We start from the raw sequence: 144,179 nt of genomic DNA, 5'->3' as shown, positions 1-144,179 counted from the left end.
CGCGAGTAAATTCAACAGCGTAGAACTCAGCGCATCCACGGAGGCGCTCTCGTTCACTTGTACACCACTGCGCCGTTCTGTGGTCTGCAGCGATATGGCCTCCGATCTGGCGGATCAATTCAAAGGCTTCATTGAATTTTCTAAAATAGGCCATCATCGATTCACAGAAAGACTCAATAACGATATTAGACAGGAATAAGCTGTGAGTGCGGCGCAGCAGGTGTGGAAAGAGGCCAAAACCGCCGAAGATAAATTCAACAAGGAAGTGGAAATATTGTTCCAAAAAGCTGAATCAAAAATGTAAGCCGTACGCAGTAAAACGCAGAAAACCATGATGGATTTTATTCAGAAGGTATGTACATTAATTCTATATGTTCCTGGCGTGTTGTCATCTATGCTTATATTTGTACGCAATCTGGTGATTGGCGGCTGGCACTGCTGCCAAGTTTTGTGTAAGAAAACTCGCTGTTGGCTGTCTTAAAACTCGCCAAAGGACGAATCGAGGACCGGGGGTGGGGTTAGGTGTCCCCCTCGGTGCCAAAGAGAGGTCCGGGCGATGCCACAGCGTAGGAAGGGCCGCAGTATTGCTGTATGTACACAAAACACGGCGACAACGGAATTTTCATGTTTCCGGTGTTGTGCCAAAAAGTGATTTCCGATTTTATTTTTTTACTGTATTATCTTTCTTATATCGGTAAATAGACTGTGGCGCACAGGATTTATCCATCCATCCATTCGCTTCCGCTCATCCTGTTCAGGGTCGCGGGGGGCTGGAGCCTATCCCAGCTGTCACAGGGCGAGAGGCGGGGTACACCCTGAACAGGTCGCCAGCCTGTTGCAGGGCCAACACAGAGACAAACAACCTTTCACACACACATTCACGCTGTCATTCACACCTATGGGCAATTTAGTGTAGCCAATGAACCTAACCCCAGTAAGTGCATGTCTTTGGAATGTGGGAGGAAACCGGAGTACCCAGAGGAAACCCACGCAAGCACGGGGAGAACATGCAAACTCCACACAGAGAGAGGGAGAGGCCCGGGCTAAAGTGGAATCGAACCCAGACCTTCCAGATGTTGTTCTAACTGTGAGGCAGCAGTGCTAACCACTGCACCACCGTGCTGCTGCACAGGATTTATGAAGGGCTTATATTTAAAATGAAGAAATGACTTGTTTTGCAAATATATTTATGACTGCATTACTGTATCAGCATTATAATCAGTCCAGTCGTTTTTGGCTACCCTTTATAGAACTATAATGTTACATTTGTTGCAATTTCTGCAGCCCTCTTGGCAGATCTCTCAGGAAAAAAGACATTTTTAATGTCAATGATAATTTTTACCTTCATTAATAAAGAATATATGAAAGGCACTTTGCCAAGAAGTGATTGCAGCTTCTACCTGTGACAGGAGTGTTGTTTCTCGCTCAGAATGACATAATATCATTCACGAGAGATGTGTTTGACACAGATGTTTCACAGATGTTAGGCCAAAAATTAATCTACAGCCATTTAAATACAACCAATAATTTTTGGGGGGGAAATACTGGAAATCATTTTTTTGGAACAACACGGCATATCTCTAAAACTCTTCAAAAGTCCCCGATGACACCGGGAAAAGTCACTAAGTTGGCAACACTATCTGCCGGTGTTGCCAAAAATTGCAGCTTCTACCATGTGACAGGAGTGTTATTTATGACTCAAAATGAGTTGACATCATTCATGAGAGATAATATTCGAGATATGCTTGACAGACCATACGTCAGCAAGTAATTTACAACTATATAAATACCAGCAATCATTTTTTTGGAAAATACTGGAAATCATTTTTTGGCACAAGACCCGCTATTCAGATGATACAGTGGTATGCAAATGTTTGGCCACCCCTGATAATTGTCATGATTTTCCTTTATAAATCATTGGTTGTTCAGATCAGCAGTTTCAGTTAAATATATCATAAAGCAGATGAACACAGGGATATTTGAGAAGTGAAATAAAGTTTACAGGATTTACAGAAAGTCTTCAATAATTATTTAAACAAAATTAGGCAGGTGCATAATTTTGGGCACCCCAACAGAAAATTTCATCAATATTTAGTAGATCCTCCTTTTGCAGAAATAACAGCCTCTAAACTCTTCCTATAGCTTCCAATGAGAGTCTGGATTCTGGTTGAAGGTATTTTGGACCGTTCTTCTTTACAAAACATCTCCAGTTCAGTCAGGTTTGATGGTTTCTGAGCACAGACAGCCCGCTTTAAATCCCACCACAGATTTTCAATAATATTCAGGTCTGGGACTGAGATGGCCGTTCCAGAACGTTGTACTTGTTCCTCTACATGAACGCCTCAGTAGATTCTGAGCAGTGTTTAGGGTCATTGTCTTGTTGAAGTATCCAGCCCCGGCACAACTTCAACTTTGTCACTGATTCTTGAACATTGTTCTCAAGAATCTGCTGATATTGACCGGGATCCATGTGACCCGCAACTTTAACAAGATTCCCAGTACCTGCACTGGCCCCACAGCCCCACAGCATGAGGGAACCACCACCAAATGTTACTGTGGGCACCAAGTGTTTGTCTTGGAGTGCTGTGTTCTTTTCCCACCATTCATACTGCCCCTTATGTCCAAATAACGCAGTTTAGTTTCATGAGTCCACAGCACCTTATTCCAAAATGAAGCTGGCTTGTCCAAATATGCTTTAGCGACTCTGTTTGTGGCGTGTGTGCAGAAAAGGCTTCTTCTGCATTACTGTCCCATACAGCCTCTCCTTGTGCAAAGTGCGCTCAATAGTTGAATGATGCACAGTGACACCATCTGCAGCAACATGATGTTGGAGGTCTTTGGAGCTGCTCTGTGGGTTGACTATGACTGTTCTCACCATCCTTCTCCTCTGCCTATCTGAGGTTTTTCTTGGCCTGCCACTTCAGGCCTTAACTAGAACTGTGCCTGTGGTCTTCCATTTCCTCACTATGTTCCTCACAGTGGAAACTGACAGCTGAAATCTCTGAGAGAGCTTTTTGGATCCTTCCCCTAAACCATGTACATTTTGCATACATGCAGTGCAATACAATGTTTTAATGGATAGGCAAGAGTATATTTACTACCAAGATATCCAGAATTTTTCAACACCGGGATGTGTTTTTAATACTTCCTATTACATTAAAATACCACCAAACCAGGAGAAATTAAATGTCATTCACAATTATCAACATTTTCTTTGTACACTTTTGGGGAGGGGGTCTGAAAAAGAGTAAACTTTGGAAAATGTTGATAATTGTGAATGACCCCTTAATGTGCTGGAAAATCATGAAAATTGACCTTGGAAGTGCTTAAAAGGTGCTTGAATTTGATCCTGGAAAAGGTGTACGAACCCTGTTTAAAGCTTTAGCTGCTTGATGTCCTGCAAGTTTTAGTGTCATGTTTAGAAAACAGGAGACCGTGACATTCAGATGATCTACTAATATACTGTATGATGACCTGTTATTGTACAGCAGATAAAGCTCCTCAGCTGTATAAATAAGTAAAATCATCTCCAGCTGAAACAGTAATTAATCAACAGTTATGCTCTGATAATATTCTGCTCAAAGGGTCATTTTACATCATGTACTTTTAAGTGCAGTTTGATGGTAAAACTTACATTACTTAAGCAGAATTATGACTTCTTCTTTTGATCACTTTGTGAAACAGCTATTCAGGACAAAACCAGAGTTAAACTTGTGTACAATGTTTCCAGCTGTACTGTACAGTATTTTCTACACCAGGTTTCTAAACTGTAGACAGAAATCTGAGGAGACTGGATAAGCAAAGGACAAAAGAAGAAGTGTCATACCAAATATTGACTTCCAGCTTTGTTAAAAGTGTACAAACTTTTGCCTTTTATACTGCATCTTTATGTATACATATTTCAGCAAATAACTACATCCATTTCCCATTTTCTTGCAAAATATAAACAAATGAGGGGCAGCTCAATATTGTTGCATAGTACTGAACTGTAAAAGAAATTTCAGGACAAGAATTTTTACTGTATGTGAAAACACACTAAAATTACTGTGAAATTTAATTTCTATATTCACATTCTACTCTAAATAATTACAAATTATAACAGAACTTTCATAAATGTGTATACCTAATCCAGGACAGACCGGCTGACTGAACCTGGTCTGGACTCTGTGGAGGAGAGTCATGGTTTCAGTGGTGTTACAGATGCTGTAGAAGGACAGAACACCTGCACTGTGATCCAGGTACACTCCAATTCTGGATGACCAAGGACCTGAGACAGGAGTTCTCATGTTGTGATATCTGAACTCATAACCATAGTGGAAACACTCCAAAGCCCATGACTTATTATTGTTTCCAAACGTGCTCTCTCTTCCTGACCTGCTGATATCCTTGTAAGCTACTGCTATAAAAACATTATTCCCGCTCCACCTCCCAGTAACAACGTGCTGTGAGACTCTCTCTACACAACACCTGAGACCAGTCAGTGAATCTGTCTGGGTGAGCTTTATGCTTAAAAATGGCATTTCTATAATAATATGTTGCGTTTACACCTTCAGTCCTGATGTGCTGTGTTTTCATTTAGAGTGATTTGGCATTTATATTCTAATATATAATATATTCTCTCTCAGAGAGGTTTTGGTCCATTCCTCACTAAGAAGGTTCTGTAGTTTATCTTTGTCCTCTGATGCAGCTGCTCTCACATCCTCAGTGTACCTCTGAGGATGAATATTGATGCTGGGGGAGCCTGTAGCTTCACCCAGACATGACAGTAAGGTGTATTTGTGTAAAAACTAGGTGGGGTCCTCTGTGTGTGAGAGCTGCTCCAGCTCAGTGTTTCTCCCACTCAGCTCAGAGATGTCCTGCTGCAGCTTCTCCTGAAGTTCATTGATACGACTCACTACAGATTTCTGACGAGACCTGATCTGCTGCTTCACCTCTGTGAAGATCTCCTTGCTGTCCCTCTCAGCTTTATCAGCAGACTTATTGATGTTCTCCACCTCCTGCTGAAGCACCTTCAGGTGTTTCTGTCCTTCCTGGATTCTCTGTTGGATTCTCTGTTGACTCTCCCTGAGCTCTCTCTGCTTCTGACTCATTTCTGCTGCAGCTGAAACAGTTTCATGGCCTTTTTGTTCATCCACGGAGCACAGATGAGATACACTGCTGATCAGTGCAGCAGAAGATCTTCATCACCTCATTGTGGCGAGAGCAGATGATCTCCTGAAGCTTCTGGGAGGGGTCCACCAGCTTGTGTTTTTTAAAGGCAGGGGATTCATAGTGAGGCTGGAGGTACTGCTCACAGTAAGAGGCCAGACACTGCAGACAGGATTTGATGGCTTTCAGCTTCCTGTCAGTGCAGACATCACAGGTCACATCTCCATGTTCAGCATGACAGAGATCAGCTTCGTTTACTATTTGCAGTCCAGTAATCAGATTGGAGTTACTTATCCAAGTCACTGTGCGTTACTATTTTTGTCATTTTCCTCAGTACAAAGATATATTTTTGCTTTCTTCTTGCGTCTCGGGGACTGACATCTGGCAGATGTGACAATTCAATCCCGTTTTCAGCACGAGGACAATAATAGTACACAGTGACACAAATGAAACAATGGTGGGAGGAGAGAGATGCGGGGAACAGAATATTTCGGATGGCTTAAATATTTGGTTCCCCCTAATGCACCTTTGGCAAATAAAGAGCAAATGTTGTCATATTCACAGGAGTTGTTGTACTTGATGAGAGGAATAAACACTGTAAAAGATTTTTATCGATCAGAAGCACCGTGAAGATTGTCGGATCCGCCTCTCTGGCTGCGCACTCCCGGCACAGGGGGAACAGATTTTCACAGAGGAACAGAATTTAGCACAAGACCTGTGTTGTGCCAAAAAGTGATCATCTGCCAAAAAAGCAATTTTTGGTATTTGCCAAAAAATGATTGCCTGTATTTAAACAGCTGTATTTAAATGACTTGACTTATAATCTGTGAAACATGAGTCAAACATATCTCTCATGAATGATATCAGGTCATTTTGAGTGAGAAACAGCATTTCTATCACAAGGTAGAAGCTGCACTCAGTTTTTGGCAAAGTGACTTACAGTGGTGTGAAAAAGTGTTTGCCCCCTGCCTCATTTCCTGTTTTTTTTGCATGTTTGTCACACTTAAGTGTTTCGGAACATCAAACCAATTTAAACAATAGTCAAGGACAACACAAGTAAACACAAAATGCAAGTTGTAAATGAAGGTGTTTATTAGTAAAGGTGAAAAAAAATCCAAACCATCATGGCCCTGTGTGAAAAAGTGATTGCCCCCCTTGTTAAAACATACTATAACTGTGGTTTTTCACACCTGAGTTCAATTTCCCTAGCCACACCTAGGCCTGATTATTGCCACACCTGTTCCCAATCAAGACATCACTTAAATAGGAGCTGCCTGACACAGTAAGGTCCACCAGAAGATCCTTGAAAGCTACACATCATGCTGAGATCCAAAGAAATTCAGGAGCAATTGAGAAAGAAAGTAATTGAGATCTATCAGTCTGGAAAGGGTTATAAAGCCATTTCCAAAGCTTTGGGAATCCAGCGAACCACAGTGAGAGCCATTATCCACAAATGGCGAAGACATGGAACAGTGGTGAACCTTCCCAGGAGTGGCCGGCCGCCCAAAATTACCCCAAGGGCACAGCGACGACTCATCCAAGAGGTCACAAAAGACCCCACAACAACGTCTAAAGAACTGCAGGCTTCACTTGCCTCAGTTAAGGTCAGCGTTCATGCCTCCACCATCAGAAAAAGACTGAGCAAAAATGGCCTGCATGGCAGAGTTCCAAGAAGAAAACCACTGCTGAGCAAAAAGAACATTAAAGCTCGTCTCAATTTTTCCAAAACGCATCTTGATGATCCCCAAGACTTTTGGGACAACATTCTGTGGACTGATGAGACAAAAGTGGAACTCTTTGGAAGGTGTGTGTCCCATTACATCTGGCGTAAAAGGAACACTGCATTTCAGAAAAAGAACATTATACCAACAGTAAAATATGGTGGTGGTAGTGTGATGGTCTGGGGCTGTTTTGCTGCATCAGGACCTGGAAGACTTGCTGTGATAAATGGAACTATGAATTCTGCTGTCTACCAAGAGATCCCGAGGGAGAATGTCAGACCATCTGTTCATGTTCTCAAGCTTAAACGTACTTGGGTTCTGCAGCAGGACAATGATCCTAAACACACCAGCAAGTCCACCACTGAATGGCTGAAGACAAACAAAATGAAGACTTTGGAGTGGCCTAGCCAAAGTCCTGACCTGAATCCTATTGAGATGTTGTGGTATGACCTTAAAAAGGCCGTTCATGCTCGAAAACCCTCTAATGTAACTGAATTAGGACAATTCTGCAAAGATGAGTGGGCCGAAATTCCTCCAGAACGCTGTAAAAGCCTCATTACAAGTTATCACAAATGCTTGGTTGCAGTTGTTGCTGCTAAGGGTGGCCCAACCAGTTATTAGGTTTAGGGGGCAATCACTTTTTCACACAGGGCCATGATGGTTTGGAGTTTTTTTCACCTTTACTAATAAACACCTTCATTTACAACTTGCATTTTGTGTTTACTTGTGTTGTCCTTGACTATTGTTTAAATTGGTTTGATGTTTCGAAACACTTAAGTGTGACAAACATGCAAAAAAACAGGAAATGAGGCAGGGGGCAAACACTTTTTCACACCACTGTATATATGCATTTTTTTTATCAAAGCAAAAACTGTCATTGACATTAAAAATGTCTTTTTAAACAGAAATCTGGCTCAGACGGCTGCAGAAGTCACAACAAATATAACATCACAGTTCTATAAAGGTATTTTAAGTGACCAAAAAAGCACTGGATTGATTATAACGTAGGTACAATAAGACAGGCTCCTAAAGATTCTTGCAAAACAGGTTATTATTATTACCTCCGCCAAGGAGGTCATGTTTTCGGTCGCGTTGGTTTGTTTGTCTGTTTGTTTGTCAGCAGGATTACTACAAAAGTTATAAACGGATTTCGATTAAATTTTGTGGAGTGGTTGGAAATGCCAAGAGGAAGAAGTGATTAAATTTTGGCGGTGATCTGGATCCAGGAATTTTTTTAAGGATTCTTCACTATTGCGGGATGGGGGTTATTGTTGTCTGGGAAAGATGAAAGATTATTTCACAGTATTTAGATACACGTATTACAGCGTCAGTGACCCTATGGCCTTGGCGGAAGTTTGTGCACTCTGAGTGCTTCTAGTTTCTTCATTTTATATATAAGCCCTTCATAAATCATGCTGACTGCACTCTGTTTACTAATATAAGCAAATACATTACGCATAAAAACACACAAACATTGGAATCACTTTGTGGCAGACAATCACGGCAGCTGTTGAAAGTAATAAAGTAACTTGTAATCTAACTTAGTTACTTCCAAAATTAAGTAATCAGTAAAGTAACTATGTCACTTTTTAAAGGAGTAATCAGTAATCGGACTACTTTTTCAAGGTAACTATACCATCACTGTCAGCAGGACCGGTATCTGCTTCTTTGTGCGAAGAGGAACGGGATGAGCACTGCCTGAATCCTATAAAATGACATCCACCAGGCCACTGGTGTAACTGCCTCTGACCAAACAATCAGACTTCATGAAGGTGGACTGAGAGCTTGGTGTCCTCTGATAGACCCTGTGCTCACTTACCAGCACTGTGGAGCCTAATTGGCATTTTCCATAGAATACCAGAGTTAGCTGGTCCACCAATGGCACCCTGTGCTTTTCAGAGATGAGAGCAGGTTCACCCTGCGCACATGTGACAGATGTGAAAGTGTCTGAAGAAGCTGGACACACCTCAGACTGTCCAGGAACTCAGTGATGCTCTGGTCCAGACCTGGGAGGAGATCCCCCCAGGACATCATCTGTCGTCTCATTAGGAGCATTTTCATTTCCAATCAAATGATGTGGCATCCTTTCATTCCTAACACACTACCCAGTGCATATCAGTATAGAAAGTGTTCCTTTTTGGGGGCAGTGTATGTATACTGGGTTAGCAGCAGACCAAATAAACTCAACGAGCAATCGATTTTGACAGGGGAGTATTTGGCTCAAGTCACTTTGCTATTCCAAAAAGAAAAAAATTGCTATTTGTATTCACAATCATATTATTCAGAGTCCACTCACAGGAAAATGTAGTAGCAGTTATAAAAGTGCAAAAATATCTGTCTCAGATTGCAGATGCAAAGCAGGAAACAGACAGTAGAGACATTTTCTTTTGGTGCAGAAGTGGCTCAATGAACTCACCACACACTAGGACAGTTGACTGTGAGTGCACAACATCTTCAACACATTTCCATTTGTCATGCTGGTTATATGACTGCTGCAGAAGCACTAAACTACAGTGAACTGATTAAACTGAGCTCGCACTGCAATAACCTTTCAGCAATGTGGGTCTTCAAACTGCATGAATTAGTGCAACTTATTGTTGAAGTATATCAGTAGAATTCAGGTGAGGTGGCACAGCAACCCCCGAGGCCCGTCCACACCACTGTGCTGTATATACAGACAAATATAAACGAGTGGAGAAAAAAATAATGAATCTGCTTCCACAAAGGGACACTGCGTGGTAAAAATTGAAGGGTGTTTCAGTAGAAACAAGGACCAATGCTGAATGCTTGACCACTTCAGCTCTGGGATCTGTGGGTCATTTTTGCTGGTGTCATATGACCTTTACAGTCACCAAATCTACGCATAAGTAGGGCATTTTAGACCTGGCATGCCAAGACACACAGACTGTATTTGACACCCTGTGAATTGTGGGCTTCCGGTTTGGTATTTTGGAACCAGTGACCACATTTAAATGAGCAATTTACATTCAAGCTCAGGGGCGTGGTGGCCATCGGGAGGTTTCCCGAACGGCCGGTCTTTTCCGGCCGGTGAGCAGAATTTTTTTTTTTTTTACCCTTTTAAGCACAGCAGCGCTTGCGCTGCAGCTCTCGCGGCCACAGGTGCAGTGATGGTCGGTCGCGAGCGTTTCGGCTCTAGAGCTGGCTCTTTGAAGTGAATGACAGGAGCTTCACTGAGAGCCGTTTTCATCAGGAGGGGCTACAAACACAACAGCCCAGCCAGCACACCATAGGAGAGGTGAAGGGCGAGACACCAGCTTTGCTGCTCAGCTTTCACTTTCAGTGGCTCCACTCTGCATCCTGCTGCAGCTTAAAAAATATATAATATATAACAAATTATCATTATTATCTGTTTGGTAGATTTGTTTGCAGTGTTTTGTTCATTTATTTTTGTGTTAGATAAAAAGTGAAACTTTGATTAAAATATTATACAAAAGTAAGAATGCCTGCTTTCGTAATAGAACAAATACATAAAATCAAGCAAGTAAAAGGCTTCTCATATAGGGAACACTGAATGCAAAAAGGATTTATCTTACAAAACATTTATATTTGCCAAGTTAAGCTAAAATATATGAGGCTGCACACAAACTGCTGTTTTAATGCTGCGGAAAAAACAGTGTTTTTATAATGCAGATAAAGTTCTCTTGTTTTAAAATTATGGTTTGTCCGTTGTACGATTGGATAAAAGGCCTCTCAAAACCAAGCCCGACCCTGTCCAAGCTTCATGGGGTTTGTTTCACTTTTGAAGCAAGCCTCAAGTAGTCATTAGAGGAGCTGCAGCTGTAGACAGTTTCTTGTTTTTTTAAGTAAAAAAAAGTAGGGATAATAAATGTATGTATATGGTCTGTGACCCATCCTATTTCTGTTAAATGTAGACACATACCCCACCCACTTCATATTTCAGAGTTCCCTGTGTAAGGTTTTCTTCTTCTTTCAGCTGCCCCCTTTAGGGGTTACCACAGCAGATCATCTGCCTCCATCTCACCCTGTCCCACCCATCCTCTTCTGTCACACCAACCCTCTGCATGTCCTTCACTACATCCATGATATATATATATATATATATATATATATATATATATATATATATATATATATATATATATATAATGTAAAAAGTTGTGCAACCTGTACCTGACTAATGTGCTGGGGCTTTCCACGCCTGTAAGACCAACTTCAGGATGGAGAAAGCCCCTGCTCCGGCCCCTCTGCCTGATCAAACCCGTTTCCTGCTGCGACAGCCGCAGTCGGAGCTTCTCAGGGCCGCTGATCACATGATAGAGCGACGCTGGCTAGCAAGCTAACATGTTAGCTTCGGCTGTTAAAACCCGGGCCAGGAATCGCACACGGATGCAGTAGCCTGACTAACAAGCAGTCGCAAAGTCGTGAAGTCTCTGGTGAGTCAGATAAAAACGCATCTTTGTGTCATTTCTGAACGTTTTTACTGAACCAGGGACGGTTAGTTAGCCAGGCTAGCTAAGTTAAAGTTGTTTGTGGGAAGTTCGTTAGGTGTACGGGGCTTGTCGGCTAACGTTAACGATACTGGCCTTTTGTGGATCGACCAAGAAGCTAATCTCACTTAAACACCCGGGTGTATTGTTGTAACAGCAGAGTCTGAAGCCGCATTTAACGTTTAACTTCTAGTGATGTAACCTGGCTCATGTTTATAAGCACGGACTTGTAGCTAGCCGTATTTGTTTGTTATCACTTAAATGGCATTAAGCTTGGTTAACTAACTAACTAAGCTAAATGTTAGCAGCAAGTCTGCGGTTAGAACGGCCACACAGCTTACCACAGTGTACATGTACTGTCAAAACGATACTTGTTATACGTGTAAGGAGTTTTCACTTGCGCTCTCAAGTGTTCCTACTATGGCTGCAGACAAAAGAACTACTGCTAAAGCTACTTTAGCTCGGCAAGTCAGGTAGGCTGTTTATCCCCCCATCCCTAAATGTGCTTGTGTTCAGTGTGTGGAGCTGAAAGCCCTTAATGTACCTGCCCCCCCCGTAAAGGTGGTTTCACTTGTTTTTCCTGACAAGTGCTGTGTGTGGGCGTGTGCAGAGGTGACATCTGTTGCACCTGTTGTCACTGCACGGTGGCGTACATCTTTATTATGGTAAATGGACTGGTTCTTTATCTATATAGCGCTTTTCTACTCTACATGAGCACTCAGAGCACTTTAAATAACATGCCTTTATTCACCCATTCACACACATTAATACAAACACTTTTTCTACGACACATTCCAATGAGTGCATCAGGAGCAGCTTAGGGTTCAGTATCTTGCCTGGAGCAACCAGGGATCGAACCACCAACCTTCTGATTAGTAGATGACCTTCTCTACCTCTTGACCCACAGCCAACCTGGAATCATATTTTAGTTCGGTGACCTGATTTAATTCCCAGCACGGATCCACCAAATGTTAACTTAAAGAGAGAGGTCTGGAGGCTAAAGTTGTGAAAACATCTGGGTGGATCTGCAAGTGAATGAACTACTTCTACTTCCACCAGTTTCTGTGTGTGTGTGTGTGTGTGTGTGTGTGAACACTGATTGGTTGTGGAACCTGTGATTCTTGAAAGCACTGACTCTTTCCTTTCACACCAAGATGTTGCTGAGTGCAGTAGTTCATTTCTGCTTCACCTTAAAGAGTTGCATCCGTTGTTACTTTGAGACTTTAAAAAAGGGATGTTTCCCACTTATAGTCATGCTGCCTTTGTACTCTGGATTTGTAACTTCTCACGCTGTGCTTCTGTTTATTTCTCAGCAGCTTAGTGTGCATAATACCTTTCAGTTAAGTCACTGAAGAACACACTCTTCTGAGGAGCTATAACCAGTTGGTTACCTGAGCATAGACAAAAACTAGTTGGCAAATAATCTCAAATGTTTTATAAAAGCTTAATTTTGTGGCACTACCAAGATGTTAACCCCCCCACACACACACACACACTTTTAGACTTTTAGCTGGCATACAGATTGTTTATTAAAGACCAGAGTGATGTTTGACTTGCTGGTGCAATGAGCGCAGGCCTTTTCATTTGGATGCTAAGGTGTAATACAGGCTGAGTTATAATCAACTACAAAAGGTTACAATGACTAAACCAGGTCTAAACCATTATGAGGACTGTGACTTTTTATTTTTTGTTTTTCATAGATTATTTAATGTACATATCTTATCAGCAATGATGATTTAGGGTCACATTGATTTTTTTTTTTTTTTGTTTGTTTTTTTGTTTTGTTTTTTTGCTGGTGCTTTCATTTAATTTCCAGCAGTCTGTGAAAACATGGACAAAGGTGATTGACTGATAAGATGTTGGACTTTATCCGTGAGATGAGAGCGAGGGATGACACGAGGTCATATGTAGAGCAGAACTGTTACAGCGAAAGAGAATGAATTCATGAACTAGACCATGATGCCCTTGATTACCTTAACGTTTAACCACTTTTGATTGTAAATCAACCAAGCTTAGGCTTATGATGTGCTATCCTGATCTCATAATCGACATATTGTGAATGTCACATTTACTCCCCCCACCCCCACCCCCGTTTTTTCCCCCCTTAATTAAATGACCCTGAATTGGATAAGTGAAAGAATATAAATGGACAGATAGTAATTATGTCTCTTATGTTATGAATTATTTTTCGAATAAGCTGTGTGATATTTTTCTAAGGAAGGCTTTGAGTGGTGACAGACAAGGCAACAGGTAGCTATTACGTTTTGACAGAGCTGGAGAAAAGGGTCTGGTAAGAGTCAGGTTGAATAAGGGTAGAGAACCACAACCCTGTGGGGGTTTTAAGAGCTGTGCAAAATGACCAATAGTAACCTATGGTGTTCCCTCTTTCACCTCCCTCCTCCTCCTCCTCCCCGTCTCTCTGTGTGTTTTCCCTCCTGTCTCCCATAGGGCATTGTAGAAAGGGACTTGTCTTCTTTTCCTACTTGCCCTCTTCAAGATATCAAGTCATTAAACTTCTGCCCAACAAGTCACAGGGGTTTTGGCATCATTTTAAGGCTCATCAGCCAAGCTAGTCCTTAGCATCACTGCAGAGATATCGGCAGGCCGAGGTTGTGGACTCAAATGGGCAAGATGGACAGGCGATAAATAAGACACCAGATTCTGAGGTAAGGTCATTCCACCATGGCACCTGTCACAGTCAGTCTTGTAGTTAAATTTGAGCTGATTGGGGCTTTGAATCAAGGTCATGCCAAAAATGCATTTTCAGTGAGAAACTATTAAGTTATAAAAAAAATGAAGGCAAATACTTAAAAAAATTGCTGACATGCTTTAAAAGGCAAACTTGATATTATTCATCGATAGCCTCATTTTAGTGCAGTTAGCCGTCATGGAGTAACAGTCATAACTGGTATTATGTAAAAGTTACCAAGGTCTCTTTATGCCAACAAAAGGTTCATGCTCGTTATCTTTTATCTTAAGCCGTTAGGAACAATAACATTTTACTGGTTTACTTGGGTATGTAAAAGCTTATCAGTGAGGCTTGGCACATTACTGCCACAGCAGCTGTGTTGTTTCACTTCGTTGCAGGCTTTCCCTTTAATTTTTGAACAGATATAGCCTGAGAAGAGTTGTGTAATTTCAGCTGCATATAGTCATAGTTTCATTCCCTTTTTCTGTCTGTGGTGTTTATTGAAAACATGGGAAAAATTAAAACGCACAGAAATCTTTTGTGATATTTGTACGGATGCGAGTCGCACCATCAGTACTGATGTTACTGCATAGTTATACCAACTGGACTGGCACTGTGCCAGTGGATTTTGTTATATTATGAAATCTTGTAAGAGTGGTTGCCCAGTCCTTATCGCCATTTATGAAGCAGGCACTTTGCAGCGTAGCCAGTTTTTGAGGTCGCAGTACCTCAGAAAGGACCTGTGTCATAACTAAGGTGGTAAAATATGTTAAATACCATGCATTTACAGATATTTGACAGCTATGTCTTTTATAGTCACTACTTTCTGGCTATAGTAGAATATAACCTTTTTATTTCAGAATTAAATGTTGAACTGCATTAGAGATGCCGACAGAATGCGAGTACAGCTCTGAATTATATCATGTGACAGTAAAGTTATTAGAAATTTTTAAAGTTTTCATTTTTATGTCACAAAAACAACAAACTTGTTTCTTTCTTGCAGCCTGATTAAGAACAGCCAAATATCCCACTGCTGATTCAGTTTCCTGAAACGTATCCATATGTGACACATGACATGCTTTCGTTTCTGCTTTTACATCCAGTTGGCTTTCCTGTATGTGCATTTTTATAGGGAGGATCTGGGTGGTCAGTACTCCAAGCCTCTATTTTAAGTCTTTCTAAGAATGTTGTTATGCTGCGTAAGAGCATAATAATCCACTTGTCATCGATATCATTAAACCACATCCTTATTTTGAATTACACACCCTTTGTACTGTTAGACAATCTAACAAGAGGAGGCTTCAAGAGAATTAAGTGTTTGTCACACTTTTGTTTGTAACTGTGTAGCATATCTCAGCCTGAGTTCAACTGTCACACTTACGTATGTCCCAAGAGGTTGCGAACATGTAATGTCTGTGCCTCTCCTTTTTGGAAATGCTTTGTAGCCACAAAGGCTGACTTCATAAGTTGCATGCAGGCAGACTCTACATCTAAAGAAGAAGTTACCTCAAATTAAAGTCTGTGATCAGATTGGGCGAAAGTTGTCCGTTGGAACAGAGCAACAACAAAAGCCGGCCCTGCCCAATTTACTGATAGAACTGGTGGATGCGAAGGGGGAAAAAAATTTGGTGGTTGTTGTACAAAATGTTTATTACAGTGTGTTTTTCTTTTATTTCACAGGTACATGTTGATTTCGTAATGACAAGCTGCTGTGCAGAAGATGTCCACGCTGTCTGTGACTGATATCCCAGATGTTGGTCATGGTAAGAGGAACAATCTCTGTCATACTTATGAGTCCAGACGTTTAACTGAGCAGGAACCAGTTCTCCCACTTCATCTCACTGTTAGATTATGCCAGTTAGTATAAAATACTTGCTATATTTTAAGAGTAGGGATAAAACTTGGTCTTTGTATGGTATTATCCATTTATTTTGGGTGGAGAGGGACTTAAAAAAAATCTTAATTTATAATAAAATGAAAGTTCATGCACAGTTTGTGCCATTGCTTAACAAATAATAAATAATTTAGTAAAATAATAAGTAATGGAACAAAATTTTAAAAAAATGTTATTTATGTTGCTCATCTTTATTTTAACTTTCAAGTGTACATTTCAGCTTATTGTGAGAGTCTTTACTGCATACCTCTGCCATTTAGAGTTGTATTAGTTTCTCCTTTTCCTGCTCTCGATGTCAGCGCACCTCCTCATACAGTCGCATTTGGAGATAAGATGACAAAAGACAGGTGAAGTGTAATAATGATGTTGAATATAACAAGTTGTTTTAATTGCAATAGAAATGGTCAAACAAGTGCTGGATCAAAAATAACTTGAGTAAAGGGCAGAGACGCATTGTGGTCAGAGCTTTTCAGTTGTGACATCTCGGACACACCCAGAGTTTGCAGTTAAGTAAAAAGCTTTTGGGTTAGGAGGTGCAGTTTACCCTTTGTTAGCTTCCTCCATGCTGTATTAGTGCTCCCCTAGCAAATGGTGCACTGCTGCACAGCATGCTGTATTAAACCCAGCACAGAATGCAGTGGTCCTTTGTCATGCTCTCTACCTTTTTCAGTCAAGACCGGGTAGATATTGGATCCAAAATGTAACATTTACCAGGGTAGTATTTATTCCATGATTATTGCATCATGTTGTGTATGTTTTTGCAAAACATGTTGGGCAACTTGCTAAATAAAGATAAAGACGAGTGGAATGGTCATGAACAGGAATGATTATTGTTTTCACTGTGTGTGTTTCTTCTCTCTCAGATGAGAGTAAGGTGTTCGATGAGGCCTCTGAGCTGCAGCTGGACTGCATGGTTGAGGAAAGCAGTGGAAGTACCACAATGAAGCATGATGGCCTGCTGTCACTGGCTGCCCTCTCACACACAGATGATTTCCCCGGCCCCCCTCATAACGGCCCCTCACTGGCTGAGATGAGCAGCCCTCTGCCAGTAGAACCAAATGACATTAAACTGGATCCAGCTGCGAGTGACACATCTTCAAGCACAGGTGATGAGGGGGGAGCATGACCTTCAGATAGCTATAGTAGGAAACATGCATGTTCAGAAAATCATTTTCAGCGAACCTGAATTAAATATAGCATGTTTAATTTAAAAGTAAAATAAATGGCACATACTGTTCTGTGAGATGCTTATTAAGAATTGGCGGTGTGGGGAAAACGGTGTGTAGGCACTTGTCACTATTGTGAGTAATTGAGGGGGAAAAACTGGATCTATTTGTTATAATTCTGAAAATAATGGAATGACTGAACTATCTTGATTATGGCTGTTTGTAATAGTAAGGCGTGTACAACTTCCACAGACCAGACTAGCCAGAATTATTTCCTGCTCATCTCTTGATTTTGCGTGTTTTTTTTTTTTTTTTTGTTGTTTTTTTTCCATAGACCTTTATGATGATTCAGTGACATTGAGCATGCTCATTCTGTTCTTTTTTGGTTGAGATAAAATGCCAGGAAGTAATCATTTTTTCTTGAAACAAGTGTACACAGGTAGATTAAAACTGTCTGAAACCACTTTAGATAATTTTCTTGACTTAAAGAGTTCATATTGGTGTCATCTATCTTTCATTGTACGTAGATGGTCAGCCAGTGAAAAGAAAGAAGGGGCCTGCTCCAAAGATGCTGGGCAATGAGGTATGCAGTGTCTGTGGTGACAAGGCCTCTGGTTTCCATTACAATGTGTTGAGCTGTGAGGGCTGCAAGGGCTTTTTTCGGCGCAGCATCATTAAAAGTGCCCAGTATTCCTGCAAGAACAACGGGCGCTGTGAAATGGACATGTACATGCGCCGCAAGTGCCAGCAGTGCCGCCTGCGCAAGTGTCGGGAGGCAGGGATGCTGGAGCAGTGTGAGTGTCTGTATGCCAGATGAATCAGAGATGGATTTTCACTCTGGCTGCAAACCCACATGCCAAAATGCATGTGGGTTTGCAGAGTGAAAATCGTGATGATGAAAATCAACTTTTTCCTTTTTTTTTTTTTTTTCTTTTAAACTGGGGGACTTGAGCTTTAGTGAGACTGTGCATCCTCATTTGACCTGTAGGTGTACTCTCCGAGGAGCAGATCAGACTGAAAAAGCTGAAGAAGCAGCAGGAGGAGGAAACAGCCCGCACGTCCACAGTGGTCACACCCACCCCTCCACAGGAAGCAGCTGCACTGGATCCGCAGCAGCAGGAGATGATTCAGAAGCTGGTGGCCATGCAGAAGCAATGCAACAAGAGGTCTTTCCTTGATCGACCAAAAGTGACGGTAAATGAGTGGTTCAGAAGAGAGTTTGAGCTGAAATGAGAGAAAATGCTGAGATGGGGTTTGTTTTAGACTCAGGTTTACCTTACTACTGTCAATTTACTGTGAATGTATTGCAGCCATGGCCACAGAGTCAGGATTTGCAGAATCGAGAAGTGCGTCAGCAGCGCTTCGCTCACTTCACTGAGCTGGCAATCATGTCAGTCCAAGAGATTGTGGATTTTGCTAAGCAGCTTCCTGGTTTTCTTGAGCTCACAAGAGAAGACCAGATTGCTCTACTGAAGACATCTACCATTGAGGTTTGTTGCTGGAAATGTGATTTGTTCAAGTGGACCCATTATGCTAATGAGGCAGGGAGAAAAAAAAAAAAATTTTTTTTTTTTACTGACCTTTTTTATGCAGCATTCTCAGCTGACTGAAATGAGCAAATTTAGGCCGCCTCCTTATAAGTTCATTTTCTTTAGATTGGCTGTCAATTGCTTAATTTTAATTTGGTGCCTGTAAATATCACCGCCTCCTCTACTTGCCTCTGTGAAAAATCCAAAAACAAACTCTTAACCTACTAAATTTACTTTAGCAGTTTCATTCATTCTGTGATTCAGAGGTGGGAAAAAACATGAGCACAAGTCTTACATTTTAACTGTCAAGGATCAAGCAAGCTCCAAGTCACTACGGTGAGAATCAAGCAAATCAGATTGAATCACAGAAAATTCTGGGGATCTTTCAGTCCATGAAAAGTTGTTTTTGTTTTCAACATTATCAGAAATTGGTGCAGCCTGCAGTCTTATAAACCTTCTGACCCAATATTTGGTGTTTTTGTAGAAGTAAGAACCCAACAATAGAGCACAGTGCTCTGAAATTGTAATATGAGCCTATATTTCTAAAAGGAAAACTCTGGTGTGCAAACAGAAGTACAAAAATTATCTCCCAGTAAATAGTATCTAAATATGACTACAGTATATTTTCAAGATGACTCTTGAAAATATTGAGTTTAAGATAAATTAAAAAAAACTGTTCAGCTTTTTGTTAACTGTGGGTCTGTAGGCTATAAACAAACTGTTAAATATAAGACATCAAAGCCCCATCTTCCATATTTCACAGCTCTCAAAAAAAGAGGGGAAGACTAAACTAACTTGATCATTAGAAAATAATACATCATAATTAAAAATGATCCAATCTCTGAGATAAAAAAAATCAGTCTTTTTTTATGTATAAATTTGACACTTTGACAGTTACATATCAGTTTGGGATAACTTTAAATATGTTTTAATGTTCTGCTCACAAAGATGTTTTTGTCTTTCTCAGATTATGCTGCTCGAGACATCTCGGCGATATAACCCAGCCATCGAAAGCATTACATTTCTGAAAGACTTCAGCTATAATAAGGAGGATTTCGCCAAAGCAGGTTCATTTGTTCGTTTCTACCTGCCAAATAATAATTCATGTGTTACTTAACCTGATTATGTGCATTTCATCTGTTCCATATGCCATTTTGGGGAGAAAACAAAAGCAAAGTAAAAAGAAATTGCAGTATATTTCTGTCTGTAACGTGACATTTTGTTTCCACACTCCTCTCTCCACTCGTACCACCTCAGGGCTTCAGTTTGAGTTCATCAACCCCATCTTTGAGTTTTCAAAAGGAATGAATGACCTGCATCTGGACGAGGCCGAATATGCTCTGCTCATTGCTATCAACATCTTTTCTGCAGGTCAGCATTCATAAAGTACACTTCCTTCTCATAGTGAAAATGCTTTAAGAGCTAACCTTTTTGAGGGAGAACTGGACTGTTTGCATTTGCAGATTGAGCTTTTTTTTTTTTTTTTTTTTTTTTTTTTTGAAGGCTTGCATTGCTTTTTACCATACTGGATCACAGTATTTTGTTTTGTTTGTTTTTCCTCAGAAACTAACAGATTAATGTGTGTGTGCATATTTGCTTTGTTGGGTAAACGTTTAGATCGGCCGAATGTGCAGGATCACGATCTGGTGGAGAGGCTGCAACAACCTTATGTGGATGCACTGCGCTCTTATATCATGATTAAGAGACCAAATGTAAGTACCCAGATGTGTCCATAGCTTTTTGTCTTGTGACCGACCGTATGTCAGCATAACCAGGCTGTCATCATCACAACAAGTACATTGGGTCATGGCTAAGGTCAGATTGTTTTGTTTTGTTGAGACTTGCAGGGGGCTTGAACCGTTAGAAGAGCAGTTGTGTGCTAGATCAGGCTGCATGGAGAAACTGTAAAGAAGCTACTAAATGTAAACAACATTTTGTGATCTGAAACCAGCTACAATTATACATTATGAACCATCTCCACAGACATATTGTGAAGTGATCATGTGCTTAAAGGCTTGTTGGAATCTTTTTTTTTTTTTTTTTCTCCCCTCCTGATAACAGTTTGCTTCTTTGGCTTCCTCAGGATCACTTGATGTTCCCCCGCATGCTAATGAAGCTGGTAAGCCTTCGTACACTAAGCAGCGTCCACTCGGAGCAGGTTTTTGCCCTTCGCCTCCAGGACAAGAAGCTTCCCCCGCTGTTATCTGAAATCTGGGACGTCAATGAATGACTGCAAACCTGATGTCACACTCCGTGGCTTTGTTAAGCCTGAGACAGACATGGCATCGAGCAAGATCACTGACTTTTTTTTCTGTCGATCTTGTCGAGGACTGATTATAGCATTGAGATTGTTTTCTGTTTCTTGGGAAAGAAGAGCATCATTGCTCTTTGTTCTCGGACTGCTATATGGCTTTGTGTTCATAAAGAGAAATATGAACGCCTAGTTTTCTTTGAACCTTGCATTTTTTTTTCTTTCATGTAGATACTGATGTGATTGTGGTTAAGTACCAGCATTTGGCTCTTTAGCCAGTTATCTTTGATTTAATATTTGTTGACAGTTTGTCAGTCTCTAGTGCGGTTTTATCTTCTTCCTCTAACAATAATAATCAACAAGAACTGAGCAGGTCTTGGCTGTGGCTGTTTCAAATGTAGGATTACAGTCACACATACAGTTAAAATGGTGATATTTGCAGTTGTGCAATAGAATGGGCAAGGATGTGCATAATCAGACCCATAACAGCATTTCATTTTATTGATGTTAGGTTAAAATGGTAGGCCATCTGGTTGACGCGTGATATGGCAACAAATAGTTTGTGTTCCTTTTGGAGTAAGTACAAAAGTTAAAGGTTGGTGTAGTTGCTCAGGTAAAGTAATGTGAAGTAGACCTCTGAGAACTGGAGGCCTCCTTATTATCTATTAGTTGAATATCTATTGCTTTAGTTTTTCCAGATGCATCAGGGACCTTTTTGGTCATTTATAGAAGCCCATTAAAGTTCATGTAAATTGTATATTTATTTACATTAAAAATGCAAAGCTTATCCTCAAGATTGTACAATCACATGCTAACGCACAAGAAAGTACAACTCTGCAGGTGACTAGTAGGCTGGGCCCTTATTCACAGGAAATGGTCTTTTTCTATTTAATTTTTTTTTTTTTTTTTAATTCAGTGCAATGGTATCCTGAAATAGGTGGTATTGTGTCTTTAAAATGCAAGGAAAGATGAATTATTAGTTTGGCAAAGTCAGTCTACCATCTCTCTGAGCCTCTTTTTTTTTTTTTTTTCCCCCCCTCAAATGAATAAACCCCTTTTCTAAGTTGGATTTTGGATTTAAAAAAAATGGAAAGTATTGGCTTGATTAACACCTTGTTTGTAACTGTATGTGAAATGTACTTTTATTTGTGATTTATCACTAGCGTTTTAGAAGCGTGACAAATGTTTGAGCAGGAAATAGAGAATTTTGCGACCTTTTTATTTTTGATAATCTACTATGTGACTGATACAGAGGAAAAAAATGTCAAACTGAATATCTAGTTAGAAAACTAACCAGATCGAAAGGTTTATAATAGTGTGAGTATCTTCCTCGAACAGGTACTCAGCATCAACAGCTTTAACCAGTCAGATTTTGGAAAACCTCACTAAAAACATGTACCAAAATCTATATTAACAGGGAGCAGGAATCAACAGGAAAGAACTACTGTACTACAGAGATTTAAATGTTTTTATTATTGCTGTGTTTCCCATGCCTTGTCCTGTGCGGTGTAACATTGAAATGCTGCATAATGGATGATAAAGGACTGCCAATGGAAATCCATAATTGTGAAGTTTATTTTCTCTTCCTATGTTGAGCAAAGACAGCTGAAAATTGGACAGTTTAATAGCATTGCAGCTGTTTTGCAGTAATTACCTCTCTAGCCATTTCACGATCTCACTATAGACTTCCCATAACTGTAGACATAAAATACAGTTTGCCCTGTCCTAACAAAGGATTTCAAGCATTTTGGCCTCGATGTCCTTGTATGGGACTAAAATCATGCATTATACATTATTATGCATTTGATGCTTTTTTTTTTTTTTTTTTGGCATTTCTTAACTAATAAATTACATCAGACAGCTAATGGGATGGTTAAACATTATGCCCACACCTGCATTCAAACATACAAATGCACACATGTAATACAGGCACAAGTAAATAAATTTACTACACCTAAGATAAGTTTGTCCAAAAGCACTTGCTGATGGACTTAATGTCTGATTTAAATTTGTTAAACTTGGAGTGTAGAATCAAACTGGCTCTTATTTTTAACTTTATTAGCATAATGACCAACATGTCTGTATTATGTCATATTTTCACTTAAATTGCTGACCTCCCAAATCTTCAGATCATTCAATTTTTATAAATTGGTTTTGTTTATGAAAGTGTCCCTGTGAGCCACCAAGCACAGCATCAGGAACCCTGAAACTAACAATATTTTTTTTACACCTTTTTGCTTTTCTACCTGTGACATGTTGGGATGTCTTGTGTGAAAATTATATATTGATATACTAAAGTACTGACAACTCTTAATGATGGTTAAAAAAAATTATATATATTAATTGGTGAATTTACTTCATAGTTTGCGTTTGCCTTTGAGATCATCTATGACAACTTGACTCTTAATGTTTGACCGTGCTGATTAAATGATCTAATGATACGATGCGTCAGCCTGGTTCATGCATCTTTGACCAAGCTGGATGGAAACTGATTTAAAATGTCCCGTGCAGCATAACATTAAAGATTGTAAATGGGTAAAACATAGTAAACTTCACTTACTGGTTGGCTGCATAAATCTTGTCCAGCCACATTCCTTACAGTATTCAGTGTTGCATTCTTGAGGCTTTAGAATCACTGCGGAAGCGGCAGTGACCAGATTTTCTTCCTATAGTTGCTCGGGGGAAACGCCAAACAAAAGGCTATCGTTAAGCAATTTTTCCTGCTACAACACTACAGCAGCTAGTACCAGGAACCTGACTTGGGATTTAAGTGCACAAGAACTGTACTCATGGCCACTTTTTCATTCAGTAGCAGCACATACAGACAGACAGTGGTGTCCTGGCATTTTTGACCGTGTATTGTATCAATCCTTTTGTCTACCTTCTTAAAATTTGATTTATATTTTGTAGATATCTAAATATGACATATTTTGCTGTAGGTTTTGATTTTATTATGATTGGCATCCCTGTGACTCATCAGTGATATAAGTTTTATTTTGTAAAATAAGAAGCAGATTAACACAAGAATGGATGCGAGACTGTGTAACCATACTGGTGAAATGGCTATGCAAAACCTTCCTTTTTGTCTCACTTTAATGAAATGTGAAGTTTGTATTTTGGTTTGATGCTTGCACAGCTGAACACTTACTGAGGGTTTAAAATTAGCTTCTGTATGAATTTTCCATCTTACCCCTGCTTGGATACAATGTCAGTCAACAGAGGGAATATGATTAACCTAATTATTTTTTCTACACTATGTACACTGTAATCAAAGCGCATCAGTTGCTGGCTCTTTTTTTGTGTACATTATGATAATGCTGCAGGTATGAAGGTTAACTGTACTGTAATTGTCTCATTTAATTTCTTAATAATGTTAAAATTATTGTTCTATGGAAATGCAAACCTTTTTTAATACTTGCGACTATTGAAAAGCCTCTGTTTTGTATATACAATATAAATTAAAGCTCTGGAGTAGTGCTGATATGACTGGAATCTGAATCACTTATCATTCAGATGTTACTCAGAAGCTCAAATCAGACCGACTTAAGTGCAGGCAAGACTCTAGGGATTGTCTACTTACAGATCCTCCTTTCAGGTCCACATACTTTTGGACACTGAGGTATTTTTTTTTTAACTGTGTACTAAAACCTAATTTTATGGTGAATATGGGCTAAACATGCACACTCTTGTAATTTTATGGATTAAACAAAAATATCGCACCAGCTGTTAATGAATTAGAGTTATTGTCATGTATAGTTTCCTCTTTTGCTAAACTATAACTGGACAAATAAACATAATAATAAATAAAATGTTTATTTTTAATATTTTCTCCAGAATCCTTTATAAGCAATGGCTGCCTGAAGTCTGAACCCATGGATATCACCAAATAATGGGGTTTGTCCTTTGTGATGTTTGCTGGGCCTTTAAGCAGATACAGTTTGTTCTGCCTCAAGGTTTATCTTCCACACGTAAGATGCAATTTGATGAGGTTGAAATCAGGTGATTGGTTGAGTTATAGCAGAATATTATATCTAATAATAAAGAATAATATATCTACTGTGATGCACTGTACATTCCCTGAATCTGAGCAGATGGTGTAGCGGGCCTCTGTCATATCTACCATACATTAGTAACCCAGTGCCACTAAAAACGAAGCATGCATATGCAGCCCCCACCACTGGCTCATGGGCCACGGCAAGCCTATTTTTCTTTGGTCATTTGATCTTACTTTCATCTGTACAAAGAATGCTGTTACAGGGTGGGTTTGGCTTTTTCAGATGTTTGTTCTAGCAAAGTCTCATCTGGTCTTTCTGTTTCTCAGACTGATCAGTGGTTTTCACCTTGTTATGAACCCTCTGTTTTTTTTTCTCTTGTGAAGTCTGCTTATGGCAGACTTGTATAACTCTGTCAAAGAGATTTGAAATTAACAGTGGCCAACTCAACAATTTGGTACATTCAGGGAGGGGGGGAAACAAGCTTTGAGGTTAGCAATTTAAAAAGGCTTGAAGAGAAGTATCTCATTTGGCTCACAATCCATTTTGTTTTGTAAAACAAAAAATGTGTCCTTGACCTGAATGTCCATGAATGCAAGTTTCACTAAGATCTGACTAATACTTAAGGAGTAGTAGCATGAATTATTGTGAATTGTGGATGGACACCATGGCAAAAGCACATGAGTCTGAATGAGCTTAGAATGGTGTATGATCTCAGGATCCTCTCCAAGGTAAAGGAAACCCATTCAGAACATCCAGCAAAATAAAGAGCTCTCTCCAGGACATAGGTTGTAGAATCATCTCCAGACATTTTATCTGTTTAATTTATGCAGAAATAATACATTAAAAAATGGTGAATACTTGTCATCTTTTGAGTGTATTGTCCATTTAGCTATAATAGCAATATATAATGAAATTCTGAAATTATGCAATATTTTTGTTTTTACAGCTACACAGCTGTATACAGCTAAAATAAAAATATTTGCAGTTTTGGGGGTTGTCTCATTGTTGCCCCTCTAGTGCACCTGTTGTTAATTTCATTAACACCAAAGCTGAAACTGATTAACAACCCCCTCTGCTACTTAACTCACTAGGTCAATATTCCAGAGGTTTAATTAACTTGGTGCTATGCTTTGATTAAAAACTTATTTATTTTTTTTAGCAGTGTATATAAAATTGAAAAACATACTGATCACATTTACAGTACATAGACTTATAAATTTAGGTCTATGGATTAAAAAAAAACTTTTTAGAGCATTGGATTTTGACAAATTGATACCAATGTTTCAAAAGTTATTGTTGTATTAACCGTCCTTTGTTTGTTTTTGTGTATAATGTTGATGCTCTCTTCAGTTCGGAGGCAAGCCCAGGATCCCAGGAGGCTGAAACCAATTATTTAACACAAGTACTGTAGAGACCGCATGAAGTACATCGTCTTCACGTTTTGGATTGGTTAGTTGGACTTTCGAAACTTTGTTTGACTTGGGGGGTATTTAGCACATTTCACTTTTTTTTTTTTTTTTTTTTTTTTTTTATACCGTTGTCTTAAAGCAAATAGCCTACTAAAATTGATGCAGTCCATACTGATTTTTTTTTTTTTTTTTTTTTTTTTTTGTAATTTGTTTGTGTTTCAGTAATTTTAAGTTAATAATTTTAAGAAGTTTGATGGTGGCAGGCTTATCATAATAAACACATAGGGCCCAAAACTCCTGTTGTGCGCTAAAACACAGCAAAATGATACAAAAATATTTTGGAGTAAACCTCCGGTAACGACACCAAGCAGGGGGCATGAAGTGGTTTTCGTCCGGCTTGTTTTGTCGCTTCCGTTAGGTCGGGCTTTGAGTATGCGGAACTCCCCGTAGACGTGCTGCTGATGGTGAGGAGGATGTTGTGAAGGCAGGTTGTAACTGACCGAGCCACACGTTTCACTGAGCAGGCAGGGAGACACACACGCCACATCATTTATTATGCTCTCAGACACTCAGACGGAGTGGCTAACCTTTCCGGGCGTTGTCCACGCTCGATGTTTTCAATAATAAAAAGAGAAATAGGGCTGAATTCAGACAAACATCGTTGCCTCTCCCCCTCCGTGACCGAGGAGGGCACCTACCATCCAGGCCGTCATCGGCAGCTGGCTTCGCAACGAACGTTAGCGGTTAGCCGGCTAATATAGGTAAGGTTATTCCTGTAAACATCTGTGCTCTGGGAACCCACTCAGAGCGTTTATTTCGCGCTTTCTCAACAGTTTCCTTACGTTTGTTACCTTTGACAGGTGTACTATTTATGAGACAAATGTACTAGTAGTGGGTAGGCAGCTAGCTAGCTTGCTAGCTAATCCACTCGTGACGTAGGAAAGCATAAGGCTAGCAGAGGAAAGGTGAGAAGATGCTTCCTTGGTGTTAACATTTAGGACGGGTCAAACCCTGACAGCTTGCCTGAAAAATATATAGATACATATATTAAAAAACCCAACTAACACGGTGCACCACGGACGGCTGTATCTGAGCTGTTGGGAGGCGCTGACATGGCTTTATCACATATCTCGTAGGTGTTGTGGTTAATATTATCTTGCTGTAAGCGTATCCTTACAATAGCTAATCATCGCGACTAGTTCCAGTTTAAAAATTACACTGCACATCCAGACAGGCTAGTCATGTGGGATTTTTGCTCTGCAGCCTCAACCCGTGACGGTTTTCTGTTGAAATAGTGTGCCATTGTGAAGTCTTTCAACACGCCTAAAGCATTGCTGAGCAGTTTTAATTGACATAATTAGCTTATGACAGAGACATCGGGTATTACCGTGAGATAACTTTGTTTTTTTTTTTTAACGCGTGTTTTGGATGCCAAATACTGTAACATGTATTGAATGTCATTTTTAGATGTACGTCGACATTTCTTTCTTTTTTTTTTTTTTTTTTTTAAATGGAAATGATTTGAGGGTGACTGGGACATAATGTCAAATGGATAACTACAGAGCTTATTTTATTTCCTGTCAAAATTACATGTCTTCATTGATGTGACATTATAAAGGTGAACAGCACAGAATAAACCAAGGACCCTACAGTGTATGATTTGAGGCTTAATCTAAATTTTACCATTGTCATAGCTATTATAATGTACAGCAATGTAATAGCATAATAGATGGAAACATAATTATTTGTACTATTGCAACAAAATTAGTACAAGTGTGAAACATTTGTCTGGTTCAGTGTTTGGGTGAATGAGATGGTGCTAAAAGTCTTGGTGTTAATGACGGGCATTAATGGTCCCAGAGGCAGGCCAGTATTTCTTGCTGGTGACAGGTACGAATTGGCTGAGGGAATAGGGCACCCTCAGTTGTCCATCTTTGTCTTGCTGAGGTGAACCGCCACAAGATTCCTAAAGTCTCCTGTCGACATTGGACAAGTTAATTGTGGCTGGATTTTTAAACCTTCCAATAATAAAGTTTTTAACAGAAATGAACAGCTAGTCTTCATTCATAGTAATGAATGTGAAATTATGTCAAAGTGTGAATTAAATAGTTCAATTGATGACTGTACATTAGCCCAATGAACAAAATTGTCTGTTCCATTTATCAAAACATCAGAAAAAGGAGTCCCAGTCACATTTAATTCACCCAGTGCGCTCCACAGACCTACAGATTTTTGACTATATCCACTTAATTGATGATGGGGTAAAATTTGGTTTGAATGTCAAAGCCACTGGAGAAAATATGAAAAAAAATAAACCAGTCACAGATATGAATATAAATTCATATCAGGACAAATATAATTTATTGTACGCTGGAGCTTTTGAGCTGTTGCTCTGGGTCATTTGTGTTATCATAAAATTAAGTTGGAGTTATATTGTAAAATAAATATATTGGCATATAAATTGATTTAAAAACAAGGCATGCATGTCATCATTTTTAAATGCACATTGAGCTTAACTTTGCTTCATTTTATTTAAAAAAAAAAAGGTTGATGGAACATGATTCGGCGGAGCCTGCCTCCATCACACTTTGCAATGCAAATACAACTAGTTCCCTATAAACAAGCAGATAACTGAACACCATAAATGCTTTGGTTATTTCAGTGTTGTGACCACAATTCCAGGGTGTAGAAACCAATCACCAAGCATATATTGGGACTATTTAGAAATCATTTTAAAGTCAGCGTGCACTTTCCTTGTTGGCCACACGAGGCAGGGGACCAAAATATATCAATATCACTTCAGCTGTGGAACACTGTACTATTGGTTCAATAAAATTAAAACTCAAAAGTGAGAATACTTTCTTAATATTGATATTATTCCTGGTTTGTTTGTGTGGCCTTGCTGACCTGAACAATTTCAGCAGTATGCTCAGTTTGAACTTACTGCTGTTTACTGTGACTGGCGGTGAGTGTTAACCATGTTGGAGGCCTGTGAATCATATCCATCTCCTCACTGTGCTTACATAACAAGTGACTGCTTGCCTGCAGACCAGTCTGAAGAGATTCATCTGTTGTGTTAATGTACATCATTATCTTGCCTTTGAAGATAATGAAGTACATGTTGTAATGTTGTGATAATTCTTTATTCTCAGTTTTTAGAGAGAGGAAGTGGGATTCGGTACCGAGCTCGGTAATTAAAGACAATCAGTGAAGTGGCCCAGTCCTGCCATCCTTATCTAAAAATAATGTTGTGATCCAGTATCTCTGTGCTGGATGAGCCTGCCTGCAGCGCTGCTGCTTCATAAAACAGCCATTTTGGCTTAGTACCAGGAAGCTTTCAGGTTGCCAGACTTGATTGTCCATTCATTTTCCCAATGGGTATATGAGATAAAAAGGGTTACATTGGGTTTCATAGTTGAAATAAATACATATTTGAATTAATTTCCTTTTTGTATTTTGCTTTTGCTGTTGGAAGCTTGCTGTTGCCACTCCCCATCCTGATAAAAGTTGTTTCATCTATTTTTGAAAAGCTTTAATAGTATAAATACTTCTTTTTTTTTTTTCCTAAACCAGCATCTCAGAGCAGATTTTCTTATTAAAGTGAGGCGACATTTTACTTTCAGCGTGTAAAAGCCAGTAGAAGACTGTCAGGCTTTCAGGTTTTTGAATAACTTTACCAAGCATGATGAGTCCAGACATTAAGCTGACTCACCAAGACATGTTTCATCTCACTGGGTAGGCCTGTTTGAACTGTATCATTGTGTGGCTCCTCACACATCAAATAGTCTTGCATTTAACAGTGTTTGCGAAAGTTCAAAAGTTCAATGCTGTCAAACTTAGCTAAATTTGAAAAGCCAGAAGAAAGTATTAAGTATCTGTAGTAGCTAAAGACTGAGTGTTTTGATGCTGCAATTTCAGTGACAGTGTTCTAAGCATTCAATTAATTTTAAAATTATGTAATAATTAGACAATTTTTAGCATTCATCAAGATTAGCCTAATTCAGAATGGTTTCATGTCCCTCTGTGAGCGGCTTCTCTGCTCCAAAGTGGAGCTATTAGACATAATTACACCTATAATGCATCTGAAGCCTTCTGCAATAATGTCTGCTGGACGCAGCTGTGTCACCCTGGCGGTGCTATGGCTGAGGGAGTTAATGACCATCTTTGTCAGGATGTGTGCTATCGTGTCCCACTCATGATTTACATGTAGTCCATTTGTCTGCCCTGTTGTGTGCCTGCTCTGGTTTTACTGCACAAACTCACATCTCAAAACATAATATTCACCGCAGCATTTATTCCTGTTTGAAATTCAGTTTACATGTAGTCATCAAAGGTTGCTGTGGTTTTAATGTTTATATATCCAAACTTTCTTTTTCAGCGTAATAGATGTAGTTTCTGACAACTCTTAAATATTTATGCCTCAATCCTTATGAATCAAGTTTTTATTTATTTATTTTAATTTAATGGCTTTAGGTCTTTTTGTTAAAGCTTGGATCTATTTCTGGAGTAATTATATTGATAGAGGTATGGGCATTCCAAGTTTATCTTAAGCTTTTAGAAAGCACTCCTAGTCCTAGCTTTTCAGTGGGAATGCATAAATGATGCAGTATAAACCACTGACTAAATTAGAGCTCCTTCAGCTTATCAGTTGTTGGATAACAGCCTTTAAGTGACAGTGAGAAACTGCTCTGGGTTCTGAGTGTTTGTGTTTCAGGGTGGGGTTTCAGTAGCATGGCCTCCTGTAGCACTTGTTGGTTTTAGAGTAAAGGATGTTTGGCATTGCATGATAACTTGAGTAAAAATGGATCCTGTAACTTTGGTTTCTTTTTACAACCGATATGTATTGCATATTGCTGATGTGGACACTGGCAGTTATTGTGTTATCCTCTTGTGTTTTTATCTTCAGATTTTGCTTCTTATTCCAGAGAATAACAAAAAGCAGAGCTGACATTTTTGTTGTAGTGTTTAATAATCATTTTGGAAGGAATCTCTTGTGAAACAGATACTCCAGACTCCATTGTATTCTTTGAATTGAAGCTTGGCGTGCTGTTTTTGGTCTGATTCTCACAGTCGCACTAATACTGTTTATTTGTATCTGGTCACTTTTGACGTGATCTCACCGCTGGTTTTCTTCTTCCATGTCGGCTTCCAGTTCACATGATGGTCGTCCTGATTGTGCCATGACCAATAACAATTTTTCTTAGCTTACATGAAGAAGAAAGTGTTTGGCAGTTCTCTTATTTATTTAACTAATACATCCCCATGCTACATTTTTTTTTTTTTTTGCCCAGTTTGTGGTGTTGGTTGTGAAATTAAAATGATATATTGCTTTTATAAGGAGTTGTAGATACATAAATGCCAATTGGTAGGTGGTTGCAAGGCAATATGATGATGTTAAAACATGTCATGTATAATTCAGTTTTTGTGGATACAAATGAGATGTTACTGTTGTGAAATTAAAATAATACGATGCTTTCATAAAGGGTTATCAATGCATAAATGGAAAAGATGGGTAATTTTAGCCCATTGCTAGGTGGTTGTCAGGCAACCTGCTGGCATCATAATATGTCGTGCATGAGTGAAGTTTTGTGGATGTTGTGAAATAAAAATGATCCAATGATTTTATAAGGCACAATAGGTGTACAAATGCTAAAAACAGGTCATAAGGTGGTTGCTAGGCAACATGACAACACCATAATAACATAATAATATTGCTAAGAACCCTCACGGCCTAAGATGTACCTGCGTGCCAGGTTTGGTTGCTGAACTCCTAGTTGTGTAGGAGGAGTTGGCAGACAAAGAAACAAACACACAGAGATTTTGTGTATTATAGTAAGATGGCTCATTTCCTCTGAAAAGCAGATCATATACCTGCATAAATGATTGCTGGTAATAGCATGAAATACCATATCTGTGTGGAATTTAATGTAAGTTTTTCAGAAAAGTCCTAATAGTTGAAACCAGCATAGTCTCTGCCCTTTTTTTTTTTTAACCTTTAGAAGCCAATGCTTTGTGATTACTTTTACAAGAGTAGATCCATAGATGTTTGTGTAGCTGCTTGTGTGAAGTTTTCTGTCACCAAAGCAGCTAAAAATCAACTAAAATTTTGATACAGCGTTTTTATAGTGTCATGAAATGTCAGCTAAGCTGTGGGCATACACTGTGTATTGTCTTAATTGGAAGATTAACTTATCTGCTGGTATAAGGAAACTAGACTGGAGGTGGAAGTGGCTCCTTGGTGTTTAATAGCCATCTGTAGAGGCGCTGATTGAGTTTGCTGGACATTGTCCAAGCTGTGAAGGGTGCTCATTCCACCAAGGCCCCTAAGCTGCTTTACTTGCTTCTTCTTACCCTCCAACAAAAACAACCAGGCAACACATTATTGTCAGCACTAAAGTGCAACAGTCAATGTTTTCTGCTGTGTTTCGAGGGATTCTTTTTGTTATAATTTAGTGTCCAACAATTTTGTCTATGTTCTTGTCTACATGTTTTTGTGGTTCTTCTGCCTCCTTTGTCTTAATGCCTGCTGTGTACCCTGTTTAGCAGAGATGATTACAGTGGCGGTAGCCTCAATAAACACACATTCCATGCATCATTTTGCATTTTGTGTCTGTGTTGATCTCACATTAGAATTTTTTTAATTTGGTAATTTTCTTGTCTGGGTTATTTATTACTTGTTTGAATACCAGAAGGGCAGCGCCATACATTTCTTTGTCTCCTCTTTACCTGAAAAGGCTCATAATTCTTTGTTCCACCTTATACTCACCTCCATGTGAACCTCCTGCTGTTGTGTGGGGTCGAAGGCCTGGTGAAAAGTTGGTGTTAGTGACAAAAGTAGTATAAAGAGAGGAAAAGAGGAGAATACTGCAGACCTGAGTGGATTTATAGTGCATACAACTTTATTATAGTCCTTGACATTTGCCGAAAAGTCACAGCTATACATCATAAAACCAAATTTGACCCCATTTTGTAACTCTGAAAAATTATGTTGCTGTTTGGTATTATGCAGTGTGTGGACCAGGTGCTTTCATTGTGCATGCACAAGCCTATTTTAATGTGTTCATAGAAGCATACAACATGAAATTTTTCTTCTTCTGTTTTTGTGTGTTACAGATCAGACCCAATCTTTTTTGAACCATCACAATGATAATCAAGGAGCTGAGTTTCAACTATATACCTGAACTTTCTCGTTTGTGATGGGAAGGAACCATTAACTCAAGAGGCCACTTATATCCTGGATGCTGTGACATACAGGACATGGTCAGTCCAACATGGAGAAAAAGAAAATGTGCCCCCGCCTTCTTGATTACTTGGTAGTGGTCGGAGCAAGGTAAGCCCTTAATATGACTTTTATACTTCAGCAGATGTGGCACCCACTCTTGAACTGTGGTATTGTATGAGTAGATTATGTTTTGTAGTGTCTTGGCATATAATGAGCACACAAAGACCTTTTGGTTTTTATATTGTATTCTATTTGTACCCTGATTCAAATTATCAGCATTTCAGTGCAACCTATTGTATTGTTCTGACTCAGTGTTTTTCTTGGTCTGAATGCACCCTTCTTTCACAATTTTGAATATTTTTTGAAAACTGCTTTGGAGTTTATGCAACAGTTGAACCCTTACGAAAAATGAAGGATAGTAGTGTATTGTTTAAAGCATAGTGACTGTAGCCAAAAAGAAGGATTGACATAACACAGTGAAATTAGAGGGGGTGTCAGCCACTGAGTGTGTCTAGTGGAGGATTTGGTGATTTTAAGTACTTCATGGGCATTTCGCAGTTGTTTTTGGAAAGAATGGTTGTTGCATCATACTTCCGCATCACAGATTTCCAAAACAGTTCTTCATTTTGAACTTCTAAATTGATTACAAATTTGCTTCTGTAACCACAGAAATACTGTCAGGGCTTTGTTGGATGTTTCATTCAATTCTGTAGAGATGTTTCCATTTCTTCTTTTATGACATATTGTCTTTCCTGTTATCTATTTCATTTTAAAGGGGACCTGTTAAACTCATTGCCACTCTGGCTACTCTAATAGATTAGCTTTTCTTATTTCACAGTTCAAAATAAATATATCTTGTAGTGGGCATTGGTTCATCCCCTCAGCTGAAACGAGCTGTTTTAGCTTCTTTTACGCTGCCTTTAAGCCAGCGTTCTTCTGATTGGCTGAACAGCAGGTATATGACGCTGAGAGCGCAGAAGCCGATATCCTGAACATTGTGCTGTCATGCTGGCCATCACTCACATGATACAGAGCATTTGGCTAAGAGGGATTACCTGTGCATACAATAACCTCTGCATTTGAAACTTTGGGCATGTTTAAAATGAGCATAGTTAATATATAAAGAAAAGTAAATAGGCTGCCCAATTAACTCAGAATTCTTTTTACATGTTATTGGAACTGATTTGCAGATGCATAAAGAATTAAGTAACAAAAACTAATTATGGGCACTGCTGACTAATGTTTGTCCATCTGATCTTCAGGCAGCCAAGTAGTGACAGTGTGGCCCAGACCCCTCAACTTCTCCGCCGCTACCCACTAGAGGACCACCAAGACTTCCTGCTCCCACCAGATGTGGTTTTTTTCTGCCAACCTGAGGGCTGCTTGAGTATACGCCAGCGCAGGGTCAGCCTTCGTGATGACTCCTCTTTCGTTTTCACGTTGACCGACAAGGACTCAGGAATCACCCGTTATGGAATCTGCGTCAACTTCTACCGTTCCTTTCAGCGAGGGCATCATCGTACTCGAGGAGACAAGGGCAGTCACACTGAGACAGCACCACAGGCTGCAGATACCACAAGTGAAGGGTCTGATAGCGGGGGTGGTGGGGGTCCATCCTCTGTGGAGTCTCCTCCTAACAATGCCGAGTCAGTGTCTCCGAATGCTTCTGGAGACGAGAATAGACAGCAAGGTGCTGAGCAAAATGCTGGCAAGTCCCCTCAGCACAGACGGAGTGCTGCTAAAGTGGCAGCCAGGAATCGCAACAGCACACTGACCTCTCTGTGCATACTTAGCCACTACCCCTTCTTCTCCACCTTTAGGGAATGCTTATATATTCTCAAGAGGCTGGTGGACTGCTGCAGTCAAAGGCTAACACAACGGGCTGGGCTTCCTCGTGCTACCCAGAGGTGAGACTTTAGATTGCATGCACTAATGCACATGTAAGTTGCCGTCATCTTTTCTCAAGATTCCCCATCGACTGAAATACGGGTGTTTTATTATTTCAGTCATTCAGTCAGAGCTTTCATTAGCCAAATAACAATAACATGGGTAATTTTGAAGGTGGTGCTTGCAAAGATCCTGTCCTATCAAAAGAAATTGTGAACAGTAGAAACACCAGAGTCCACTGACTGATTGCTATGTAATTGCTAAGCACATTAAATGCCCACTAAACACTCATTGTTTTTGTAACTACATGACCTTTCTTGTTGTGACACACTTAGAGCCAAATGCCAAGTTAGATGATAAGATCTAATAAGCGGAGACCAGGGAGAGTTCATTTTTTAGAGCATTTACATTTGTCAGTACGTCGTTCATTCCCTTAACAGTTTTGGTGACTGTAATTTACTTTGCAGTCTCCAGGGATACCAGTTGGCAGATGATACAGCCATTCATGCCCACCTGTGAATTATGCAAAAAGAACAATTAGCGCTCCTTTAAAACACACAGAATAGGGTAAATTCAGCTCAATGTCTTGTGCCAGTTGCTAAAAATTGTCTGCGCATTTGATGCAAATTAATAACCACTCACATAGCTTTTTTTTTTTTTTTTTTTTTTTTTCCAGTTTAAATTCTAAAGAGTAGAAAAGTTGACAAAAACTCCTTTGTTTCTTCTCCCGTCGGCTTCTTCCATGGTCCACCTGTTATCTGTATGTTTGTGTTTCACAGTTAATACAGGAGCCTTTGTCTGTGGCGCCACTCAGTTTTGCAGGCCATCTGTAGCGTGTTTCTTGCTCTCACGGTATACTTTATGCTTTCAAACTCCACCTCAATGATAAATAATAGCAACCAAAATATCCACAGTATGTTTTTTTTTTTTGTTTTTTTTTGAGTGGCTTGTTTTACATTAAATATTATTTTAGGGACATGCAGGGAAAATAAATAACAGTTGTTAGATAATTCTAGTGAAGCCATTTATTGTGTAAACCAAATACCTGGGCTCGACAGATATTGGATTCATGGGAAAATGAAGGGGCACCACTTCACTCAACACCACCATTTGCTCAACTGTGACATGCACTCTACCTCATGTGCTGCAAACATTGCTGAGAGGATAGTAAACAATTGAGATGAGTGCACTGCACTGAACAAACATTATGAGTTGCTAAATTACTATAATAATCTGTATAAAAATGTTGAATTTCACAACTTAAAGGCCAGTATCCATCAGTATAATCTGTTAACCTATTCTATAAAAAAGTGAAAATAGGGCTTCACAGTTAATCAAGTTTTAATCTTGATGATGATACTTTATTGATCCCACAATGGGGAAATTACAGTTAACAGAACACCCATCCAAGAAGACAAACAGAACAAACATGGGGAGAAAAAAAAAATCATATGCAAAGAGTGCTGTAGAGTTGGGTCTGCACTAGAGCTCGAGCAATATATTATCAGCCGTTTTTAGCTATTTGCTGAGGTATTGCGCTCAGCAAATAATTTTCATTTATTGGACAATAAATGAAAATTTCATCTTGAGAGACAGGAGAAATGCCCTACAACTATGTTATGAGTGTGGACATGGTATTGCTTGTCCACCAGAAGGGATTCTGCAACTTCCTTGTTGGCAACACAGGTTTGGAACACCAAAACACAACAACCAGTTGATGGGAGTAAAGTTAGGCAGACTGTAAACAGGTAATCCACAGCTTATTGTGATAATACACGTTTATTTTTAACCTGCATTGTCCTTAATTAGTAAGGAACCATAAATAACTACATACAAGAAATGCTAGGGAAATCAGTTTCATGTGCCTGAAAGAAAAAAATTGATCACATTTTTAAATCACCAAGTATTGGTATTGGTATTGGTATCCTATAGTGGTCGGGCTCTTGTCTGCATCTCAAAGCAACACAGCTACCTTATTCATCTGCATGAAAACACACCACTAACGCAACAGCAATGCATTGGTTGCTAATGTGAATTGTCCAACATCAAGTCAGAGGTCCATAAAAGTAAGCCTGTACAGTGTGTTAGCTTATCCATCCAGCTTACAAAGATGCAGTGAAATCAAAATAATTGTGATAATCATTTTGGCCATAAGCGTTCAGCCCTAGGTGAAAATGAAACAGAGACCGTGAAAACAGAAAAGGTGTGTGGACACTCAGTTGTATCCCACAGTATATACAATAATATGATATAAGGCCATTTGGCATTCTGTGTTGCTTATTAGACTTGACACAAATTGCTGATCATGTTTTGATTTCCTTAATTAACCGTGAAGGGTAATTAATTCATATTTAATTTAAGCCTCAGAATACTCACAGCTGTACCCTGTATGTGATGTGGCAGTATTTTTTTTCAGTGCGCTTTTGGCTTATTCTGTTGCCGTGGGTGACTGAATAGATTGCAAAATTTGATTGACAAAGTATTAATTAGGCTGTCACTTCACAAGGGCTTATTCATTGAATGATTGTTATTTATAGCTGTAAAACTAGCACAGCTTTTCCTGTCCTTTCTAAAAGGGATTGTTGGAACGTCAAGCGCCCAGTTAATCTCGTACCTTGGCATTTTTTTCTTTGATAAGTGGAGGCAGAGCAGCATTTTATCAGTAATATGGAACTATGGTTTCTCTGACAAGCTCAAAAAGCCAAAGGCTGAACAGACCTGAGAATCTCTCGTTTCCCCTGACATGGTTGGTTGAAATGTGGTGTTGCAATGACAGAGAAGGAGTAGAGTCATTGCATAATGACTGCGAGCATTTTCAGCTGTGGCGGCTGACAGATTGAGGTCCCTGCCTGCCTGTGGGTAGCAGCTGCAGTTGGTGGGAGGGATCCAAACGGCTAATGATTTACCTCCCTCGCTCCTTGCCACAGACACATAAGCATGCACTTTAGAAAGGGTAATAGCAATGTGCGTGTAGAGTGGAAGGTTTTCACATTACTATAGTGGCAGTTGCTTAAGAATCTCTCGTGCGTTTCAGTCTCATTTGCTCATCACATTAGGGATTTCAGTGGCTGTTTGTTCAGGTTTCTTTGTAGCTGTTTGCTGCATTAAAATGAACCGATGACTCAGTCAAATCTGTTTTCAGACTTTAAAATTACTCTTCACTGATATCAATATATGTATTGGCATTCTTTGCTTGTCACTGAAATTTGTTATGCTAAAAATATTTTTAAAATATTTTTCTGTAGCGTTCAAATATTTTTTTTTTCCTCTGACAGTTGAGACATCATTTTCACTGTGATGTTGCATTTTATCCTTTGTCCTAGCCTTTTTTCAGATTTCTTTTTTTTTTTTGTATCACAGTAGAGAGTTTCATTGCTTGATTTTACACTTTTTGTGTGGATAATTGGGTAGCAAACTAAGGTTAAATAAAGATTAACCATCATCTAGCTGTCCATCCATCCATCCATTCGTCTGTTTTCTTCTGCTTATCCAGTTTTGGTTTTTAACCGTTTGCCACGATGTCATGTTGCTTGGAGATGTCACATAAGCTGATATGTGTTTTTCAGTTTTATGTCATTATACATTCATATTAATAAACTATTAATGAAAATCTTTAAATGTACATTAATTTCTCACACTTGGTTCATGTTCTTCCCAGGGACACCATGTGGCGGGTGTTTACCGGTGCGTTATTGGTGGAAGAGAAAGGCAGCCAACTGCTGGCCGACCTACGGGAGATCGAATCCTGGGTGTACCGGTTGTTGCGTTCACCAGTACCAGTGGCGGGTCAGAGACGTGTGGATGTGGAAGTGCTGCCTCATGAGCTCAAACGGCCACTGACCTTTGCCCTACCTGACAACTCACGCTTCTCCATGGTTGACTTCCCCCTGCACCTGCCCTTAGAGCTGCTGGGTGTGGACGCCTGTCTTCAGGTCCTCAGTTGTGTCCTGCTTGAGCACAAAGTAAGGGCAGGTGCAGTGGTCCTCTCATGGACCGGTCTCTTTATTTTCTCTTGTATTTTGTGTACATATGTTAAAAAGCAGGAAGGAAAAGATTAGAGGTTTTCTTAAGTTGCAGCCTAATTCCCTATGGGATTTTATTAAAGACCACACTCATTTTAGAAGCCAAAGGTACAAGCAAGGCTATATTTAGTCTTATTGTTCAGTGGTTTCCTCTGGAGTGCAGCTGTGTATCTACAAGGTCTTTTTTTTTCAAAGGCGTCCTGAAAAATGTCCCGAATGACATTTACAACAGACATTTTCTGTTGTTAGCTCACTGAAGCCATTTTACTGCAGTGTGGACAAAGCACAATGGGTAAAAACAAGACTGCTAATGGTTTATGACAGAGAGGAAAGACTCTGTCATCTTGTATTTTTAACACTAGAATCATTAATGTGGATGTAACAGGATTCCTAGTTTGCCTGGCTCTGATGTGGTGTTACTCCAGGTATACGTTGACACTGATACATGGGGTCATTTACAACCAAATCAAACCTACGCTTCTCATATTGAGTCACACTGCTGAAAGTGGATCATGTTGGATAAATGCTGGACATTTTGCTTTGCCTATTTTGATAGGTACTCTGCCACCCAAAGGTTTTTTTTCCAGGATGTCTGTTCCATCCTGTATCTCAGTGCTGTTTTTGGTTAGCATTAGCATTACTTGCACCCTTCAATCACAGACTGCTGCCAAATGAAGGTTTCCTGTTTTTAAAAAAATATTGCCGCTATATAACTAGAGCAAAATTAGACTTTAAATCTTTAAATTATGAACAAAAAATTGACTATAGATAGATCAGTCAAATCATACCACATCAAAAAAATGTTGCTTAAATTAAGATGGTAGAAACATGTTGTGAGGGTGCTGAGGACCCACTAAATATAAAATGAGATGCATGATTTTTTTTTCTTTCGCCAGGTCATCCTTCAATCCAGAGATTACAATGCTTTGTCTATGAGCGTCATGGCCTTTGTAGCCATGATATACCCACTGGAGTACATGTTCCCAGTTATTCCCTTGCTGCCAACATGTATGGCCTCAGCTGAACAGGTAAAACTCTGCGATTATAGTGGATATATTTTAAATAAATATGTGATTTTTCTGTATGTGCTTACTTTTTTTTTTTTTTTTTCATTTCAATGTCTTTTTGTGGTTCCATAACAGTTGAGCCTAACTGAACTCTTCTCTCCCTACGGCAGCTCCTTCTTGCTCCTACTCCCTACATTATTGGCGTACCAGCCAGCTTCTTCCTCTACAAATCTGATTTTAAAATGCCAGACGATGTTTGGCTTGTTGACCTTGACAGCAGTAAGGTCTGTATATACACACTGCCTTCTCATCTTGTTTTTATTGTGTCGTGATGCTGAGAGTTTTTTTTTTAATACTCAAATACACTGCAAAATAAATTAAGAAGGCTATTTTTGCCTTCAGGTTATAGCACCTACCAATGCAGAGCTTCTGCCACCTCTTCCAGAGCCTGAAGCAGGCGAGCTTAAGAAACATCTAAAACAGGTAATATATATGATTTGTTTGATTCCTCTTAGATTTTTATAAATTGTTCTATTTCTGCTCCACTGCGGCAACCAGAGTTTTGGCCCCAAAACGCAATGGGACTCCTGGCACTCATGAACATTTTGCAGAGACATTTCTGGACCTCAGGTGCTTCTCTGTACCTTTTGAAGTTTAATCTCATGACTGCTAGTTAACACCACTCTTGTGTGAATGTAAAACTTGTCTTTCAGCAGTGTGAAGAGTAGGGGCTTCCTCCTTCATCAAAGTTGTATGTATTGTAGATGAGTGTGAGGGTATTTGAAACTGGTTTTGTTTTGCACTAACAAACAAACTTTTTTTTTTTTTCTTTTTTCCCCTGTTTTCTGTGCATGCTCTAGCTCTTGGAGGTAAAGATGCTAGGTCCCTGCTACCCAAGATAAATACTTAGTATTACTGGTAGCAACTAATTGCTCCTCTAACCTGGTTATCTAGCAGCAGAATCTGGTTCTGATTCATGGAAACAGCACTTTTTGTAACTTTAAAAAAAAAAATTAAAGCCAATAACATACTCTCATATCTTAAAAAAATATTTAAACTATCAATATGTCTTCACATAAGTGTGCTTATTGGCCAAGGAAACATAGTCAGAATACCATGCGTCCTTATTTTCCATTTTCAGTAGATCAGTCATTACGGTCATTTTGAGTTTACTTATCTTAAATGCTCCTATTTGAATAACCACAGGAACAAATGCCAGTATTTATTTTCCATTTTAAGACTTAGAACTGACAAAGAAATCCAGCCATTCACTTTGTTTAAATATTCAACTGAGGTATGAACATCATTAAAAGCCGATAATCCCATTAAATGAAACAATGGAGTTATTTTGTCGGCAGTTACAGCATCAGATTTTCTTTTACACATGGTCAAAAGAATTCCTGATTCCTGGTAATTATATAATCATTAAATTTAGAAAACATTTGAAACAAAACTAATATTAATTAAAACCGCAAGCGGTGATATCGGGCCCTCGCACTCCCTGCGCGTCGACCCGTGGCGCTCGTCGCCCCGTGCCGCACTCGGAGGTCTTGTGATCGTGATGGTGTACAGAAGGTCTGTAGAAAGTTGAATTCTTTTATAGGAAAAGATATCTTTTGCTCTCGGCATAGACGCAATGGAATATTTGGGGGTGGGGTCACGGCTCCAGCATGCAAAATAGGGCATGGGTCTGATAGACTGTTTTGATCAGGATGATGTCAAGAATGTTTTAACACATTTTCATACATTTCCGAGAAACTAAGTTTGTGGATGCTATACAAAATTTCATTTGCTTCTGTAGGGGGCGCTCTTGCAGCTACGTATAGCCTTGAATCCATAGTTATGGGTTCAGAGTGGCTGTGTACATGAGTGATTACATTTTCAGGCAGATCGGGCAAAGCATGTACGAACACGTGCCCAAACAATTTTGGTCGCCATTGAGAAAAATGAAAGCCAACTGCAATGGCTTGGTGTGACAACACCATTTAATATTTTGTCAAGATTTCCACAATATTTGATGGGCTGTTTGTCTAGATGATCTGGAGCCAATTTGGTCTCACTGGCTGAAATGCCCTAGGAGGAGTTCATTCAAATAGCAGGCCTGAAAATGGCAAAAATTGACAAAAACTGACACTTTCAATTGAAGATGCTGGACTTCCTGTAGGGTTTCCAGTATGGCTCCAAGAGACTTTTTTGTACGTCTTAGGATGTTACATGAGTGTGCAGAATTTCAGAGCTGTAGATATAATGTAGCTCTGGGGCTAGCTAAAAAACATGCTATTTTATGATATTTCAAGCTGCCAGTAGGTGGCGCTGTAACATTTATGGACTTTATGCATATCAATGTGTTCAGGGCAGGAGGCTTATCAAATTGATGAGGATTTCGTAAGGAATGGTGAAAGATAGTTTCATGCATTTCAGAGCAAAACTAATTCTGTGGACGTCATACAAATTTTCATTTGCTTCTGTAGGGGGCGCTATTGCGCCTACAGTCTTGAATCTGTAGTTATGGATTCAGCCTGGGTGTGTACATGAGTGATTAAATTTTCAGCCTGATCAGACAAAGCATGTGCGAACAAGTGCACAAACAATTTTGGTGGTGAGGGAGAAAAACGAAGGCCAACTTCAATGGCCTGGTGTGATAAGGCCATTTAATATTTTTTAAAGATTTCCACAATATTTGATGGGCTCCTTGTCTAGATGATGTGGAGCAAATTTGGTCTCACTGGGTCAAATGCCCTAGGACAAGTTCGTTCAAATAGCAGGCGTGGAAATGGCAAAAATTGACACCTTCAATTGAAGATGGCCGACTTCCTGTAGGGTTTGGGGTATGGGTCCAAGAGACTTTTTTGTACGTCTTAGGATGTTACACGAGCCTGTACATTGTCATACATGTAGATAAAACGTAGCTCCGGGGCTACTCAAAAAACTTGCTATTTTAAGATATTCCGAGCTGCCACTAGGCGGCGCTCTAACGTTTATGGACTTTATGCATATCAGTGTGTTCAGGACAGGGTGCTTATCACACCACTGAAGTTTGAGCCAGATTGGGCAAGTTGGCTTGGAGTTACAGCCATTTTTGTGTTCATGGCGAATCATCGAACTTTGCCGTCCCATAAGGGTCACGCCCTTTTGTCAAAAACTCACAGTTTTGAAAACACAGTAAGTCCAACTTCTTAAGGCTTTCCAGGTGAAATTTGAGATGGTTCTGCTAAACCACCTTGGAGCTGGACCTCCAAGTGTAAAATATGACATTTCCTGTTCCCACTAGGTGGCGCTGCGACTGATATTAAATATTGTCATATGTATGTGTTCAGGGGGGCACCCTCATCCTACTGGAGAAGTTTGATGCACATTGGATCATGTAGGTATGAATGAGAGGCAATCAAAATTTCATGGCGAATGATCAAAGTTCAAAGGGGCATAAGGACCCCTCCCCCTTGGCAAAAACTCACCATTTTCGAGATTTAGATTCCCCTGGGGGTGTAGGTTAGACAAACCAAATATGAAGATGATAACGTCTAAAACCTCTGAGTTATTAGAAAAAGTGTGAGGGCTGCAAATCGCCAAATTTGCATAATTAATTCAAAATGGCGGACTTCCTGTTGGGTTTAGGGCATGGCTCCAAGAGGATTTTTTGTGCGCCTGGACATGATATACATGTGTATGAAGTTTCATTCATGTACGTGAAACACAGCGGTGGGGCTCCAGTTTAGGGGGCGCTAGCGAGCCATTTGGGCGCGCCCTTGCCCGAGCCCATTAAAATACTTAAATTTTCACCAGGTGTGACGCATGTGCCAAGTTTCATGAGTTTTTGAATATGATAAAGCCCCCAAAAAGCCAATTCATTTGCCTGAATAATAAAAAAAAAAAAAAAAATAATAATAATTAAAGCCGCAAGCGGCGATGAGCGGGCCCTCGCACCCGGCGCGCGTCGACCCCTGGCGCGCTCCAGCCAAGCCGCGCGTCGACCCGTGGCACTCTCCAGCCGAACCGCGCTCGGAGGTTCTCGCAGACGAGAGAGTAGTGGGCTCACCCGGCTGCTGACAGCTCAACAGGCTAGCCGTACTTCGCGTCGATCGTCTCCCGCTTCCACTAGGTGGCGTCGGTGAGTGCCCACTAATTAATATGTCACAATGCTCTATGTAATGCCTGCAGCCATCAATGAAACTGTAATGACCATAGGATGATGAGTATCAGTGTCCTACTGATTTCCTGTTGCCACTAGGTGGCGTTATGAGTGTGAAACAAAGCTGATAGAGGGGTGTGTCCAGTCTCCCTTACCCTCCCATTAAGCCTGTGAAGTTTGAGGCAGATCGGACAATGTATGTCAGAGATGTAACAATTTGGTGCACTGTGGTATATGAGTAAAATCCCACATTTAGAGGGTTGCTATGGCAACACCGTTCAATATTCGACAAAACCATGAATATCTTTTGATGGGCTACTTGTGTAGATGATCTGGAGCCATTTTGGTGTGACTGGATGAAAAGCTGTAGTAGAAGATGATTCAAATAGCAGGCCTGAAAAATGTGAAAAATGCTGCAAAAATGACACCTTAATTAGAACATGTCAGGCTTCCTGTTGGATTTCGGCTATCGGTCCAAGAGACTTTTTTGTACGTCTTAGGATGTTACTTCAGCATGCACGATTTCAGGTACACAGACCAAGCACTGCCCTGGGGCTGATGTTTAGAACCTATCTGGGCCTGAAATGGAAAAAAAGTCCAAATTCAGAGGGTTGCTACGGCAACACCGTTCAATATTCTACAAAACCATGAATATCTTTTGATGGGCTACTTGTGTGGATGATCTGGAGCCATTTTGGTCTCACTGGGTCAAATGCCCTAGGAGGAGTTGAGGCAAAAAGGCCTGAAAAAGGCGAAAAATGCTGCAAAAATGACACTTTAAAGTGAACGTGGCTGACTTCCTGTTGGGTTTCGGCTATCGGTCCAAGAGACTTTTTTGTAGACGTTAGCATCTTACATCAGCCGGCACATTTTCAGGTACATACAGAAAGCACAGCCCAGGGGCTGATGTTTAGAATCTCTGTGAATTTGAAATTGAAAAAAGTCCAAATTCAGAGGGTTGCCATGGCAACACCGTTCAATATTCTACAAAACCCTGAATAACTTTTGATGGGCTACTTGTGTAGATGATCTGGAGCCAATTTGGTGTCACTGGGTGAAATGCCCTAGGACAAGTTCGTTCAAATAGCAGGCGTGGAAATCGCAAAAATTGACACCTTCAATTGAAGATGGCCGACTTCCTGTAGGGTTTAGGGTATGGGTCCAAGAGACTTTTTTGTACGTCTTAGTATGTTACATGAGCATGTACATTTTCATACATGTAGATAAAACGTAGCTCCGGGGCTACTCAAAAAACTTGCTATTTTAAGATATTCCGAGCTGCCACTAGGCGGCGCTCTAACGTTTATGGACTTTATGCATATGAGTGTGTTCAGGGCAGCATGCTTATCACACCACTGAAGTTTGAGCCAGATTGGGCAAGTTGGCTTTGAGTTACAGCCATTTTTGTGTTCATGGCGAATCATCGAACTTTGCCGTCCCATAAGGGTCACGCCCTTTTGTCAAAAACTCACAGTTTTGAAAACACAGTAAGTCCAACTTCTTAAGGCTTTCCAGGTGAAATTTGAGATGGTTCTGCTAAACCACCTTGGAGCTGGACCTCCAAGTGTAAAATATGACATTTCCTGTTCCCACTAGGTGGCGCTGCGACTGATATTAAATATTGTCATATGTATGTGTTCAGGGGGGCACCCTCATCCTACTGGAGAAGTTTGATGCACATTGGATCATGTAGGTATGAATGAGAGGCAATCAAAATTTCATGGCGAATGATCAAAGTTCAAAGGGGCATAAGGACCCCTCCCCCTTGGCAAAAACTCACCATTTTCGAGATTTAGATTCCCCTGGGGGTGTAGGTTAGACAAACCAAATATGAAGATGATAACGTCTAAAACCTCTGAGTTATTAGAAAAAGTGTGAGGGCTGCAAATCGCCAAATTTGCATAATTAATTCAAAATGGCGGACTTCCTGTTGGGTTTAGGGCATGGCTCCCAGAGGATTTTTTGTGCGCCTGGACATGATATACATGTGTATGAAGTTTCATTCATGTACGTGAAACACAGCGGTGGGGCTCCAGTTTAGGGGGCGCTAGCGAGCCATTTGGGCGCGCCCTTGCCCGAGCCCATTAAAATACTTAAATTTTCACCAGGTGTGACACGCGTGCAAAGTTTCATGAGTTTTTGAATATGATAAAGCCCCCAAAAAGCCAATTCATTTGCCTGAATAATAATAAAAAAAAAAAAAAATAATAATAATAATAATAATAATAATAAACGAAGCAATTACAATAGGGCCTTCGCACAGTTCGTGCTCGGGCCCTAATTAAAACCGCAAGCGGTGATATCGGGCCCTCGCACTCCCTGCGCGTCGACCCGTGGCGCTCGTCGACCCGTGCCGCACTCGGAGGTCTTGTGATCGTGATGGTGTACAGAAGGTCTGTAGAAAGTTGAATTCTTTTATAGGAAAAGATATCTTTTGCTCTCGGCATAGACGCAATGGAATATTTGGGGGTGGGGTCACGGCTCCAGCATGCAAAATAGGGCATGGGTCTGATAGACTGGTTTGATCAGGATGATGTCAAGAATGTTGAAACACATTTTCATACATTTCCGAGAAACTAAGTTTGTGGATGCTATACAAAATTTCATTTGCTTCTGTAGGGGGCGCTCTTGCAGCTACGTATAGCCTTGAATCCATAGTTATGGGTTCAGAGTGGCTGTGTACATGAGTGATTACATTTTCAGGCAGATCGGGCAAAGCATGTACGAACACGTGGCCAAACAATTTTGGTCGCCATTGAGAAAAATGAAAGCCAACTTCAATGGCCTGGTGTGACAACACCATTTAATATTTTGTCAAGATTTCCACAATATTTGATGGGCTGTTTGTCTAGATGATCTGGAGCCAATTTGGTCTCACTGGCTGAAATGCCCTAGGAGGAGTTCATTCAAATAGCAGGCCTGAAAATGGCAAAAATTGACAAAAATTGACACTTTCAATTGAAGATGCTGGACTTCCTGTAGGGTTTCCAGTATGGCTCCAAGAGACTTTTTTGTACGTCTTAGGATGTTACATGAGTGTGCAGAATTTCAGAGCTGTAGATATAATGTAGCTCTGGGGCTAGCTAAAAAACATGCTATTTTATGATATTTCAAGCTGCCAGTAGGTGGCGCTGTAACATTTATGGACTTTATGCATATCAATGTGTTCAGGGCAGGAGGCTTATCAAATTGATGAGGATTTCGTAAGGAATGGTGAAAGATAGTTTCATGCATTTCAGAGCAAAACTAATTATGTGGACGTCATACAAATTTTCATTTGCTTCTGTAGGGGGCGCTATTGCGCCTACAGTCTTGAATCTGTAGTTATGGATTCAGCCTGGGTGTGTACATGAGTGATTAAATTTTCAGCCTGATCAGACAAAGCATGTGCGAACAAGTGCACAAACAATTTTGGTGGTGAGGGAGAAAAACGAAGGCCAACTTCAATGGCCTGGTGTGATAAGGCCATTTAATATTTTGTAAAGATTTCCACAATATTTGATGGGCTACTTGTGTAGATGATGTGGAGCAAATTTGGTCGCACTGGGTCAAATGCCCTAGGACAAGTTCGTTCAAATAGCAGGCGTGGAAATGGCAAAAATTGACACCTTCAATTGAAGATGGCCGACTTCCTGTAGGGTTTGGGGTATGGGTCCAAGAGACTTTTTTGTACGTCTTAGGATGTTACATGAGCCTGTACATTTTCATACATGTAGATAAAACGTAGCTCCGGGGCTACTCAAAAAACTTGCTATTTTAAGATATTCCGAGCTGCCACTAGGCGGCGCTCTACCGTTTATGGACTTTTTGCATATGAGTGTGTTCAGGACAGGGTGCTTATCACACCACTGAAGTTTGAGCCAGATTGGGCAAGTTGGGTTTGAGTTACAGCCATTTTTGTGTTCATGGCGAATCATCGAACTTTGCCGTCCCATAAGGGTCACGCCCTTTTGTCAAAAACTCACAGTTTTGAAAACACAGTAAGTCCAACTTCTTAAGGCTTTCCAGGTGAAATTTGAGATGGTTCTGCTAAACCACCTTGGAGCTGGACCTCCAAGTGTAAAATATGACATTTCCTGTTCCCACTAGGTGGCGCTGCGACTGATATTAAATATTGTCATATGTATGTGTTCAGGGGGGCACCCTCATCCTACTGGAGAAGTTTGATGCACATTGGATCATGTAGGTATGAATGAGAGGCAATCAAAATTTCATGGCGAATGATCAAAGTTCAAAGGGGCATAAGGACCCCTCCCCCTTGGCAAAAACTCACCATTTTCGAGATTTAGATTCCCCTGGGGGTGTAGGTTAGACAAACCAAATATGAAGATGATAACGTCTAAAACCTCTGAGTTATTAGAAAAAGTGTGAGGGCTGCAAATCGCCAAATTTGCATAATTAATTAAAAATGGCGGACTTCCTGTTGGGTTTAGGGCATGGCTCCAAGAGGATTTTTTGTGCGCCTGGACATGATATACATGTGTATGAAGTTTCATTCATGTACGTGAAACACAGCGGTGGGGCTCCAGTTTAGGGGGCGCTAGCGAGCCATTTGGGCGCGCCCTTGCCCGAGCCCATTAAAATACTTAAATTTTCACCAGGTGTGACGCATGTGCCAAGTTTCATGAGTTTTTGAATATGATAAAGCCCCCAAAAAGCCAATTCATTTGCCTGAATAATAATAATAATAATAATAATAATAATAAAAAAAAAAAAAAAAAAAATAATAATAATAATAATAAACGAAGCAATTACAATAGGGCCTTCGCACAGTTCGTGCTCGGGCCCTAATTAAAGCCGCAAGCGGCGTTTTACGGCCCTCGCTGCCTGCGCGACCGCCAAACCCAGCGCGAGCCGCAAGTGAGCCCCCGCGAACCCCCAGCGAGCCACCTACGAGCTCCGCAAATCTCCAGCCAGCCACCTGCGAGCCCCGCAAACCCCACTGCATGCCGCCTGAGAGCCGCTGCTCCTGCAACCTGCGACCTGCCTTCCCTGCGAACAACCTGCCCTGCAAACAGCCTGCAACCCACCTGCGAGCCACCTGAGATCCCCCTTCAAGCTGTCAGAGAGCCACCTGTTCTGCCAAATGTAATCCCCACTGGCAAAAGATGAAAATCTTGGCAAGGATGGACATGATAACACTGTTGAATCTATCTATTTGACTGTGGCGAAGTTTTCTACCTTTTTTCATGCATTTCAGAAAACCTAAATGTGATTCCCACCATCTAATGCTTTTGTTCCATCTGTAGGGGGCACTAGTGCACTTGTTGCTCTGAATCCACAAATCTAAATTAAGTCTTGTCCAGTACATAAGGGAAAGGAAATGGCAAGCAAAGTGCAGAAAGAGTGCGTGAGTGATTGCGCAATACGTGTGACAAGGTAGTGGTTTCTCCATAGTGACGTCATGTTGACATTGGGGTGGTGGTCACGGCTGCAGCGTGCAAAAAAGGGCATAGGTCTGATTGACTTTTCTGATCAGGAGTATCTGAAGAACATGTAAAAAAATTTTCATGCATTTCAAAGAAAGTAATGCGGTGGACCTCCATACAAAATTGCAGTGTCTTCTGTAGGGGGCGCTATTGCAGCAATCGCCATTGTTTCTCCACGTTATGGATTCAGTGTAGGTGTGTTCATAAATGATTCCATTTTGGGGCAGATCGGGCAAAGCACGTGCGATTGATGGCAGGAAAGAGGACAGAAATTTTTGGTCAAACGAACGCCAAATTCAGGGGCCTCATGTGACAAGCCCGTTGAATTGAATACGAAGTCCTTCGATAACTTTGGATGCCCCATGTCTCTAGATAATGCTGAGCCATTTTGGGTTTAGTGGGTCAAATGCCCTAGGAGAAGTTCGCGCAAATACGAGGTGTCCAACAGTGCAAAATTGGCAAAAACAGAATTTCAAGCCAAGCTAGCGGATTTCCTGTGGGAATGTGGACATGGGTGTCATTGACTTTTTTGATCGTGCTGGGGTAAAGAATGTTTGTCTCGAATTGCATGCATGTCTGAGAAAGTAAATTGTTGGCTCCCCATATAAACGCAACGCACATTTGCGGTGTGGTGGCGCGTGTGGCGTGCAAAATTGGGCATAGGTCTGATTGCCTTTTCTGACCAGGAGGATCTGAGGATTTTGTACAAAAATTTTCATGCATACCAGAGAAACTAATTTTGTGGACCCCCATACAAATTTTCATTTTGTTCTGTAGGGGGCGCTATGGCATCAATCGACGTGGTTTCTGCACTTATGGATTCAGTGTAGGTGTGTTCATAAATGATTCCATTTTGGGGCAGATCGGGCAAAGCATGTGCGATTGATGGCAGGAAAGAGGACCGGAATTAGTGGTCAAACGAAGGCCAACTTCAGGGGCCTAGTGTGACAAGACAATTGAAATGAATACGAAGCCTTCGATAACTTTAGATGCCCTATGTCTCTAAATGATGCTGAGCCATTTTGGTGTTTGTGGGTCAAATGCTGTAGGAGAAGTTCGCGCAAATACAAGGTGAGCGAAATTGCTGACTCGGCAAAAGCCAAATTTCAAGTGAACCTGGTGGATTTCCTGTGGGTCATGCAGGGGTGCCTCAAGAGGATTTTTTGTTTGTCCTGACATGATCTATGTGTGACGAGAATTTCATGAATCTACGGCAAACTTGAATTTGGCCTCTCCCATAGGGGCCCGAAAAATGAAATTTCCAGGGGGCGCAGTGTAGCCGTGTTTTTGAGTTAGTTTGTGGCGACATTAAAATACGTAATTTTTCGCCAGACCTGACCACCATGCAAAAAATGGTGACTTTTCGCGCATGTTCAGGGGGTCAAAATTGGGTTCAAAGAGAGAGAAAGTATAATAATAATAAAGAAAAATAATAATAAAGAATAATGGAGAATTCGAGCAAAAACAATTAGGCGTTTTCCCAGTCACCCCGACGCATACCTTTTCGGAAACGTCTCGACCTGACCCACGTCCCTATGAGGTCGGGGGTCACTGGCGACCGCGTCCCATGCGACCGTGGGGATTTTAACGCATTTTGGGGTATGTGGCATAGTGAATCCAATAGGCTCCTCGCCGAGACTTCGTCGGCTCGGGCCTAATAATAATAATTAAAGCCGCAAGCGGCGATGAGCGGGCCCTCGCACCCGGCGCGCGTCGACCCCTGGCGCGCTCCAGCCAAGCCGCGCGTCGACCCGTGGCACGCTCCAGCCGAACCGCGCTCGGAGGTTCTCGCAGACGAGAGAGTAGCTGGCTCACCCGGCTGCTGACGGCTCAGCAGGCTAGCCGTACTTCGCGTCGATCGTCTCCCGCTTCCACTAGGTGGCGTCGGTGAGTGCCCACTAATTAATATGTCACAATGCTCTATGTAATGCCTGCAGCCATCAATGAAACTGTAATGACCATAGGATGATGAGTATCAGTGTCCTACTGATTTCCTGTTGCCACTAGGTGGCGTTATGAGTGTGAAACAAAGCTGATAGAGGGGTGTGTCCGGTCTCCCTTACCCTCCCATTAAGCCTGTGAAGTTTGAGGCAGATCGGACAATGTATGTCAGAGATGTAACAATTTGGTGCACTGTGGTATATGAGTAAAATCCCACATTTAGAGGGTTGCTACGGCAACACCGTTCAATATTCTACAAAACCATGAATATCTTTTGATGGGCTACTTGTGTAGATGATCTGGAGCCATTTTGGTGTGACTGGATGAAAAGCTGTAGTAGAAGATGATTCAAATAGCAGGCCTGAAAAATGTGAAAAATGCTGCAAAAATGACACCTTAATTAGAACATGTCAGGCTTCCTGTTGGATTTCGGCTATCGGTCCAAGAGACTTTTTTGTACGTGTTAGGATGTTACTTCAGCATGCACGATTTCAGGTACACAGACCAAGCACTGCCCTGGGGCTGATGTTTAGAACCTATCTGGGCCTGAAATGGAAAAAAAGTCCCAATTCAGAGGGTTGCTACGGCAACACCGTTCAATATTCTACAAAACCATGAATATCTTTTGATGGGCTACTTGTGTGGATGATCTGGAGCCATTTTGGTCTCACTGGGTCAAATGCCCTAGGAGGAGTTGAGGCAAAAAGGCCTGAAAAAGGCGAAAAATGCTGCAAAAATGACACTTTAAAGTAAACGTGGCTGACTTCCTGTTGGGTTTGGGCTATCGGTCCAAGAGAGTTTTTTGTAGATGTTAGCATCTTACATCAGCAGGCACATTTTCAGGTACATAGAGAAAGCACAGCCCAGGGGCTGATGTTTAGAATCTCTGTGAATTTGAAATTGAAAAAAGTCCAAATTCAGAGGGTTGCTATGGCAACACCGTTCAATATTCTACAAAACCCTGAATAACTTTTGATGGGCTACTTGTGTAGATGATCTGGAGCCAATTTGGTGTCACTGGGTGAAATGCCCTAGGACAAGTTCGTTCAAATAGCAGGCGTGGAAATCGCAAAAATTGACACCTTCAATTGAAGATGGCCGACTTCCTGTAGGGTTTAGGGTATGGGTCCAAGAGACTTTTTTGTACGTCTTAGTATGTTACATGAGCATGTACATTTTCATACATGTAGATAAAACGTAGCTCCGGGGCTACTCAAAAAACTTGCTATTTTAAGATATTCCGAGCTGCCACTAGGCGGCGCTCTAACGTTTATGGACTTTATGCATATGAGTGTGTTCAGGGCAGCATGCTTATCACACCACTGAAGTTTGAGCCAGATTGGGCAAGTTGGCTTTGAGTTACAGCCATTTTTGTGTTCATGGCGAATCATCGAACTTTGCCGTCCCATAAGGGTCACGCCCTTTTGTCAAAAACTCACAGTTTTGAAAACACAGTAAGTCCAACTTCTTAAGGCTTTCCAGGTGAAATTTGAGATGGTTCTGCTAAACCACCTTGGCGCTGGACCTCCAAGTGTAAAATATGACATTTCCTGTTCCCACTCGGTGGCGCTGCGACTGATATTAAATATTGTCATATGTATGTGTTCAGGGGGGCACCCTCATCCTACTGGAGAAGTTTGATGCACATTGGATCATGTAGGTATGAATGAGAGGCAATCAAAATTTCATGGCGAATGATCAAAGTTCAAAGGGGCATAAGGACCCCTCCCCCTTGGCAAAAACTCACCATTTTCGAGATTTAGATTCCCCTGGGGGTGTAGGTTAGACAAACCAAATATGAAGATGATAACGTCTAAAACCTCTGAGTTATTAGAAAAAGTGTGAGGGCTGCAAATGGCCAAATTTGCATAATTAATTCAAAATGGCGGACTTCCTGTTGGGTTTAGGGCATGGCTCCAAGAGGATTTTTTGTGCGCCTGGACATGATATACATGTGTATGAAGTTTCATTCATGTACGTGAAACACAGCGGTGGGGCTCCAGTTTAGGGGGCGCTAGCGAGCCATTTGGGCGCGCCCTTGCCCGAGCCCATTAAAATACTTAAATTTTCACCAGGTGTGACGCATGTGCAAAGTTTCATGAGTTTTTGAATATGATAAAGCCCCCAAAAAGCCAATTCATTTGCCTGAATAATAATAAAAAAAAAAAAAAAAAAAAAAAAAAAAATAATAATAAACGAAGCAATTACAATAGGGCCTTCGCACAGTTCGTGCTCGGGCCCTAATAATAATAATAAACGAAGCAATTACAATAGGGCCTTCGCACAGTTCGTGCTCGGGCCCTAACAAGAAACATCCCAAGAGCACAAACCTCCAAGAAGGAAGCTCTGGGCAGTATTTACTTTTAAGGGAATAATATTGTATTTTGTATATATTAATTTTGTTTTCTTTCTTTGTAGTGCAGTAAAAATTAGATAAGGGCAGCATGACAGATGTTTACTTTGATGACACAGGCATTATGTAGGAGTAGATAATGGATAACTGGACATCAATAACTTGAGCTTAATATATAATATTATGCTGCAGTATATTTCTAACTAGGCAGCTCATTCTCTGTCTTTTGACAATACTTTCTTTAAAGATAGAAAACATTTTGGGGTCAACTTGAGAGAAAGGCAGATGTGAAATGTAAAAGTGAGGTCAGAGGTCAAATGTGAAATATTTTTAGTTTTTATACAACAATTTCTATATGTTGACAATACACACCACACTTGTAAGAGTCATAGTTTCTAAGTTATACGGCTTTTTGCCTATTTTCGACTGGTAAATCATTGGTGGATGTAAGCCAGATTTTAATGGATGTTAACATTCAGCACCCCCACAAAGTTTTATCAGAATTCATTCAAAACTTTGTGGGGGTGCTTGTTTACAGACATGTACGCAAATGCTCCCAAAACGTAAGCTCCTTGGCAAAGGTAATAATAATAATATCTGCAAAATTCATGTATGAGTTTGTGTTTATGTTGTCTTTTTTAAATTAAATTCAAAATACAAATGCCTGAGAGTCTGTTACCATAACTTCACAAAAGCATATAAAAAGAACAATTAGACAGATTTTTATATTCTTGTGATTTGTGCATTATCAATGTGATAGTGATATTTCATTTTGAAAAACAACAGTGATCATCACTACTGTTGTGACACCCCAGAATTGAATAAAACAAACAGATCTTTTTTTTTCATACATCAAATTAAAATCTTTGCACACACTCTTTTGGTTCATTCTGCCTTGAATCAGAGCCAGTTTGTTAGCTGTGTGTGTGTGTGGTTAGCATCCCTTTCCCGGTGTGCAGGCGTGTGACGAGCTGCTGGTGTGTACTTGTAGGAGTGTGCAAGGCTCAGTATAGCTGTTGTATATTTGGAAACAAGTTCACAATGTTGATATGAGCAGTACTTCTAATGTCACTGAATATGGTTGAGTGATTATCTGAAGACTTTGATGCCATAACAGAATGCTGGTGATGCTTGAGTATCTGAAAATACTTGCACTTGACATTTGATCACCAAGATAAACTGGCTGTAAGAACCTACAATTTTTTTTTGTGTACTTTCACAAGGCTGGTTGTGTTATTAAAACTTACCTGACATTTTGTGAGGATTAGAAATTGATATAAGGCTTTTATTTTGCTACAGGTGCTTTATTGTGCAAGTATTTTTTATTAATTTCTGAAAAGATCTGCAGTTTTCTGTGTGTCATTCCCACTCCATTGTAACCGCTGGTTTGTCCCAGCTGGTCACCATGGATGGCCTTCGTGTATCTTGTTGTGGCTGGATTCTGTAGGTGAAGTCTGTGTTTTTTTTCTTTTCTTTTCTTTGGTTATGTTATTGTTTTTGCCTCTATTTTTCTGTTTGTCTTTCACATCAATCATAAAAGCATTTCCAGTTTTTCTCATCTTCCTCTGTCTCTCTCGCTCTGACTTTGTCTCATGTCACTGTCACTCAGTCTTGCAAATTCTCTTGCTCTCTAGGCTGTACATCACTTTTTCAAAATGGGCACAAATTAATATTTTCTTATCTCCTTTCTTCAGTAAATTATAGAATTGAAAATGGAAATGATAAAAGGTCAAGGCCTCTCTGTCATTTCACAAATAAATGAAAAGGAACTTTTTCCCTCATGATCTTAGATATATTTAAATTACATTTGGGTGGCAGCAAAATATATTTATTTGCTGTCAGCAAAAAACAAAGCAAAAAAAAAAAAAACCTGACAAATAGGGAAGTGCTGCTGAAAGGAGACAAAGAAAAAAAAGGGAAAGGGCCATGGTGGTGACCCTTCCATCATGTGCTGTTCCAGTGTCAGTCACGAAGTTGTCATCCCAGCTCTTCATGTGATTCTCCTCGCATCTCTCTTATCCCCCTTCCTAGTGTCTGGTTAGGTTGACCGTGATCACCCAAAAGCAGATCTTCTCCTCTGAGAATAAGGTTACTCATTTCTCCTCCTGTGGAATGTGTCATGCCCCTGCACGGATATCTTCTCTGTCACATTATTTTGCTTGTCACTACTACTTGTTTCCTATTCTCAAGAACAAAATGCATAACGGCGTCATAGAATGTTGCAAACCAGTGTTTTGATACACTGCTTAGCTCTGGCTTAAGCATGACTGAATGTGCGTGCATCTATCTTGGCATCAGTGAGTATTCGTAACCAGAACAAGATACTGTTTGATGAAGCTGATCACTCTGACAAAGTTAACATTCATGCAGATACAGCAACTAAATGTTCCATTATGCTAAGCTAAACATTGACTCTTGAGTCTGCAGCAGTCCCCTCAAATAAACTTACTTCCCCTGTGCTCCTCCTCTCCAAAGTGACACACCCACTGCCGGCATCAACATATGGAAAACTCATCCTTTGGGTGCCATACGTAATATAAGGGTAAACTAAAAACCTGGGTTGGGACTCTCTGGTTTCTAATCTCATGTTAGCACAGTGCTAAGGAGCAGAATTGCTTCTTATAACTTTGCCAAATTGGATCCCACATTTTATCTCCATTCCAGCTGTCAATTTATTCTATGCAAGTGTAGAAATGCATATTCTTACCTAAATGTTGATGCCAAATGTGGGTGTGGTCCATCACACTGTTTTGTTTTTGTATTTAGAGCCACTCCTGTGTTGGTAACTAATGTCACTGGGACCTGTTCTAGGCCTTGGCCAGCATGAGTTTGAACACTCAACCTATTCTGAACCTGGAGAAGTTTCAGGAAGGTCAGGAGATGCCCCTGCTCCCACCTGGACGAGATAAAGCTTCACCATCATCCACTGAATTCAACCCTCTAATTTACGGCAATGATGTTGATTCTGTGGATGTAGCCACCAGGCAAGCATTGAATGTCCCTTTCTGTTACCTGAAAGTCACCATCTGACTGAAGTCACATTGAACTTCAAAATAAAGATAAACAAAAACCTCTTTGTCTTGCAGGGTTGCCATGGTTCGGTTCTTCAACTCTCCAAATGTTCTTCAGGGGTTCCAGATGCACACTCGCACTTTGCGCCTCTTCCCACGGCCAGTGGTTGCTTTTCAGTCACTGTCTTTTCTCGCATCTCGGCCACGACGCTCTAGCTTTGCAGACAAACTTTCTCACACCCAGGCAGTGGAGTTCTATGGAGAGTGGGCTCTCAATCCCACAAACCTCGCCTTTCAGAGGATTCATAACAGTAAGACTCGTTAAAGATCATAATAGTTTGTCTTTTATGTGATTATGCATTATAGAATTTTTGTTAAATTTAGTTGAACATCATCTCTCTGCACACATCGTTTTTTTTTTAGATGTGTATGATCCCTCCTTAATTGGAGACAAGCCCAAGTGGTATGCACATCAACTACAGCCAGTGGTCTACAGAGTCTATGATGGAAGCTCCCAGCTGGTTGAGGCTATGGCTGGCCCCTTGGAGGACGAGGGCAATGAGTCTGACCCCACAGACAGGTAAGATTAAAATAAAGTCTTTTGTCTAATCCAGTTCAGTCTGCTCATTGGGTTTTTGCTTTATTCTGCCATATACTGGCAGTTCCTAGTTTCATTTTGGTTGCTGTTGGTAGTGAGAAGTTAAATTTGTTTGCAGCGGCAGTGACAGTGAAGCTTACGATGACTCCAGCTCATCCTATTCCTCACTTGGAGACCTAGTGAGTGAGATGATTCAAGGAGACATCCAAGGAGACACGCCAAGTATGTAGTTATTTTGTCCAACGATACACTTTGATCATATTCAAACCATGTCCTTCATTGTAGTATTTAACCTTATTGTCTCAGGCTTGGACCCACCGACCCATGCTGCACTGGGAGATGCTAGTGAGGTTGAGTTTCAAGACTTCCATGACTTCAGGGAAGGGCATGACTCAGAGGGCCCACCCAGCGGGGACGGACCTGCAGAACCTTCTGATGGACAGCCGCTTCGCTCAAGCTCTAGCACAACTGCAAGCTCAAGCCCCAGCACAATCATCCAGGGGGTCAACCATGTATGTATTCATTCCAATTAATTTAAAGATTAAATAGACTTGTGTAAACCTTACCTCCCCTCATCTTCTTTACTTCTTGATAAAGTAAATGTCGTTATGTTGATGAGAAGCTTGTACTGACCGTCTTCATCTTCTAGACACAACTTTTAATGGGTTGCATGTTTTTCAGCATCATAATTGTTGTACATTAAGTAATATTTACAGAACTGCCTTCATCTGTGGTTTCATTTTTCCAGGACCAAGGGGAAGTACCTGAAATTGAAGCATCAGCAAGCGCTGTGTTACAGAACCCTGTCCCCGGATTGGCTAATCAGTCATTCCTCAGACCCGCAGCTGATGCTGGTCTGGTGGAGCACGCCAACAAAAAGCAAGAGTATGACAACCCATACTTTGAGCCTCAATATGGCTTCCCCTCAGAGGATGATCCTGATGCTGAAGAGCAAGTGGAATCATACACCCCTCGATTCAACCAGAACCTCAATGGCAACAAGTGTGTTAAACTTGTTCATCACTTGAATGAATGCATTATCATCATTCAAATGGGCTCTCTGACTGACCATGCAATGATCTCTTTCCAAACCCAGCATGTCAGAATATTCTCTTCATTCATGGTCTTGAATCTTTGGTGGTGATATGTTATATGGTGCGAATGCTGGAGAGTTTCCAATGGTGTATGAATATGTTCCTGTGTCAAGGATGCGCTGTAATGTCTTTTCACCCTTTGCTTTAGGGCGCAGCGTCCTTTACGCCCCAGTAGCCTGAGGCTTCCAGGAGAGTCTGATGGGGAGGCAGACTCGCGCAACAGTTCACCAAACTCCACCATTTCCAACAACAGCAACGATGGATTTGGAGGACTCATGTCCTTCGCCAGTAAGAATATTCAAATATTATTACATTGTCAGCTGAGCCAAGGTTATAAAAACATGGAAACTCAGTAGAACTTTTCCAACTCAGTTCACCTGCTCTTTAAGTCTTAACAGGCTAGTTATATTTAAATGCTCATGTATTCAAAAACAAACAAACATTAAAATCCAGATGTCAGTGAATGTAGCTGCTAAGATGAGAGTTAACACAACTCCAATGAAATATGAATGATCTGAATGTGTGAAAAAAAAAAAAAAACAGCTGTATGCGAACAGGGCCAAAAAGATTAGATGATAAAAGTTGAGGAGATGAGGTACGTTTGGAGGTTTCTTTCTACATGACAACTGTAGCGCCGGTCTCTGGCTGCATGACTGCAGATACTGGATGAGTGATCTGGAACAATCATTTCGTTGTGTGCCTTGCGTGCACAATGACAATGAGTTGAATCTAACATCTAACATTATGAAAATGTATTACATACATATTTTCTATTGGTTTATTCAACATTTTAAAACAAAGTAATCCGTTGCCTTGTGTTAGCAAAGGCTTATTCATTTGCTGTTTTGAGAGTAAAACTTAACGAAAAGAATCAGTTATGTTAAATAGGTGTGAGCAATATAGCCTGAAAATTACATCACAACACTTCAAGGAAATTTTTGATAATGTTTATGATGATATAGGAAAAAAAATACTTTCATCGGCAGCTGCATTACAGTACAGTAGTAGTGACAGCAATCTATACAGTGACACAACATAAGTCAAATGTAAGCACAAAAGTAGCTTATGTACTATTTTGCCTGGAACTTTAAAGTAAAAGTGTAACATAACTGCTTAAACAACTTAGCCTTGTAGCTCCTCCGAAGCCTGCAAATTATTGTCACAATAAAATTGAAACTGAAAAATATTTGTTTGAGTTTTTGTATCTTAACTCAAGCTTTTGAACCAGCTGCTTACATTTATACTTTCCCACCATTTAACTGGATGTTACTGGGGTAATTGGTAAATTGGTGATTCTAAATTGCCCATAGGTATGAATGTGAGTGTGAATGGTTGTCTGTCTCTCTGTGTTGGCCCTGCGACAGGTGGGCCACCTGTACAGGGTGCACCCTGCCTCTCGCGTTATGACAGCTGGGATAGGCTCCAGCCCCCGCATGACCCTGAACAGGATATGTGGCGTTGCTGTAAAGATATAACATTTATATATCACATAAAAATTAATACCGGTATTGTGGTGGAAGGTATGAAATGGCACGGCCCTGATGTTAAATACCTTTGCTGTTGCCTCATCATTTCATCCTGTTTTTATGCTTCCATGGCACTTCATAGCCAAAGACATTATGTTTTAAGTCTGTACTGTGTATTTAGGTCTGGACAAACACTGATGAAAATTATAACCTGACACACTGGATGAAGAATTCAACCACAAAGCAGTATTTTGTAGCCTGATTTTCTTGTCGCTCCTTTTACAGGCAATCTTTACAAGAACCACGGCACAAGTTTCAGCTTGTCCAATCTTGCCCTTCCTAATAAGGCAGCAAGAGAGAAATCAACACCTTTTCCCAGTCTAAAAGGTAGGAGAGCTAACCCGACCACTTTTACTGTTCAGTGTGCTTTCAGCGGTAATAAGCATTAGAATATTTTTTTTGTGTAGGATCAATATGGAAAGAATTAACGAATGGGACTGAGGGGGAAAAATAATTTTCATCAACATTCTTTTTATTTTTTTGTTCATCACTGGCTTTACAGTTGCAGTAATTACCCAATTATGCCATATTTGATGCTTTAAATTACACACTATTCTAATATAGTTTTTTTAACATCTTCCTCTCTGATTGATTTACTGTTTTTCTCTGCCTTTGTTTTCCTTTCCTAAATCATTTTGGGGTTAAAAGAGTATTTTAATTTTGATATTGAGGAGGAAGTGGAACAAGCAGGTTTGTAGAACTGTTTTTGTAGCCTGACTTTCCTCCCTCTGGACTGGCAAACATATATGGCACTATTTAAAGGAGAATATTGAGGATATATCAAAGAAATTTTTCTCTCAAGAGTCTTAATGCGAAAATCCACTCAAAAACAGAGCCCACATTTGTTACTTTTATGGATTGTGCAGTTTGTGTTGAAGAGATGAGCAGCTCTCAGTGTTTCCCAGGTTATTTATTTAAATCCCCCTTTTCATATATAATTTGCTACTAGCTGCAGTAGGAGAATATTTGTACAAATGTGTACTTGGATATGATTTGGAAGCGGATAAATTTGGTCAGTGAACGAGCAGTTTTTCATGATTTTTAGGTTTAGCAGCTAACAAATTCCATTTAGGCTGGATTTTCACTTTAACTGAGAGAAGACAAAAACAATTAAAGCATGGTAAACTAACTCAATAGCTCCACTCCATGTGGAATAGCTGCCATAGAAAATGTTCTGTTCCTTTGATTATGATGTGTTTTGTCTTTGTCCAGATTCCCCTGAAAGCCCGGGTATGTTATGTGTGGTGTGATAGTTTGTTTTAGCCTCTTGAATAGGCATTTCTTTAACCTTGAAGTGACCTGTCCTCATCTTACACCTCTTTCTCTTAGCGTAGGTCTAAGATACGCCTGTAACATAACTGATCTAAATCCCTGCCTTCCCCTCTGTTTCTTTGCCATTCCTCTTCCTCTTTGTATGCCTGTTGGGAGTCTTCTTGATGCACACATTTACAGTCAAAGGTTTTCTTTGGCTACGATCTGTTGTTGGTGTGGCATCTACTCATCCTTACCACTATGTGAAGGATGTCTATTTAAAAAAAATATATATATATATATATATATATATATATATATATATAATATATATATAATGTAGTAACATTTAAGTCTGAGAATGATCTGTTTATCTCCCACTGGCCTCTTGTCTCTTAACCTATCGTGTTGCTCGTTTTTTTGGTGGCGTTTTTCCGTCTTGATATAATTAACTATTTAAAAACATTGTTAAATATATTTTGAGGATGAAGGGTTTCCTATATGAATATTTTACTGCTTTATATTTTTGTGTTTTTTATGCTTGAAACATGATAATCTTCCCAGTGATAAATTACATTGTGCACATTCTGAAGGAGTCCGTTACGCTAGATTTATACTGTCCATGTTGAACTGTTCAGCATTATTCATGTGGTTCAGGCTACTGATGTATGCACAACAAAGTATGAGCAATACCGTGCTCTTACTTGGGTTGAACATGTTGTTGGCATTATTCATTTTATCCAACATTTTCAGGGTCAGCACCATCATCAGTACATATTGTGTATTTCTCTTTTTTTGTCTACCCCTTTTCCAATATTGTTTTTTTTCTCTTGTTTGACGCCATGTTGAGTGTGCATGTGTGTTGTATTATGGGTTGATGTTCAGACTGGTTGTGTCTGGGCCGGTGTCCCTCTCTCTGTCCACCTTTTTGCGGCACTAATTCTGGGTTTTGTGTGCAGTATTTGGGCTAAATTCTCTAATGGAGATAATTACAGAGGCCGGCCCGGGGAGCGGAGAAGGTGGGTTCTGCCCTTTTATCGCGTGAGCTGCATGCTTCTCCAAGCCAGTCAATTACATCTCCCAGCATCCCCTGTGTCTCTCTCCATTTCAGTCACTGTGTTTGTCATCAAAGGTCCAGTGGATCATTGAGTGTGTTGTCTTACCGCACAGCCATTCATAGTGACTGTTCTTTCTCAGACTAACTCTTCACTTCACAGTACGTGTAACCTCATCTATTTCAATAGCCATATCACAGAGTTTCAAAAAGAATTATAAATCCAGATATTTCAGTAATGACAGGAAAAGTCTAGCAATATATTATAAAACCACAGAGCAATATATTATTAACCACAAATAAGCAAATGAAGCACAAGACAGGTCCAAAATGTCCTCATTTTCCCATTTTGAAACGTTTATCAGGTTGAGCCATCTTGCTCTTTTTTTACAACATCATCTCCATAGTTTTTCCCGTGTCTTGGACTGCACAGCGCTTCATGTGGAGTCAGATGCCCATAATCACAGCGATCTCCTTCTGTATATTTGGGTCAGGTTTATTGGCCATGTCCTCACATAGCTCTTCTTCGTAACCAGCAAGCATGGAGGAAACATTCAGTGCCCCGGCAGCTAAAGCTGTCACTTTGTGGGCCCTTACAGTCATGGCGGAGTGAAAGCGGTCTGCTTTTGACAGCAGTGTGAGGTTCCTGGAGAATGCAGTAGCCAGGCGTGGGTGGAGGTGGTCTGCAACTTATGGCAACATAGGGAGCATGCAGCGTAAGCTGTGCTCTGCCACGCCCTCATAATCCAGCGAAGAAGCCCCAGTACCTCTTCCATTAATCATGGGAAGACTGGGAGTATGTTTTGCCACACTGGTGGCCTGGGGCAATTTCTTCTCTTGGCGATGCGATCTGGTGGTCTCTGTTACTACATCAGGCTTACACACATTCTGCTCATCCATGCTGGGAGCTGGGGAGGCCGATGCTCTCTCCTTGTCGCCCTGGGAGGTGTTCTCACAGTGTTAGGCTTGCCAGCCTGAGTGGAGGGGAAGAAAATTTCATCCTCGTCCTCCTTGTCGTTGGTTCTGAGGTGCTGAGTTGCCTTCATTATCCTTTTCATAATCCAACTCCAATAGGTCTTCCACTAGCTGGAGTAGTAAGAAAGAGGACAGCATGTGTTATCTGGCATGCTAAACTGTATTAGAAGGCTGCAGCTACCAATTGTTTTAGTAATCGAGTATTCTGTTGTTTATTCCATTGATTTTATTGAGTAATCGGATAAAAAATACTTTTGTCTTTATAATAAATATTCAAAAGAGGAAAAATGAAGGTCTTTTAAATGAGCTGCTCATTCGTTTCCATTTTAGAAATTGCAGTGTTTTAATAGTTTAACTGCATACAATGTTTTTTTTTTTTTTAAAAAACCTTTCATTGTAGTTACATGCCATATTAAAATCATATTTTTTAAAGAAAACATTTTTTTAAATGCAAAAATAAATAATTACAAGTACAGTAATGTCAAATAAAATAAGGTATACATTCAACCTAAACTACAGCATAAAATAAAATGGCCTTTAATCTGACTTCTTGGAAAGCTTGTTTGTGTTGGCAGGAGGCAACAAAAAGAGTTCTGACACTGTTGGATTTAAATAGGATGGCTGTCGTCAGTATTCAGCAAGCTACCCAATTTAAACATTGTGCCAGACTAAGTTAACAGTTCTTCTGCATAGATAAGCGTTTATTTTAATTTCTGTAGCTTCCTGGATATGTTTCTATTGCAGGTATATTTTAGTCACAAATGTGGGTGAAACGTCAGGCAAACTACAGAGTTGTGAATTAAAGCATTGAAATAAAGAATCTGCATCAAGGATGTTTTAGAATCGAGTTACTCGATGAATTGTTGCAGCCCTACCATACAAAGAAACTACCTTGTTGCACAGGTAACCAGTAGGATGCCCTGGCATATAGGGATGAACAGTTAAGCTAGCTAGCCTATATTGCAGGTTGAGAGATGCTCTGAAGTGAGAAGAGGTGTTTGATTAATGACTGCGTAGCAGCACAAGCTACTTCACGGTATATACTGCAATCACCAGCCAATAAGGATTGGCATATGAGATGAACACTTCTGAGGAATATACAGGGAGGTGCATAGTGAGACATTGAGACAAATGGTAGGAATGAGAACCCAGTGAATCTGTGACAACAGTGAGACAGCCGACTGTGTCACCTGAGCCACAAATGAACTGTAAATTATATCCTGAAACTGTGCCTGCGATATTTTTACAGATGTATTTTACCTTGATGATTGTGAATGATTTATTGACTGAATTTATTATCATTTCATCTGGCCACTTGCATTCAGATTGACCTCACTTCTATCCGTTGTTACTCAGGTCGACCAAGCATTTGACCCCTGAAGTCTAGGGCCATTTCCTATATTCTGTGAAAAGCCGCGAGTTTATCTGATGTCTCCTGGATGTTTGGCAAAAAAAAGATCATGAAAGCTTCCATCTATCCACAGACTGAACCTACTGTTTGTTATCAAAAACCTTTTTTCCTTTAGCCTCAGACTTATCTGTCCATATTCACAGTGAACACAATCCATTCGCAGTCTCCACCCCCTTCATGCAGCAACATTTATCATACTCCAAAAGTGCCCGTGCGTTTCAAGTGCTGCTTCAGTTGCCATCCCTTCCACAATAAATCATAAAGAAAACAAAACAGCTATGAGTTATTGGTTTTCAGACTAAAGCATGCTGAAAAATTCTTCTTGTGCAATCAGAGTATTGATCTACAGTAAAACTTCAGCAACAGTAATAAACAATAGATCCTCACTGCCATATAAAACTGAAAATAAACCAGCTTGTGATGACAGATCAGAAAAGATTTCCATCCTCTTCTTTTAGGGGGATGCTCCTCAGCCAACCCAGTCTGAAAAACTGCTGAATCTTGATGCTCTTCCGTGTGCTACTTTGATATGGGGTAGTCGTGGGGTTATAATAGACAGCATTCTTTTCGTGTTGTTGGTTATTTGTACCACAACATGACTGGGTTTGAATATTTTAGTTCCTGCGTCTGAACCACTGTGTTCTGTCAGCAAATGAAAGGAACTTGGGCAGATGCTAGTTTGCCTAAGGAGCATTTAGCTTCAAATCAGTCACCTCTCACCAATTTTAGAATTGGGCCACCAGCTAGAACAGGATGTCAGCTTCCTCCAGCCAAGCATCTATCTATCTATCTCTATCTCTATCTATCTCTATCTCTATCTCTATCTATATCTCTATCTATATCTCTATCTATATCTCTCTATATCTCTATATCTATCTATCATATTTTTTTATTTCTGTGTGCTTTCCATTTATAGTGAAAATGTAATGCTTTTTTTTTTTTTCATCAGTGTTGCGAAAGCGTTTGTCATATTTGAATAAACTTTATTGGAACTGTTAACTGACATACCCGAGCGGGTGTTGCATGTTTGCATTCAGCACATACAGGGTGAGTCACAGAAGGCATGGGTTTTTATTAGGGAAGGCTGATTGAAATATGTAGTTTGAGTCAGTGCAGTGTACACATTTATTAAAAAGCAAGGCTGTAGATGGAATGGGAAAACGACAGTATGTCAGATCAGTGGAAGTTATTTTGCTCTGAAATGCCTGAAAGTGTAACAGCATGGAGATTTGTTAAATGTAGTGCACACAGTTAGGAAAAAAAAAAAAAGTCTGGACATTGCTATGACTTTCATTAATGTTTTGGTCATATTATAATAAAATGATGAACTCAGTCCCAACATCTCCTGCATTGTAGTATCTGCTACAATGCGCTACATCCACTCATGTCTTTATTTTCCTTCATGCATGTTATCACTGACGTAGTTTTGCTGCACACTGTCCTCCCTCTGACCTCAAGCCACTATTCTGCTAATGCGTGATGCCACCACCAAGAACACCATTTGGAGTTGTGTGTGTGTGTGTGTGTGAGAGAGAGAGTGTGTGTGTCTGCACTGTGCCCCTGTTTGATTTGTCCTTCTCTTCTCTTGTTGTAATAATAGACTCTAGCAGCTCTGGTAATTTGTCTGTTCAGCAGTAGATAACCTTCAGTGTCTGTCCTCCTCACAAAGTGATGTAAACTGCTTTCTTTCCTCTTTGATGTTAAATTTTTTTTTTTTTATAAAAGAGTGATTTGAAAGTTGTTGTTTTTTCCCCCTCCTGGATTACAATTCCTGGTTAGCAGGTGCCTTTGTGTGAGTCTAATGCACTGTTCTTCTGTGTAGTAGCTTTTGTTTGGACATTGTGTGACATTTTAGAAGTTTCATTGTTTCGGTTGTTCTTCCAGGCGCACGTGCACCTCGAGCACTTGTTGACCAGAAGTCTTCAGTAATCAAACACAGTCCAACTGTGAAAAGAGAATCGCCCTCTCCTCAGGGTCGAGTAAATAACACAAGGTAGTGAATGCTTTCAGATGAAAGCACACCTGTACCCTTTTTCTTAACACTGTAATATGTATTAGGTTAAAGGCTACAGACTGGAGCCATTTTAAGTGTTATGCAATTACCTGTGCCTTGTTATCATACTTGAAAATTGCCCTTGACTGTCATCCTTGAGCATGACTGAATCTGCATCATTTCCACTCAGTGAGAACCAGCAGTTCCTTAAGGAAGTAGTGCAGAGCGTTCTGGATGGTCAGGGAGTCGGCTGGCTCAATATGAAAAAAGTTCGCCGCCTGTTGGAGAACGAGCAGCTTCGTGTCTTTGTGCTGAGTAAGCTGAATAGAGCCGTCCAGTCAGAGGAAGATGCCAGGCAGGAGATCATTCGGGATGTGGTGAGATCTTTATTTGTGTTATCCCTACTGTGAACTTTACAGCACATCACTGTGCAACAAATGTAGCACTTTAACCACTAATTCTGGCTAAATTATTTTGGGCTTTTTATTATATCTTTAACTATTGTTTAGTTACATTAGGGCTGCTGCCGCAAATACCATTTTATTCTGTTGATTCATCTCTCTGGGACAAACTGTTGCCTGTAAAGAGATATTTTGAAGCTGTAGGTTATTAGAAAGTTAACAACACTTTATAGTGAACTCACTGCAGTTACTTGTACCAGGATTTTGTCTCTAAGTATTTTTAAACCTGGGCTTTATTTTCCAATCTTTTTTGGTCTAAATTATTAGTCTGTCCAAAAATGTTTGGAATTGGTCCAATATTGAGCAAAACAATATGGAAGAAACGGGTGCAGTGTATTCCCAGGGGGCAGGTTTTTGCATCAAAGTAAAAGTGTATTTTTGCAGCTGACTCAGATTGGTTTTCTAAGGTTCTGTGTAGTTTGATATCATCCTGCCAGGCTTTTGCATGTACTGATAACAACAAAATAAGTTAACAGTTCCTCCACTTATCTGCTGCAGGTCAAAGCACTTATCAGGTAAAAGCGCTTTGTTCTAGGATTTCTTCTCCTCATTCACTGTCAGTAGTTATTTTATTTGAAGCCATCAGTACAAAAAGTGACAAAATGGCAGCTTTTGGAAAAGAGTGTTTTCATCGAGCTGTATCACAGCTGGCTACAACTTTGTGGGCCTGCCCCCAAAGGTAGCCTATGAAAGCTCTGCAAAGTGAAGGAAATGCTCAACCGTGAACCACTGTATATAACATTAACACTTTCTTCACTCTCCTCCCTTCCCTGTATGTTGCTTTCTGAGTGTGAGTGATGGTCACACTGTTGACTTCCAATAGCAACTTGCATCCCACAAGAGCTTAGAGAGAAACTTATCCGGCATGTTTTTAATGTTGAATGTAATGTTGAACCCGTTAGAATTTTTTGCTTTCTTGTATTTCTCCCATGAGATTAAATTGCTGTCATTTGAAGTGGTTCAATATTGGACTGATTCCAAACATTGTTGGCCCTTAATGATATTCCTCCAGCACTTGGAGGTCAAGTAAGTTTAAAAAAAAAACAAAAAAATTATGTAGTCCAAAAAGGGACTTTAATCTTTAAATTCCTTATTGTAAGACCATGAAGGCTTGTAGCTCATTGTGTTGCTTGTGTTTTTCTTTTGAGCTAAAATTGGTATAAACCATGTTACTGTGTTTTGTTCCCAGGAGGTGGGCAGAAAGGTGTACAAAGGCATGCTGGACATCTTGAAGTGTACAGTTTCCAGTCTGGAGCACTCTTACACTAATGCAGGCCTCGGGGGAATGGCCAGTGTATTCAGCCTGTTGGAAATAGCACGCACGCATTATCAAACCAAAGGTATGTCTCATGTTTAGCACAGGAGTGCATAAATGAGTGAGTTATAGGAATCTTTTTTTTTAAACTCCGCTTGTTTAAGACTTTTTGCGCCGAGGAGCATAACAGCAGTGAGCCTGTGCTACTAACACTTGTCTGTCTTTGCACTGTTTATATTAAGCTTTGTGCTGCATGCTAGACTTCAATGCTCTAAAAACTGTGATTTCTTTACTTTTAACCGTTTCCCAGTTAAACCCTCCGCATATTTTGTTTTTCTGTAATTTTGATGACCTCTGTTTTTGGCCCCTTAATTTTGGTAACTCGGTAGACCCAGAAAAACGCAAGCGAAGCCCCACAGACAGTGCTGGCAGCCCAGGGAGTAAAGAGAGTCCTTCTGGTCGCATGGAGACTGCCAGACCTCAGGGCCTTCTGAATATTCCCCACCTGCAGCTGCCGCACCACACAACGGGCAAAGGAGCCCGCCATTTTGATACCCGGAGTCTGAATGAGGAGAACTTTATTGCCTCGATTGGTGTGTACACCACTCCAGCCCGGTTGCATGTGCGCTGTAAAATCCCCTCCCCTTGTCCCCTACAAGCTCATCAACCTTAATACCAGTCTCCCTCCCCTCCTCCAGCCGTCTCAAAGAAAGATCCCCTCACTTGTCCCAGACTCCGATTCTTACAGGGCAATAATATTCCACACATTTTGACTAAAAATAATCACACTAGTGAGCAGCCAAACTTTAAAAACAAAACAAAACAAAAAGCCTTTGTAATGTCCTGCTTAAATTATTTTCAAAAATAAAATTCAGAATTAGGCCTTGGTTGCAGGTATGAAGAAAGCCATGCAAAGTGTCTGGAATATGCCCCTGTCTTTCAGCCTGGACTGCGTGTGTTTGTCTCCCTTTCCTTAAACATCTGTGCCCCTGTTTGCCTCCTCTCCGGAGTTCTGTTGTTAGCCTCTTGGCACCTTGAATGCATGTCATTGTTTTGATCTTCCAATACATAAATCTGCAGTAGTGGATGAGGGAAACCAGAAGTATGCGCATCAGTAGACAAATCGGTGCTCGTCTGTGCCCTCACTGCAGGTTTCTGCAAGGCGTGCTGTAGAAAATGGCAGCTCCCTTTGCTCTCAGCATGGAGGGTGGAAGAATCACTCCCCAGTAAACAGTCCCAATAAGAATGCAAATTTCACCTAAGAAGCTTTTCTATTGGTTCTGAAAGAAGTAGTTGAAAATTCCTTAATAATCTCTTTTTAGAATTTCAATTTTCCAAAGTTATTCGGGGTCTGTATACGGGGGACTTTCTCAGCCAAACCACCCTGACACCTCCTACCCGCACCCCTTCTCTTCCTGTTAGAAGCTGCACCTTCAATTCTACAGAATGCTGTGAGACTTGCATCCTGGCTTCTGCAACTGCTCCATTTCACATGCTGGCTAGTCGGCCTCTCAACCTCATCCCATGCTCTTTTCCAAATCAACAATCTCTCTCTCTCTCTCCTTCCCTCTCTCTCCCTCTCTCTCTCTCTCTCTCTCTCTCTCTCTCTCTCTCTCTCTCTTGCTCTGGAGAGCCAGACAAATGCAATCAATGCAAATCAGTGGCCTGTAATTGGAGCCAAAGCTCATTCTGACGTCACTGTGTGGCTCTCCAGGACTTTGTGCCAGGACCTCTGGGTGTGTTGTAATGTTACCTTTGTAGCTTATTACACGCAATGGATCCAATGTAACAAAAATAATTGTTTTTTAAAAATTTTGTCCAGATTAAAGTGGAGCTACATGCAAACATTACAAAATACCTCCCATCAATAATGACAGATTCTCAGTGCTTACTTTATTTTGGTTTTGATTTTAATGCTCATCCACCATACATGCCTTTTCAACCAGCTCTCTGACTCTCTCTCTGTCTTTCTCTCCTTGCTTGCAATGCATCTTGGGTAGAATTGTGGAGCAAGCACCAGGATAAGCAAAAAGCTATGGAAAAACAGAGTAAGAGACTTTTCACACACCAAAAAAGAGAAAAGATTAGGGTGTTCAGCTGCTGACCTTTTTTCTACCCCCTTCTGTGTACCTTTTCAAACTCTCCAGTATCTTTTTATACATGAATAAATAAAAAGAAGTGCTTGAATGAGCAGAATGAAGAGTAACCCCAAAAATATAGGCATACAGGTCTTGGTTTTACTGTATAAGATTTTTACTATTATAAGTTACAAGTAAGATGTGTATCAGGCTGTTTTTGCAATAAGAAAATTAAGGTTAGGTAATTTTACACAAATTCAATGCTGTTAGAAAATACAGTCTTTTAATTTCAAATATGCCATGCTGTGTTTACTAGAGACTGTTTTTTTTTTTTTTTTTACGTATATAGTACAAGCACAATTGTTTACTGATATCCTGAAATCTTTTGAAACCTTTTGGGGACCTTGACAAAAAATGGGAATGTCATGTTATAGTTACTGGCTTTAGCTCCAGCAATATGTAATTTTTGTTTTCCAGTGTTCTTCTTTTTCCTTGCAACCATGCATCAAGATGAACAGAAATGAATACCTGCTGCCCTGTCCTGCTCTTTTAACTGTATTTTTTCCAGTTTCAAGTGGCTTGCTGTAAATTGTGTATTTACAGCCGATATTTCACAGGTGCATTTAAAAGCTTTATGAAATGTTAGAAAAGTTAAGTCACAAAATCCGAGGTTAAAAAAAAAAAAAAAAAAAAAGAAAAGAGAGAAAAGCTAACAAGGGTCAGGATGTACTTAACGAGGTGATTAAACAACAAACTGCAAATCACACTTGAAACAGAAAACGTCTCCTTTACCGTCCATCAGTTTGTCTGCATGCCTAACTGCCTGTGTCTGTTTTTGGTGTAACTTGGGCCACATTTGCAGCATTGACTGAGACGTAATGTCACACGCTCTGGCAGTTTTGTTTTCATTTGTAACTTTTCTCCCAATTTTACTGCACTCTGCTTGCCCCTTCTGTCTTTTCTCTGTCTGGTCTTGAACAATTTCAGCTGTTACTTATTTCATTATAACACCAGTATTTTATAAAGAAAGATGCAAATAAAATAATGATAGAAGCTTTTTTTGTTCTTCTAACAAATAAATATTCAGTAATTATTCATTATTATAATCATTCTGTCTTTTTCAGCTAGAGTCAGGTTAAGGCACTGAGTCTTTGATACCAGAATTATTTGATTAAGCTAGTGTTATACTGTATGCTTTGCTGTGCACAAGTGCAACGCAGTGTTTAAATTGAGGCTTTGGCACTTCGGATGGGTGTAGCATCAGTGTCGCTGTGCTGTGCTGGCTTTGAGTGAAGCGGCTCTGAATAAGGTAAGAAGGCAGTGTAGTTGGTTTCATGGAAATGTGCTTATAATCATGCCTATTTTGCAGGGTCAGAAGGAGCAAAGCAGCAGCGCCCCCAGGTGACAGATGCGGAGGAGAAGAAGTCACAGATCAGTGCTGATAGTGGCCTCAGTGTAACATCTGGATCTCAGGTTTGTTTATGCAGTATTATGGGAAAACCTGTATGAAGTAGAGAGTAGAGTAAACAAACAAAACAAAAAAAGTTTAATAGTTGAATGTGATTCACCAGTCTTTTTATATGTCTGATTTTATGTTATGAGACATAGTAAGGTGCAGGCTGCAGACACAGCAGATGGGCCTGAGACTCCTCTTCAGTGCTAGTGCCCAGTTCAGACGGCTGCATTTTAATATTCTGGCCTTTACTGGAGCCTGTTGTTCTTGCAGCATTCAAGCTGTGATGTTAATCTTTGGATGTTCAAAACTGCCTCCCCTGAAATATACCACTGTATTCTGTTTTCTTTTTCTTTTGGGCTACAGAAGAGTGACACAGAGTCTGTAGCAAGCTCAGAGCCACCAGTCCTGACAAGGAGCACCAGCCAGGACTCAGAGGCCAGCACAGTGGTAGGGCACGGCCAACTCAGACATTAGTCACTAGATTTCTGTTTATTCCACCTACAAAGTAATTAAAAAAAGTAAGGAATGTGGGTGGTATGTGTTAGCATATTGTTAGTTGTAATCAAACAAACCAGTCCTTTGAGGTCCTTTGAGTGTTGCTAGGTTATAGATTCTCCAGTGGAGACTGAAAATGCCAAATTTCCCTAAATGATGAGTTTTCTATGAACAAGAGAAATTGTCTTTTGTTTTTTTGTTTTTTTTGTTTGTTTTTTTTTGTTTTTTTTGTTTTTTTTAAAGAGAGGCACATGTCATCAGGACTCCACAGGACTGCATCGAGTCCTGTGGAAACTTTCTTTTTCACGACTGTATTACTGCAGTGCAGGGCTGGGTCAAACTGATGAGGAATATGCTGTATAATGGATTTTATTGTATTTTATTTTGCTTAATTGTGTTTTTTTTTCCATTACTGAGCTAACATGAATATAAATGCCTTTACACCAAACTTCTGCAAATGGAACGTCTCCACTTTTGTTCTTACACATCGGTTTTTAATTTGCAGATAAGCAATAGCTCTGGAGAGACTCTTGGAGCTGACAGTGATCTGAGCAGCACAGCAGGAGACGGCCTTGGTGGGAGAACTGCCCCTCATTTAACTCAGTCCAGAGGGACTCTTTCTGACAGTGAAATTGAAACCAATCCAGCCACCAGCTCAGTGTTTGTGAGTAAAAGACTCACTGTTGGGGAAACGCGTCTGTTATTTCATTTTAACTTACAAAGTCATTAACAAGTGAAACCTGCACAAAAGGTAATTTGGGTTGGTGGGATTTCACGGTTCAGCAGCATACTCCAAAAACTGAAAAACTGCAATCTACTTAACACATGAAAAGGTAAAAATGTTTCAAACTGTGGAAAATTGTTTTTGTGTTTTTCTTTAAACTAGAATGAACTCTGAGCAAACCTGCAGCAGCTCGCTGTTCAGTGTTTGTGGGTGGGTAGGTGGGGGTGGGGGTGGGGGGGTTTAAATGAGCCTCATTTAACATTTTAAAACACTTCAAATGAACTGTGTCTCTGGGATACTGGGTGATGATGCCGTCATTAAAAATAGGACCAAAAATAAGAGTAGCAGTACTTTAAATTAATTCAAATCATTTTCCATATTTGCACATTTCTGATTATATTTGTGGTGATTGTTATAGCTTTTGGTTCACCTTGTCTTGTTTCCAAAGGGGAAGACCCACACTCTGAAACCTGGTGCGAAAGATCATTTGCCTACCATAGCAAAGGCGCCTCCGGCACAGCCCGTGGAGGACACCAGTATGAGGATTTATCTTTTCGAAGGCCTGCTGGGTATGTTCTGCTCTCTTGTTCTTTGGCTTTCTCTTAGTTTGGGCTGACAGCTGATGCTTGGTGGAAACTTTCTCTACTGTGTCTCTAAAAAAAAAAAAACCAAAAAAAAAAACCTTGGTCTTCTTTTTTCTGCCACTGCTGATTGTTCTGTGTTGCTGTACTAACATCTTAAAATTGGTGCTTCCACCAAAGTAAAGAAAGCGGCACTTTCCGTTACCCCTTACTTACTTTAACTTACGCAAGTTCCTGCTTTGGTTTACCAGTTAATGTAATGACAGTGAACTTTCACAAATTCGTGACTTGTTTATAAGAGAACAAAGCAGAAGTCAGACATGTGATGACTTGGAGTTATGTAATCTTAAATGTTACAAACCAGTGGACTAGACATTTGTTAATGGGTGAAAAGCTATTTTGTGTTATCCAAAAAAAGCAACTCTTGATAAAGTGTTAGCCCACCACATCCCACCAGAACAGTTTCAGTTTGCTTCTCCGGTGATTCTGAAAAGTCTCTGAAACTCCTTTGAAGGCTCATCCTTCCAAAAGACACGCCCTCATTTAGTGCTTCAGTCATGGTGGTGGAGGGTGCTGTTTAACCCATCAGTTCAAAAATCTCCCATAGATATTCAGTTTGGTTGAGATTCTGGTGACCATATAGAATAGCATATTCACATTATTTTCATTCTGAGGCCAACTAAGTGAGTCCCATGCCTTTTAGATGGGGGGCATTGTCATTTTGGAAGAACCACTCCCATTAAGATAGAAATGCTTCATCTTATACCCCCACAGTAGATGCAAACCTTCAGGTTTTTCCTTTAATTTGTCACTCATTTGTAACCAGTGCATGTAACTAATTAGATGAAATAACACTCCAGAGTGAAGTTGCTGCCTTTCTCAGAGGTTCAATGAGTGACTCTTTTCTTTTTCTTTTGTTTTTTTGCATTACTATAAGTTATGATTATAGTTACAACAGCAGCTTCTGCAAAGTAAATATTGGTACTTAATCGTGACTTTGTGGGTGAAAAAACAAAATAATGAATACGACTCTGCACCGTAGAAGTTAAACTAAAGTAAGAACTCTTAGGATGCAATTTTCTAAAATAATAAGCTGTAAGTTATAGATTTGTGAATGCACGAGCTTGCTTTGTCTGTTTGTCCTTGTTTTTGTTCCTCTTGTGTGGGTTTCGACTTGTTGTTGCCATTAAACCTACTCACCTCTTCGCCTAACCCCCTCCTGCTTTTGCTGCTTTTTTTCCCTCCTGCTGCTCCTCATGGGAAATTCTTCCAGGCCGCGATAAGAGCTCCGTTTGGGATCAACTAGAGGATGCTGCCATGGAAACCTTTTCACTAAGTAGGGCTGATCTCTTGCCTTTGCCCTTTAATTCCTGTGTGTTTGTGGAGTGTTCACCCCAGCTCTGTGTTTAATCTCTGTGGGGTTTTTTTTTTTTCCTTCCACATCTGTGTTTAACATACAAAGGGGTAGAGCATGCAAGCATATGATCTCTCACATGAAGATCAAAGTTGTATAAGTTAAACTAACCGATGCTTTAGCTTTTAGTTAACGTTTCTTTGAATTTCTGCTCACAAACATTTTCTCGCTAACTTTTATGTTGACGTAACAGCTTAACATTTCATGGGTTTGCACTCTGGAATAGTGGATGTTACCTTCATGTTCTGTTATAAATATAATTACAAACTGGTGAGTGATACTATTAAATGCCAAGATTCCCAGTGACCAATTACCACATTGTAATGGGGTGGGATAAAGTGATGTAATGGAAAGCGAAATGAACTGATTTTGAGGTTAAAGTTAAAAAAATTAAATAAAAAAAAGCAAGAAAAAAAAAGTTCCACTAACTTGTTATTCCAGAAAGAAAACAGCATTTAAAGGCAGCATCAGAGATCACTGTGTTTGCAGTGTTTTAAGATGAAACCATTCTAGTGCAGTTTTTCATGGACCTGTTTTGTTGTGAGCTTCATCATGAACATCCAAATGTTCCAAAAAACCTTATTATGTGTAACTGGTATTTATGACCTGCATGTATCAGACCCTTATTTCTGTTAAAGAATGTGTACTTATGGTTGCGTGTGGCATGGTTTATGCTAAAATGTTATCAGCTCAGGTGCTGACAAAGAAGTTTTTCACATTTTAGGAGCTACATCTTTTCATCTTGATGTTCACAGGTAAGGAGCGCTCCACACTTTGGGACCAGTTGCAGTTCTGGGAGGATGCCTTCTTAGATGCGGTTATGTTGGAACGTGAGGGCATGGGCATGGACCAAGGACCTCAGGAGATGATTGAAAGGTTCCACCTGGCCAATGTTTTAGTCAAGCTGTTGTGCTTTTTATTAATTTTCATATGCTTTTTTCAGTCTAATATTAATTTTATCACTACGTAGTGTCACCTTTTTCACAGATGACTTATGGAGCCCATTGTGAAATGTGAATACGTGCTTCTCTGTGTTTTGCATGTCAACATAGATACTTGTCACTGGGAGAACATGACCGCAAGCGTCTGGAGGATGATGAAGACAGACTTTTGGCCACCCTGTTGCACAACATGATTGCATACATGCTAATGATGAAAGTACGGAGGACTGTTTGTCACTTTAATCAGAACACAGTAGAATTGTTTGTTGATCTATACAAATTTTTTATTTTTTTGTTGCCCCATGAATATTTTAACTTTTGGTGTTTTGTTTTTTAGGTGAACAAAAATGACATCAGGAAGAAAGTGAGGCGCCTGATGGGCAAATCCCACATTGGTCTCACATATAGCCAAGAGATCAACGAGATACTTGACAAGCTGGCTAATATGGTAAATAGTTCCTTTTATTTCGTCCAGTTTAACTTCTGATATTTTTTGGCTAAATATGTGCTGAACTATATTTGTAGAATGGCCGAGAGCTGTCCATCAGACCCAGCGGAAGCCGTCACATCAAGAAACAAACATTTGTTGTTCATGCTGGCACTGATACTACAGGAGACATCTTTTTCATGGAGGTATGCAAAGATATATGCTAATGGAAAATCCCAAGAAGATTGAACAGGTTGCCTGGTGGGGAAAAACCTGTCTCCTAACAATCCCCATCTGTCTCAGACTGATTGCAGTCACACTCAAACAGATTGGTGAAGGTTTGCAAATGATGGCTGTCTAAATTATAAACAGACAGATTGCCAGTACTTTGTAATCAGTCTGAGTTTGTTTGCACCAGTGAGCACAGCTTGTCCTCTTTGGAGTAGGGGACTCAACTCTGTTGGTTGTGCTCTGGTATAAAAGCAAGGTTGCCGAGCGCCTATGCAATTCTGCAGTTAAATTGCCATTTTGCAGCAACAGCAACTATGTCACTGTTTGTGGAGGAATTTCTCTTTCAAATCTTTTGAGTTTTAGACTCTGAATGTAAATAGTTAATGTGAATTTCTGTTTAAACTGAATTTGTGTGTGTAGACGGCAACAAATTTGCAATTTTCATCTAGTTAATAAAGTTAATCACCACATTTTTATAAACAGATTGCATACAAGTGTCAACTTGACCCCATTGAGTAGCAAACTGATAGCAGACTAACTCCATCTTGGCACACTAAAGTTGCCTGGAAGATGGCAGCTGACTGAGAGTGGTCACTGACCTATTCCCTGTCTTTGAAGTAATCATTTCAAAGATGAGATTGCAAGGTCATTGTGCACACTTGCCATAATTTTGGCCATGTCGTGGTCTTCAACCACTGTTTTCTTTAGTGTGACTGTAGCATAATATAGCTTGTGGACATTTTTGTAAAATACCAAATGGAACAGTATCTTATTTTATAAATGTTAAACTTTTACTTTAAGTTTAATTAAATATTAAACGTCACTCCTTATTGTTCCAGGTTTGTGATGACTGCATAGTCCTGCGCAGCAACATCGGTACCGTTTATGAACGTTGGTGGTATGAGAAACTCATCAACATGACCTACTGTCCCAAGACCAAGGTGCTGTGTCTCTGGAGACGCAACGGCCAAGAGACACAGCTGAATAAGTTCTATACCAAAAAGGTCACGACCTGTTATGTTTAGGCATCTTGTACTTTTAAACTGACTAGAAGAACATGAATTCATAGAACTTTCTGTTTGTGTTCTAGTGTCGTGAACTCTACTACTGTGTTAAAGACAGTATGGAAAGAGCTGCGGCACGACAGCAAAGCATTAAACCAGGTATGGAGAGGCTGAGCTCGCTCTACCTCACGGCCCTTTTGGCATTTTATTTCATTGTATTCTGGCTTTCTTCTCTTTAGCATGGACATTGTTTCTTTTGATACTTTTAAATGTTGAGTACTGAAGTTTCAGGGTTGCTGTCGAACAAGAAATGGTGATGGTCATTTTGAATAATTAAAGACTATAATTCTATAACGAATAATGAAAGAAATGCACAGACTTGAAGTTAATTAAAATACCAGCACTACAGCATTGTTGAAACTTCCATCTGCAAATACTTTCAATCTGTTTAAGGTAAGAATAACATGTGACAAGCTTTCAGACGTTCCTGCTCCTGTGTCCATCCTTCAGGTCCTGAACTGGGCGGCGAGTTCCCCGTCCAGGACATGAAGACTGGTGAAGGTGGACTGCTGCAGGTCACACTGGAGGGAATCAACCTTAAATTCATGCACAGCCAGGTAAGAGGCCAGTTCCACTGCAGGGAAACTGCATCTCATCTCACAGAAGGGCATGAGAATGTAGAATCACTCATGATGGTTTAGAGTTCATCCATCCTTCTGTCCACCCTCTCTGCTCACCTCTCCTGTTTGCCTCGGTATCATTTCCTTTCATCCTGTGACGTCTTCCTCTCACTATGAAAATCTTTACAACACATTTGATTGGCATTTACTCATTCCTGATGTTTTTCCCATAGAGGAAGAATTCCTGTTTGTGCTTTTGCTTTTTTGGATTTGCTTTTTTTTTCAGTTTCACTCTGTTCTTTTGTTTGTGTGTGTGTGTGTGTGTGTTTATTTGTATGCATGCCTTTGCCAAAAAGAATTATTAACACATCCTTCCACACAAGTTTCTTTTGACATCTGTGGTGCTCAAACTTTATGTTGAGTTTACTGTGTGGGAGGAGATGAAGTGTTAATCTGTGTGTGTGTGTGTGTGTGTGTGTGGTGTTCAACAGTGATAAGACGGATGACTTTGAGCAAAGACTTTTCATTAATAATTGGCAATTTTATAGCAACTTTTGATTTGAGTTTGGACCCTTGAACATCATCATGTGTTGTCTTCATATCTGAGCAGGTAGTGATAGTTGGGGTGCTGTTTCCACAGGCTCATTAAAGTGTGAAGCTGTGATTGTACAGTGTTGAATAGCGTGGGTAGTAAGACACTCAATACAACCTGAACATTACAAAAAAATAAAGTCTAAATGAGTGAGGTGACACAAAATAGGGCTAAAAAGAAATAAAAACCAGTATTCCTCATTAGATTGCCCACTACCTTTAAACTGATATCAGTTCACCTAAAATTTCACAAAGAAAAAAAAGCCATGAACAATCATTTCTAGTGCTCACATTTTTTTTCTTTTAAATATTTCAGCAGCAATGTTTGGTTAATGTAGACAATCCACAGACCTCACTGCAGAGACTTGTAATTGGACCCGGTTTCTACCAAAAAAAAAAAAAAAAGTTTAAACTGGAATTAAACTTGTTTTTTTTTTTTGTTTTTTTTTTGATACAGCATAAATGTCTCAAATTTAAATTACATGTACTACAGTTTTATGCAGAAGACTTCAGCCTGCCCTCATTTCTTTAGATTTTACTAGATAAAGGGGTGCACTGATTTATTGAAACATTCAAACATAAATGACGATACAATCACTGTGGTTCAAAGTTACAGTTTTATGTCTGTCAAACTGTGTTATCTTTGACATTTTTTGCAATGGAACAAATGATTTTTTTTGCAACAGGCTGCTGGTAACAAAGTGCAAAAAGACATAATTTAAAAGTGTTTTGTGCTAAGTTATGTGTAGACACAACACTGGTTCATCCTTTGAGTTCAGTGCCTTTTTAATACTAGAATAATTCATAGGTGTCTCAACAAACCAAAAAAAATCCATTGTCTGAAAATAGTTGGGTACAAAGACTGGACTGAAAATGAGTGAAAAAGCAGCCAATGTCCAAAGAAAATCTTTGCAAGACCTTTAGAAAGCTGGAGGACTTTTGCTCAAGATCACTTTAAAAAATTTCAAGCAAGTCTGGCTCCATGGAAGCAAAGTTAAAGAAATGAGGGGCAGTTCAAGACTTTTGGACAATAGTGTATAATAATGAGAAAAATTATTCATTTGTTTGTTTCATGATGGTGCCCCATACAGTACCAGTCAAAAGTTTGGACACCTGAGGGCATGGATGTTTCCCATTATCTGAGACGTTTAGTAAAAAAACTGACACACAAATACACAAAATTTAACTCTTTGAAATTCTCCTGGTGTTTTTGTAAAATGTAAATTTCTTAAAATTAGTTTTGAACAAGTTCAGAAATAACAGAACCTCAGTGATGTTTGGAAGTTATCCTGGTCACTCTTTGGGTGTCTGTAAAGGTGCATTTATTCAATTCAGTTCAGTTTTATTAATGTAGCTTCAATTCAGAGCAGGTGTCACCTTTGAGCACTTTATATTGTGTTACAGATGCTGCAATATTAATCAAGTAGAAAACAAGAATAAAGATTATGATGTAGTTTTGCTCTCACTGGGCTATTAATGATTTATCTCAAACGGTTATTTAGTAGAAGGTCAAAATACACATATTTTGTAGAAGGAACAATTTTCTGGTTCAGTATGGAGAAGACAGCTCAACTTACTGTAGCTCATTGAATAACTCTGCTGTGATTATTTACTGTTATTATAAAATGTACAAAAATAATGAAAATAAAGAATTGACCAAGTGTGTCCAGACTTTTGACCGGTACTGTATGTGTGCTTGCCTGGTTAGCAATTATAGACTGTATCTGAAAGATGGATATAGCCATTGGTTTGCGGACCCCTGTTTTGAAGCCTCAGCTTGAGCGTTTTGGCCCTTGCCATCTTGGTTTCTTTGAAACCAGACACAACAAGTGGATCCAGCTAAGAAACTGACGGGCACTGTATCCTCATAGGACAGTGACTTGTCAGTCACAAAGTAGCCACACCCTAAAATCATACCCTGCTTTAATATTTTTTATTCTATATGGAAACCTAATTTGCGAAGTAAATGACTGAGTTGATAAATTATTCAGGAAAATAGTTGAGACCAAAGATCAAATGAGGACTGTTTTCCAATAAACTTCTTTAAAATCAGACTTGTTTTTTTGCAGCCAGAGCAAACACCCCCTGGTGGCCATTAGAAAGAATGGTGGTTTAACACTAGAACCTCATCTTCCTCATCCACCGTCCACACTGCTCCGCCTCAGTCTGCAGCCCTTCATCTCCTCAGTTCTCCTGCTCAGGCCTGATACTGGTCCGTTTTAGCCGCTCTACTCTGGATTTCTACTCTTTATTTACTGGGATCAGTTATCCAGCTCACTGCTCAGTGTAGCTACGGCTCCCCTATACTCAGCACAACAAGCAACCCACCCGGTTCTCCACTCGTTCTGTCACACACTCCCCCCGCTCTGCCCTGCATTAGCTCGGCTCAACATCCCATCCACGACCCCATTCAGCGCAGCATTTTACATTGATTTCTGTGGGGTCGAAATGACTCCGTTGGCGGTTCTGGGTATGAGTGGTTGTATTTTTTTTTCTTTCTATCCCACACAGCCCAAAATTCTCTATATGATGAACAAACCCATTTTAGGAAACCTCGTGCAACATGAGATCATGGGGGGTTTATTTTAACAGAGTTACATGATCTTTAAAATGCCAAGGGTTCAAAATGGCCTCCTTGGTATTTTAAGGCCTAGAGGCTTCTTCCTTCTTTTGAATACAGTCTATTGTCAAAAATATAAATTATGTCTACCTTCATAGTTATGGTTTTTCCCCTCAAAGTAATGTGACTAATTCTATAAAAATTGGAAAGCCAGCTCACACATAATTTCCCAAGCCTAAGTAGAGATTCCAGTTGAGCTGTTACATTTCAACAGACCACCGTTACTAAGCCCTAACACACTATGATTAATGAACTGTGATTGATTAAGACATTTCACCCTCAGTATTTGCATCAGCTCACTGAACATCCACACACATTTTTACCAAACTCAGCAGGAGCACTGGATGCCATTCAGCATTCAGCAGACTTCCTAAAAATGACCGAGTTCAGCAGTGTAGTGAGTGCGCTCCTGCTTGGGTCCCGCTGCAGTGAGATGTTTCGGAGTTGGCATCTTATATCACAGTGGGATTTATTGTCCATCAGTAACTACCCTCATTTATTTGTTCTGCTGTGTGAGCAAGTGGTGTTGGTGCCAGCCCTTGTTGCTGGAGGAGGAGGCATGGAGGGCTCTGGGGGGGGACTGAGATGTTTAAAGTCCAGGAAAACAGAGGTGAATCCAGTTCTTAATATCCTAGTCAAACCTCTAGTCTTCTTTTTTTTTTTTATGTATTTATTGTTTTTTATTTATTTATTTATTTTTTCTTTTTTGGGGGGCTGAGTCCTCTGGTCATGGATTTTTTAAAAAAGTTTTTTAATATCATATTGGCTCTTGTAACCTCTTAGCTAGATTCTTGATTTGACTCTGTACGAGGCTCCTGTGGACAGTGCCCTCTCAGAGTGTCGTCGAGTGTTTGTGCTCTTCTGTCCGATAATAATCCAAACCATTTCTCTCCCATGCTCTCTCCCCCTGCAAGGAGCGGAAGGTACACAACCTCTGCTGTGTTTGCTTATTAGCAGTTACATCTTCGGTTCCTTTTGTTCTTTCTATCTTTTCTTTTCTTTCTTTCCTGTCGTAGCTGTATGGCAAGTCTAATTTGTGTCCTTGTCTACATTTTATATGGAACTTCCATGTATGCATCATATGGGCCATAATGCATCTTTGAGCATTAAAAAAAAAAAAGATGTTTGTTTGTTTGTCTTTTATTAAGTATCTTTGCTGTTCACACCAAACATGACCAAAATGTCCCAGCTCTGATTCACTTCATTGATGAGCTACGTTGAATTAGCATTGAGCTTCTCCTCATTGCCCATGTATGCGTTTGATCATGGAAACTTCTCATAGTGTGCTTTTTCTTTTCTTTTCTCTTAGCCGTTAAAAGCTTGCATTCCATGTGTAGCTGTTTTATTTTGATCTTTCACACTGAATAAAACAAGTTTAAACATGGCTAATTTTTAAAATATGACGTGTTTGCCATCCAGTGTTGTTGAGTTAATAATTTTCTGTCTTGTTTTGTTTGTTTTGTTTGTTTGTTTTTAGGTTTTCATAGAGCTGAGTCACATTAAAAAGTGCAATACAGTGAAGGGAGTCTTTGTCCTGGAGGAATTTGGTAATTACACCATCTATTGATTCTAGGCCTGTACTCGGCACGGCAGTAACTCAGCTTCATGGCAAATGTATTGATGAAAGCTAATAAGGGTTCACTAAATTGGATAGTCGCTCTCCTCAGGAACACTGAGACACTGACGTCTGTAGGCGATTGAGTGAGTGATGTATTATTCAGAGGGTGTCACAGGAGAGCGTTGAGGTTTAGAGCAAGTGACGCCTCTTTTAGTTGGTGAAAGGACGTTTGTGAGAAATGGTCTGCAGGGGGCTGAAAGGAAAATTCCACGTTTGTATTCAAATATATTGGTTAAAGCTAAAAAGACAGCTCTGAAGTGTGTAGCATAAATAGCTGTTTCCAGTTCCATATTTTTATTATTAGTCACATAGAGCAGCTTTATAATCCTTAGTAATCCTTATTGATCTCACACTGGACTATGGTGCAGCCTGGCAGTTTAGTCTCATTTAAGCACACTTGCTATTACCTTTAAAGCCAACTTTCTTTGATTGGCTGCCCCTCACAAACAGAAGGTTTGAACAGTGTGTGGGCGGGGTTTGCTTTGCTCACACTTTAAGGATATTTGCTCTCAAATGAGTCTGAAGCCTGGCTCATTAGGGTTTCCTGCACATACACTTATTTTCACACACACACACACTCTAGTAAATAAGGAAAAACATAATAGGTCCCCTTTAATGCTTAACAGCAGTGCCATACATATATTAGAGATGAAAGGATGTTTTGATCACATTAACTGTTTTCCAGAAACTACACAGTAAAAGATTTTTCTAAAGAAGCTACATAATAAAAGCTTCTGATGTTAGGAAGTAGATGAGCATTAAGGGATATTGTTCCTGTTATACTCTTCATGGTTTTGAAAATGGCATAAATAGACCAAAGCCTTTCAAGTAGCACTACATGGTTCCCAACAAATGCATTAATTATATAGCCCTGCTGTGGACTGGTGACCTGTCCAGGATGTTTCCTGCCTCTTGCTCAGTGACAGCAGTGATCTGGACCAGCCCCCTGACTACAACCCTGAATTGGAGTTGTTCCTAGTGCAGAGCTGCCACTTTTTAATTCGACTTTAACCTTTTTCAAATCTGAAACCTTAAATTTTTTGGCCTGGTTTTTAGCTTTTACATCTTACACCTGTGAATGTCTTTTAAAAAGCATTAGATACTGAATCGTGCTTGATGCATGATGAGGAAGGCGTTTAGTCTCATTAGTAATGCGGTGTAGTGGTTAACACGTTTGTCTTGGGAGGAGACACAAACCCAGCCTCAGGAGGTCACAGGCTTGTGTACTCGTAGTGCTGGTCCCAGGCCCAAATAAAGGGGAGGGTTGCGTCACGAAGGGCATCTGGTGTGAAATCCGTGCCAAATCAGTCATGCAGATCCATCTGCTGTGGTGACCCCTAAGGAAATAAGGGAGCAGCTGAAAGTGCCACGCAAGTAGCAGGATTTTAACAGGTTTGAGATGCGTCACCTAGTTAGTAAGTTCCTGTTAGGTTTCATGGAAAATGAAAATGTCTAACTGAAGAATAAGTAGCAGCTGTAGCTCTTAAACTTGCTGAGGCAGAATATATATATATAAATAAATGAATAAAAAAGAGAATAAATCAGAAATGATGGCTTGCAGCATGTGACGATCAGAGGTTGAAGTTGAGCGCCTGGCTGGGTTACTGTCATGTCTCTGTGCTGCTTTTGTAATGTTGCCCTCATCTTTGCCACTATGAAAACCTTCATTCTCCAGCAGGTAAAGTGTCGTCACCTTTCTCCTTTCTTATTCAAACTAAACCTGTGCAGAATATTTCCTCGCTCCATCCTTTTCATAGATTTTTTTTTTTCCCCCCTTTTCTGTACCACTAATTTTCCTCTGCTTCCTCCATCATTTGCTTCTGGTTCATTTCGGAGATCACCCCAGACTCCATCGCTCATGTGGTCGTCACTCTCTGACCATCTGCCTCTGTATCTCAGCAAAGCGGGGATCTTGGGTGGGACAGTTAGTTTGTGGGGGGCTGAGGATTTCTCAGCCCCTTCATCTGTCCAGATCTCAGCCTTTCCATCTCTGCTATGGGTTCAGTTACTAATGAAAAGTCAGTCTGTCCTGTGGACAGTGACGTGGTCCTGGGTCAGAGGATTCTGGCCTCTTGTATCTACTCTTTTGTGATGTCCTAACTTTCAGTTCACTCGGTTTGAAGGGGTCGGGGAGGTCGTCCTTTTTTTTTTTTTAATTGTTTGTTTTTCATATATTAACTTTGCAACCTCTGCGGTGTCCTGTTATGACATTTGTGTTCTTATTTGTTCATCGTGTGGGCCATGAACGTCTCACCCACGAGCCCAAGCTGAAATTTAACATTGTGATGGACTTTGAACATTTCAAAAAGTACATCTGATTAGTTAATTAATAACAATAATAAAACAATTCAACATAAGCTGGATTTCACCATTGAATTGTGTAAGGTTTAACTTCCCTTTTATGGTGAACTTTTCTTGGCCCACATCTCATTTTACACCTTGTTGAAAGCCCAACCTTTTAAGCCCCCCCCCCCCCCCCCCAAAAAAAAAAAGCTCTCAAACGTTAACTCACTGAGGTTTCTGCTGCCTTTGAATTCTTTGTTTTGTCTCTTGCACCGGCATAGTTCCTGAAACTAAAGAAGTGGTGATCCACAAGTACAAGACCCCCATGGTGAGTCCTCCCCTCTTCTGTCTCCAATCAGTGCTCTTTATGAATACATGAGTGCTAGTCACACGATGGACACAGCAGAAATGTGCCTTAACTTAAGGTTCTTTCAGTTCATTTCATAGTTCGTGCTTTTTTCTGTGCGTTCCACATAAAGTAGGAACTGTCAAAGTTTGTAGAAGCTCCTTTTTTTTTTCTAGCTTCTGCTGGAGGGTGTGTACTTTCTGGCACAAGAGCAGCCTTTGAGTGATGTAAGTGTGTGATGACTGGTCTCGGCATAAGGCAGCGATTGTGCTGTACGAGCAACAGTTAACTCTAAAAATGGATCAAAATACAGAGAAATGGGCTGACAGTGAAATCCAGGCTTCATTATGCTTACATGTGAGAGAGAAAATCCCATGCAGTTTTGACTTGTCACAGTGAATATATCATACCTTTCGCTCATATTACCTCTCATCTTGCTACCTTTGGCATCCAGTTGGGTATTACATCATATTAGTGTGCGCTGTGGGGCAAATAGAAAACGGAAAAAGCCCCTGAAGGTAAATGTAGTTCTCAGGGAAGCTCCCCAGGGGGCACTTAACCTCAGGGAGTCCATAGCTCTCTGGTCTGAAAATGCCTTCGGTTTCCATTTCGTCCAACAGTCTGCTGAGAAAAATAAAGGGGCTGCCCTGGTGGGTCTGACGCATTGATTACTTAGTTAATTTTTTTTTAACAATATGGGGCAGATTCATTTTAACCACTGCTCAGTGTGCCATCACTTCAGGTTGCACAATCTTAAAGAATGTACGCTTACATGTATTTGAGTGTTGTGTTGGCTGATTATGCAAATACAGAGCCCACTTCAGCACTTCACGTGGCTCAACGCTGCTTCTTGTCAAACCTCCACATTTTAATGCTGCTGAAAATGAAGACGACTTAGCAGTTGTAAAACCCCAACTCTAAGGCTAGAGCATGATGGGCATTCAGGTTAAAGGTCAGATACTGCTGAATGCATTTTCCTTCTTATGAAAAAAAAAATGCAGGGACATTTAAAGAGTTTGAATTGAGAGTTTTTGATAGCTTTACTTCATTTCTTTTTACTGCTCATTAAATTGCTGCACTTATTAGTGGTTTCCTGCCACCAGCTTAACATCAGGAAACTGGCAGCAGGAACGCGCGGCAGCTCACATAGCACAAATAAAACAGAGCCATTGGTAAAAAGCGTGTCATAGTGCCATTAGTGGCAATTGAGGGGAAAAATAAGAGGAGCCACTCCAGCTTTGTTCCTTGTATTATTAATAACTCTATGCAGATGGCTCCCTCTCACTTTATCTTGCTCCTGTTTTTCACCCCTCTGCAGGCACATCAGATCTGTTACTCGGTCCTCTGCCTTTTCTCGTACGTGGCGGCAGTTAAGAAGGAGGCGGAAGGAAAACCCAAGATGCTGTCACCGAGACCCCTCCCTAGCTAGTTTACACGCTATACCCCCCACCCCCCGACCCCCATCCTCAGTGCGCCTCTCTCTCTACTTGAAGTGGCATCTCAGCTCCTAAAACCACAGACTTGACAATCCCTGATTTCACTGTAAGCACACAACTCCTGCTCTCTCCTCCCTGTATATACAAACCTCAGACCCTTTTTAGATCCAACTGTGTAGAAATGTTTGGCCTGTGATGTCATGTAAATACTCCCAACTCTTCACCGCTGTTGTCCAGATGTTCTTCCCTAACTAGCTAAATGTTTGCCTGCTCCTGTACTCTGGAAAAGTTGCTCCTCGAGTTGTTCTGCTCCTGGTGACAGTCTTGCTCCTTGTTCCTGCTACTGAGACACAACTGTTTTTACTGATACGAGGGGTCTCCCCACCCTCACCCCGAGGCACAGCGTGCTTGCAGGTCCTGTGCACAGCCTCGACATTCACTACAGCGTAACTTCCTCCCCTCTCCCACCCGTCTCCATATGACTGTGACTTATTCTGTGATATGTGGTTACTGTAAAGGTCCCGTCTGTCCAAGTATAAACTGGTCAAAGAGCCAGAGACCCTTGTGTAGTGCAGGATGTTCCATACTGAAAATGCTACTGTATACTGCACCAGAGCACCGCATGTAAACGCTTCGTTATGGTGTTTGAACCCTAAAATACTGTGAGTGTTCTCAGATGTGTACTCTTGCCCTAGACCGGCCCACCAGGCTCAATTACTGTTCTAGTTCTACTGTAAAATTTCTCGTCTGTGGTCTGCTGTTAACAACTGCATGTTACTATAAGGATGAAAAATAAATATTATATATATTTCTATATATAGTATTTATTTAATATATGCATATATTGACTGTAAATTTCTGAAAAAAAAAAATGTTACAAATGTTAATTTGCTAGATGTGCAATACTTAATAAGTAGTTAGCCATTGCCAGAGCCAGGTTCTCTTGAGTTAACTGGCTTTCACAGGGTGACGAATGTAAGAGCGAGTTTGTTTTTCTATAGTACACATCGATTGAATATTATTTCAGTGTGACATGCGCATGTAGAGTTTTAAAAGGCGATCACGGGTCAATCAATGCAAAGAACTGCTGCTGTGTTGCTCCCCAATCAGTGGTGTCACAGCAGGCTGCGGGGATGCTGGGGTAAATGTCACTGCTGTCTTGTCACAGCTTTTAATTGTAGGCAAAGGCTGCACGTATAATGAGCTACTGAAGGCAGTGTAAACCGTCTTTGATGGCATACACATGTGCTCCTTGTTTGCCCGCTTTAAACAGCTGATCTGCACTGGTTTAAAAGTTCAAATACTTGAATTATTTATTTATTTTTACTTGTTCATATCACTGTTCAGTCCATGAGTACGAGTATCTAAATAAAAACATTCAGTGTTTGAGTGATTAATTTAGAGACGTAATTGTAAATTTTTCCACATCTGTGGTCCAAACACTTGAACTACACACCGGTACTCTACACACTGCTATGGTTACTCTAAATGTTGATGAAACAATATTTAGAGTAAGTTGTTTTTCAGTGAGTTTAAAAGTATCTATAAAGCATTCGCCTCGCCGTCCCATTAATGACACTGAGTGGCTGCTGCCTTAAAAACAGGTCAGCAATATTTCTAATTCCAACTACAGGACACGTCTGATGGTTTGTTAGAATTTTTGGCACTCTCCCAAGAGCACTGAGCCACCTCCAAGGGAAAATCACCTTCTCATCATTGTTTATTTTTACAATTTTTGTTTATTTAGGCTTCATTTAGTCAAGCAGAACAGACATTATTGGTTATCAAACGCACAGAAATGAAAGGAAAACGCAGAGATTTGAGTAGTGACCTGTTCACGGTAACACTCTCACCAAATGTGACTGAGGCAGGAAAAGGGGGAACTGGAGAAAGCCAATATTCTTAGTGACATCCACGCCAGAGAGAAGCTGAAACCAGTGCACAAATTGCACAGATTAAAACAAAACAGTTTTTACATAACTGATTGGGGTGCGTGCAGAAATAACAAAAGCCCTCCAAACTCCCAGCAGCAGATCTTGATCCTGTGACTGACCCTTCAGAACGTGTTGAAGACTCCATCTGTGCTCGAGGAGATGATCGAGTCTTAATGTATCTGTTCATGATCGTAAAGCGTCCGGTCCCGTCGCTGGCCCCGTTTACTTTCACAGTGAGTGCGCGCGCGTGTTTTTTTTTTTTTTTTGTGGTTCGCGTGTGTGAATGTGTTGAACACTTTTCTCCAGATCAGCAATATATCAGTACAGCTGGAAGGCTGGAAGATGTTATTTTGATCCTTGTATTTTTAGGAATTTTACTGTGCAAAAGGAAATCAGAGTCTGGAGAAGATGCTGTTCCATTAATAAATGACAGAACTTGATCTGAAGTGTCTGCAAAAATGATCTGAGAATTTTCTGCTTGAGTTACCTTTTTTTTTTTTTGTTAAACTGGATTATTACAGCTCAAATCTGTTGCTGTGAAAGCTGATTGCTGTAAAGAGAAGGAAAAACTAAATGAGATGGTGGGTGTAACTATTCCAGTATTCAACAAAGTATTTATAAAATATGTACAGCTTTGGCAATATAATAAAGATGTCCCAAACCAATCCCTGTGTGTGTACTTGTTCTCCTGTAAACAAAAGGAAAATGGCGCGAGCTGCTGAAACGTTCTAACAAAATGCAAGTTTCCATTATTTTGAGGAACGGTCTGTGGGTACCAGTGTGAGGAACGAGAAACCAGGCCAGCTCCAAACCAAGCCTGTCAGTAGTGATGTTGTTACGTCTTGTACCAAAGCTCCGAGGCCTGTGCCGAGCAAAAGGGGGCGAGCGCAAACCAAGCCTGTTTCAGACTATCATGCGTTCTGGGTGATCTGAGGTGAGTCTGATCTACTGTTATAGCAGCATAATCAGAAGCACCTGCATCCTCACCTGTACGCATATCTTCAGTTTCCGCGCCCCTGCTTCTCCAGTCTTCTGTGTTTTCTAAGGCTGTGGAAGTTATACCAAGAAGGAATCGCCTGAGCCCGAAAGTCTTTTTTTTTTTTTTTTTTTTGTTAATAAAAATCAAAGCACCCCCACCCCTGCACTTCCTGTAACTGTTTATCCACAAACACACTGTCTATAAACAAAACTTTGATAAACCACAACTGATCTGTTGATACTTAGATATACCACAATCAGCATAGACTTATTTAATCTGGTTTTACAATACATCAAATGGAGCTTTTGACATAATTGCATAATTATGCTAAAGGAACTGCCTGTCAACATGTAACATAACAGTAGGAATGCTGTACATCAAATGTCCAGCAGGTGTCAGTACTCCTAAATAAGTAATGACGGGGCTTCGTGTGATCAGGCTTTTGGCGAATCAGTTGGCCGGTGTTGTGCCAAGAAGTGATCATCTGCCAGAAAGTGATTTTTGATGTTTCTATGTGCTTTTATGTGTAATGTATTTGCTCATATTTTTGAATAGAGTGTTATCAGTAGGATTTATGAAGGGCTTAGATATAAAATGAAGAAATGACCTGTTATTCAAATATGTTTATGACTCTGCATTATTGCACGTACATTATAATAAATGCAGTCCTCTTTGGTCACTTAAAATATCTTTATAGAGTGTAATGTCATATTTGTTCTGATTTCTGCTGCCCTCTTGGCCACATATCTCTTGGGCAATATGGGCAATCATTTTCTGGCAGTCACTTTTTTGCAGACGATCACTTTTTGGCACAACACCGGAAAGATTCGATACATTCACGGGGCCTCATCATACCATCACTACCTGTCAGCAGCCAGCGAGAGGAGGAATATTGATGAATGGTCTCGTCTAAGGAATAAGTCTCCCCACATGGCTGCCAGCGTGGTGCAACAGGTTACTCTGATTTTGAACTTCTCATCCTGATCAGGAGATGCCTCCTGATCTAAATTCTGTTCTGGGTCTAATAGTGACAAAAAGTAGAGCTGCAAAGTGTTTGGACCCAAGATGGACAGGACAAGAAACATTATGCATGCATCAAATACCAAATATTAACCACATTTGGCTTGAAATTGGGGTAAAGTAAACATCTGTAAATTATTTTTACGTGAATCGTTATGGCTGTATTGATGTAAAAACACAAACACGATGGGGCTCATCGGAACTGCAAACACTGGATCAGTAATAAAAAACACAGAACAGCACACAAGGGTGAAATACCTGCAAAACCATTAAATGCATTAAGACTGCAGGAGAGTGCAAAAAATGTCAAGCATCCAGCTGGGCTGCCAGAGAATGAGCCATCACCTGTAAACATGTTTTATCACAATACAGATCCTTTTTACAGCAACAGCAGTGGGTGAGCAGAGCTTGGTGACAAATTTCTGGCAGCTACTGAATAAATGTCAAACTGTTTATGGACACAAAGGATCGGTTTACATCTCATCACAAAGAGTACTGCTGCTCAGAGTAACCTAGCCAGACTGCTGGCTGTCATGACAGCTGTGACTGAGGAGGTAGGGCAGGTTGTCCACCTACTGGAAAGCTGGTGGTTTGATCCCTAGCTCCTCATGTTTGTGGGACACACTGCTACTAAAAGGGTCGGGCTGCCTTAATTCTTCATGGCATAGATTCAACAGGGCGCTGGAAACATTCCTCAGAGATCTTGGTCCATGCCTTGCCGTGGTTATTTGAGTTACTCTCGCCTCTATCGGCCTGAAGCAGTCTGGCCTTTCTCCTCTGGCATCAACAAGGCATTTTCACCCTGAGCACCGCGCTCATTGGGTATTTTCTATCCATGCTCTGTAAACCCCAGAAGATCAGCAATTTGTGAAATACTCAAACCAACCCATCTTTCACCAACAACCATGCAACGTCCAGTGTCACCTCAATCACCTTTCTTCACCCATTCTGATGCTCAGTTTGAACTTCAGCAGCTCATCTTGACCATGTCTACATGCCCAAATACATCGAGTTTCTACCATGTGATTGCCCGATTAGATTTAATTGGTGGTCCATTTACTGCTGGGATCTCAGAGAGCTTTCTTTGAAATTTCACACAAACAGCTGAGAGAGCCTAATGTGGAGGCTCTACTTGGAAGAAACACAGTAGCATTATTTTACATGTTTTACATGGTTTATTTAGCATCAGAAGCAAAAAAAATAAAATAACGTAGATTAAAATTTCAAGTCACCAAATATAGAAATGCCTGTGGACAGCTCGAGCATGTATAGCATAACCAGTCATACAATGCTGTCCTGTAGCATAAGGCATTTCTGAAAGTGCAACTGTACAGAATGAAAGGAACGTGAAGGACAGCACATCCTTCACACAGGCACAGGATCAAACAGGAGAGGTAGCAAGATACTGCAGCGAGGGGAGGAAAAAAACCAAACCAATCAGAAACTTGGATTTATAGAGGCTCTGTCTGAAATCACCCCCTTGTTAAATGTTCCTTATACACAGTAATAGAGATGCCACCATACAGTAATAGACAATAAGTTTCAGACTCATGAATCAGAACAGTGCAGAAAAAAGGGAGCTATTTCAGGAACAGGACATCTTGAGCCAAATATTTCACCATGAATAGAAATTAAATATCAGAATCAGAAAGGAGCACCCAGGACAACATAAAATCTCATCATTAAGCTTGTAAAAAGTCATAAAAACCTGTCAGTTTTAAAACACCTTTAAATTTAAGACTGAGGCGTTTTTCTTCATTCTTGCATTGCTGTGTTGCACTATGTTACATATCCGTGGCATTCCTGTCATCAGGTAAACTTTTCTGTAAATAACTATTTTTTTAAAAAAATATTTATGATTTATTAGTTTGATTATAGAGTCAGAGATTCAGCTCATGATCTTGATCTGTCTGACAGGTCAACTTGTTTGCACTCTGCCCTCTCAGCATTCACAACAGACATTCAGCTTAAATTTTTTGCAAAGGCTTTAAAGCTGCTCATTTCAAAGCGGCCGTGCACCTGGACCGCTTTGCGGAGAATCCGGAGACGAGACATGACTTCGTCCCAGTCCAGGTAACAACCCTCGAGGTGTCGGAGCCTGTCCGGCCTGCTAATGTAGCTCCTCCGGGCGTGAAGCAGACGCCAGTTATCAAAGGTTACGATGTCACCTGAAATAGAACAACCACCGGGGATCAGCTATGGAGCTATGGGGGGTGTCGCTGATCCTAGATTTATTTCAGCACGGAATTTAATTTTCTTATTTGTGCTGCCTCATTCAGAGAGGTCAGAGTTGGCTGCAGAACAGCTTATAATAGCTCAAAGGCTTCATTATGCTTCAAATAAAATCTGAAACCTCTGACATCACAGTCCCACTTCAAACAGCGTGTGCCAAAGTTTCTCTGTGCTGCGGCACGATTTACCACAAGACCAAAGCAGCCTCTTGTTTCCGGTCAGTTTTGCTGACTAATGCTTGCTGACCAAACAGCAACTTTTAGTTTCCAGATGACTCAGTGTAACTGAGTGCCATCTGTAAAAAATAACAGGTACATACATGATATGCAGTATTATGTTTATAATAAGGAAAAATGTAAAAATCAGTGACACTGTAGGACTGGCTTCATCACAGCTGCTGTGATTGGACCACTGCACTTCTGACAGCAGGCATCTCACCTCACATCCTTGGAGCACTCTGAAATATTGTTACCTTCAGTCACTGTTGCACTATATGTACATATGAAGCATGTTAAAACCCTTTTAGGGCCGCCGTGGTTCAGGTGGTAGAGTGATTTGAACACCAACTGTAATGTAGGTGGTTTCATTTCTTCATGTGCTGATGTGTCCTTGGGCCAGATAATGAACTACACGTGGCTCTGCTGCCACTGCTGTGTGTAAGTGAATGGGAAACATACTGTGAAGCACTTTGCAGCGAGCATTTACATTGTACTTTGAAGCAAACTTAAAAGTCCGGTCATGTTAAACATCATGACTTCATCTCTGTCACTGGATGCTGCAGACCTTTTGCTCAGTGATCATTTTCTAGAGAGAGTTACAGTAGACTCTGATAATTTGATTTGCTCCACAGTGGCAGAGATGGCACTGACATCTCAGATGTCATCATGACCCTGAAGAGGACAAAGCTGTTTGTCCTGCTTCATTTTCTGTTTAACACAAGCAGAGTGGAGTCATCTCTCTGACAGCATTCATTTTATTTGCACTTTTTTTTTTCTTCCTTTGGCTTATCGCTTACTTTCATTTCTTTCTTCCACTAACACCCCTTGTTTGGCATATAAAACCTTCTGCAGGGGTAACCATAAATAGGAGGCTTTACAGACATATTTTCCCCCCATTCGTCCTGTTTTTAACAGAGTGGAAAGCGGTGCACACTGACCTGGCTCCATCCTATAGGTGACCACATTCTCGGGTTGGTTCATGATATCCACATACGCCTTCAGTGCTCTGTAGAAGGGTTGAACCTGATGTAAGGGGATGTCCAGCACTGAGTCTCTGGTGGCGTTATTGTAGTTTATCTTCACGACTCGGCCATCTGCATCAACTCTGCTCAGAGAGGACAAAACTCAATGTCAAACTAAAGTGAATCATGAAGCGGAAAAAAAAAATTCATCCATTAACTCATTAGATGGTCTACAAAAATTAATTAGAAGCCACTTAATGATTAAGCATTTTAGTCAAATATTAAGTAAGCATCTGGCACACTACCAACTCAGTGAATAGTCTAATAGTGCAACTCAAAGTACAGATAGTTTAATATCTTAGAAAAGCATGAAAGCCAAAATCTAGTCTTATTCCTTCAAGAGCGACTTCAGCGATTAATTATGAAATTTACTGGAGATTAATTTTCTACTCAGTTTCTTTTCCCTTAACTTCCACCTCATCCATTGTGACAATGGTTACAACACATTGATTAAATATCACCTTTTAACACAATTCTATCTTTTTTCCACCAAGCATATGTGGACGCTTGAACAGACGCACGGGGCTGAACCTCTAATTAAAATACAATCAATATGTCGCTGAGATCTTTCTGTGCCACACAGAGGACATGCAAACATAATAAATCTGACCAGCAGATGGCACTGTCCCATTTCATATCACAAATATAAACACCTAAGCTTACACTGATGAGAAGTGTCACTGTGTAGTTTCTATTAAAGTCTGAATCTCTGCTTTATATAAAGTGAATAAACGTGTGTATGCAGGGGGAAAGAAACCCCAGATGATCTGGCTGATCAGCTCCACTTACTCAATGATGCGGTTCTTGGACTGCAGCATGAAGTCGCAGTAATCTGTCCCAGTGTCGGTGAAGTCCACGCGCAGCGAGCTGAGTGTCTGGAAGGCCTCTGGGTCTTCTCTCTGCAGCTGCTCAGCCATGTGGAAGCCGTCCACCACTTCGCTCTCCCCTCCTTCCTTAGCCTGCTCGATGCAGTGCAGAAACTGCACCTACAACAACACACACATGCTCCACAAATGCTCATTTTACAACTCTGACAACTTAAAAGCCAAATGCCAACCATAACTCATAAGTGATACCATATCGGTCTAGTGTTATTTAATCCTCCAAACAGAGCTTATAAGTCAGATTTTACTCACTCCAGGTGCAAAGTGTAATGCTGGGTAGTCTGTATGCAGACTGAGCTTTCCTGAAGTGTAGGCTACATTGTTTGCCATGGGTTTGTCCTGGACCTGCCATGTGTGCCTGAGGATAAAGATAACATTCATTAATATCCTCCACTTTAATTATTTGGCTTTAGAAGATCAGCAACAACAATTTGGCTGTGTGGAGAAAAGGACGAGATGAGATGAAGTTCAGAGGGTTCCCTGAGGGGAAACCAGGCAGCTTCACAGGAATGCTCAGCCTGTAGCCTCTTAAGCAGGCACTTCATTGAGATGCAGCAGGAGTCGAGTACTAATGAGGTAAAGTTAGCTTCCATGTTCTGTTTGCGTGTCTCGTTCGGATGATGCAGGACTTGTAAAACTGTCTCGTTTCTGTGATGGCAGGCCTTCAGCTTTAGTCTGCAGACTCTTTACTTCCAGCAGCATGAGCTCATCTGCTGGCAGAGGGAAAGCTTTACGCTCCAAACCTCTGTTCTGACTGAGTGCACCAGGTAATTCCTCTGGCTTAAAAAAAAAAAAGCTGGAATGCTTTTAGGTTGTTTTCCCCGTCTCTGTCCTCAAGTAATCAGCACAGCAATAAGTCAAAATGATGAACTCTGGTGTGGTGAAAGGGGCCGCCGGCCACTCGCTAAGCTCCTCCATGAAACTGAAATGAATCAAAGCTATGGATTATTCACTATTGGGCATATTTCCTTAATGTTCTAAAGTCAGAATCTGAGCCCTTCATTCATCAAAATATTGAGCTGCCTTTTTGATTCACTGGAAAAAGACATGTATTTTTTTTCTAAGGGGTCTTTTGTATTTAATTTTTTACTAATAACACTCCCGGGCTTTGTTCCAGCTAAAATATGATCAGTGGAAAATTCAACAGCTCCAGATTTAGAGGGGAGTCAGATTATTAAACAATGGCTTGGCTGAGGATCACTGGAGCAAAATGGAAGAAGATCACAGAGTCTTACCCGTAAAATGTCAGCCTGAGATAGCCAATCCTCTCAGCCAGTCTGGCCACTTGGCCTCGCTCTGCAGGAGCCCCCTTCAGGTAGACGATGCCAACACGACGCAGGGCCAAGAGCCAAGCGAGCGCAGCCTTATCGTCACGGAGGACTTCGTCAAAGTCTGCTGTGGGAATGCACAGTTTGGAGTCCCAATAATAACGCTCTGAAATGAGAAAGAGGAAGGTGACAGAAACGTCACTTCTTTACATACATATAACTCTTTATTTCTGGTTTCTGTCTGAAAAGAAATAAGCTGGTTGTGCAACGCAGCAACATGGAGCTTTTTGCAGCAGCAGACTCTTTGTGCCGTAACTGCTCTGTCAAACAAACAAATGCTGTAGAGCAAGAAGTGCTCTGCAGCAAAGCATTTTATCAGATGTTACGTTCATGTTTTCTCCTTCTTCCCTCCTTTGTCAGAGTTACGTTATAACCCCCGAGTTAGCTTCTTGGTGAGTGAAGGTTGAAGATATTTGCAGGTTTTTGCACTCGCTGAAGTAGATCAACCCAATAGGTGCGAACTCCCTGAGTTTCATGTCCCCAGCTCGATTCTCAGGTGGATGGACCATCTGCTGAAGTCATTTCACTTCTCCTTTCCCAAGTTTCTGATTTCCTCTGCTACTATTGTCCAATAAAAGTCATAAACATTCAAAGAATTAATTTGATCTTGCTGATTTCAGCTGACTAGAATCAGCCAGATGTGCTGCAGCAGTGAGATACGGGGCATGTCTGTTCTTACACTTTCCATCAATACACGTTTGACCTTGAAGATTATTTTTCTTCCTCATTCTTGTGTGCTACAGGTGGAGGAAATCAAGTCTACATCAAATATGAACACACTTAAAACAATGTGTGGTTGGATTTCTTTTCTCTTAAAAAAAATAAAACTATATTAAGCAGCAGCTAACAGTATGACAGAATTAATCTTTGGTTTCTTGCAAAAAGGAAACAATTCACTTAAAGTCCATTACTGACCCCTGCTTATTAGTTCCAATTAAATCTATAAACACTGCAGCTTGCCACTGCACGCCATCGTGTGTGTGCTTGCAGACGAATGGCTTGCTGAGAAAAATCAGCACGTCTCCATCAGACAGACAGTGGGGGAAAAAAAAAAAAAAAAATCCTCCCACTGCTCTCCACCCAAATAGCTTGAGTCGTTTTTTCCATGCAGCCTCCCTCCAGTGACTTCCAAAGAAACAGCTGCTAAGTACATTTGTGGGGGGAGGAGGAAAAGGAAGGTTTAAACTGAGATTTTGTACCTGTCTGATGTTTATGGCTCCTCCCCGTGTCTCTCTCCTTCCCAGCGTCCAACAACTTCCACACAACTTTCCAAATGGCTGCATCAAAAGCAGATTACAAGGCTAAAGCTCGCAGGAGATGGACACACAGGGTGAACGCGCTAAACCTCATGCATAATTTATCATCAACTAAAGTGTCTAAAACTGCTAAATAAAATGTGATGGTTCACTCTGAAGGCCACAGAGATTTAGAGGTACGACAAAAAGACAATAACTGGTGATGTGGGGATTCAGAGCCTCGTTTTCTAAAGGCGCTGAAGCACAAAGCGCAGAGAGATGCAGCATCAGTCAGAAACACAGCGATCATGACTCGCAGACCTCCCTCCAGGCTGTTGTCACAAACAATCAGTTCCTGGCTGCACAATTCAAAGGGTCAAGAACCTGCCGCTTGTTAAAACTTGTCAAGAGGGCGGTGGGAAACAAAGACAGGGAACGAGAAACTGGGGCAAAGGTCAAGCCTGAACGTTACAATTACTCTTGTGAAACTGGAACTGTCTTGTACAGGCATGGCGGAGTTTCAGCTCTGCAGTTTAGGGTGTCACTCGTGACAAAGAGGCTACAGCGTTAGCTGCAGTGTGCAAATACATCAGCTGAGCAGTCCTGGCTGCGGTTCAGCTCCGATCTCATTCCGAAAACGTATCACGTTCGCTGCTATCAAGGGAATTCACAGCGTGGCTGCTGGGTTGAACAAAAGATGAGAACTTTGCAGAGTATCTGTCTTCTAATCAGGTAATCAGCACCTAACATTAGCTTGTTTTTAACTGGCAAGGCTGATCACAAATCCTACATGCAAAGAATCACAAGTAGGGTCTTTTTTTTTTTAACTCTATTGGAACACACTGATCACAGAGTACAAAGCAAATAAAGGCCTTTTCACCTGAACTGCTATCGACAATGTATTTCTCTGCAGCTGCAGTTACAGTCAGAATGCGACTTTAATTAGTAAACTTCTCTGTATCAACAGTGGATTAAAGAAAGATGGCAGAGAATTTTCACTTGTCAGCTTCCCTCAGCTTAATGGAGCCTCTCCTTTTCACTGCTCTTGTAGTGCCCCCCCAGTAGCTGGAAGTGGGTTTCAGTAATAAAGCACCAACTGTATTTTACCTGCTCTGCACTTAACAGTTAAAAAACACAGTTGCCAAGATGCTGGTGAACACTGAGGAGCACTGGCAGCTAAAGGGTGAAGTGAAGGTTGTAATTATATTAATCAGGGGAACATGTGCTCACTGGGAAAATAAGCAGCTGTCTGAAAGCAAACAAAGACAGATGATTGGTCTGAAGCTGAACATGCTGTCATGTCAGAAGTGTCCTGCAGCAGTAAACCTGGGCTTGTAGGTCCAGATCAAGTCGAGTGCACAATATTTTTGCCTTATAAGTGTATGCTACTCAATGGTCTTATTCACTAAAGGCAAATTTGTTCAGTTTTCCTCTGGAAAAGCATCCCCATAGGCAATGAGAACCCTCACTCTCTTTGCATAGTTTCCAACTGTGGTTAAAAGTGGTCCAATGTCAGAATTAGCATGTGTGTTTTAAATAACTGTATGCAAAAGAAGAAAAAAAAAATGCAGCAAAGCAGCATCAAACTGAGACAGCCTCAAGTTTCTGCACTGTGTTCATTTGTGTAAAATCACTGCGGTTTTTCCACACAGAGGACTGCACTGCCATGTGCTTCAAGGGACACCCCCTGACAGCCTGACAAGATAGTGTATGTGCATAATCCCCTCCACTGTTTCCCCCTCAGTCGTGGTCTGCTACAGTGGCTTTTCCAGATGAGGAAACCTGAAGCTGTGGCTCCTGTGGCTGTCAGGCAGCTCATGGCAGTTTGGCTCTCCTCTCACTGGGCTGTGCGATTTAAGCTCGCAGACTCGGGGTCGCTCTCCTCTGCAACTGGGAGCGCCTTCAAAGCTCTGCTTGAATCACTGCAGTTATCTGGAGAGCTTTTGTTTTGACTTGGTTAAGTTTTATCACAGAGCTCAGATCAGCTCACTTCAATGGTCCGTCTCTGGAATGCACAGTGGAGGGTGCACAGCCAGATGGGCATAAAAAAAAAAACTTTTTAGAAAGAGCAGCCTTTAGAAAATTAGATTCAAACTGCTGTTTATACTGAATACACATATCAGAAAATCTCCTGAATACTATGGAACACAATCTCCTTTGTTTTTTAAGCTGCAAACTGACCCCAAAATGTTCCCTGATATTGGTTTGATTTCAGTGATGCATCAATATAAACTAGCGGTGGAATGCATTCTGCTACAGTTCTGAGCTACTCTTACTGGTTACATTTATACTCCACAATCTTCCAAATAAAGATAGGAGTTAAACTTTTTTTTTTTGTGGTCCCAGTAAAATTTAGTAGCTAGTTACTTTACAGATGAAATATGCACTTCTCTTATGTTATGGCTTTCTAAAAGCTACTGTACAGGCTTCAGAACTTCAATTTGCCTTAAATATGTTTTTAAACTCTTGGAAGGCTGTAAAATATGCTTAAGTACCTTAAAGAAGCTTTACTTATAAAGAAGAAAGAGCTGAAACGCTCACTACAGGCTTTTATCGAGGTTTTAAACTATGAAATGTTGCAGCATAATCCTCTTCTTAGAAAAACTGTGCTCCCAGTTATATTCCACTTAACACTTACTAAGCACGTTTCCATTTTCCTACTGTACATAATGTGTGTCTATCAGTGGAGCTGCAAGACTTTCACGCCACCCTCCACTAATGCCACAAACACACCTTATTTAATGAAACAGACTAGGATTACAGAGTAGCCCTAACCCAGTTCGGAAGAGACAGTGTGAGCAGTGTTTTCTCACCGAGGAGCAGCAGTCCTCTCCACATGCTAATCCAAACGCAACTTTCTCCATCTGTAAATTTAGCTTCCCCAACACTCAGCTGAACACTGGTGTAGTTTGACAAATTATGCCCTTTTCTGGCAACTTATACGCAATGCTTTCAGTATTATTTCAAGTGCCAAGAGGGACGCCTGGCTTGCCAAAGAAATGAAAAATCCAATCACTATAGTCATTAAGCTTCCCATGGAGTCTGATGCAAAGGTGTTGAAATTTCAAACGAGATGACAAAGAAAAGGGATTTAACCCAAATATAACTGATCCATGAGGAATTATAGGCATACGCTGAGAAATAAACTGTGTGCGGGTGAAAAATGGTGAAATCTGTTGAAAGGGGGCCAATTTTGAGGTTTCTTGAAAGAGACACCTGATATATGAAAGGTTTGGTGGACCAATCATACTTCTGACAAATCTGAGCTGCTAAAACCCTCAAGACTCCATTATAGCACACTACACAGGGAATAAATAAAAGCCATTTATGACAAATTAAAAACTCCCAAGTTAAAGTATACATACATTTCTCATATTCCTGTCAGGTTGATAATTCAGCACGCGAGAGAGCATGTGTTTGGAAAGTTGGTTTTGCTGAAGCTGTGAACGGTGCGTGAAGTGATGGTCAAGTTTGGAAGAATGTACGTGTTTTTCCCGCTGATTGATTTCCACAGTTATGTTTCCAGCAAAGCCTTCCTGTCAACTGACGAGTGGTGACACAGAAGGCTAAACTCAGACCAGATGGCAAAGGGGGAAACACCAGCGAGAGCGGGAACGGACAAATCAGCTGCTACGGGGCTGAGTTACGGAATCCATCAGCGGACCTAATGAAGAAAAGTCCAGTTTCAACTGAGTCACGGACCAATCAGTCAGTACGTTTACGATAGATGTCCAATTCAAATGGAATACTAATTGATGCATAATTTAAGTATTCAACAAAGGAAATAAGGGCAAAAAGACATTCTTAAAGCTACAAGTCACAAAGAAAACTGAAAACTGTCTATTTTTTCCTCTTTAGAAGCTCACAGTTATCTAAGCCCAAGAACAACCTATGACTGTTCTGGGGGAAAACGCTGAACTTAATGTATTAAATAAATAAAGTGAAAAGGATAACTGAAAAACCATCCTTAAAACCAACCAGGCAGAAGTCAATCGAAAAAGTGTTACAATCACATATGTAGAGCGCATGTCTGTTCTATGTATGTGAGCCAACTCCGATACACAGAAAGACCAGGTGCACACGGATCTGTATGCAGGACACGGGTGTGAACATAAACACATCTACATGTGTGCAAATTTTTATCTGGATATGGACGTCCAGAATGACGAACTGAACTTGAACTTCTGAACTTTATGGCTATACTGATGCAGAAACGATCATTTCAAGCGCAGCAGTAAGAGCTGCTACACTTCAATATGCAAACGGCTGGGATTCTCTAAAGGTTTTAGTGGAATCGGTACAAAAATCAAGCAGCAACAGACTTTGATTTGACAAGATGGCATTACAGTTTTTCATGTCTGCTACAGATTATCTCTGTGTTGTTTTTAAAATGTATTAAGTACTACAATAGTGTCACAGTCTAGTGTAGTACATACTGCTGGGGAATATTTTCCACTTTTTCTATTTAGGTCAGCTTTTGTCAGACTTTTGACAGCAGAAGTACTTTTCAGGATAAGTTAGTAGGATGTTTTTTGGCAGGCCAGAGAAGGGACAGCTGTAATGGTGAAAGAAATCTCAGCGCCTTTCAAAAATTAAAGAGAAAAAAAAAAATTATATATATCACATACTACTTTGGGTATTTTAGATTTTAAATACATTCATCATTTTGTTTTCCAGATTACTGTTTCGTTTTTAACTAATCTGATCAACAGCAGCAGCACTGAGTAATAGAAGTGTTGAAGGAACAAAAGCCGGAGAATGAATGAATGAATGAGTATGGAAAGAAAACAAAGTGTGACTGAAGAAAAATTACAAAATGATAAGAAACTATTCTTTTGTTAAATATAATTATCAACCAGAGGACCGGTGCTGTAAACTGTAAACAGAGACATAAGTCTTTAAGCCCTTTTGTTTGTGACTTTGTCATCTACCAGTCAAGCATTGTTTGGTTGTTCAAACTCACTTTAAATGTAAATGGATGTGGTCCAAAGAACAAAGTGTTGGTACTTTTACTGATGCTGTTACTCTGTGTAATCATATTAAAAGACTCAACTTGTTACAAAAACAAGCCATTATGCCTCGTTGAGGACGAACAGTTGGCTAAATTAGAGAAGAGTCATGACTGCATTTTGGAAAAAGGAGAGGGTACATTTGTGAAGTGGTGGATAAGTGTGAGAGAGGTGGGAAAAAAAAAAAGCTGTAAGCCACGTATTCGGGAATATTTTTACTTTTTGAAAAATCCACTTAACCCGTTTTATTTCTGCCTTTTAAATACCAGTGACATAAAATTAGTCATGATTTCAACCCCGGCTAAATAAACATGACAAGTACCAAGTGGGAGGCCCAAAATGATTACATGGTTCAAATACTGAAAGCATCTGGCAGGCTTTAAGTAAATCACTGACAGATTTATTGGTGAAAGCAAGACTCATTGCAGATAAGGACGTGAGTGACACATGCTTTTAGTGTTCCCAAGAGCACTGCAACATCATCACTTTCCTCCAAATGATGTAAAGGGTTCAAAGTACCAGCAAGGTAATGGCATGTGTGCCTTCCAAAGGTCCTGAACATTTCTACAAATGAAATGTAAATACTTGGTCCACACAGAATAGGTAAGTCTATTAAATGCACCAATCCACGCCGAATGTGTGTTGAGCACATTATTTGTGTATGCCAACACATTTGCTGTAATATATTCTAATATGTATGTGAAGCAATGATTTCCCTGCCATGTTTATTTACAGAGTACATAACAGCATTTGTACTCCAACAGACTTAAACTTACAGCACTTGTTTAAACTTGTAATACTACAATAAAGCTTAAGCTCTCAAATCCAATTGGTATTTCCCTCCAGGATTTGCCCTGGGGATAATCCTTGTCAGGAAAGCAGTGGATCGAACAACCAGAAGGCACTGCCATTCACAGACACACAACATAGTCGCAGATTTTTATGCACAATAGCCCAGAGCGTGCTGTTGGTCGTTATAACAAATCTCAAATTCAATCAAGTTTTTTTTTTTTTTCCTCAAAGCTCAAATGATCAAACAATTTGTTGTCTAGCTAAAAAAAGTGTAGATGACCAAATCTTTAACAAAAGGATGTACAAATGCAGTAAATGAGAACATAAGACAGTAAAAAGCAGAACATTTAAAAATATGTCTAAATAATAAACAGGGTACAGTGGAGCTAGTAAGAAACATTCACTCACAGAAACTGAGCCGTTTGAATTCCTGGTCACACGTTATCTGCAGGCTGAGGGATTCGTTTGTTCCAAAGGAAGGAAATACAACGGTGAGTCTGAATTCATTTTCCATATGGCAGAGACAGACGGGGGTCTGAATGAGACACAGTTACACAGCTCTCTGACAGTCCACTTCCTTACAGCGTTTCACATTAGCTTAGTTTTTACTGAGTACTTCTATCATGGCAAAGCGCTAGAAATTCTCACGTATTATATTAACTTAGAATTAAGTTCATACATTTTTGGAAACTGACACAATCTTTGTTATTTTAGCTGTGCTCCAACAAATATTCCAGTTACATTTATGATGAATATGGGCTCAAAGTGCAGACTCTCACCTTTAATTTCTCAATTCACTCAAAAGCTGTTTTATAAACAGGTGTATACTGTTTATTTGCTGTGTTCAAAAATTAAGCGGCTATAAAAGGTCCAAAATTTATTACAACTGTTTGCACTTGCATTCAGAAGCTCTTGCCCAACATGCATTCAAAGAAAATATCAATGCAATTAAACAGGCTCTCTGTTCAGGAATGTGGGACCACTGGGATGGGCCAAATAAAAAGACCTGAACTGTACTTCCACAACAAAGTTTTGGACAGATGAAACAGATCAATCTGTGCCAGAACGAGAGAAAGACGAAAGTACGGAGGAGGTTAGGAAGCGCTCGTGATCTGATGTGTACAACATTCTCTGTCAAACGTGATGGATGCAGTATGATGCACGGTCAAGCACTTTGGCTCTGCTGTAGACAAAACAAAAAGGCATAAAGACCCTAAAAAAGAAAAAGAAACCAACTGAAGACAGCTATGGTAAAGACCTGGCAAAGCACCACAGAGCAAGAAATAACATTCTTCAGTGATGACAAAGGATTCTAAAGTATTTTTAAAATACATTTAATTATAACTGCCTTAAGGCGACTATCTGTTGTCATTTGGTGTTATAGAAACAAAATGGAATTGAAATGGAACTGAACTGAATTTCTAATAGCATTTCACTGAGCTACACACTTGGGATTTGAGAGGGATGGCTCCAAAGAAACAGTTAAAAAAAAGGGGGGTGGGGGTCTTACTTTAGACATAAAAACTAAAAAAGTTTAATACATGTTGACTAATAACCCCAAAGCTCAAATTATCACATCGACCTCACTGTGTCCCATGTGTGCTACGCTTTCACTTTCACAGGCACACTTGGGCCTGTAAAATTTAGCTGCGCTGCATGAAAAAGCACACAGAAATTCATACTGTGGACCTCGCTTCAATCACAAAGTAGTAAGGAGTGAGAAAACAAGCAAAAACCTGAGAGGTGAATGCTGTGCATCATCCATCTTTTGAGAATGTAGACCTTTCTGGTATTTTTCGGCACAAGGAATTTCAAGCTGGCGCTCAAGAGGAAATAATTAAACCCAGAGTGTGTGTGTGTGCGCATGTCATCTTTTATTGTGTTTTGATGCATGAGCTTAGCAGTACCTTCCAGGAGGGCTCCTGGCTCTGTGCTGAGTTTCTGGGGAGGGGAAAAAAAAAAAAAATCCTAAACAACAAAATGACTGCCTGTAAATTGCTAAGAGGGGGATCTGCTTACACCTCCACATGAATGGAGGAGTTTCTGCAACACAAGACACACACATACAGACCCTTAATCAGTCTGGAACAGAGCAGGAGCCGCTCAGCCCTGTGGGTCCTTCAGGACCACGTGTGTGTACACAAACCAACTACAGTCCATCCCCCGCTCCACTGAAGTGCTGCTACCTTGTTCCACAGCTGAACTTTCTCCTCTGCTGTCTGGCAGACTGTAAAGCGTATTGGGCCATTGTAAATGTGCTGTAAAATGAGCTCGGTTTCAGCATTTAGAAAAAAAAAAAAAAGTATTTCCTTAGCAATCCTGTAATAATACAAAGAAAAAAAAAAAAACAATGTAAAGAAAAGTTTAAATCAGGGGCATCTTTTTCCCCCAGGAAAGGCTTAGCTCAAAATGTACACTAAATTTCATATTAACAGCTACATAAGGAAGCACTATTCACAATGACTCCATACATGTCACATGCCAAGTGTCATTACATTTTCTACCACATTTTCATTCATATTTTTCACTTCAGGTTGACCACCTCAGCTTTTGCTACTTAATTAACAATAAGTTAAACATATCTAGTTTAGACACTACTGTCCGATAAAAACTGGAAAACATATTTTAAAAAAATAAACTAAAAATTCATGATGGGGAGAAAAAAAAAATAAGAGTAAGAGTATGAAATAGTTCTAATACTACATGAAAACCAGTAAGAAATTTACTTCAACTGAGTAACCTTGACCGTCTTTCATTAACGAACTGCAGACAAACCAACAGCTTCCAAATATAATAGTGACAGAGTGGAGAAATTACTCAGTTTATGTCCAGTGGTACTAAAGCAGAAAATGTTTCATTTACACTGTCTGAGGAGGCATAATTACACATTTCCAATGTGACTGCGTTGAAAGATGGAAATTAAATCATCTTGTATTTTGCAGTAAATTAGTGTGAATGGATTACTCAGAGTTTTGATACAATCTCATCACTGACTGAACTTTAGTGTGTTGAGAAAAAAACTAATTAAAATGAACCACTGTGTTGAAATAAAAACTGACTGCATTTAACTTACATTTTTCTGCGTGGGCTCTAAGTTTTGGTGAAGGCATGCATCTAATGTGAAATATGCCGTTCTGTGGTCACAGCATGGAAAATGTGATCGCAACAAGCTTCATTGGACTTGCTAGTTTACTATTTATGTACAGGCTGGTAACACCTGCTGCTTGGCAAGCTGATAAATTGCTGCTTTCACATACAGCTTTGAAAAACGCAGTAATTCATGACAGTGTTTGTTCATCCTGTTAATTGTATGACAGCTACGGTGTGATTTATGGCCTCCTTTAAAGATAATCTATTTTACCATTACATCATCAACAATTAGAAAATAATCATTAGTTTAAGACTACAGCAACCCCAATAACTGCAGCCCTTATTTTCATTAATTTAATGGAGTAATTTTGTAGTTTTATCAGTAAAACACCACAGCCTAGCTAACCTTGTGTTAAAGTAAAGACATGTGGGATAAAAACAAAGTTCTACTTTACAAGAACATCACAAACTGAAGGAGAAATAGTATACGAAACTCCTCAAATGTATATAAAACAGTCTTGTTGGAAACCTTTTTGCACACACCCAATAAACCTTTGCAGTCTAACAAAAAAAAATAGCCTCTGTAATAAATCCTGCCTTCCTTCATGTTCAAGTTTAGCCCATTTTGAAACACTCGCAATTCAAAAGCCACATCATCACAGCACAGGAAAAACCTGGGTGGAGGGTGAGCCGCCCCCCAACTCCTATGGAGTACATGAAAACCTAAAATACAGACTTTAAAATTTACTGAAAATGATGTAAGCTGGACTCACGGTTGAGGAAAAGCTCTTCCTGCGTTGCCCGTCTGGCAGTAGGAGAGAAACAGCGTTTCTTCAGCCACTCCGCATCAAACACGCTGACGTGCTGGTCGGGCCATATGATGGAAACCTGTGGAGAGATGAAAGCTTATTGAAATAGTTGTCCAAAGCTTTTTACCGCTCCTTTTTTTTTTTTCATCTGTTTTCACCTCATATTTTATAGTGACAACTGAACTGAACTCGCTCTCTGTCAAATGAACAATATGTGACAACTTTCTTTACGATGTGGTCAAATATTTACTGGGTGTTCTGTGTTTTTAATACTGCATGACTTTGGTCTGCACCTTGAATGGTGAGCTTTGAAGACATTTTTTAGCTTCATAAGTGTTTAAAAAAAAAAAAAGTTCCACCTCCCTTTTAAATACCTGCAGAGGCTTTAGGCCAATGCAACCACCTAATCCAACCTTTGGTATTTTTGAGACATGTTTACTATAATGCATTAATGGCCAACCGGTAATCTTGGCACAGGAAACAGGATGCACACAGGAGCTTGGGCAGCGCTGTCACATCAAAGAAATCTGTTTATAGCAGTGTCCTACTTCAGAGGGGCTCGATCCTCTGAAGGACACAGTTCACTGGGGAAAACTCCTCTGGAGGACTTAAAGGTCAGGCTGAATAAGCCAAAATTAGATGGTCTGACCTCACCAACCTCCACAGTCCATCACCGAGCAGTTTCTCACAAATAACGACCAAAGTGTAAATGTCATTCATAAACTGGAACAAGTTTATGAAATGCGTGCGTGTGAAATGTGTGTAAAATTTTACACATGACAACGAAATAAACACACGCAAACTACATAAAACAGAGAAACAAGAATAGAGTTGTGGAGATATCAGGTTTTGGTTTATATTTAAAATCAAACATTTTAAATACCAGTTCTTCTGCTGAATATTTCCTTCTTTATTTGTATGGTCTGTAAAACATCAGATAACAGTAAATAATCCCTATATATTTTCTAGAGCCCAAGGTGACACCGCTTTTTCCCTGAATGTACAGTAAAAATAGAATCCCTACCTTGTAGTTGTATACCCTGCACACTATTCAAGCTTCAGCTTTTATGCATGTTTGTGCTGACTGTGTCTACACAGTGAAGGGTAGAGCACCAAAGATTGTTGTCACCAACATGAAATATAATCTCATTTCTCCCCTTCTGTTTCTAAGTTAATGTTCTGAATAATAACCAGAAAAATGTTTTTGTGGAATGTCATATCCCAGTGAAGCCGACCTTTGACCCTTTATCCTGTCAGATATTTGGTGAGAAAGTCTTGTGTGATGGCCAAAACAAAAGTTTTGCGAGGTCACGACCACCAAAACCTAATCAGTTCATCCTTGCACCTGTTATAGTGATTAACTTAAATGACGGCAGCTTCATCTGCTGTTGCTCTTACAGTTGAGCTAATCTATTAGGTTATCAGGATAGCTCACCAATTTGATAATCGCTGCAGCAATACACTGATGTAATCAAATCTGGCAGTAGCAAGTCAAACATTATTGAATTTATTTAGGGAACTTTGTGAATGAACTTTAACAGCGATTAGACTTTGACATGTTACTTGATTTTTCTCTTGAACTGGTTAAAAACTGAAAACTCAATTTCATAGGACAAAACTATGGGGACCACACAGCAAACGATGAGGCATTTTAAAATATTGTCGAAGCATAAAAGCAAGACTGAAAGGAAATTACTGTTGAAGCAGAGTGTAAGCACTGCAAAATGTTCTGGAAATTTACACAGGCAGTTTGGGTCAGAATTTAAACTTCCATCTTTTTTTCTCTAAACATAAGAATCCATCTTGTGCATCTGTGTGGAACGCTGAAAACCACAAGTCAGGTTTGGCAGCAGCCCACCTTGTTGTCATTGGTGACCTCCACAACATCTACTCCTGTGTGGATGTCAAGATCAGCCAGCAAGAGTGTGCGAGCCTGAGCAGATTGTAGGGTACACAGTGGACACTGGCAGTTGTCTCTCAGCCAGGTGAATGGGTACAGACTGTGCCCTCCATCCTCCCACTCCACCTCCATCAGCCTGTCATCATCCAGAGCTCGGACATGCCTCACTAGGTGGCGAGACAAAGGGAGGGAGGCAGACTCCAGTGTGTGCCGCCCACGAAGATTTAATGAAATCAGGCAAGGAGGTAGTGGAGCTGCAGTTGGCCCCGGCTTACGGCAAACCCTCAGAGCCTGGCAGGTCACGGCAGAGGTGCTCCTCTGCAGAGCAGGCAGGGCCAAACGTACAAAAGTGCTCATCAACATTTCGGAACGATTTGCTCCAGGCAGCTTTATGGGCAGATCAGAAAGGGCTAACAGCTCTGCAAAGAAAAAAGGATTCTGACATTAGTGGCATCAATTTTTATTTTATAAAGTCAATATTGTAAACAAATAAATGACCTGTATGCAAACACATATTTTGTGCTTTAAACCTCAAATCATCTCTATGACACATTTATTTATGAACAATACCAAGTTTTATTTTTTATGCATCTAGCTTTTGGAAATGTGGCTGGTTGCTATGCCACAGTCTGCAGATTGTGTATTGATAAGACTGAAACAAAGCTGCAGTTTAGGAATCATATTTTTTCTTTTGACCAAAATACTTCCCCTGTGAATAATTATGCTGAGCAGTTTGCATGAATAAGACACGCTAGAAATCTCAAATCGCATACAGTTAATATGGTGGTAATCACTAATTGCCCATCGCTGTTTCATCAAATCTCTTATTGTGTCTGATCAACAGCCAACAAAACACTATTGAAAAGCAGCAAACTCCCATTTGGGAACCTAAGTGTGATGTGCTAAAAAAAAACAAAAACAAAAAACAAAAACACAGTTGGTTAATTTTGTCACCCAAACCAACACATCACTGCAACTTTCACAGATTCCAACAACAGCCATACAACAATGATTTGTTTTCGTGAGTGTAACATCTGTGCTCAGCGGGGTTTGCTTTAGCCTTTTAATCCACCTCTTTTCACAGGTGTGGGCGCTTGTTTTATTATCCAGTTCTATATAATTCAGGGCGAGTAGCTTCCCGATTCTTACGTTGCTTAAGAGGGCTGTGGTACTAAAGGCTAGTTTGAAAAGCACACAACACATTCACTGAATCAGAAAGGGGTTGCTGACAAACTACAGAAAGAGTGAGTGAGCCTCGGTCTAATTCCCTGCCGTTTAAAATGACAGCAGTTGGCCGGTAGCCGCTGGTTTGGAAGAACGAGCTAACCCGGCTGTTAGCCTAAACCCAGCTTCAAAGCTAACACCGAGACTAAACAGTGGAGCCGCTCACCCAGCTTTTACTTTAAAGTTTGTGTGGCACCAAAAATGTCAGCGTGTTTGCCATTAACAGAATTTACCTGTAGCACTTAGATGACGGTCGGTTTGTCGTCCCCGGCAGCACAGCGGACATCAACACAACTACAGGCTGTCAGCGTGAGAGAAAGTAGGTGAAAGGTCGACCGGCGGCAAGCTGATCAGGATGACATAATCATTACAGGCGCGTAAACTTTGCTCTACTTTCTTATCCCAGTCATAATACAGCCATTATACTATCTGATAAAGACGTCGGCCTGGATGCGTTTTCATAAACAGTAGTAGTGAAGTACAGCAGCAACATCCTACACAATGCCAGCTAATCTAACAGCATCATTTTTCATTGGGGAAGTGTGTGTGTGGGGTGGCAACTTGTGCGCGGTTTGGTGGCACTAACAGAAGATATTGCATATCATAGCAGGTGTAATTAATAAAACAAATTCCTATTCCTATTCCTAGTCCTATTTTGTTTAGCCAAATAGAGCCATAATTAAAGTTATTAATTACACCTGTGTTTACTCTGCAGCAGATTATCAAAATGGCTGCGCTGATAGCGCTCATTGGTTTGAGGTAAATGCTTGCACCAGCATGCTAACTTGTTAGCATAGTTTATTCTGTCAACGTGGGAATTAAACTAAAGGGCATTTGGAGAAAACAGCCAGTGCCACAGTTCCCCATTTTAAAGTAGCTGAGCCAGATCTGCTCCAGCATTTAATGCTTTCTTCTTATACCCACAGCAAACCACTACCTGCATTTACATACACGGCTTTTAAAAAAAAAAAAAAAGAAAAAGGAAAAAAAAGGAACACTTTGAAAACACTTTAGATCTCAGTGGGGGAAAAATGCTCAATATATATACTGATATGAACTGGGTAATGTGTTAGGAATCAAAAAATGCCATATCATTTGATGGAAATAAAAATGAACAACCTACAGAGGGCTGAATTCAAAGACACCCTGAAAATCAAAGTGAAAAAATTATGCATCAGGCTCATCCATTTTGTTGAAATTTTATTGCAGCAACTCAAAATAGTACTCAGTAGTTTGTATGGCCCTCACGTGCTTGTATTCATGCCTGACAATGTCGGGGCATGCTCCTAATGAGACCACGGATGGTGTCTTGGGGGATCTCCTCCCAGATCTGGACCAGAGCATCACTGAGCTTCTGCACAGTCTGAGGTGCAAACTGGTGGCGTCCGATGGACAGGAACATAATGTCCCAGAGGAGGTCTGTTGGATTTAGGTCAGACAAGTGTGGGGACCAGTTGATGGTATCATCCTACAGGAACTCCCTGCATACTCTTGACACATGAGGCCGGGCATTGTCGTGCACCAGGAAGAACCCAGGACCCACTGCACCAGTGTAGGGTCTGACAATGGCTCCACAAATTTCATGCCAGTACCTAATACTACCACTAAACTGGTCACGGTGAACAATGTTACACGCAGCGTAACGTTCTCCACGGCTTTCATGTCTGTCACATGTGCTCACGGTGAACCTGCTCTCATCTGTAAAAAGCACAGAGCAGCAAATACCAATCGGGCTCCATGATGCTGGGCAGTGAGCAGAGGACTACCCTCATGAATTCTGTTTCTGATTGTTTGGTCAGAGACATTCACACCAGTGGCCTGCTGGAGGTCATTTTGTAACCGGCAGTGCTCAATCTGTTCCTTCTTGCACAAAACGAGCAGATACCAGTCCTGCTGATGGGTTAAGGACCTTCTGCGGCCCTTTCCAGCTCTCCTGGAGTAACTGCCTGTCTCCTGAAATTTCCTAAATGCTCTTGAGACTGTCCTGGAAGACACAGCAAACCTGGCAATCCTGGAGGTGTTGGACTACCTGTGTAACCTCTGTAGGGTCCAGGTTTCATTTATTTTTTAATTTAACCTTTATATATACACAGGTAGTCCCACTGAGACTCAGTGTCTCATTTGCAAGAGAGACCTTTTTTCAAACAAACATAATACATTAATAGGTATCACCGCATGCTAGGGCTAACCCTAGCCAAATGCAAAACTAGTGAAAAAAACCAGAAAAAATGAGGAAGGAAAATGTCAGTGACCTCCACCTGTAAAACCATTCCTGTTTTGGGAGTTGTCTCATTGTTGCCCCTCTAGTGCACCTGTTGTTAATTTAATTAACACCAAAGCAGCTGAAACTGATTAACAACTCCCTCTGCTGCCTGATCAATATCACGGAAGTTTAATTAACTTGATGATATACTCTGATTATAAAGTGTTCCTTTAATTTTTATGCAGTGTAGTCTTTAAGCTGGTTTACAACCAAAAATAGCACTGAAAACATACCTACATGCATACCTCAGCTCTCTCGTTGGCATAGGAATTAGCAGTAAAGACAGGAAACAACCGAGATAACCCTACTTCTGAGTTGCTTAATATTAATCAAAACACAGCCTGTTTGAGGGCTTTAATTGAAAAATCACCAGAGTTCTTGGGATTCATCTTCTCGCTTACAGACGGCTGGCGCACATGCAGGATTACCCCCTTAGTTGATCAGTGTTGGAAAAACCCATGTTATATAGGCCTACTTTCAAGTGTTTTCCTTATTATACACCCAAAGCGGAGTTTTTTTCTCTCCACTCCCAAGCGTTTGCTTATAGAAAACTTTGGTTTCTGTCCACTATATTGTTAGGTCTTTACCTTACTATATAAAGCATCCCGAAAAGAGAAGTCACTTCTGCCTCTATTGGTTGTCAACAAATTTCAGTCTGACCCGTGTCAGGTTGATGGTAGCACATAAGAAAAAGTAAACTCTCCTGGGGAATATGAAATGAGTGCAAAAGTTGATGGGAAACTATCCAGTATCTGTTACACTTCAGTCTAGGCAAAAATGATGGGATGACAGCCAATCCCTAGAACCTATAAATGTCCACTGAAATTACATAAATTCCAAGTTTATATGTCTCTCTGCTCTTGAGGATGCCAGTAGAGGCGCTGGATTAAATATTTATCATTCTGATATCAATAAATCTTTCACATTTATCTGGAAGAAAGGTCCGAACATAAACTGTTTCCAGCTTCTAAAGTCTGACCACTTGCCACATCATTTGATGGAAATAATTCCTTTTGATTTTAGACTAATGGTTTGGAAGTAATTCATGAAAAAAAAAAAAAAAATCTTGGAATCTGTGAAATAGTATTGGCTATTTCTTGTTGTTTTCTGATATTATACAAACCAATTGGCTAGCCAATTAATAGGGATAAACATCAACACATGAATGAATAATACACTGAAATTTGTATCCAATCATACCTTTTTCAGTTTTTACTCTTTCTTTTTCCTTTGCAGGTTCAGGGAAGATGACCAGTACACCGCAGGAAAGCAGTGGAAACATTAATCCAATTGGCACCTGCTGACACCAGCTTTCATTTTAAAAGCATCGATTTGGAATTATTAACCCAGAAGCATGGGTTAATATTTTCAAACGGTGACGTGGTTTATAACACACTAGATGCAAGATTCAAAGGATAAGTGATAAATTCAACTCAGTCACCCTTGTGACTGCACGTGTGTGTAATATATTATATTATGCACCTCTTTATGTGGAGTTCCTCAGGGTTCTAGCCTTGGTCCTCTTTTATTTTCCTTATATATGCTGCCATTGGGGGAAGTTATATCAGCGCATAAAGTATCTTTTCACTGTTATGCGGATGATTTACAAATTTATTTGGCTCTTAAACCATATTATATCGATTGTATAACTGATGTTAAAAATGGCTATGTGCTAACTTTTTGTTTTTAAATCATCAAAAAACTGAGTGTATTTTATTTGGTGATGCCACTGCCATAGACATCAGTGTTTTGCCCTTTAAGTTGAACACTACAGTTAGAAATCTTGGGGTACTATTTGATCAGGAATTCAACTTTGACAAACAGATTAATTCTGTAGTCAAAACTAGGTTTCATCATTTGCGTCTATTGGCTAAAGTCAAATCTTTTGTAGATTGCACTGATTTAGAGAGGGCTATTCACGCTCTTATTAGTTCCAGACTTGACTATTGCAACAGCCTCTATTTTGGTGTTCATCAGTCTTTTTTGAGACGACTTCAGCTTGTCCACAATGCAGCTGCTCGTCTCTTAACTAACACCCCTAGATGCGAGCTTCCTGTTCATTATAGAATTAATTTTAAAATCTTGCTTGTTTGTAAAGTGCTGAATGGATTAGCCCCGCCGTATTTATCAGATCTTTTAAGTTTTTCTGTATATGAGAGATCTTTGAGGTCCTGAAATCATCTTTTACTAGATGTTCCGAGAACCAGGTTAAAGCATTGGGGTGATCTGGCCTTTTCAGTGGCCGCACCTCGACTCTGGAACAGCCTTCCTTTATAAAAATTTTTAAATCTAAACTTAAGACTTATTTGTTTAAACAGGCGTTTAATACCATGTAGTGGAATGATCTTGTGTTTTATGTATGTAATGTTATTGCATATTTAATGTAATTTTATTGTAAAGTGCTTTGGTCACCTTAGTTGGTTGTGTTACGTGCTATATAAATGAATAAATGAAAATGAAATGAAATAGAGTACACATGCTATTAAATCTGCATTATAATTATGTTTATTTTTTTTTTAAATGATTAGGTCAGCCACAGTTGAACACTGTTCATATGTAACACTGGAATTCATATAAAACCAAAGATGAAATGATGAATTACTATTCAGAATGGTGGTTAAAACAGCTCTGCTATTAAAGATGCATGTTACATACACTCATCATTGTTAGGTACACCTGTTCAACTCCTCATTAAAGCAAATATGTATTCAGCCAATCACATGGCAGCAACTCTGCATTTAGACATGTAAACATGGTCAAGATGACCTGCTGAAGTTCATACCATGCATGGTATGGGGAAGAAAAGGGATTTAAGTGACTTTGTGGCATGGTTGTTGGTGCCAGAATGGCTGGTCTGAGTATTTCAGGAAATGCTGATCAACTGCAATTTTTCCACACAAACCATCTCAGAGAATGGTCTGAAAAAGAGAACCCATCCAATGAGCAGTGGTTCTCATTGATGCCAGAGGAGAATGGCCAGACTGGTTTGAGCTGACAGGGAGGCAACAGTAACTCAAATAAGCACTCATTACAACCAAGGTATGCAGGAGAGCATCTCTGAAATCACAACATACTGAACCTTGAAGTAAGCAGCAGAAGACCACACCATGTGCCAGTTCTCTCAGCCAAGAGCGGGAAAGTGAGAACAGGCACACCAAATTTGGAGAATAGAAGAGTACCTCAGTAACTCAAATAACCACATGTTAAAACCAATATATGCATATGCATCTCTAAATACAAAATCTCGAAGCAGAAGGTTTACAGCACCAGAAGAGCACACTGGGTGCCAGTCCTATAGAAGATCAGAAGAACATCGCTTGGTCTGATGAATCTCGATTTCTGTTGCGACATTAGGATGGTAGGGTCAATTTTCTGATGGCTGCTTCCAGCAGAATATGCACCATGTCACAAAACTCAAATCATCGCAAACTGGGTTCTTGAACAGCACTATAAATTCAGTGCTCTCAAATGGCCTTTTAGTAAATCTGGCATTCATATATACCATTAGGAAGCAGAACTCTGAGTCTTTATTACATATGAATTTTTAACTACTTTTCTATCAGCTATAGACTACTAATCAGCTATAGATTACTAATTCATCCATACTAACCATGTGGCTACAATAAGTTTAGCTAGCAATTTTCAACTTTTTTTTTTGACATTTGATCGTATTTCTGTTCATTTTTGTCCATTAAAGACATTCCTTATTTCTTTTATCAAAAACTACACTTTCATCAAGTATTTACCTACATATTCTTCAGCAGTTATTGGTTTATTTCAACTGGATATTTAGAACTTTTAGCTAGTGATTTAATTCACAACTTTCAACTTTGAGCTATCTCTTTCAACCATTTATTCATTATGTTAAACTAATTATTAACTCTTAATTTGCTTCCTAGTTTTCTTGAATGATGGCAGATGTATTCTTTTATAATTCAAAGTGGAATTTTTGCTTTTTTCAAGTTGTTTTCCATGTACACATTAGAAAACATCAGCAGGAATTCCTCCCGAGATAGCCTGCAAGTACCGCTGCGTCACGTCATTGGTTTGGGATTCACTGGTAATTACCTTTTACCTTCCAAACCTCTTCTGGAAACACACATTGTAATTTAATTCTTTATGTTGTAAGGTAAAGACTCTATAATAATACAGAGCAAGCACTTGGCAACAGAGGGAAGGAAAAACTTGCATTTAATAGGAAGAAACCTCTGGGAAAACCAGGCTCAGGGAGGTACAGTCATCTGCTATGACTGGTTGGGGTAAGGGGAGGAAGACCGGACAAAAGACATGCTGTGGAAGAGAGCCAGAGATTAATAACTAATGATTAAATACAGAGTGATGTATAAACACCGAGAGGGTGAAAAGAGGAGAGTGAAGAAGAAACAGAGTAGACTAAGGTGTTCTCAGTTTTTATGTTTGCTGCGGGCCTGCTCTATGTCTTTTTTTTATGTATCTACAAGTAAACCTGTACTTTGCAGTGTTACATAATGTACACCAGTTGGCACTTTTAAATATAGTATTGAATCAATACTGTTGACTCATGATAGCTCAGTTCCTTCAACTCAAAACCTCACCCTCCTTATCCAACCTCATTTGTGGCCTTTAAAAGCCAAAGGGGAAAAAAAAAAAAAAAAATCAACTCACTGAAACAGAACTCAGGAACAAACAAAGCTGCTTGCAAGGCGCAGCACACCACTTAAAACAACAGCTACACAACATCCTTACATGTCTGTTTCTTATAAATGCCAGCAAGCAGCTTCTTCCTTCAAAGCACTTATAATTAGGGGCATTGCCTGTGTGTGTAATTCACTGCAGACTTCTAAAACCTTGTAAAGAAAACATGGAAGGCAACTTTGTTTTGAAGCATGTGGCAATACATTGTACATTCCCAATTGTTATATTGCTACTGCAACATTGCAGGGTGTGCTGAATACCACAAATTCTCAGGACCTCCTGGATGCAGATCCACGGGGATCCCCTGCAACATAATGAATGGAGTAATTTCCCTTTCATGTCAGCAACTACTAGAAGAAAACAGTAACAATGTGAGGGACCCAGTGCTCAAAGGACCAGCAACACTTGCAGCAACACTTCAAACACAGCTTCTTTATTTAAGAAGACTCAACACAATCCATTAAGTACTGTATGTTGGTTTACAGATTAGTATTTGACACAGAAGTTTACTAGTGCTGCCTGCAGTCTTATCCATCAAAGTATTACATCTGGCCACATATCTTAAAGATAAACAAGAATAGATTTATGTTGCTCTGTTTATATAAACAATGAATACAGAATCGATATTCAGTAATAAAGATATTGGCGCTCACAGTATTTACTTACCTCTAATAATACACTGTACATTTTCCAAGATTATAGTACCTGTGCAAAACAGCACAGTGAAGGCTTTGCATTTTTAACCATGTCACAACCTTTAGCACCGTGACAGCAAAGAATTGTGCAAAGTCTGCTAGCCTATAAACAAAAGCATACAACAGATACATATGTAAACATTCTGTTTTTTTTTTTTTGATAGTCTAAGAAACATTCATCTGGAGTGTGAACGAAGAGCAGCCAGGCCACAAAACCCTGTAACTGTGCTGCTAATTCATTCAAATGGTGTCAAAGTCAAACCAAATAGATGGTATTCAGCAGAGGGTAAGGAATCTGCTCCAAAACTCACTCGTTTGTCTTTAGAAACGATTGAACTCATGTTGGAAAACTCAAATGTACACCTAGGTTTTCAAAGCAGATATTTCCTGTTGTCACTCTTTTGATTGGCTGACTCCTATTCAAAGCCATTGTTTTACACGCAGAACCACACCCACACACACACACACACACACACACACACACACACACACACACACACACACACACACACACACACACACACACACACACACACACAGAAACCCGTGACAGGCTACAGGTAAATTCAGTTCACTAACCAATAAGACTGGTTACCAAAATCAAAAGAAAAGAGGCATTTCTGGAGATGATGCATTATCTACTGTAAAACATTACTTCATATTGAATTATTTTAAATATTGTACTAATATTTTGTATTATCAGGCTTGAGTATACAAAGTTATCTAAGAGTGGGCAATACAACAATGCACACAGTCAGATAACTAGAAATGCTGCCATGTTGTTTATCCCGTTAATATTATTGGATACGTTCACTAAAGCCGGCTGCCGTTACTAGATTTTTTTTTTTTTTTTATTGTCTGTAATCTTTTTTCATCAATGTGATCAAATACTTTGATTTGTTTGGTATTTAGTTTGCTGGATCAGCCAAAAAATCTTCAGAAATTGTATCATAGTATTGCTGTATTGTGTTGCATCAGGTAAAAAAGTTGCTTTTTCATATTAGAATAGTTAAAGAATGCTTCCCACCCCTCATATTTTTGTGTATTTAAACAAAAGGTTTATTGTGTTGATACAGTCCAAGATTTTTTTTTTAAGAATAACAATAAAAACACATTTACCTCTATCTGTACCTTTAAATGGAGATAGTTAAGTTTTAATACTCCCAGATTTTTATATATGACTTGCAGATATTTCTACCATTACTGCAGTGTATGCAGTGTGATGTGAATATCTCACACACTACATTTTTAGTTTGGAACCAACTTTAATATGGAATATGGGCCCAACATAAACTGAAACAGTTACCTCCTTGAAACATATTTGGCTCCTCCCTGAGATCTGGTAACAATGCAAAGCCAATTATGATATTGCACTCTTTTCAAATTCCTTTCTTTGGCTTTTAAAGCTTTGGAGACATATTAAAAAGGAAAAAAAAAAAAATTAACCTGGGCAGATGCACCCAAAACTATCGTCATCTACAGAATTTTTAGTGAGAAAAAAACGTTTGTTAGTTAAGGTGTACTGATCCTTTATGCTTTGGTTTTATGTCCCTGGTATGTAATTTTCTCTCTGCCTCTGTCTCATGGTCACACGCCACTAAAAAATAATAATAATAAAAAATAATAACAATAATTAAAAAAAGAAAAAGAAAAATATTGGGCTGCTTTAATGAGAAGATTGGGGACTATTTTCATTCAGAACTTCAGGTACTCGTTCTTCAGTCTGCTCAGTCTCGTGCCGTGGCTGCGGATGATCAGAGACAGGAGCTCGTGCTTGTCCTTCAGGCCCAGAGAAATGTCCAACGTCTCCTTCAGGACGTCCCGTGTGTGCACTATCATGTTAAGAAAATCGTCATTGAGCCGGTGCTCCTCCTTGAGCTCACCTTCCTGGCTCTGTTTGAATTTCACCTCGAGCTCCAGCAGAGATTTCTCCGAGTTTGTAAACGCCTCGCTTATCTGGGTCGTCTCCCTCCGCAAGTACTTCCCGTAGCTGTCGTCTCCGTCCAGGTCGTACGAGATGCTTTTCCCGATCCCCTCAAGCACCCTGGCAGAGTCCTCAATCTGCCTCTTGATGATGGTGAAATCGTCCCGTATGACGGCGTCCTGGTCCTCGCCGAGACTGCACTTTCGCTCGTCAGTCATTTTAAAAAGCATCTGGCATTTCTCCGGGTCGTCATTTTCCTCGTAGTCGCCGTCCGGCACAAAATAATGATGGAAAGTGCCGTTAGACATCTCCGGATGTAAAGGTCCCTGGTAGAAGCCTCCATACGCCGACAGTGATAACCCGGCAAACAAGAGCAAGTGAAAAAAAGCCATGATGCCCACTTGATGCCCAATGTACTCACAAATAGGAAATAAAGGAGTTTTAAACGATGTATTAATGAAACAATAAGCCCGGTCGACTATTTAATCCCAACCCGGCAGAAAAAACAAACATTTCAGTTAGTGTTAATGTCCAAAGCGCGCAGCCAGCTTTCTCGGTCTTCTTTGAGGTCCCTCTAGGTCCAAGCAGATAAAGTGGCGTAAGTTTTTTTTTTTTTTTTTTCCAGTTTTCGTCCTTTACTGCAGCCTGCCAGCTCCCATCACTGTCGGCGAGCGGGAAGGCAATGTATGAAAGTTTGTTTCAGCGTGGGCAGCAGTCGTACTCCCGGCTTAGCCTGGTGCCTCAAACGCAACATCTGGAAGTCTCAAGTGCCGCGCTTCGGTTTATGGCTAATAATACCTCTGCGCTTCTCTCAAATTACAGCCCCTCCGTCACTTAAAAGGCTGCATTCAGTCTGGACCAGGCTGCTACCAGCAAAGCTGTTAAAGCCCCACTGAAACCAGGAAAGACCGAGTTTGTGTGAATTCACATAACCGTGACCAGTTGGCAGAGATGGTTCAACAAGTTATTACACTGCTGAGAAATATATAATCTCAAAATGCAATACGTCCAGTATTTTTTTTTTAATTTATTTATTATAAAATCTATGCCTTTTAATACCCGATGATGTGTACACTGTAAGACCGAATAGTAATAGTTTGATAAAGAAAATGAGTTGCAACTACTTAAAAACCTGTTATAAGTTCATACACCTTTATTTTTCTGAGTAGTTTGAACCAATTTCTTTTTTTAAGTTATCAGTACTTGATTATATTGATTAGTTTCAGACATAGCCCTCAAATAATTAGAGTTGTCCCTGACGTCACCTACGTGCCTACGTACGTACGTCCGCCTTCTGTTTCTTGATGAGGTACTGGAAACCTACGCCATCTTGTAATCCTCGCTTCTCGTCCAAATTCCTGGTCGTTACAGAACTTGTAAAACGTTCATATCCAAACAGAAATCAAGTCATATTGGCTACAGGAGGTGTTTTTACTGCATTGCCTTTGACGCTGGCTAGAGGACGTCGTGCTGTGGCATGTTACAGACTTTTGAATTGGAGCAGCTAACGGTCTGCACTTCGCTAGCTGCATTTACCGCCATTGCAGCAATTTTGTCTTTGGGAGCGCTTTTGTGGTAAGTTTTATTTTATCTTAAAACCATATTTCTCCGTTGTAGCATGAATCTTCATTGTCATAAATGTACGATTGTAGCAGGCATTTAAGAAATGTGATACGAGTCTTTTTTTTTTTCGCGTCGCATTGTAGAAAATAGGTTCTAGTATATGATCTTGGTGTCTTTACCCGTGTCTTCTGCATGCCTGCATTTCAGGAAAGCCCTGCGCATAATTTTCCAATCTTTTACTATTTTAAAATGGGTTTTCTGAAGCCATTTCTGGAGTACTAAACTGACTTGCAGATTATAAACTGCCTTTTGGATTCAGTGTTTAGTCAGAGCGTGCACTGCTGAGCTTTTTCACACTTAAAACATTTATGGACATGGTCTTTGGCTGACCCTTTTGCTCACTGATATAACTTGAAACCCATGTTCCTTCTCTGGAATTATACATAACTGGGGCATCATAATTGTACGCACAGAATGATATATAAAAATTATTTTAAAATTCCATAGTTGATCTCCTGAACTATCAAACTGTTCATTTTGCCTGGTCTATTTTAGGTTAACGTTATTAAGGGTGAATCCATAAATATATTTGCCAAATAGGTTTATTCCTCTTTATTTTATTCTTAACTTCAGTTTTCCTTATCCCTGTTTTAGTTTTTTTTTAGTTTGTGACTTTTTGTCCTTTTGGGGTTTCTATTACATGCTATTAGCAAATGTTTAAAAAGTGGTTGTTAGAGCACCTGCATTTGTAGTGTTTGAATGATAACTGATTAGGCCAAATGTGTCATTGATACTTCCAAGTGCTGGAAATAACACACAGTTGCTTCTTTCTCTGTTTTCAGGCTGAAGCTGAAACTCCTTGCTGATGTACCAAGATTTCATTTTGGTATGTTGATTGCTAAAAATCACAAAGCATTGATAGAACTTTCACAGTTACTTTAGTATAGAACACCAGTAAACATAAACTCATTCAATGGCCTTGAAGTGCAAACTTTGTGACCTTATCTTTGAAAAACAGCTAAATGTGCTTGAACACTATCGGTTACATCATAACAATGTTTCCTCAGTCAGTCGTTTGCCATGTCCATATGATTACTGTATCTGTACATTTCAGTCACTGAATGCTTTGAAAATTCATATAACACGAATACATTCTCAGAAAGTTGTGCGAAGTAGAGATCAAAGTGCCGCATTCCTTTGCCCTCTTTGTGGATTCAGCCAACCATTCAATGATAAAAATCTTCTCAGTCACTTAAGGACACACCTAAAACAGAATGAGACAGTGGATTGTCCATTTAAACATTGTCACTACCGTACTAATGTGTATTCTTCCTTCAATACTCATAGGAGTAGGTGTCATTCTGATGGTGATATTTCAGACTTTAAGTGTGAAATTATCCTTGAAGAAACTGTTAGCCATCCTTTACAGCATAATGTTGAATGTGAGGATGCTGGTCCATCAAACTATGACTATGAACTTGGAAGTCCTTCTTCTAATCCTCCTGATTCCACACATGACACACGGGAACTGCAAGTTCAGTTAAAAAACAACTTGGCTTCCCTCTTCTTAAAAATGTATAGTGTTCTTCATGTGACAGAGACAGCCATACAGAACATTATAGATGACTTGTTACAGATATTTTCACTGTCCAAACCTCTTGTGAGAGACTCAATTAACAACATTCTGCACCAGCATAGTCAGTCAGTGAGCGAAGTCGTACTGAATGAGTTGGTGGAAGCTGTCATGAACACCAATGTTTTTGTTAATGCAGCTACAGCAGGTGCAGAGTTATCCACTGCTAAGCCTTTGTGAAGAGTCATTACCCTCTAGTCATGCCTGTACAGTACACTCTAGATTCTAGTGGTCCCACAGTAGTATATGTCCCAGTTTTACAGATGCTCCAGTCTCTGTTCCAAAACACTGATATTCTTGATAAAATCAAAGAAGCTAGACAATCACCATCTGGAGTGTACATGTCTTGTGAGGATGGGACATATTTCAAAGAAAACCTGTTTCTGTCAGCAGCAGGAGAGTTGAGGTTTTCACTGATTTTGTATGTGGATGACATTGAGCTAGCCAACCCTTTAGGCACAGCTAGAAAGATCCACAAACTTACTGCAGTTTATTGGTTACTTGCCAATCTACCAAGTCAGTACAGGTCCAGCCTACATGTTATACAACTAGCTCTGCTGTGCAAAGTTTCTGACCTGCAGAAGCATGGTTATGAAAGTGTTCTTTCCCCTTTGCTGAAAGATTTGCAAACTCTGGAGCAGGAGGGTATCTTCATTGAAACCCTTGGTGAATGCATCAAGGGTTCTGTGCTCTATGTCGTAGCTGATAATTTGGCTGCTCATGGTCTTGCTGGCTTTGTCCAGTCTTTCAGAACACATAATTTTTGCAGATTCTGTTGTTGCACTGCAGATCAGATGCAGACCACAGAAGTTTCTGAAGGCAAATTCACTATGAGAACAATGGAGTCTCATGATCTTCTTGTGGAAAAAACCGTACAAGGAGATAAATTAAACCATGTTGGTGTTAGAAGTGATTGTCCTCTCAGAAAAGCACTGCAGCACTTTCATCCCATTACTGGTTTCCCACCAGATATACTGCATGATCTTTTTGAAGGGATTGTGCCTGTGGAGTTGGCGCTGTGCATTGGTGAAATGATTCGACGAAAGTATTTTTCTTTGGAATATCTAAATACAAAAATTCGCACATTTCCATACCAGCACTCAGACAGACTTGACAGACCCCAACCAATCCCCCAAAATTTTGCAGCTAAGCTAAGCATTGGGGGAAATGGCCATGAAAATTCCACCTTGTTGAGATTAATACCACTTATGGTGGGAGGTAAAATCCCTGAGCAGGATGAAGTATGGGCTACATTGATGGATCTCAGAGAAGTTGTGCAGCTTGTGTTGTCTCCATCTTTCACAGAAGAATCTATTCAGTACCTGCAAACCAAAATAAGGGAGCATAGACAAGGCCTTAAAACTGTGTTTCCTGATTTTAGGCTCAAACCCAAGCATCATTATGTTGAGCACTACCCTGAGCTAATAAAGCGCTTCGGTCCTCTGATTCACTTATGGACCATGAGATTTGAGGGGAAACATCGTTTTTTCAAGGGAGTGATCCAGGATACAAAGAATTTCAGGAATGTTTTGAAAACACTTGCAACCAGGCATCAGCATATGATGGCTTATCACCTCAATGCACCCTTGTTTTTCAAACCCCAAGCACAAGCTTCAAGTGTCACCTGTGTCCAAGTTGCAACTTTGCCCCAAGTAGCACAAGATTTCATCAAGACAAAGACAGACAGCCAAAACATATATACCACAAACAGGGTGTCCTTAAATGGAACAGAGTATGCAAATGGAATGTTTGTCTCTGCAGGCCAGACTGGAGGGCTTCCAACATTCAGCAGAATTGAACATATCCTGCTTGCAAATGATTGTATTTTCTTTTTTTGCAGGAATTACGAATGCTGGTATATTGAGCATTTGAGGTCATTTGAGCTGATATTAACAGACAGCTTTTCGGTGTTTCAGCTGTCGGAACTAAATGATACAGTAAGTCTGACAGCATATACTGTTGATGGACATCTGTTGTTGACACAAAAAAGATTTATTTTGATCAGACACTGGTAGGATTAGTATTGCTTTCAGAATAAGTCACATGCAGCCAAATAGTTTGGAATGAAAAAAAAATATTAAAACTTAATTACTCTTCTTTATTTTCCTTTGTCTATTTATAGGGAATGGCTGCTCAAGCCCTACTGCTTCATGTTCATGTCTCAGCGGACATTGTGAGAAAACTGACTTTAATCTCACGCCCAGAATCAGTAGATGAGCTAAAGGACATTATAAAAGAGAGGTTAAACCTTGACTGTCACTTTAGCTTATTATATGAAGACCCAGACTTTGACAGGCAGCTCTGTTCACTTGTAGATATTGAGGAGCTTCCACAGAAAGCTGTTGTAAAAGTTGTGAGACCAGAGAATGATGATAGTTCAGTTGCATCAGATGACCCAATAATACTACCCCATGCCATGACTCCAGACAGGGTTGAAAGATGGCCTCAGGATTTCCCTATTCCTACTTTTTCCTATGAGGTAGAACTTCTACTTGGTGAGGGGGATATTGCCTATGAGCGAACAGGAAAGGTTCTCAAGTTGTCTAGGGGACAAAAGCATGACATTCTTGAAACTCTTGCAGCTAAAATGCATGGTTTTAAAGCATACCCCAGTGATCGGGAAGTATCAGTGGTAGCCGAAGCTCTCATCACCAAACATCCTTGTCTAAAGGAGCCTGGATCACAGACGGGTTGGTATGGATGGAAAAATAGCCTGAAGTTTAAGATGGGTAACTTTCGTGCTAAGTTGAGTCGGGCAGGTTTTCAAGAGATAGCTGTGAATTCGGGAAAGAGAAGTAGAAATGACCCAGACAAACAGTCACCACACACTAACATAAAAAGACCTAAAAGGGCAGAAGTTAATTTTCTGCCAAATTTCCCAAGGGGTGAAGATGCTGTTAGCCTTGACCAGCTAAGACTACAGATGGTGGATGAAGTCAAGAAAAGTGAAAAGAATCACAGCCTGCTGACAAAGCTAATGCACACCACCTTTGCCCTGCGACGCAAAGAGATAATCAGTGATGAAATACCAGTAGCAGAGATCCTGGATCGCTGGCCTGCTCTGAAAATGGAGTCCCAGGTAAGAATGTTTCCTTAAATAATATTTATAATGAGATTTATATTGTATTCGTTTCTGTTAAGTGGTCTGTATGAATTAATACAAATTATACTTTGGTAGTGTAAGGATTTGTTTGTATTTTGCAAAGATTTGTAGACTAATTGAAACTTGTAAATTTATCCTTTGTGTTCAGATCTGTGCAGAGTTTCACAGGATTACAAACCTCAACCTGAAGAACCACTTCTATGCTGTGTTGGACCAACATATCCCCCGCCTCCAGAGCTTATTCAGAAAGAAAGCTGCTCGCACAGGGAAAGTGTCTGATGTTCTGTCTCAGCTCTTCAGAACCTATGATCTCCAGGTTAGTGTTTTTTCTTTTTCGTTGTTTTGAGGTTTATTAAGTTTTACCTATTTTATTATTTTATATACCATTCTTGACTAGGTAAACTGATGAATTAAAAAAAATGTTCTCATGATGCAGGAACAAGCTGATATCCATGTTCGGCGCGCTGTTGTGCTTCACGCCCTTCCTCCCTATTTGCACGAAGACACCTCCACCTTCATCAAAACTTGGGATGTAAGTTTTGGACAAAGTTGTCAACAATATCCTTGTATTAACCTTGTTCATATTTTCCAAAACATAACACTTTGAAAGTGTGAGAAGAAGTATTGCCAGCCTTTGGATCGGTCTACAACATTGTCCATATAACATCATGGAAACACCAGTTATTTTCTATAATTTCCTAGCCCAACCATAGATCACTGTACAGTTTACCTTGCTTAAAATTAGACCTTCCATGGATTTTAGTTATTACTATGAAAATGTATGATTTTGCTGAATCTTTGGTGTGTTTTGGCTTGTTTGTTTGCTTTATTTCTGAGCTAAGTATAATCCAGAAATGTAATTTGTATAGATGAGGCTAAGAGGAATAGAAATGATCTAACGTGTAGGGTTTTTTTTTTTGTTTTTTTTTCCTTTTCTTTTGTAGATGACGCACTCCGACGAACCAGATATTAGGGAAGTGCCACTTGGACTCCTCTTAATCAGAGCCAATTCCATTGATGCAACATTCTTCTCCCCCGAGAAGATCGCAGTTTTGATTGAGGGTAACATAATCATTGATTATGTGGTCTCCTACAAATACCTGGGTGTTCATCTCAATAACAAGCTGGACTGGAGTACAAACACAGATGTCCTGTATAAGAAGGGCCAGAGTCGACTACACCTGCTGAGAAGACTGAGGTCCTTTGGTGTCTGCAGGACTCTGTTAAAGACTTTTTATGACACAGTGGTAGCATCTGCCATTTTCTACGCAGTGGCCTGCTGGGGGGGTGGATGCACCGAAAGGGACAGGAGCAGGATCGACAAACTGGTGCGGAGGTCTAGCTCTGTGTTGGGATGTCCTCTGGAGTCTGTGATGGTGGTGGGTGAGAGGAGGATGTTAGCAAAGCTGACATCCATCATGGACAACCCCCATCACCCTCTGCATGAGACCGTGGGTGAACTGAGCAGCTCCTTCAGTCAGAGACTGAAACATCCTCGCTGCAGGAAGGAGCGCTTTCGCAGGTCATTCATCCCAACAGTAGTTAGACTGTATAACACATCATAATGTCTTGAGTCACTTGGACACTTTACCTACACTGCCATCACTTTATCCATACAGTCAGATACATTTTATTTATTACACTCACCCATATAATGCATACCGTGTATGCTGTGTACCTTACCGGCTACAAATGTATATAATATTTTGATATCTTTATATAGTGTTTTGACGTGTGTGTATATGTGTGTATATGTAAATGTGGGTATTGACACTTATATATATATTTATGTATATAGTGCTTATGTATATGTGCATAGTTTTTTGCTATTTTATTTTATTCTATTGAATTTTAGTTTTTAGTTTAGTTATTTGTTCTTACTCATCCTTTTCATTTTTTCTCTGTATTGAGCTGCTGTAATGCACAAATTTCCCCGTCGTGGGATCATTAAAGTTTTATCTTATCTTATCTTATCTTATCTTATTTCCCCACCCTGGCTGATGCATTTGTAGTATTATTTGCACTAACATACGCCCTGCATCTAAACTACCCAAAATGTTTGGCCAACACATTTGACTTTATTCAGAAAGTCTTGATGGGTCTGGAGGATGGGAAGTTGAAGCCCAAAGTGCTAAGTCTAAAAAATGACCTGTTGGCAGCAGAATAATGTCCAGGGTCCCAACACAACCCTGAAGTGCCTGTTAAAGCAAGTACTTCAATTTATCATTTTTCAGTCTGGATAAGTTAAAAAAAAATGAATAGAGAAAATATTGTTTACACACTCCACGTTGTACTTCATTACGTAACTGACATAAGGCACTGAAGTTTTATAAAAGAGGTTTATGTATTTCTAAAGTATTTTTCTATGTAAAGTTTTATTCCTGTTGGTGACAGCATGGTTATGTTCTACATGTTTAACAGTAATCCTTTGCTGTTTTTGTAGAACCACTGGATTAGCATATTAAAAAGGTTCCCAGTAATATTTCAGTGTATTAGCTTTACTGTAATTTAATTCAAATTTCCCATCTGATGTTGCAGGATTTGATCTAAGATTTTTCTTTTTAAATCATTTGTTTATCCACTCAAAATACTGTTGTAATACTGAGGACATTCTTTATTGCTTATATTGTAAGCTTGTGCGTAAAGTGGATGTTTTAGAATTTTTTTTCTAATAACATTTCTTTGGCTTTGCCAGAGGGATTTTTTTTTTAAAGAAAATTAATGCAAGGGAATTTAATTTGTCATTTATTACTGTTGCCCATCAAGAATTGTCAATTGTGAAAGAGGATTTCAGCCCTTTCCCCCTGTGGCACTTTGTGTTTTTGGTTGTCTGGTTGTTAAGACATTTTGTTAGACAAGCTATGTTGTAAAGTTACTTAATAAATTTGTAACTGAAATTTATATTGCCTCTTGTGTTTTTAAATGTGTAATTTTTTTTTTTTTTTTTTTGCACATTTTTCTTTAGAAATCCAATTTAAAAGACAGATCTGATTTTTAAAAACTGAGTCCCATAAACTTAAAATGGTTAACATTTGAAAACTAAATATTATTTCATAAAAGTAGTTAGAAAATTTAAGCATTTTATGCTTGATTAAGATTTGTACTTGAAACTCAAAATAACAAGTAGATAGTACCAAATCACAAATGTGCATTTCACATGAAAACATTTAGCAGTGTTACTTAAAAATATTTATTCAGAGCTACTACATATTGTGTGTTTATTTAACTTTTATTTTTGAGTCTTGGTTACTTAAAATATTTTATGTAATCAGTTTCACCAAAAATTTTGAGTAGAATTAACTTATTGGGTTTTACAGTGTAGTGTAGCAGAAATGTAGTCATTTCTGTGGCGGTATCGCATAATTTAAAATATAAAGGATGTAGACAGCATGAAATATAGTACAGGAACAGGGTACTGGATTTTATTACAGTTTGCAAGAATGTTTTCTTGCACCTTATGGAAGCCAGTCACTGCATTTCATAGTAGAATAGTGCACTGCTTCAAGTCTGTGCTGCCTATGTGCAGTGGCAGTAATTAAGGTAGCAATTAATTTAGCTTCATTTTCAAAGTTACTGTGGGCATACATTTTAAACCTTTACATTCCCCCTCAAGTTACAGCTGCTAGTAACTGTATATATTGTGATTTCATATGCAAAACATAATATATGTTCATAAAGATTAAGCTAATAGGATTTTTAATCAAGTACTACATTTTTACAGACAATACTTGAAATGCTGTTTAAAAGTTAGAAGTTGGGGGGTGTTTTAAACAGTATGGTATTGTCATTTTTGGAAAGGCACCATCAGTGCTGAAAGATATAAACAGGTTTTAGAGCAACATATGCTGCAAAGATGACCCAGGACTGCTGAGCAGCTAGACTCCTCTACCAGACAAGAATGAGACAACAATCCTCTCCCAAAGTCCAGCAGCTGGTCTCCTCAGTTCCCAGCTGTTTACGAACTGTTGTTAAAAGAAGAGGGGATGCCTCACAGTGGCATCCCCTCTTCCTGTCCCAACTTCCTTCCTGTCCCAACTTTCTTGATAATTTTCTTAAAATGGTGCATTTTCTCAGTTCAAACATTTCACATTTTATTGTGAAGAAAATGTGAGTTTATGAGATTTGCAAATCATTGCATTCTGTTTGTATTTACATTTTAGACAGCGTCCCAACTTTTTGCTTTGGAATCGGGGTGGAACTTCTTCCACCGACCCTATAATGTAGTATCTGTTTTACAAAAGAAAAATACTTTCATTTACCCTCGACTTTATACCTGCCAGATATTACAGTATTTATTTAATACAGTTGGGTGGTTTGATCCCTGGCTCCTCGAACCAAAATGTGATAAAATACTGAACCTCCCAAATAAGCCCCATCGGTTGGCGTGTGTGTTAGAGAGAGTGCTGTATAAAAAAGGCCTGTGTGAACTGGTTAAATGTGGCTTGTAGTGTAAAGCTCTCTAAGAGGATAAGACTAGAAAGGCACTGTATTAGGCTAATGCAGTCCACATTAATGCAGCAAAGCAAGAAAACTTAAACCATGGCTGGCAGGAGGACATATAGAAGTGAATCCAGGGAGTGTAAAAGCGTGTTCACTAAGCCGTCTTTAACATAGTAACCACCTGTGTTTGGGTCACTCGCTAGTATCAAATGACAAGCCAAGTCTAGTTCAAACTAAGGAAGTGAAAATGCGACAGAGAGAACAGAAAACTTTGCACAGATTTGACATGTGATTCGTCTAGATTTTTACAATACTCATGCTCATAACTACTGATTGTGAATAAAACCACAGTTGTGAAATATGTTCCTGTATTAAATCACCATGCCAGGACTGAAATACAAGAGTTGCTATAAAATTGAAAATGCAGTGATTTTGTAAGCTGCTGCAGTCACAAAATCAGGGACGGATCATTTTGTTTTTATATGCAATGCTACACCTAAAAAAACAAACATCTTAAGAGTGATCTAATTTGTCAGACCCACAATTGCGTTCAGTGTGTGCGTGTCTTTCCTGCTGAAACAGCGAACAGTTACACCGCTGCCAACCTCTGAGGGATTTTGTTCTCACTTCTCCGCTGCGCGAGTGATTATTCAGGGTCGCGACCTGCATGAATTAAGCTCGAGGAGAACAAGTCTTATGCTGTAAATGCATTGTTAAAAAGTTTATTTCTTTTTAAGTTAAAAGCAAGAATAAAAATATTCTATGAAATTCAGAAAAAAAAAAGAAAAGTGAACGGCTTCGTTACATAAGCCTTACATAAACCAGGGTCTGCAATGTGAATCAGTCAGATTTATGATGTGGACAAATACCTCACTCCTCATCCTGTCTGGATGTAACCTCACTGACATGAGGAGCCGAGGAAACAGAATCTGATGTTTTCTCCCATCCAGTCCTTGCCTCAGTGTCACGGTTGCTTCCAGGTTTTCCATTATAAATTGTATCCCCCGCACCAGCAGCAATAAGATGCTGTGACAGCTCCTGACTGTCAGTGTTCCTCCTGATATCTCGTATTTTTTCATTTGCATGTTGCCTTCAGCTAGCAACGGGCTCAGCCATTTAACCTGATGTTTTTGGGTATTTGGGGTGTCTGTCTGACAATCACCCTTACCCTTACAAAATTACCCTTTTTTCCTACTCAAAATACTTTATTTCAACCATACAGTGCCCACTAACGTACCGATTCATCTGTGCTGCTTTTGTTTTAGCTTTGAATACGTTAATGTCACGTCATTTCAGTCTCCTTCTCTGCTGCTCATTGCATCTGGGTCATGACAGCAATAAGTACAACCTTCATTTTTATTAGAAAACCTGCAGTGTCAACTCAATATGCTATCAAAAACCAGACTGTCCTTGAGATGCTTAACAGCGCCCATCCTGTGACATCATTCTGCAGAAGGGCTTCCTCTATAGAGTCAGAAAAAAAAGAAAGAAATGGAAAATGAAGTCACATTATGGGTTCAGGGTGTGATGGTGTTTTGGTTCAAAGTCTTCTGTGGCATGCCTACATTTACATTAAATCATTTTTAAGACCAGAAAAACTCCACCTACTCACACAGGACGCTCTAATAAAAAAAAAAAAAAAAAAAAAAAAAGCCAGCGAGGAGGTTTTAGTGACCTCCCTCTTTCAGCACTAAAGCTGCGGCGCAAAACACAACCCAGACATTTCTCTCATCCCAGTTCTCTGCAGCATAAGCTGCTGCAGTCTGCTTTTCTCTACTCTCTCGTGCATATTGAATGAAAATTGAATTTAACAATACATAACAGCATTTAACAAGCTTGTTTGTGATAAAGTGCCTCCAACTTTAAGTCAAATTGACCAAACTGGGATTAGATACGAGCTTGGCAAGCTGCTTCCCAAAACTGAGCTTGACTGAAAGTGATTCAACAATCAGGCTCGGAGTGTTTCCTGTGATTGCAGAATAGGGCCTATTTGAAAGAAAATGGCACAGGCTAACACTTACTTCTGCCCCAAATGGTTTGATATAATGGGAAACCATGTTATGGGCAGTGATTGGATTTACCTTTCTCTTACCTAAGTTCCTGTAGGTAAAAATGAATCCAATCAAGAGCAGGTTAAATTAAATTATGGGAACAGAATAGAATAAAGAAAGGCATAAGTCCAAAAGGAAGCCGGATGGCAAATAAGACAGAGAAGAAAGCTTAAATGCAGGCACAACGGGAGCAGATGGCTCAAAGACGAAAGCTCCACTGAGCAATTTGGCAAAGACCTGGCGTTTGTGGGCTGGTGTGTATAATATATACTAAATGTTTTAAAGGGAAAATAAGCAGATGTATGTCAACAATGGTCAAGTGAGTCTAAAAATGAAGTCTTAATTTGGCTTAATTTGAAAGATGGTTGCAAAAATACTGCAATTATAAATACGATAAACTGATTTTATAATGGAAATATTAAGCTAATTATTATGAGACTGTAGACTTGTTAGTATGACCAACTTTATTCTTCAACACAGCTTGAACTCTCTTAGGCAAGTAGTCTCTTTAAGTACTCCTCAGGAATAGTTCTGCAGGCTTCCTGAAGGACATTCAAAGCTCTTTGGCTGCCTTTTGTTCTGTTCTTTGTCGAGACGATCCCACGCTGCTTCAGTGACGTTGAGGTCCAGGCTCTGGGAAGGCCAGCCCGTGACTGATGATATTTCATTGTATGCTTTTCTATTCAGATATGCTTTTACTGCACTGTCAGTGTGTTTGAGATTTTTGTCATGCAGAAAATGAAGCAGTTGCCAGTCAGATCCTTTCTACATGGCGCCTCTGCCTTTCTTACTTTTTCCCTTCCTTGAGAATGACTTCTTGACAGGCAACTTTCCACTGAAAACATTTTTGATGAGTCTTCAGCAGAAAAGTAGGCAGAGCAACTGAAGGGCCAGATGCATCTCTAAGGTCCTGTGTCAGGTATTTGTTGGATTTTTTCCCCATTTCTTATGACTTTGACATGACTTTCAGATAGTATTCATGTGCTGTAGATAGTTTATTTTTTACGCCTGTCACTTCTTCTTTTGTATGCCACTTATTCAATTTCCTCAAATTTTGGGGGGGACACACTGCACACCATGCTAAGAAATGTCAAATTTTCCACTAATAGCGCTTTGGGAATCACCTTGTTGGTGCAAAAATGCTATATTATGTCTGTCAAATATAGATTCAATTCAAGAAATGGGAAAAAATGTTTTTGCAAAAGGTTGCTAGCAAAATGCCTAAAGATACAATTTAAAAAAGGGTCTTTGCGAAGTTACTTGAATGATTCAAAGTCAGTATTAAAGCTTACCAACTGAGCAAGCAAGCAAGCGAGCAAGCAACGTTCCTCTGAAAATAGTCAGGTGCAAGAATTGGACTGAAAATGAGTGAAAAAGCAGCCAATGTACAAAGAAAAACTTTGAAAGACCTTTAGAAAGCCTGGAGAACTATTGCTGAAAACCACTTAAAAAACTTACAAGGAAGTCTGGCTCCCTGGAAGCAAAATATATATTAAAAAAAATGAGGGGTGGCTCAAGACTTTTGCACAACACTTAAAAAAAAATTTCATATCTTTTGCTTTGTCTCATGGAGAGGAGTCTGTGTGGTAGTTCAGACAGACATATACACAATTTGGTGGCTTGTTTAAGCTCCAAACTTTCTCATCTCCCTCTCTGACATGTCAGTGCTGCTGCCATCCTGCTTCTCTGCCTGCTGTTTTAACCCCTCCACCAACCCCAGGATCCACATGTAGGCTCCCTCCCCCCAGTTTTCCATTTGTAATCTGTTTGTGGGGAGTGGTGGACTTGGAGCCTAGAAGGCAAACTCTAATTATATTCTGCTGCTGAAATAAATCATTTCAAATGTGAGTTATCAGACTGATCTATAGATATAATAATCTTTTGACCACAAAAGGATGTTATGATTGCTTCAGTCAGATATGTCAATTATTTAAAAAAAAAAAATACAAAAATTGCACTTAGAATTGCTGGTAGAACTCGGGAAATGCAGCTTGGACAACTTTTGGTAGTTCAAATATCTGATATCTGACATCTGAGGACTTCAGACATCTGGTAAAGGGCAGAGTCTTAAACTGTTGCACATTTTTGCAGCATTTGGTCTGAGCACAACACACTTTTATGATTGGTTAACTCCCCTTTTCCCCTATTACGCTTATTTTTTATTTTTTTTATTTTGTGACATTACATCTTAAACCAAGATGCAGATATGTCACTGAGTTTAAATGGGCAACTCATGCAACTCCTGACCTAACTTATCCACACAGTAGCTCACTTGTTTAAAAAAAAAGCTGCAACAAAATTCTGTCACACTCAGTCTCCTCCAGTTAGGCACAACTGAAAGTCTCCTACAAAACTGTTTTTGGCTGCACTTGTTACAACCTTGCTTACTTTGAGCCCTAATGCCACAGTTTGTTTCAAGTTATATCCAGAAACTGAACCCAGTGGCATTCTCCTGCATAGCTGCAAGCTAAAGAAATAATGACCCAGTGTATCCAGTGACTGCAGGATGGTGGCACTCGCATCATACATTATGGGGCCTTTAAAAGGTCTGTTTGTGCAGCAACTCAGTCTCTGTAAAATGTTACACAAAGGGTAATTCCAATATTCATTCTTATCCTTTTTCATTATCAGCTGTTTCTGCTAGTCAGCAAATCTATTGTGTTTCCTGACAGATAGTGGGCCATGGAGGATTTAGATAGTACAGCAGGGAGACAGTAGAGCCTGAAGATGCATGGCCTTGTCTAAGAAGCCTCAAACTCTGTATCTGTAAAGCAAAAAGTCCCCAGTATCTGTAAAGTTGACAGTCCTATCATTTTTGTGTGTGTGTGTGTGTGTGTGTATGTGTGTGTGTGTGTGTGTGTGTGTGTGTGTTTGTGTGTGTGCGCGCGCGTGCGCTCTGGCGAGACGGAGCTAATGCATACAGTAAGCGTGATGTTACGTATCCTAACAGCTGTAAAACATCTGCCAGCTCAGTCTTTTACATGCCTTTAATTGATTCTCAGGACCCTGTTCAACGTGCATAGCAGACACGTGTTATTATAACATGCAGAACATGTCATGATCTTGATTTCCATATGAACAGATGTGTTGGCACAGACATTCAGACAGAAGCAGTTAGATATTTCAGACAGGCAGCAACTGTAGATGCAGAGACTCTGAAATACAACCAAAGTGCTGTTTTCGGTTCTGTGGATTGTCATTCTGTCTGCGGCATTTGTCTGGCATTTCCATTAAAATTTTAACAGCAACAGGTCATAATGTCAGTAACGTGGCGAAAAGACTCAAGGTTCTAACTAATCGATGGAGGCCAATGGCTATTTTATTTCTGGTAAAGTTACAACAAGCAGAAATTAAGTAAAAGATTTAACAAAGCCAGAATTTGAAAAAAAAAAAAGACACACAACTTGCAGCTCTCTTCGCTCACACAGACTGCATATATAACTGATGAATCCAACACAGAATTGCAGTAAAACTCCATTCTACCTAGTGGCTGGCAGGGGGTGACTCCTGTGGTTGCAAAAAGTAGTCTGGTATAGAAGTATATGGGAAAATGACCCTTTCGGGTCTCTTGATCTATCTGATGAGTTTATGGTCTCGGTCACTAGTTTCAAGTCCTATTAAATACACCATCATTTTTTAAAATTTTATACATGATAATGAAGGGCATAAAGGGTATACTGCAGGTTGAGCCTACATTGTGACAAGGTGCTTTGTTATGAGGTGGCCTGAAAAGACCTGATTGGCTAAACTCTCCTGTTACAGACTACTTTTTGTAAGGTCTAAGATCTGTAAACAGAATGCAGGTGCAGGACTCCACTTCTGTCTCAAACAACTTGCAGAATAATGGGCTGAATGGTTGTTATGGTTTCTGGTTGCCTCATCTTTGAGTCAGTTTTAACTCTTCATGTCACATCATCATCAGATCAAAATTTTTAATTTGTCCAAAACTTTTTGGTTTATCACTAAATATCTGTCAAGTACATAAATCATCCATCAGTCCCACATATTTTCTTGTCCATCCACCCAGGGTGGAGGTGGGGGACATGGGCCTATCCCAGCTGTCATAGGGTGAAAGGACAGGGCAAGTCAACAGCCTATCAATGGACTAACACATAGAGACAGACAACCATTCACACTTAAGATCAATTTAGAATAACCAGTGAACCCAGGACCTTCTTGTTGTGAGGTAACAATGCTAATCACTGCACCACTGTGCTGCCCTTTTTCTTTTCTTTTGGTTGTTTGCAGTAATTAGCAGTATACCCGAGATATATGTGTGCTGTCTTTGTCTCCGTTATTTGCTCCCATTGAGTTAGACAGCGAATACAGCAGCATACAGCAGTTCCCTTTGTTCAGTGACTTTTACTACTGTTGTAACTGCTGTTTGCAAGTTTATTCTCGCCTAACTTATTTCCCTCCAATTTATTTGTTCTTTTGCTTTCCTTTCCATTTTTTCCCCCTACCACGTCCTGCTCCAGCAGCCTCGTTGCACCTTCTGTCTCCAACCCTAATTAAGTTATTTCTTTTCAGTCTGAGATAATGGCGTGAGAACAAATTCATTTCTCTGCACACTCAATGTCTGTGTCATTACAAAAGACATTTCAAAATGGCTGGTAATTCAGTTTTTCTTTGGTAAATTCTATAATATATGTAATGCATTCTTATTTTTTCAGCGAATTGCGACGTTTGTGTGCGAGAGAAAGGATCGTACAACAATAACCACTTTTGATGCCATCCTCAGTGATGTTTATAAGCTCTATCCGCACTGGGGGAAGAGATGACTCTGAACCCTACCCACAGGCAAATAAATGAACAGACAGACAGGCAGACAGACAGACAGGCAGAGAGAGAGATTACATTAATTAGTGTCTCTGAGAGATGTGCAGGATTAAAATAAGACATTTCTCGGTATGTCATTTTGTTTTGGTGTTCATTAATTTTGAGCACAACATAATTAGTCCTAACACGATTTGTGATTGGTAATTGGATGTATCTGACAGCTGTGAAGGTTCCCCCTGCGTGATATGGTGCCAGCGCCATTTGTTGAATGTATTTTGATTTCTTTATTTTAAAAATCTGTTTTCTTTAACACTCTGATAAAAGGGATCCATTGAAATTCTTACCATCCTAAAGCCATGGTGCAACTTCTGAAGCATTTTATGAATCAGGGGATAAAGAGCATTTCTTCTTGCATTTCATGGTAATTTTTCTTCGTGTCAGATATTTGGATGTTTATTTGAAATCTTAAAAAAAAAAAATGATAGCCTAGGAGTGCTTTGGCCTAAAAAAGTTTCCAAGTTCTTGTCTGTTTCAAATCATGGTCTTCTTCCCTACAGCCATTGGCAGGCTCCAGCTGTTGCTTTTCGGGCTAACTCATATCCTTTGACTCACTGTGTAAAATGAAGACAGTTGTGACTAATAGGCAGAAAAGCACGGACTTGTACTGGCACTGCATTCGTGCACATGTGTGGCTTGATTGATCTCTGAGAAACAGGGAATACTTAACCACAGTGAACCTCGTGTGAACTGGTCTTCTATGCCAGAAAGCAGCTGGATTTAGGACGTTGGGTGTTTCGTCATTATTTCTGCAGAGACTAATAAGAAATTAAATGCCTTCGGATTTCAGTATTTCCAGAGAAAAGTGAAGCTTTCTGTTCGTGCTGGTTTCTTTTCCAAGTGCCATATAACATTCATTGGCAATTCCTTCGATGCCAAAAACGATTCACCTGAAATAAAGCGGCAGTCAAACAATCACTGGACTTTATGCCCTTTTGGATCAGTGACCTCAGCCTGAGCACAAAGTAGCATGGTTTGGTTTACACCAGTACAAAGTCAATAAAGATGTCTCTTTGTTGAGGAACTCACAGTAGGTAGTTTAGTATTAAATCAACATTTTGGCAATTTGGGTACAATTACTTTCTGACAGTGATGTAGATGAGAAAATGAATCCCATTCTCCTGCCTGCAAAAGTTATGAAACTTCACTGAGCAGCCGGTTAGCTTAGCATATAGTTCGGAAAGAAGAGAAGCAGCTCATTTGGCTCTCTCCAAATGCATTAAATCTGCTAATAACATGTTAAAATATATCCACATAACTCAAAATGTAAACATACCAATTCATTGTTTTACTGTTTATCTGCTCTTGACTGCTTGCTAGGCAACCTGAGAAAATGGCTAGATACTAGCCAATAAACAGTCTGACAAAAGCATGTCTACTGTGAATAATGCCAGACTGTAGTTTTACACCTTTTATGGATTAAACAGGATCTGTGTTAGCCAATGAGCTTTAGAGTTTCCAGCATATACTGTAAGCTACATATAAAATGAAGGTCACTGTGACCCATTGGTTCAAAACCTGTGGTTTTGAAACCAGGAGTTTTGAGGGTCGACTCTGGCTGAGGTACACTGTTCTCCCACATCAACTTACCAATTACAAAGTATCCCTGGCCTAAAGCATAACCTGTTTTATTATCCTTTCTATTGGGGACTGTAATTAACAAAATGAATAGCATGCAGTATTCAGTAAGATGTAAAACTACTGACTGAGACTGTGAACTGAGCAGATGGACTCTAATGGACTCAAATGGCCTCCACAGTCTCCAGATCTGTGGAGATCTTGAATGGGAGATTCACATCCTGGATGTGCAGCGTTCACATTTCCAGCTCTTTGTTGAATCTTTGTAAGTAAGGGAGATGTAAAGGTAAAAGAATGTAAATCCATTCCTATCATGGTGCGTATAATCAAGTTGTCAGTGAGTATACACGATCTGCCCCCCCCACCCCACAGCTGAATTGACTCTGCTGACCATTAGATAGGCAAGATGGATTTCTATCATTGGACAGAGCCAAGCTGTTTCCCTGCTTCCAGTCTTTGTACAAAGCTAAGTTAAGCTAACTGGCTGCTGGCTGTAGCCTTGTTATTAATGGGCACAATGATGGTGTTGAGTTTCAGGTATTCAGATCACACAGTAAACAAACATGTTTCCCCAAACCTCAAACTATTACTGAACCTAGCGTGAAACAGCATCCTTCTCCCTAATCAGTTTCAGTTTCATAATGAACTATTTCTAAATAATGAGGCAGGAAATGCATTAACATGAGTTTGACAAGGAGTATCTCCTTAGCTTGGAATAAAAGACGCTGTGCCATGACATTTTTTTTTTATTTCAGTTTTCAGATGATATGTTTTATTTTATGTGCTATTCATTATGTCATACCACCACTTACTAATTTTCCAAGTCCAGAAACAAAACCAATTTAAAGTCAATTACAAGACATAACACATAATTTGCACCTTATCTCCGGTTACATGACGAACAATTATTCCAAAATAATTAATTTCATTTGCATTTTCATTACATCCCAATCCACACTTCAGCAGAGCAGTGGTTTTATCTGCTGGGTGATGCTGGGTGGTTTTTCTTATGATGTATGTACCAGAGAAACCAGACCAAAAAAATAAATAAAAAATCAACTGAGCAGCAAAATAAATGGAAACTGGATGCTTGTGGATTTTCCTTTTTCTTCCATTGTGCATGGCAAACTCTAAATTGAGCTCTAAACTTAATCAGACAACTGCAATTCATGAGATAATTTCAAGTTAAAGCTACAGAATTAACAGAGCCACGGAAGAAACAGAGCAAAAACTCCACAACCCTCTTTGATTAAGAGATTTTGAACCTTGGCTGCTGGCAGAGGAATCCTGCGTCACTCGCCTTCCTCTGAGTGATCACAGCGTAATGCTCCTTGTACTCTGTCCAGTGGTGACGTCAGCTATTTAACCACACAATTACAGCTATAAAAGACACAAAAGTGACTGAAAGGACCTTTACAGAGACTCTGCATGAAAAAAACCCCAAAAAACATTTGAAGGTAAATTGGCTGCAGGTTGCAGATAATGTCATAATAGCATAATATACTCCCTTTATATAATGATTAGTATTAGTGTAAAGGGAAGCACTAGACTCCCATGATTTTATATATATATATATATATATATATATATATATATAATCAGATCATAAATACAGTCTCACAAATAGTCAAATTTGTTCTAGCAGTAAATGAAAGGCAAGCGTGTGTCCAACATTGATATATGTAAAGGTTGTAAAAATAGTCAACTAATGATGAAGGCAACATTTTGTCAAAATACGCATGAAATCTGAGATGTGCCGTCTTTCTGTTTCATACCCGCAGACTATAATGTAAGGAGAACTATGATCATAAAACGATAATACCTTGCATATGCAGTCAGGGGTGGCGTCGTTTGGTACATGTCTCATTCGGTAGATAATGACTTCAGGGACTCTGTGGTATATGAACTTGGGAAGCATAAATAATGCACTGCTTGGTTCATAGCACAGGAAATTTGGAAACATAAACAGAGAAGGGAGCCAGTAACTTCTGCTCATTTTTATGATGCAGCGCTGATGAAAACAGTTAGTCTTAAGAGCCGAAGTTCCTGGTAGTGGTTTTATGCTCACCAGCAGGACTGGCAAGGGTTTAATGTTGCAAAAGTTACTAGGGCAGTTACTCATTCGCTTTCCCAAAGTGTGCGTGCTCGAAACTTATATAAGGATCCCCTTATGTAAGCATTTGCAGTCGTTTTTTGTGGTGTGCGATGGCTTTGCCTGTCACAGAGGGTTAAAAGTCATTGCTGATTAATAATTGTGTCAGACTTCTCCAGATTACCCCAAATTGAGGGTTCGTATCTGTAGAGTCAGCAGAGATTTTACCGTCAGTTCTCGGCTCCTTGTTGAATTGAAAACAGCGATATACCACAGTGAATCATTTTTCCGACACAACAAATTTATCTAGAATCTCTGAAGTACATTCACTGAAGATTCAGTATCATTAAGCTTGCATTATATTCAACATGTCAGTGATGGTAGCCAACAAATGGCACTCACTGTTTTGTGCTCCAGGAGGAAAAACAGGTGCTTTTATCACGTCTTGGGCAGCATTGCTGATGACTGGATTGCTGCTATTGTTGTAAAAGCTCTGGCTCTATATATTATTTATTTGTTTGGGTGTGCAGGCTTCTGCCAGGTGAAAGAGGCTGCACAATAAAATCTCATGCTAGGTAATCTTTTTTGTACAGCTGAGCACACAAAATATTTATTTTTATTATAATTTTTTTATGGATTACTGCTAGTCTTTTCAAGATCCTAGATCGGGAACATTTTGACCACTACGCATTCATTTAAAAGACAAATACAAACTTTTTCATGTTTTTTTAAAAAAATCTCCCCACTGACAAAAGAGTGCAAGACACTACCTTATGCTGTCTTTCTATTATTTCATTGCTGGAGTGTAAGAAAGCATGAATGACAGCAGCCAGTTCAGTAGGATGTCCTCAAACAGCCTCGAGTTTAAACAGTCAGTCGGTGGAATGAAAAGACAAATCCTTGAGGCCTTCATGTGACTGGATGTGCTTAAAAAACTATAATTTTAGTGCTCTTCACCAGCTGCTCTCAGAACTGCAATAGGTTTATAGCATAGTGTGTTATTATAGTTTCCCAAAGAAGCCTTTTACGTTTAACCTGAGAGGATTTGCAGTACCTCCTCCCACTCAAAACGAGTGCGATGGCCTCTGCGTGATGGAGAACATTAAGATAGACTCACTAATCTTTGTTCTTTGAATCTTTTCTCTTTGATTGAAAATATACATGATGTTGCCATTAAATACATTTTGCAATTTGGTGATCAAACAATATCCGGACTGCCCCTAGAGTTTAGACTCTTTGATCTTATCATTTCATAGCAGCTAAATGCAAAACCACACCCCACTGACTGATCGCAGTCCTATCTCCCTTTTGGTCATCTGTGGTATTAATGCAATAGCCTTAAAACGGTCTTGGTTAAGTGTCCAAGCTCACTGTACAGAAAATTGGAAAACATGCCAGAACAGCAAACTTTGAAACAGGACGTTTGAGTAATTTCTTCAACATCCCCCAAGAGCTTAGAAATGAATGAAAAATCATTTCTTTTAATTATGTTTTTTCCAGGCTCAGCCAAAGTTGCATTATTTGGTTAACTGCCCCCAGGCTTTAGACTGTCAGGGACCTCAAAGGTGCTTGGTAGGTCAGCTGATTTGTGATGTATTACAAATTTGATTACCACTGAAAGTATAAGGGGCTTAAAGTCCCTGAAATGTTGGCCATATTTTCTAGAGTGGCCTTGTGTCAAAACTCGATTGACCAAATGACCTTTTCACTGATATTATATCATAGCCGTCTTAAAAACCCTACTGAGTCATAGGATTTCCCTTCTATGTTGCTTCTGAATTGTACAAGCAAGCAAGCAAACAAACAAAAATGTAAAAAACAAAAAAAAAATAGGAGAAACTATTAGAACTTTATATGACTGCTAGGATACCAACTTTTCCACCATGCCCAGTGTAG

The 144,179-nt window shown here is 40.0% G+C and overlaps 4 protein-coding genes across 11 annotated transcripts; 2 read left to right on the top strand and 2 right to left on the bottom strand.

The window, feature by feature from the left end:
• Positions 1 to 11,112: 11,112 nt before the first annotated feature.
• nr1h3 (nuclear receptor subfamily 1, group H, member 3) lies at positions 11,113 to 22,431 on the top strand. Of its 2 annotated transcripts, XM_030721979.1 has the most exons (11): positions 11,113 to 11,284; positions 13,787 to 14,004; positions 15,708 to 15,790; positions 16,785 to 17,027; positions 17,615 to 17,881; positions 18,076 to 18,281; positions 18,398 to 18,577; positions 19,584 to 19,683; positions 19,874 to 19,987; positions 20,234 to 20,328; positions 20,700 to 22,431. In XM_030721979.1, the coding sequence occupies exons 3-11, from the start codon at positions 15,748 to 15,750 to the stop codon at positions 20,844 to 20,846; spliced, it is 1,395 nt and encodes a 464-aa protein (XP_030577839.1). In that variant the 5' UTR covers positions 11,113 to 11,284; positions 13,787 to 14,004; positions 15,708 to 15,747; the 3' UTR covers positions 20,847 to 22,431. The 2 variants fall into 2 exon arrangements, with proteins under 2 accessions (XP_030577839.1, XP_030577844.1); XM_030721984.1 differs by lacking the exon at positions 13,787 to 14,004.
• Positions 22,432 to 26,667: 4,236 nt separating this feature from the next.
• Positions 26,668 to 90,354, top strand: madd (MAP-kinase activating death domain). 6 transcript variants are annotated; one of them, XM_030724215.1, is made up of 39 exons: positions 26,668 to 27,032; positions 33,385 to 33,601; positions 34,756 to 35,400; positions 39,039 to 39,342; positions 40,299 to 40,430; positions 40,580 to 40,693; positions 40,812 to 40,892; positions 56,293 to 56,349; positions 57,073 to 57,245; positions 57,348 to 57,583; positions 57,696 to 57,852; positions 57,989 to 58,092; positions 58,177 to 58,382; positions 58,619 to 58,872; positions 59,113 to 59,252; positions 60,716 to 60,817; positions 61,139 to 61,180; positions 62,701 to 62,760; positions 67,066 to 67,174; positions 67,365 to 67,551; positions 68,825 to 68,975; positions 69,280 to 69,483; positions 70,891 to 70,938; positions 72,338 to 72,441; positions 72,788 to 72,871; positions 73,425 to 73,583; positions 74,092 to 74,212; positions 75,498 to 75,560; positions 76,394 to 76,514; positions 76,691 to 76,796; positions 76,917 to 77,027; positions 77,105 to 77,212; positions 78,077 to 78,241; positions 78,328 to 78,400; positions 78,752 to 78,858; positions 82,987 to 82,995; positions 83,550 to 83,619; positions 86,255 to 86,301; positions 87,638 to 90,354. In XM_030724215.1, exons 2-39 carry the CDS (start codon positions 33,543 to 33,545, stop codon positions 87,746 to 87,748), a joined length of 5,124 nt encoding a protein of 1,707 aa, XP_030580075.1. In that variant the 5' UTR covers positions 26,668 to 27,032; positions 33,385 to 33,542; the 3' UTR covers positions 87,749 to 90,354. The 6 variants fall into 6 exon arrangements, with proteins under 6 accessions (XP_030580075.1, XP_030580087.1, XP_030580096.1 ...); XM_030724227.1 differs by lacking the exons at positions 56,293 to 56,349; positions 61,139 to 61,180; positions 62,701 to 62,760; positions 82,987 to 82,995 and having other exon boundaries at positions 26,671 to 27,032; XM_030724236.1 differs by lacking the exons at positions 56,293 to 56,349; positions 61,139 to 61,180; positions 62,701 to 62,760; positions 75,498 to 75,560; positions 82,987 to 82,995 and having other exon boundaries at positions 26,671 to 27,032; positions 72,788 to 72,868.
• A 2,512-nt stretch (positions 90,355 to 92,866) lies between these two features.
• On the bottom strand, positions 92,867 to 111,791 carry bbox1 (butyrobetaine (gamma), 2-oxoglutarate dioxygenase (gamma-butyrobetaine hydroxylase) 1). 2 transcript variants are annotated; one of them, XM_030758050.1, is made up of 9 exons: positions 111,665 to 111,791; positions 110,166 to 110,626; positions 108,272 to 108,386; positions 97,280 to 97,478; positions 96,297 to 96,402; positions 95,950 to 96,146; positions 95,077 to 95,243; positions 93,844 to 93,856; positions 92,867 to 93,696 (listed from the first exon to the last, which is right to left on the bottom strand). In XM_030758050.1, exons 2-9 carry the CDS (start codon positions 110,568 to 110,570, stop codon positions 93,651 to 93,653), a joined length of 1,248 nt encoding a protein of 415 aa, XP_030613910.1. In that variant the 5' UTR covers positions 110,571 to 110,626; positions 111,665 to 111,791; the 3' UTR covers positions 92,867 to 93,650. The 2 variants fall into 2 exon arrangements, with proteins under 2 accessions (XP_030613910.1, XP_030613902.1); XM_030758042.1 differs by having other exon boundaries at positions 92,867 to 93,856.
• An 8,086-nt stretch (positions 111,792 to 119,877) lies between these two features.
• On the bottom strand, positions 119,878 to 121,814 carry fibinb (fin bud initiation factor b). Its single transcript, XM_030724736.1, has one exon. The coding sequence runs from the start codon at positions 121,377 to 121,379 to the stop codon at positions 120,759 to 120,761; it is 621 nt and encodes a 206-aa protein (XP_030580596.1). The 5' UTR covers positions 121,380 to 121,814; the 3' UTR covers positions 119,878 to 120,758.
• Positions 121,815 to 144,179: the final 22,365 nt, after the last annotated feature.

Source organism: Archocentrus centrarchus, chromosome 3 (assembly GCF_007364275.1).
Source record: "Archocentrus centrarchus isolate MPI-CPG fArcCen1 chromosome 3, fArcCen1, whole genome shotgun sequence".
NCBI lineage: Eukaryota > Metazoa > Chordata > Actinopteri > Cichliformes > Cichlidae > Archocentrus > Archocentrus centrarchus.
Note: the sequence above shows the minus strand (reverse complement) of the source record. Positions and strands in the feature narration are given on the sequence as shown.

What these genes read in the sequence shown, in the direction of transcription:
- nr1h3 (XM_030721984.1), top strand. Translation starts at nt 15,748, where the DNA reads ATGTCCACGCTGTCTGTGACTGATATCCCAGATGTTGGTCATG. An exon ending in TGACACATCTTCAAGCACAG is followed by an intron (nt 17,028 to 17,614) that starts GTGATGAGGGGG and finishes CATTGTACGTAG; the next exon opens with ATGGTCAGCCAGTGAAAAGA. An exon ending in TCATGATTAAGAGACCAAAT is followed by an intron (nt 20,329 to 20,699) that starts GTAAGTACCCAG and finishes TGGCTTCCTCAG; the next exon opens with GATCACTTGATGTTCCCCCG.
- madd (XM_030724215.1), top strand. Translation starts at nt 33,543, where the DNA reads ATGGAGAAAAAGAAAATGTGCCCCCGCCTTCTTGATTACTTGGTAGTG. An exon ending in AGGAGATCATTCGGGATGTG is followed by an intron (nt 67,552 to 68,824) that starts GTGAGATCTTTA and finishes TTTTGTTCCCAG; the next exon opens with GAGGTGGGCAGAAAGGTGTA. An exon ending in GTGTAACATCTGGATCTCAG is followed by an intron (nt 72,442 to 72,787) that starts GTTTGTTTATGC and finishes TTTGGGCTACAG; the next exon opens with AAGAGTGACACAGAGTCTGT.
- bbox1 (XM_030758042.1), bottom strand. Translation starts at nt 110,570, where the DNA reads ATGTTGATGAGCACTTTTGTACGTTTGGCCCTGCCTGCTCTGCAGAGG. An exon ending in CTCAGGCTGACATTTTACGG is followed by an intron (nt 96,403 to 97,279) that starts GTAAGACTCTGT and finishes CTTTATCCTCAG; the next exon opens with GCACACATGGCAGGTCCAGG. An exon ending in CATTACACTTTGCACCTGGA is followed by an intron (nt 96,147 to 96,296) that starts GTGAGTAAAATC and finishes GTGTTGTTGTAG; the next exon opens with GTGCAGTTTCTGCACTGCAT.
- fibinb (XM_030724736.1), bottom strand. Translation starts at nt 121,379, where the DNA reads ATGGCTTTTTTTCACTTGCTCTTGTTTGCCGGGTTATCACTGTCGGCG.